At 31.1% G+C, this 144,179-nt stretch overlaps 2 protein-coding genes across 4 annotated transcripts; one reads left to right on the plus strand and one right to left on the minus strand.

Annotated features, from left to right (window-relative positions):
- Nucleotides 1-1,168: 1,168 nt before the first annotated feature.
- Nmdmc (NAD-dependent methylenetetrahydrofolate dehydrogenase) lies at nt 1,169-58,944 on the minus strand. Of its 2 annotated transcripts, none has more exons than XM_075379539.1 (8): nt 58,790-58,944; nt 39,469-39,653; nt 27,125-27,234; nt 24,139-24,304; nt 18,215-18,307; nt 9,055-9,162; nt 3,874-3,999; nt 1,169-1,526 (listed from the first exon to the last, which is right to left on the minus strand). In XM_075379539.1, exons 1-8 carry the CDS (start codon nt 58,876-58,878, stop codon nt 1,381-1,383), a joined length of 1,023 nt encoding a protein of 340 aa, XP_075235654.1. In that variant the 5' UTR covers nt 58,879-58,944; the 3' UTR covers nt 1,169-1,380. The 2 variants fall into 2 exon arrangements, with proteins under 2 accessions (XP_075235654.1, XP_075235645.1); XM_075379530.1 differs by lacking the exon at nt 58,790-58,944 and adding an exon at nt 58,084-58,434.
- A 43-nt stretch (nt 58,945-58,987) lies between these two features.
- Nucleotides 58,988-119,286, plus strand: escl (embryonic ectoderm development protein escl). Of its 2 annotated transcripts, XM_075379507.1 has the most exons (9): nt 58,988-59,358; nt 61,543-61,682; nt 69,844-70,015; nt 76,354-76,489; nt 91,192-91,355; nt 97,680-97,919; nt 104,155-104,307; nt 111,002-111,183; nt 116,033-119,286. In XM_075379507.1, the coding sequence occupies exons 1-9, from the start codon at nt 59,278-59,280 to the stop codon at nt 116,172-116,174; spliced, it is 1,410 nt and encodes a 469-aa protein (XP_075235622.1). In that variant the 5' UTR covers nt 58,988-59,277; the 3' UTR covers nt 116,175-119,286. The 2 variants fall into 2 exon arrangements, with proteins under 2 accessions (XP_075235622.1, XP_075235632.1); XM_075379517.1 differs by lacking the exon at nt 116,033-119,286 and having other exon boundaries at nt 111,002-112,427.
- Nucleotides 119,287-144,179: the final 24,893 nt, after the last annotated feature.

Below are 144,179 nucleotides of genomic sequence, written 5' to 3' on the forward strand. Positions count from 1 at the left end.
CACAGGAAAAGAACATATTTTTTAATCAGCTTATTCTACAATATTCTCAGCAGTGTTAAGTAATTTATTAAAGCTGATATTAAAGGAAGCAACACGAGCGTTCTTTACGAGACTTCGAAATAACACGGGGATATCAGACTTAGAATGGGGATTTCACCACGCGTTCGCTAATAAATTGATTTGAGGATTATAATTGGGCCGGGTGTTTGCTATGGAAGGATCCTTGCAACATAGAAAAAGTAAATTTTCGATGATTTCGCTGGAACTGCGTTCGGCTCTGAAAATCACAGAAGAACGATTTTTAATGTCAGACCGAACCGACCATTTCACTTAACCTCTAGTACAGGCAATTTGTCATCAAAATAGGCTGTATTTGAAAATCCTTACCTACCGATTGATCTTTTGTCCATGCCTGAGGGGTGATGAGGAAAGCTTAACTCCGTATTTTTGTACGACTTAGCATTCCAGAGTTATAGCGGTAGAATGGCAACGCAGCGGTCCTATTGTTACTGTAGCCGGGGAGATCGGCATTGTTCAGCGACTAGACCGGTTTCGAACACGTGCCCAATTCACAACATTTTCACACTTTCACTAGCTACAGCTCCAAAACGGTAAGTCGTACAAGAAAATTGTTTAAATAAAAGTTGTCTGTTTCTTTGAGATTAAAACTTTTCCAAATGCAATACAGACGAAAAACAATTTTTTCCGGTGAAAAAACCGAAAAAACACGTTTTTTACAACTTCAGCGTCACCTATTATTTCAATTTCAAATTATACGGCATAACTTCAAAAAACATTAATTGTAGAGGAGAATGTCCTCTACATTTTTTGTTTGAAAAACTTTTCTCTAAAATGCATAAATTCAGAGAAAAACGCATTTCAAAAACTTTTTGAGTTTTTCAAAAATCTATGGGAGGGGGATGTTAAAAATCTGGAGTTAAGCAATCTTAAGTTAACATAAGAAGTAAAAATGAAGAAGTTTTACAAATTTACAAACACTAACAAATAGCTTTACACCTACTTTTTAATGAATTTCTGAGATTATTATACTAAAATAATCTGTAAATTCCTATTTTTTCACCATTAACAAAAATTCTCCCTAATAGTCTCTTCTAACAATTTCTTCCTTTCTTTAGTATGTATTTGAAAAAAATAAAATAAAGACAGAGAAAATAAATAAATATTTTATTCAGATCAGTATACAATAATACATAATAGAGATCATGTCAGGAACGAGTTTCAAATATTTAAAAACACAGATTTTATTTAATTTCTATTATCACTGTACATGACGAAAAATACTTCTACAACATGATTATATCATGAAATAATACTGTAAAATACTGAAAAATAGTAATTTAATAAAACTGTACTCTATTATTATACTTTGGCTTTTGCATATAGGCAATCCTTACTACCTTGGATTTGCTTGGCAGCTTGAATTGTGTTTTTCATCAGCATTGCCACAGTCATTGGACCCACTCCACCAGGTACTGGTGTGATGTATCCAGCCACTTTACTTACACCTGAAAGTATATTTTTTTCTTTAACTTTTAAATAGAACTATTTAATCCAGTATTTTTTATTAAATAAATAATTTTAAACATAGTAAAATCAAAAGTAAATTGGTTGCCCAGTTATTGTAGTGGCTAGCATGTTGGTTTTTAGATAAGCTTGTGTCAAGTTTAAAATCCAGGGAGCTGGTGCATCTACCAATCTCATTCAATTCATATCCCTTGCCAAAATATATGTAGAAGTATATAAAAATTTGAAAAAATATAATAAATAAATAAGAATTATGGATGGATGCATTAAGCAATTAAAAAACTTTCTCACAAGAGATCATCTGAACCAGACCATTTTCTTAGTTGCATATACACGTAGCAACATAAAACCGCTGCAGAATCGGTAGGTTATGTTGAACTGAAATTTTATGAATGATACAGATAAATTAAATAAGAAAAAAAATAAAATGTAATTTAAATGTTGCATTTATTTACCTTATTCTTACAAAAGCTGTTCAAAATGACCATCCACTTCACCATCAGTCGATGCACTTTTGTGCTCGACTGATCATACTGAGTCGTCTGACGCAAAAACGTTGTCAATTGCGTTTATTTCTCATTGAATGTTCACCTTCAGTTTATCAATATTGTGGGGATTAAATGCATAAACTCTCTCCTTTAAGTAGCCTCAAAGGAAAAAATCGCAAGTGGAAAACTCTGGGGAACATGGAATCCACCATCCTCTGCTGACAGCTCGTTCATTTGTAAAAGTTGCATGAACCCGATTCACTGAAACATTTGATGTGTGACATGTTGCTCCGTCTTGTTGGAAGAAGCTGTATTATCTTTCATTATCAGTTAATTGTGCATAGAATTCTTCAAAAATTGTGAGGTAAACTTGTGTATTGACAATCCAGTCAAAAAATAATGGTTGTACTATATGATTGATGACCAGTACGGCACACTAAACACTAATTTTTTCATCGTGAAGTGGATGCTCGAATATCTCATGAGGATTCTTCACCATCCAATACCTGATGTTCTGCGAATTAACATGGCTAGATAAATGAAATCATGCCTCATCTGACATGAAATACAACATCGGGTCTATCTGTCCACCAACAATGTTTTTGAGAAGCCAGTTGCAATAATCAAGTATTTTGGTTTGTCTGTCTCTGTCAGTTGTAACATGGTATCATTTTAATTTTAATTCATCAAGAATTTTACGACAAAATGTGTATTTAACAAGGAATTTTTGGGATAACTTACATAGTAATTTTTTTGGACTGGCAGTAATTCTCCTTTCAATATTGGCAATAAATAGCCTGTGGAGTCCTAACAGATGGTCGTCTATTTCATTTTGTATTTGAAACCAAACCTGCTGTATGCCATTTGTTAATTAAATTGTGTATGCTACTCTTCGCTGAGATACAGGCATTAGAAAATTTTTCTACGAATATTTGAGCAATTCTTCAAATGATCCAGAACAAATATAGACCTCAACTATAGTTATCTTATTCTGGATTGAATAAGGCATATTACACAAACACAACTACACTCATAATACTGCACTGCAACAAAACATATATGGCACTGACACGTAACCACCTGACAAACAGCAGCAACAATCAGTAGTAACATATGCATCCACTAGTCACGCTAGTTGTGTTAAAGTCTTTCATAAATAGTGTTGGGTAGTGGTTTCATTATGGGTTCAGTTTTATGTTGCTCACTCTGTATAAGGCTAATGATTTATGTTAGAGAATAACACAGTTACTCAATTTTTCTTCATAAATTGAATAATTAATTGAGTGATTTTTTCTGATTTTCAAGTCTTAAAAATAACATTACTAAAAAAAAAAGAGTGCATTCTTATAAATGCCAGGTTACGTCCTTTCTACTCCAGTTGCTCATCAGCCATAAATAGATTCTTTAGCTAGGAATATTATCATACATGTCTCTCAGTTTACATTCAACAGAGAATTATTTTATTTATTACACAGAAAGTTTTTTTATTGTATTTTTATATATTACACACTAAATGTGATAAGATTCTTGTAAATCCCATAGCAATTAAACAGAACTGAAATTACAGTTTTAAAATTCTTGTGAGTTTTTAACTTCCATAAGTGACAACATTTATTTTCTCTAAGTAGACATTTTATATTTTTTTTTTTTTTTTTAGAACAGAAATTCTGACTAGGCTACAGAATAGTAACGTAATAAAACTATTTCTCTATCTGAGATTATGTGGAAGATAAATATAATGTTTATATAAAAATATGAAACTGATTAAAATAAAGAAAAATAATAAATTTAGAAGAAGAGTAAAGTTAAAATATATAGTTAAATATTCATATAAATATACCTTCAAAGTCAACATCGCCAACTAATGAGGATTTCCCTGTGTCTTTGTTAAAAATTTTTGTAATACCAACATCAATAATGCAAGCTCCTTCTTTCACCATATCAGCACAAATTAAATTAGGAACACCTAAAATTACAAAATAATGACAGCAAAACAATAATAATAATTTATTAATTCAAAAAGCATGAAAAAAGTATGACTTCTTTTTAAGGAGAAAAGAAATCTATTCATTTTTAATATACATTACAGAATCAGAATAAAAATTACTAAAACTTAAAAATTATTAATATTGAATGTTACAATTTATGGCAAATACTATGACAATTGGAAAGCCAAAAATTATGAAGTTAGGTTTTTTAAATAAGATATTAATGAGGCTAATGAAAATCAAATTTATTAATTTAGAAATTATCATGTTTTAAAGATAAGTTCGAGAAGAGAGTTTGAGAACATATCTTGAAAAAAGTAAATAACACTAGTGGGGAGATCACAGATACGGTAACCCGTGAATAACGAGCTCGCTTGAAACGAGTCAAATTCAGGGATTTGTTTGGTTTTCTATCTCATTAATGATAAATTAACTTGCTTTTAGCGAGGTATCGACGCATCATAAATTTGGTTTTTTTAAAATTTTTTTAAATACTGTAATTCAAAAGAAAAAAGTTAAATAACCAAATAATCTCATCGCAAGAGAAATTCTTCATTTATGATTTATACGTAAAGATGTGACATTTTATCTTAGGCTTGGTCAGGTCAGGTCTGCAGGGTGAACAAAAGGTTTTCCGTTATAGTAGGTTTTTCATTACAGGATGTTGTACAGTACAAGTTCCATAGCAGTATTACAAAGGCTGATAGTTATTTTAATTACTCGAGTTTTTCTGTTTGCAAATTACAGGAAAGACTGAAGCCAAACAATGATCCGTCATATTTCTTAAAATTCTATTTTAGAAAGGAATTTTTGATAACTAATGAATCATACTGCTATTAATTTAACTTTAACTTTTTTAAAAAATTTTGTCCGTCGACGTATTAAGGAATCCGTATAACAAAATAATTTGTAATAAAATAAAATACAAATAAATTCACCAATTTAAATAAGCCAATTCAATTTAATTTAAATTTAGGTCAGAATTTACAATGGTTACAATTCATTAGGTGGCAAGTTGTTTTTTTAATTAATTTTTAGTTTTGGAAGTTTAGATCACATTTTGCTATGATAATTTATAGAGATGATTCAATTACAGAATTACCTAACAGTTAGGGTTTATTTAATTAACCATGACAGAACATATTTATGTATTATTTTAAAATGTTAATTTAGATGTGTTTTGTTCATTTTCTGAAGAAATAATAGCGCACTGGAAAGCAGTTGTGGATCTGGAAGAACATGGTAATGAAAATGTGATAGAGAATTAAACTAAAAATCTTATTCTATAGCCAGGATGCAATTTAATAAAATAGTTATTGACTATCATAAAATTAAATTATTCTGTACTTAAAGACACATTCAGTTAAATACAATTTTAACTGGAGAAAAATGGCTCGTACTAACTATAATGATACGCTGATGAATAAATACTATTTTCTTCAAATCCTTATAATCTTTTGACAATACATGTATAAATGCCCCCATTAATTTTTTTTTATATTTTAGCTCCCAGAAAGAAGAAAGAGAGAAAAAAAAAAGAAAGAATCTAGAAGGAACAATGGGATCTTTCCTGAAAAGAACATGCAGAAAAACCTAGAAGGCGCAGACAATGGATATTATTATGCTTGAACAATTAAAAGGAGGGTTGGGTACTGATTCTGCAGGCCAGGAGGTAATAAATACTGCCAGGGACCAGCAGTGACAATTAGCAGTTTTTCAGTTTGGGTTTGGTGCAGTGTGCAATACAAGCAACAACAGTAAATTTTTGGTAACAATGAGTGAAGGTTTATCAAGAGTATTTAATTGTGGACAGTTGTTGAAAACAAGAACCTATTTGATGAGTTATTTGGGAACAGGAGTGACAGCAACAGTATTCTATTCATTCATAAAGTGTAGGATAGTTCTTTTGTAAACAGTAAAAGTAACTAACACTTGAAGAAAGTAAATTGTATATTTTTCTATTATCTTATTTTTAATTCAATATTAGTTTCTATTAGTAATTACAACGTTTTTAGTAAATAATAATCATTATGAAATCAATTTTGTTTGTTTTTAATTTGAATTAATGTTTTATACCTTATAAATATATATATAAATGAATGTTTGTTTGTTTGTCCCATATGTGTTCCTATACCATTCCATCAGATTTCTATGAAACTTTGGTAAGTAGTCGTGTACACACCCATGAATGTTTCTGAATAGTATGGACCCGCTAGGTGGCGCTAGTGGTTGAGATATTTGGAAAAATTACATTTATGTTTCAATTTGGCTCATATTCAGAATATATATTAGATATGTGAAAAGAAAATTTTTTGCAAACGCTATACTCGCTAGGTGGTGCCGGTGTTGAGATATTTATGAAACAAACAAACTTTCTTTTCTATATATATATATATATATATATATAAAAGGCAATGTTCATATGTATGTCTGCTACAGACTATAGACTAAAACACTACTGTACCGATTTAGGCACGGGGAAAAAAGAAAAAATAAAAAAGCGGGAAAAGGGAAAAGAAGTAATGGAAAAACAAGAGAAATGAAAAGAGAAAATAGGGAAAGGGAAAAAAAAGGAAAGGAGAAAAGGGGAAAAGTGAAAGGTTAAATTTTGTGAAGTTCCGTAATGTTCAGTTTTTTAAGTTTTATTAAACTTTCAATTGTGTTCATTTAATCTAGCAATAGTGAAGCATTACTGGGTCTGCTAGTATTATATATTTATTTTATATATTTGACAGTAATAAACTGTATTTATAAGAAATTTTTACGTGTGTAATCTATAAATATTCTTGTCAAACAGCAAACACATGACACTATCTATTTTAGAACAGCTCTACGGTAGCATTCTATTTCTGTATTTAAATTTATATGTTTAATAGCAATTACTATGAGGCAAACTTATACTTACTCATTATACTTATTTTTTAAAAATAACTCACATGTAATCAAAAAATTACAATGTGACAACTTACAGACAACAATGTAGTATGTACATGGCCATGAATGACACAGGTTCGCTAACCTTAAGGAGAGAAATTTCTTAGCGGTCTTTACTTTACAGATATCCCTCATATGTTTATAAGCAAGAGAGATTGGTGAAGTTCAGAAAACAGCTTTAGAGCAGTTGGTGAATCATCAGAAACATTCTTCTTGACAATTACAAATTACAAAAACTACCTTATTATCTTTAAAATTACACATTGATACTTAACTATATTTTTTCAACACTTAAATACATTTATATAGATCATTTAGAAAGTAATCTTCATTATTTGCAGAAGTTATTGAAACAGATATTTATGCTATGTCATAATAACCAAATGACTGTAAGCATGAGAATGTGTGACATCAGTCACTCCCTTCAAAAAAATGGCATAGCCATTCTCAGGAATAACAAGCACCATCTCCTGCTATACTTACTAGGAAAAGTGAAAAATAAAGTGAATTTGCAATTGGAAGAAATACTAAAACCTGACAAAGAAAATGCACTTAATAACTTATCTTGTATGTGACTCATTAAAATGAAGTATGACTAATGTACAAAAAAATGTGTTAATTGATCAGCTAATTATTATAGAAAAAACTAATACTAATCCCATAAGAATTTAATTTTTATATTAAAGGTTTATTATTCTCTTGGATAGTTGTTCTGTTAATTTTTATGCACTAATTTATTTCATAAGGTAACGTAAAAGCATGAACTACTTTCATGTTCTTAATTTTTTTTAAATATTAACAACAAATCAAAAGAGAATTTTAGTTTGTTACTTACAGTTGTGCAATTGTAAACTTTTTACAGAGTTTTGTAAACTTAAAAAGTTTTAAAGTTTAGTTTAAAAGTTTTCAAGTATGGTAGAACCGGATCAATAAAAAGAGTTTGAAAAATTTTTTTTTAATCTATAAATATCTTTGGTACTTAAACTGACAGTTTTTCTAAAATATATTATAGTATCAATTATTTCTTAGACTGAGGTTTTCAGTAAAAAGTGCGCACATTTTTAAATAACTTTCTACAAAAATTTGCATCTAGCATAACTACTAAGTATTCATATAGCATCACAGATAATTTTTACTTGGAGTATGATTTGTTTTGCATGACAAAATAAATTATATTTCATCAGGCAGTTAGTTCATTTGCTTTGTAATGTTAGTGTTTTTAATATCACTAGAATTAATAACTTTCAAATGAATGGTGCTTGTTCTTCCAAAGGCTTTTCAGAGCTAATTATCAGCATCTTCTTCAATAGAGTTTATGGTAACATTGTTACATTACAACAGTAACACATTTTTAAACATAACAGATCAAACATATTATTCCACTAAAGGGGTCTCTAATATTTTTAAATCAGATAACATTAATAACATTATTCTGTAAACTAAACTCTATGAAATAAGGTGCTGATAATTAGCTCAAAAAGGCCTTTAAAAGAAAATCCATTAATCTGAATGTGAATAATTTACTCTCTGAAATAATTTTAAACAGAAACATGATTCAAATATCAAGTTTTTAAATATTTTTGTAGCCTTCAATTATTTTGAAGTTAAAGAATCTAATGTCCTCACAAATCTCTCTATTCATATAACACATAATTTAAACTGTATGGTATTATGAAACAATAAAACGTGGAGAAATGATGAACTTGTATTTAAACTGCAAAACTAGGATATGAACTTTTTGAGAAAATTTTCAAGATCTAAACCTAATTATTAATATTAATAATTTGTTCATTTAAATAATAGATAGGTAAAAGAACAATCGGTAGAAAGTTTTAAGAAATATATCAGATTTTGACAAAAACTTTGTAAGATATTTCTGATTCAATTAGAACAGTTACACACATGAAGTACACATTTATAAATCTTTATATCATTTTACTCTGAAAAAAATATACAAAACTAGTCATTTATTTGCAATTGAATTTCTTTCAATTACATAATGTAATGTATTTGAGGCCAAGTAATCACTGTGAGTGTGTGTGTATGTATGTGTTTCATTAAATCTGTATTTGCTATTAAAATTTTTTTTATAATTTTACCAGTTGCAGAAACAATAATGTCAGCAGTTTTTGTAAAAGATCTCAGAACTTCTGGTGGTGTATAGCGGTGGCATATAGTAGTGGTAGCATCCATAGCTTTAGTTGCTCCTAAATTAAACAAAACAATGTTTTTAATTAATTAACATCAAACAAAGTTATAAACAGCACTGTCTAATAAATTACTGGGTATTTAGTGTATCAACTGCTCCTCATTTCAACCTACTATTATTCTCCACTGCTCTTAATGAACAATTTTTTTCTGTTTAACTTAGATCTCTTTAACTTCTACACTCTCCCCTCCCAAAAAAAAACTTGATGGAATTATTCTTCATTTGATATTATTATCCTTTTATATTCAATATCCTTAAATAAGGAATAAAAGCCAATTTCTCAAACATGGCTACCGCTGATATATTTAATAAATTATAAAAAAAAGTGAAAATCCACCTTACTATCTAATTAAATGTTTCTCTAGATCTTTCACTCCTTAGACCATTGTCAGGACAATAAAATAATATTATAACATAAAGCCAAAAAATTAAAATGATTAAACAGTCATGACTGTTTGCTAGTTATCAGTACACTTAATTGAAATGGAATGTAAAGTACAGGGTCATTCACGGGAACCGTATGATTTTTAAATAATCATAAAAAATTGAATATTTACTTTAAAAAAGTTTTATTGGCACTGAAACATTTGTTAAATCAAAGCATTTGTTACTTACTCATGAACGAAAAATTATGTCCGGCAAGTGATGTCCATTTTGGGCAATACATTGTTGTAGCCTTTCACGGTAACTGGCCTCAATTCTTTGCAGCATGTCTACATCAATCTGGGTGACGTGATGACGAATTGCGATCTTTAGGTCCTCCAACGTACGCGGTTTATTGCCATACACACGCGATTTCAGAAACCCCACAGAAAAAAATCACAACTACTCAAGTCGGGGGACCGGGGGCCAAGGAATGTTGCCGAATCTGGAAACGATCCGTCCCGGAAACAAGTTACGGAGAACAGCCATCATTGCCCTTGCTGTGTGCGCAGTAGCTCCATCCTGCTGGAATAACACATTTTGAAAATCGATTCCCCGGTTTCGTAACTCAGGGATGAAAAACGTATTCAACATCACAATGTAACGATCAGCTGTTACAGTTACGGCAGCATCATTTTCTTTAAAAAATTATGATCCAATAACACCGACATTTACTATTGCACACCAGACGGTCACCTTTGGGCTATGAATTGGTCTCTCGTGAAGCTGATGTGGGTTTCTTTCTGCCCAATACCGGCAATTCTGTTTGTTGACGAAGCCATTCAGATGAAAATGGGCTTCGTCACTCATTAACAATAACAAATTTTCATTTTCTTCAAAAATTGTAAGCATTTGTCGACAAAATTGTAATGGCTGTGACATCTTGCTCGTTTAACTGCTGCACGACGGCTATCTTGTAAGGATGGAAATGCAGGTCTGTATGCAGAATTTGTCTTACCGTACTTGTGCTCATTTGAAGCGCTGCTGAATGCCTCTGAATAGAGCGGCGTGGGCTTCTGACAATGGCTTTCCTTACTCATTCGATGTTCTCCGGAGTGCTAGCAGTTCGTTGGGGACCCGGTGGTTTTTTCTTCAATATTGAACCACTTGTTCGAAGGTTGTTTACCCATCGCAATATTGTGTTACGAGAAGGGACACTTGCATTACGATGGATATTAAACTGACGGTGGAAATCTCGCTGAACAGCAGTTACAGATTCGTTATTTCGCACAAAACTGTCATACGCATACAGGCATTGGTCCAGCTCCAGCGTCCACGGCTCCATCTCAACGACTAAAATGTAAATGCTATGAAATGTCAGACACCAGCCACGTGCCCCTCCCACCACGAACGCCTGAGTACAACCCACTTCAACAACATCCGGTTCCTGTGAATGACCTTGTATAATCTGATGGAATAAAATGAAGTTAACAGGAACCATGTTGTATGGATGATATATTTAAATTTTCTCTTTATATCTACATTCAGAGCATGTTTAAACAATTTTTTGTTTAACAGCAAAAAAATTTTTGCTCATTAATTAGCTTTTTATGATTACTGTGAATGGGGTATCATTTTAATTCAACAAATGATCAGTGCATCACTATTTTTGATTTTGATGATATTTGGCATATGGTAACTACCCACATTATAGTGGCCAAAAATATTTTTTTTTTATATTTAAAAAAAATGTTTTTCTTGAATAATAGAATTATTTTCTAACTCACCAACAGGTAAAAACAGCAATTTTCATCACTTTTCTCAAAACTGTAAAAGCTGTAGCATTCTTATTTTACACCGTACAGAGGGCCAAAAAGGGCTTTTGAAAAAGAGTAAAAATGGAACTTCTAGTGTACTCAAAATTCATTTTGTTACATATCTTGTAATGTATACTGAAGTTATGTTTACAAATTGTTTTTTCAAATTTTGGTCCCAAAATAAATAATGACTTATGGTAACAGGGATGTTTTTCACCTTTTAATTCTTAGGTACTAGCAGTACTTATAAAAAAAAAAATTGACTATTACCAAGGAACAGTAAAAAAATTTGAATTTTCCTTTACTAAAAAATGGCGAAAATGTCTCATTTTTGGGACCCAAAAACCACATGTGGCAAAAATCTAAAATGTTTACTGCAGTAAGTACTTTTAAGCCATATCAAATTTATTTTGTTACTCAAAGGGGTTGATGAGTAATGAAGCCATCAAAATCACTAAAAACAACCTTCCTTCTAATCGTAAACAATGTATTCAAAAATATTGATGTTATGCATTTTTTCAGATTATAAAAATTACAACTAAACTCATCAGAATGAAAAAATTGATAATTAATAAAGTCAATTACAAAATGATAAGCAACAAATTACAAAAATGTGATAATAATTTACAAAGTGATAAACAATTCAAATACATTAACAACATGCTCAATTCACTTTTACCTTATTTTACTCCTGCTAATGGAAGTTATGAACAAATGTTGCACTTTTTGATAACAAACTTAACATAACTTGTGCTCCTGCCACTTTTTTATTGAGTAAAACTGATAAGTCCTCATTCATCTTTGGTATAATGTTGCGTCCTCTTCCAGTAGTTGATAGAAAAAGCTCTGAAGGCATGAGAATCGTTACAATATTTTCCAGTTGAACCCATGTTTGATTATCCCTCAATGATTTCTTGAATGAAGTACCAGGACCCTGTGGATGGAAAAAGTATATTCGATATTCCTCTTCATTTTCATGTATATTGTCTTCAATGACTTCACCTAACCACCACTTGCCAGCAGCAACCACGCAGCAGATATAATTTTTATATTTTGGCTTTGATAAACCTATAAAGTAATCAGAAACACTAATGACCTTGAGTACTGATACTAACATAAATGTTTCTGATTCAGAGGTCGCTTGGACTTTCAGAATAAATTTCTGACTTGTTGGAACATAACTGTAAAGGTTCTGTTTCTGAAACTGTTGTGATTACCTGATAACGAGAACTGAAGTATTCTGCAGTCTCTTGAACATCTTTATTAGAGCAAAAGATAAATATTATATTTTTAATACTGTCTTTGCAGTAATTGCACATTTCAGAAGGTGTAACAATTTGATTGTTGACTGTACATTGAAGGCTAGCTTTAGTCACAGTCATTTTTACAGTTCCACCAATCCTTTTCCATGGTATGAGGCCAAAAATTTCATTCAGCTGCGATTTCAAAATCTTCTCTTGATGGTAGCACAAATTTATAATTTTTTTTTTGTTTTACTGCAATAACTTTACTAGTTCAGAAAACAAATAAATAATCTCTTGAATAAATCAGTTAGATAACAATAGATCTCTTTTATTTTACCCATCGGGTTGGTCTAGTGATTAACGCGTCTTCCCAAATCAGCTGATTTGGAAAGTCGAGAGTTACAGCGTTCAAGTCCTAGTAAAGCCAGTAATTTTTACACGGATTTGAATACTAGATCATGGATACCGGTGTTCTTTGGTGGTTGGGTTTCAATTAACCACACATCTCAGGAATGGTCGAACTCAGAATGTACAAGACTACACTTCATTTTCACTCATACATATCATCCTCATTCATCCTCTGAAGAATTATCTAAACGGTAATTACCGGAGGCTAAACAGGAAAAAAGAGAGAGAGCGATCTCTTTTATTTACGTTACTGTGAGGATGAAAATAAATAAAGCTAAGTAAACTACTACAAAATTTCATTTAATAACATGTAAACATTATTTCTTACTATTTAACTACCTCTTTTAATTGTTTCATAAGCAGTATTAGATATGTATAATATATATTTTATATTTTGTTTAAAAAGATAGTTGCTTTTTTGAACAGAAGTGTTGAGTTTTAAATAACAGATAAAGATTATGAATGCATTATAAAATTTTCAAAAACAAAATGTATTCAACCTCCAAGGTAAGGTGGCATCTCTGCGTTACATCCACAGGGTTTCGGATTTAAATCCCACTCAGGCGTGCAATTTTTCATGTTCTAGAGAACTTCATATTCTATTTCTATGAAAATGCTATGAATTTATACTGTGAATTACTCACCAAAAAAAAACTTTTTTTCTGACTAAGCCAGGAGGAGGTTAATATTTTAGATAGCTGTTGGTTACACTTTTGCCCAAACTGCAGAATAGCTGCATTGATTTAATGAAAGATTAACTAAATTATTCAACTCAATTGCACAAGTAGACAATGACTTGATAAAATTAAAATGGCAGATGGTCTGGACCAAATTTTCCTGAATTGAAAAAGCAAAATTATTTTTAACTTGTACAGATTGGTATCACATAAACACGTTTGAAAAAATTAAAAAAACATATTTATATATTACTGGAATATACAACTGTACTTTATATTTTCATGAAAATATCAAGTATGAGGAGATAGTTGTAAAAATTTTTAAATTATACATATTAGAAATAATCATAAAAATATTTTTTTAAATTCAAATAAATATGAATAATTTTTTTTTAAAAATCAGTCAATAAAATAATTGATTGAAGAGATATAAAATAACTTTCAATTGAATACTGTTCATTTGATAATATAACAAAATATGATATTAACAATTGGAAAATGATTAAATTCATCATCATATATCAAATCATATACAAATTATTCTTACAAAGGAAATCTTATTTTGAACTAATTATGCAGAACCTTCTTCAGAGGAGATATCAGTGGCAGTGCTTTTCATAAAACTTTTCTTAAAAGAAATCACGGAACTCTTTTTGTAATGCTTCTTAGATTTCAATATATACAAAACAGATAACAAACGCACTTTTAAAGTACACAAATAAAACCATTACAACTAACACTTGAAAGATTAACCCATCTTTCTCCATCATCAGTTACTTAAAATGTGAATTCAGTTAATTTTATTTGTAATGTTATCATATACAACATATTAATCACCTCTTACAGCACAAACATTCAGTTTTCTCAACATCATGTAATACACACATCATTGTCAGCTAACAACTGCACTAAAGAATCTACTATCATAACTAATAGATTGCTTTCTATTCACCTGTACATAAAAACAAAATTCTACATAAAAAACAGAACAAAATCATAAGTAGACAGTCACAGAAAATATATATAATATTAACATACATTAACCAATAATCTTACAAAACTGCCAACAATTTCAAGAAAGAAGTTCATGGTGTGACTATCAAAATTATAAAAAAAAATATATACACAAGATGATATATAACACCAAAAATCATGCACTGACACACACATCAGTTTATGGGTACAAAATTGTTTAATTTTTACTGTTAAATTTTAGTTTACTAAATATTACATCAGACAGACTGGATACACACACATTGACTTTCAACTAATGTGGACACAACAACCAACTATCACAAATTACTTTAAAGAAACAAAACACATCAAAAAACATTAACCACAAAATGAAAATTTTACACATAGCAAATAAAAATCATGATTTCAAGGCACTTGAACATTAACAACACACACTTAATTTCATATAAATGAATGAGCACAAAAAATCAAATATGGTTCAATATGTGTTGCAAGTAGACACTAAGGATGCCGGTCTCCATGGTGTGATTGGTAGCATTTCAGGCTTTTATCCGGAGGTCCCAGGTTCGAATCCCAGTCAGGCATGGCATTTTCTCACGCTACAAATCATTTATCTCATCCTCTAAAGTAATACTTAACGGTGGTCCCAGAGGTTAAAAGGAGTTTCCTAATACATTTAATATTCAGGGCAGTATTAATAATAATGCCACTGTAATTAACAAAAAAAAAACTCAAGTTATTTCTAAAAGGTTCTCTGAAAGAACCATTATAAATCAATAATAATAATTACTACATTCACTTTCTGCAAATAATGTTGCTAAATTTATTTCAAAATGAGCTAACAAAATACACAAGACCATACCTGACACCTGACGAATAATAACAAAAACCTGATGAATAAAACAATATTGTAAACCACAAATTATTCTTTATTACATTGAAACAAATATTTTTTAAGCAGATCATATGCACATGCAGCCACAAATTTAAACTACACTGCTCATTCGAATATTACACAAAAATTAATCATCCTTTTAGAAACAGAACATAGAGCTATAACCATATTCATACAAACACTAAGTACAGCTTGTACCTTTACACACAGCATAAAAAAGGCAAAATTTCATAAAAACTTTGTCGTAATAAATTCATACAATTTTACACTTTGAAATAAAGTTATCCATCTGTGTTGTCTTTTTTCCAAATGACAATTATATTAGAATGAAACTGGCTGTTATGGTGCAAAAAATTACTTAGTAATAGAATGTTTAGAAAGAGATATATAGATGGTGACATCAAACAAGATTTAAGAAGAAATACATGACTGGTACAATGGGTGGATGAAATGGTACTGGAAAACATGGGTGGAACAATGAACTCCAGCACCTAATCATATTCCCTGTTGTATACACATTTGTCATCTAAAAGCACATTATTGCTATACTACAAATAAAGTACATTAAACCAACATTTACTTATATTATTTAAAAAAAACCTTTTTAACCCCTGAAGTACTCCCCTATGAAGGCTCCACAGGACCATTCCTCCATGTACCCGACACTCAAGCCTGCGCCCCATTAGGTAGGATCAAATTATTCTTCGCAGATATGATGGCACTCCATGCAATTAAATGCATTTCTCATGTCTAGAGTAACGAGAGTAGAATTTCCTGCCGACCACCTCTTGCAGCTCTCCCAGCCATTTCACACACCGCTGCCACAGCGTCAAGGGCGGACCTTCCCCTGCGGAATCCATACTAACTAGCAGAAAGTCCATCCCCTCCAAGACTGCCCAAGATATTCTGTTCTGAAGCATGCACTCCTGTATCTTGGCCAGCACATCTATCATCGCCAGCAACCATAAAGAAGAGGGGGGTACTGGATCCCTCCCCAGTTTTACTACAAGTACCAACCACTGATACTTCCAAATCTCTAGGAATACTCCTTCTGTAAGGCAACTGTTGTACACCTTATGAAAAACCTCCAGCTTGGCTCAGACTGCCACCTTGACCACTCAATTTGGCAGTCAGTCCGGCCTGGCACCTTGGCCAGAGGTCAGCGCGATGCTGTCAGATCCTGAGTGACAGATGCTCTGGGCTTTATGGCTCTTCTTACCAATATGTTGCAAAGCCTGTCCTACGGATCTATTTCTACATCCACAATTAGTTTCTTCCAGGATCTCTTTTTAGCATCGTGAATGCATTTGACAACATCCTTCTTGCATTCGATATATCTGTCTGCCAATACGTCTCTAAGGGCAGGGAGATACGTCCTAGTCATGCGTGTCCTTGCCCTGTGGTAAGCCTCTCTCTTTTCCTCAATTTAAGTGACCAACAATACACAGGCAGGTGCTCCTTCCTGGAATACCTCCATGGCGTACTGGCACATGCTGTCTCAAGTGAGCCCACTAAATAAGGTGCCTTCTCTTCTGCAGTGGACCCTTTGCGTACTCCTCCAAAATCATGCCCCTTGACAAAAGCACCAGGGTTCAAGTTCCTGGTGCTGTAGCCAATAAATGTAGTAGGACCATCTCTGCCAAATCCTTCTTCCATAATTGTCGTTATCACCAGCTGGTGGTCGCTCCCAGAGAGGCCCTCCCATGCTCACCAGTCACCAGTATGCATGGTCAGCTCAGAAGTCGCAAGCCGCAAGCGTTATATCGAGAATGGATCTGGTTGCACCCCTCCTAAATGTGAGGGCACCTCCCTCCTGTTCAGACAAATGAGATCCAGTGCCACAGCTGTCTCTATTACCTTCCTCGACTGTCAGTCCTAGTGGAGTCCCAATCTGTAGACAATGCATTGAAATCACCTGCGAGGAGTGCAGGGCAATGCACAGGAGATCACTCGTGATGGCAGTCAATTTCTCCTCAATTGGAATATTTGGTGATATATATATATATATATATATATACAAAAAAAAAGCTCTTCGGTTAAATGAATGTTACAAATAAAATTTGTAAAATTATCTAAATACTAAATGCAAATAGTACAGTTCATTAAATTAAATTTAATTTAATTTGTAAAAGCAGTTATTGAACCTCATCATAACAGCTAGGTAAACATGTTTACCTAGCTAGAATGAATGTTTTAATTAAAGTAACCAAAAGATTTATGTGTTATGCAGTAGTATGACCTTACAGCACTCAAAAAAATTTGTTCAAGTTCATTACTTCCATGAAACTATAGAAAGAAGTACACAATTTTGTTACTGTATTTGGGCTAGTCTATAAAATAAAAAAAATTCAGCTAGTTTACTCATATTATTAGCTAATGTTTTATTGAAGCTAAACTTTGAAAAAAGATAATTCCTTTCATTTATCTTTTTTAGCTTTTACCATACATCATTGTATATACAAATTAAATTTAACTAATATTATTTCAATTTAGATCCTGTAAAAAAAAAATTACTACTAAATAATTATTTAGTGTTATTTTTATTATTTAAATTATTTTTATTTTGTTTATTAAAGTAAAACTTCTATATAACTATTTAAAAAAAAAAAAAATTAAAACTTCTATTATACTTATTTCTACGGAGAAAAAATTGTTTTAATAAACAACATACCTTTCCCATCCGCATGAAGAAGCATTGCTATAGGCATACCAACATTTTTTGACCGGCCACAAACAACTGCATTTTTACCTACAGTCTCAATGCCTGTAAAATAAACAGTATTTAAAAAAACAAAACTATATTTAAAGAAAAATATTAATAGTTATTCTTTTATTAGTTATTACTTTTGTTCAGGTGATTTTAGAATAATTAACTCAGCTTCAAATAATGGGCAGACAGGAGTAGGTTTCATAATGAACAAGAAGATAGGGAAGAGAGTAGAGTATTTCAAAACGCGTAGCGATAGAATCATTGCAATAAGGATAAAATCAAAACCTAAACCGACAACGATTGTTAACGTCTATATGCCTACAAGCGCCCATGATGATGATGAGGTAGAGTGTGTATACGAAGAGATTGATAAAGCAATTAAACACGTAAAAGGAGATGAAAATTTAATAATAGTTGGGCATTGGAAAAGGCAAGGAAGGAAATATAGTGGGTGAATACGGGCTGGGCAAAAGGAATGAAAGAGGGGACCGACTTATAGAGTTTTGCACGAAGTATAATTTAGTAATTGCCAACACCCAATTTAAAAATCATAATAGAAGAATATACACTTGGATAAAGCCAGGCGATACTGCAAGGAATCAGATAGATTATATCATGGTTAAGCAAAGATTTAGAAATGAACTCGTTCGACTGCAAAACTTACCCTGGAGCAGACATTGATAGCGATCATAATTTGGTGATAATGAAATGTAGATTGGGGTTTAAAAACCTGAAGAAAAGGTGTCAGATGAATCGGTGGAATTTAGAGAAGCTTGAGGAAGAGGAGGTAAAGAAGATTTTTGAGGAGGACATCGCAAGAGGTCTGAGTAAAAAAGATAAGGTAGAAAATGTAGAAGAAGAATGGGAGAATGTTAAAAAGGAAATTTTTAAATCAGCAGAAGCAAACTTAGGCAGAATAAAGAGAACTAGTAGAAAACCTTGGGTTTCAGCTGATACATTGCAGCTGATGGATGAACGTAGAAAATATAAGAATGCTAGTGATGAAGAAAGTAAAAGGAACTATCGGAAATTAAGAAATGCTATAAACAGGAAGTGCAAACTGGCGAAAGAAGAGTGGATTAAAAAAAAGTGTTCAGAAGTGGAAAGAGAAATGAACATTGGTAAAATAGACGGAGCATACAGGAAAGTTAAGGAAAATTTTGGGGTACATAAATTAAAATCTAATAATGTGTTAAACAAAAATGGTACACCAATATATAATACGAAAGGTAAAGTTGATAGATGGGTGGAATATATTGAAGTTATACGGAGGAAATGAATTAGAAAATGGTGTTATAGAGGAAGAAGAGGAAGTTGAGGAGGATGAAATGGGAGAAACAATACTGAGATCTGAATTTAAGAGAGCATTAAAAGATTTAAATGGCAGAAAGGTTCCTCGAATAGACGGAATACCTGTAGAATTACTGCGCAGTGCAGGTGAGGAAGCGATTGATAGATTATACAAACTGGTGTGTAATATTTATGAAAAAGGGGAATTTCCGTCTGACTTCAAAAAAAGTGTTATAGTCATGATACCAAAGAAAGCAGGGGCAGATAAATGTGAAGAATACAGAACAATTAGTTTAACTAGTCATGCATCAAAAATCTTAACTAGAATTCTATACAGAAGAATTGAGAGGAGAGTGGAAGAAGTGTTAGGAGAAGACCAATTTGGTTTCAGGAAAAGTATAGGGACAAGGGAAGCAATTTTAGGCCTCAGATTAATAGTAGAAGGAAGATTAAAGAAAAAAAAACCAACATACTTGGCGTTTATAGACCTAGAAAAGGCATTCGATAACATAGACTGGAATAAAATGTTCACATTTTAAAAAAATTAGGGTTCAAATACAGAGATAGAAGAACAATTGCTAACATGTACAGGAACCAAACAGCAACAGTAACAATTGAAGAACATAAGAAAGAAGCCGTAATAAGAAAGGGAGTCCGACAAGGATGTTCCCTATCTCCGTTACTTTTTAATCTTTACATGGAACTAGCAGTTAATGATGTTAAAGAACAATTTAGATTCGGAGTAACAGTACAAGGTGAAAAGATGAAAGATGCTACGATTTGCTGATGATATAGTAATTCTAGCCGAGAATAAAAAGGATTTAGAAGAAACAATGAACGGCATAGATGAAGTCCTATGCAACAACAAAACAAAAGTAATGAAATGTAGTAGAAATAACAAAGATGGACCACTGAATGTGAAAATAGGAGGAGAAAAGATTATGAAGGTAGAAGAATTTTGTTATTTGGGAAGTAGAATTAAAGATGGACAAATCAGAAGCGATATAAAATGCCGAATAGAACAAGTGAAACGAGCCTTCAGTCAGAAATATAATTTGTTTACATCACAAATTAATTTAAATATCAGGAAAAGATTTTTGAAAGTATATGTTTGGAGTGTCGCTTTATATGGAAGTGAAACTTGGACAATCGGAGTATCTGAGAAGAAAAGATTAGAAGCTTTTAAAATGTGGTGCTATAGGAGAATGTTAAAAATCAGATGGGTGGATAAAGTGACAAATGAAGAGGTATTGCGGCAAATAGATGAAGAAAGAAGCATTTGGAAAAATATAGTTAAAAGAAGAGACAGACTTATAGGCCACATACTAAGGCATCCTGGAATAGTCGCTTTAATATTGGAAGGACAGGTAGAAGGAAAACATTGTGTAGGCAGGCCACATTTGGAATATGTTAAACAAATTGTTAGGGATGTAGGATGTAGAGGGTATACTGAAATGAAACGACTAGCAGTAGATAGGGAATCTTGGAGAGCTGCATCAAACCAGTCAAATGACTGAAGACAAAAAAAAAAAATTCTTTTTAATTCAAATAATCACTGAAAATTTAGTAATTTAGGAATAGTGTAAAAACCTATAGAATGGTGTATTTTTATTGATCCTTCTAAAATACAACCTAAAATAAATCAGTTTTATTTAGCAATTTAATTAGTAAGTTTATGAGGATTTGAAGTTCATAGTAGCATTAATGGGGCTTGAAGATGAGTTCACAAAACATTGCTGTTTCTTAAGTTTATAGGATATCTGAGCAGCATTTTGTAAAAAAGTTACACTGGCTAAAGAGAACTAAGTGATCAAAATGTCTTGCATGCTTCTTTTATTGAATCTGAGAAGATTCTTCTTACTTCATTTCACATCGGTTTAAGATTGATGAAAAATTTTGTAAAGGGCTATGATAAAGAAGATGAAGGTTTCAGAGATTTAAGAGAACTTTTACCACAATTAAAACTCAATCAAAAGAAATTAGCAGAATGGATATTATTTATGAATTTGATAACTTTTTTTAAGCTACAAAAAAAGATAAAAATTATAAAACCCTAGTATAAGAGCTTCTTAAGTCCTGCCATGCCTTAAGATGTTAAATCTCGCTAAAAATACATTTTCCACATCAACATATATCAATTTCTTTTTGGGAAATCTTGGTACAGTTTCTAATAAACAAGGAGAGAGATTTTTCTGGAATATTAAGACTACTATGACTTAACACCAAGGCTGCTGGGACTCAGTAATGATGATGAGTGACTATTGCTGCTTTGTAAAAAAAGAAGATCTGACTCCACATAAAAGGAAAACATTGTATTTAAAGTATGTTAACATTACTTTGTTAACATACAATTTTCTTTTTACAAGATCTAACAAATACTTATTTAGTTGAATAAAATGTTATTTCATAATAAATAAAAATAAGTTCTTAATAAAACCAATGTGATTATTATTTTTTTTAATGATATGTACAATGTTGCTCATAACAAAAAAGCTATAAATGTTGCAACTTTTTTTGCAATTATTTTTTTTTTAAATTCTCTCCAGCAAAATCAATTAGAAATAGTTAATTTTTGTAGACCAGTGTAAACTATTTTTATAATGTAAACTTCTAAAATTTAATAATTATAAAATCTGCCAATAAACGTATATTTTTATTAATGTAAAGTCGGTCATCCAGTAGTAGTAATATTTATTCTCAAATCAAATAAGTCTTCAACACTGTATACATTTAAACTGGATGTAATTTTTCTTTTAAATACACGGCCATGATTACAGTTGAAAATATTTTATCAGAAATAGTAATGATAGTTCAGTAATTCATAACTTTTATGGATTACTTTTAAAACTAAATATTTATATTGTTCTAATTTATTATAATATAAACTCTTACAGTAGTTTTAATGGTGTTTTTATTCTGAAAAATCTGTTTAATAATTTTTAGCATGTGTCCAGCTTTATAGTTCTTTGTGTGTACATTTACTTATTTATAAATAATACAAATTATTTTTGAAACAAAATGTAAAACCACTTATAAAATACAGTCTAGATATTCTAGAAACTCTTTAATCCCCCCCCCCCCCCCGCCAGTCACTAAGTGCAGAATATGACATTAAAAAAGAATTACATCACATCTAAGCACATATCAGCATAATTAATGTAAATGAATTGAACTGGTAGATCTTCAGAATGCTACAACAATATTTAACTGTTTACTATATTAACTGCTTATTTTTCTTCTCTAAGAGGACATAATTTGCATTTAATGGTGAATTAGAGGCATTAAATCTAGCTCTAAAACAGGTTTCAGTGATGTGAGCACAATATTTTTATGCATACATCTGACTGAAGTCTGTTGTGTATGTAAAATTTACAGATTAACTTATTCATTTTTTATATTACAATAATAAAATTTGTTTATAATACTTTTCAGATGCTTTTATGAATTCAACTGTTAATTATTTTTTTTAATGTAATGATATTGCTTATAATTAAGAATTTATGGCTGTTATAATCAAGGATAAAAGAAATAAAACTGATGAAGAGTTTATACCTACATTTTTAGTAACAATACTTCATTAATACACAAGTCTCACATAATCATTGGAAAACATACCCAAAATAAAATTAAATAAACAGCTGAACAATATGACAAGAAAGTTTAAAAATTTGTAAACAGAAGAATTTTCAAAAAATATTCCAAATACAGAGCAGAATTGTTGATGAAATACCATAATTCCATTAACTAAATTAATTTTCAAAATAAAGCATGTTCTTAAAACTTTAATACTAAAGTATATCTATGTAAAATGTTAATATCTATTACCAAAATAAGAAAATTCATAAATAAAATTGTGTAACTGAAACGTATGATTCAAACACTAAATACTATTACAATTTTTTTTTAACTGAAAACAAATTTTATATCAACATCCCTGAAGCTTATTATCTACGAATCTAATATGAAAAAACTAGAGGTGGAATGACAGATTCTTTAGAGAACAAAAATATTTGGCAAGTGTAGTAAATAAAAATGATGAGTTTCAAGAAAATGAAGGAAGGGTGGGATCTGTTCTGCAACAAAAATTAAATGTGCTGTTTAACAAAAAAGACTCTTCAAAATAACTCTGTATACATTGCTTACAAAATTATGATAAACTGACAAAAACAAATATATTCCAAGTTAGTCAGTGGATGTTATTAATATCTGCAGGCACTACTAGGAGCAATAGTGGACATTAATTAATTTGGTTGGTTTTTCAGTGGATACCATTCTACACAGAAATACACTGAAATGAGGTGTCAGATAATTCTAGAAAAGAGGGGAAGATAAATTACTTTTTCAGCAAATCTAGAATATTCTACCATTCCATCACGCAGTATATTAAAAATTAATTTAAAAGGGGAAATTATGAACATCTGATGACACAAGATGAGGGGAAAGATGGATTTGTTATTAGAGGCCAAAAGCACACTTGCCCAACATCCAAGGAGAAATGTATAAAATTCAAAAAAATTACTGGGAAGGAACTGGGAAGGAAACTAATAACTATAAATCAAATTTTTTGCATTAAATAAATAATTATAAAAATTTACCAGATCTCTTTATAAGTTCCTGTACTCCAAGAGGTGTGCATGGAATCAGAGTATTCATGTCCAAACAAAATTTTCCAACATTAAGAACATGGAAGCCATCAACATCTTTATAAGGTGATACAGCATTACAGACAACACGTTCTGTGATATGACAAGGTAGTGGAAGCTGCAAAAGAGAAAAAAAAAACTAATTTTTAACACATTCTGTTTGTGGTTCATCATTTTACATTAATTAAGACTGTAAAATAATTTCTAGGTACCTGCAAAGTAAAAGAGATTTACAAAAAATATCTTCATTCCTACTTACTCAAAAACAGAACTACTGAAAAATACATTATGCCTATTTATAAAAAATAATAATCCATATCTTAGTAAAATAGATAATGAGTTTGGGTAAGATAGTAAACAGAAAATCTTATATGTGATAGTTTTGCAGCAACTGAAATGTCTCAGGGACATCCTACAAACTGAAGGATGTGTAGATAAAAAGGTCAAAAACTGAAGCTTTGTTTAATAAACCAGTTCTTGTAGGTCTAAAAATAATAAAATTAGGAAACTTACTTCCAGTTTCAGTACATTTTGTTGGTGTTTATTATGTTACAAATTATGTGGGTTTTTTCACACACAGATTTCATGAAACATTAAATAAAATTCTCTAATGTACAAACTTTTTACAAAAACTTTGTAGATGCAGAAATGTTTACATCATCTTTAAATATCATGAAATGATAGTGTAAGAATACTTAGTAAAATCAAGGAGACCATTCACAAAATATTTAAACAGCAAAGGCTCAAGAGGAAACTTGAGCTACTCTCTCATAAGGTGACTCGTAATTTTAGTGTCACATACCAAACTTAACGAATTAGGGTACTCCTGAAAACATTTATTAAATATTCTCAAAATTCAAACATTCAATCATTAATCTTTTTATCTTTAGTTTATTTAAATTAAAAAAATGGCTTAGCAAAAGCTAGCTAACAATGAGCTTGAGCATGCTGCAAAATCATATGACATATCCATTCAATAACATAACAGAAAATAAATCTTTTATATAGAGTAACCAAAGACCAAGACTTACCCGTAATATATGGTATTGAACAACAATACTCCCCTTCCTATTAGCAGGTAAGATTTTCAATAAATAATTCCAGATCTGATTATAATGATTTCATCACCATCATTTAGTATTAACAGACTTATTTGTCTAAACATATTTAAAGCTCCTTTTTCTCTGCAGCTGCCTAACTTTTGCAAGATTCTCTTTTTGCCTGTTAATGTTAACTTGATATAAATAAATCTAGCATCCATTTTCACAGCCATTACATCTAAATTCTTTTTAAGAATACTATTTTCATAAGTGAGGGCTTTATGATTTTTCGACAGGAAATAAAGTAACAGCAGATCTTTCTGCTTGTGTATTAACAATACTAAGTGTATTGTTAAGCTAGTTGTTACATATATAAAAGTTTGACTTTTTACATACATAGAAGTTCGTTTTTTAAGTGTGACTTTATGATTTGCCAAAAAAATTCAGGATATTTTTGAAATGTAATCAAGTGATAGTCCCACAACTCAAACTGGCATAGAATTGAAACTACTTCTTCCTTAAACTCTCATTTTCACCATACATTCTAAACATGACCCAATAACAGCAGAATCTCTGTATCACTTAAAAATTTTCCTTGGAAGTAAAAATTTACAATGCATATAATTCAATTTATCTTTATCAATGAAAAGAGACTACTTAATGTAATACAGACACTCATGACTAAGTGATATAAAATATTAAGTAACAGTAAAAAATTACAACAGCAACTACCACAATATTTAAGTGCTTGTGAAAATATACACTACTGAATATTTACATAAGGAAATAATAATACTTATACAGCACATTCAGTTATTTACAATGTAATTTTGTCATATTGGTGCATAAATAAGACTTTTTTTAGAGTTTAGCCCAGATATTTGAAAAACAGTGCCATATGATTTGAAAAGACTATTGTGAACAATATTGCAAGAAACACGTAAAATAATTATTGAGGTTCTACAGAAATGCTTTCATATTATAAGACATAGTATTCCATAAAATTCTGAACTCATTGAAACAGTTGTTGAATAAAAATCGTTTGATGAATTTTTTACTAGTATTTCATATTCATAAATAAATTACAATAAAACAAAATTTGTTCATACGTCTGTGACAATTGATTACTCTAGTAAAGTAAAAGACATTCTACTTTAGTTGGATTACTAATTCACTCTCATGCTACACCCTTAATAGTTTGGTTGTAGATACCAAAAGCTGCAAGGTCATTCACACCAGACTATTACCATGCTTCTTCTAGTTACTATTCAAATATTATTAGTAAATAGCAACTTGTGACCCATATTTACCAAGAAAAGTCTAAGTACCATATGCAAAGAGTTTAATTAAAGATCTAACACCTTTTTTGTCATGAGACAGTTGATGCAAAATTAAAATTACACTTTTTCCATTCTATCTTAATAATAATTTTCACACTATTAAACAGAGTGGAAAATATAAAGATAGAACATATGCTTCAAAACAATTAATTTTTAATTATACATGAACAAAATATCATAAAGGTATTGTCATTTATTAATCTTCATGTGACTTGAATTACAAAAAACAAAAATATTATTATCAGATTAACTAAACAAAAACTATTGTCATGAATGCATGCAGTTGAGTTTACTCAATTATTTAGATTAAAAAAACAGACAAAGACATACAACTCAGAAAACAAATTACACTATTTATCTATTTATCTATTTAAAAGGAAATTAAGATTTATCGTTATGACACAGTTATGCGAGTTCTAAGGACAAGATATTCAATATGTCAGGTAAAGTGAATATTTATATGCAAAATAAAATATGGAAAAAGCTCCAAAATAAAAGCTTAAATATTTATAAAGCTCATTTGTACATAGATATTTTTACAGTTTGTTTAATTCTTACCTGTATCAGAATACCATCAACTTCCTTATCATTGTTCAAGTTATGTACCTGGGAAAGCAAATCATATTCTGATATAGTCTTCAAACAGTGAACTGTTTTTGTTTTAATGCCTGTACATAGATAAAGTAGCATATGAATTTATGTGATATTCAAAGATATGAATTTATTTACATTTATACGTATATAAAGTTTTATTAAGTTATTAGTAAAAATAAACTATTATATTTAAAGGAAACGTCCATAAATAAAATAAACAAGACTTCACAACAATCTAAATATAAGTCCTGTTTTTTATATAAATTGTATAAGATGGAAAATTAAACAAATGAGGATTAAAATATACTCCCTTTAACTACACTTGATACTTTCTGATTTTGGTAGAAGAGTGGTAGCAACTTTGTCTTTCATCCAGACAGATTATGGGTTTAATTCTCAGTCACTAATTTTTGTATTTAATTTCCAATACTAGATTGGGATCAAGAAAAGCATCTGTGAATAAAACAAACTTTCCCAAATTTGTTTTGCCTAACCACATAACTAAAGTACATTGGCAATTATAAGGCAGAAACTAACTGTTGTGAATATTTTCCTAATGCATCCAATCCATAGCTAGATTGGGCAGATGGACAGCAGCAAATCTGAAGATGTTCAATAACATTATGTAAAACAAAAAATGAATACTTAAAGATTTAAAAAGAAGAGTGTTGACATTAATAAAATTCAATCGAAATAAATACTATCACACAGAAAACTTCTTACATGGAAGTCAAGCTTGATTGTTCATTGTAGTCAAATTATGACAACCCATCTAAAAAAAAACAGAAAATGGGATATTTATTAAGAAAAACAATAAAACTGAAATCATATCAACTCATATAGCTGAATTTTTTTAATTAATTGCAGGGATTTCATAAAAAAAATACAATTCTAGCTTACTTTTAGTAAACAGAACCACAATTAAACCACAACATTTTTGTTACTTTGAATGTTTATTGTAGATTGATAAAAACAAAACAGAAGTAATAAATTGTACAGAAAGCATGATTCAACAAGTAGGGAAATACTGTCAGAATTTGAGAAGAAATAAGAATAAATGATAAAACTAATGGATTAATCAAAGGGACTCTTACAGACACAATATCAAAAGTAAAGTTTAGAGATAATATTTCAGAACCATTTAGAGCAAAGACAGGAGTCAAACAAGGAAATGTGATTTCATCCGCATTATTTAATTTAGTATTGGAGAAAATATTAAGAGAAAGAAGAAAAGAATTACAAAGAAGAGGAATTAAAAAAAAGCAAGGAAGATCACAGATAAACATAGATTGTCTGGCTTATGTGGGTGATTTGTGACTATCAGAAGACAAACAGACAACAAAAATACAGATAGACATATTACAGGAAATATCTGGTAAAGTTGGATTACAAATCTCTTTTGAAAAGCTAGAAATGAAAAGTAGAAAGTATAACGTTAAGTAGATGGAAACTAAATATAGAAAAATTAAGAGATGATAAATTTACATACCTTGGAGAGTGGTTAACAAACAGGAAAATCTACTAAAGTAAAATCTCTAAAGTAAAGAGCAAGAAAGATAGAAATAGCATATCTAATCTGCCAAAGTACATTTAATAAGATCATTATCCATTATTAACAAGATAAGACGTGAAACTGTAGCTAAACCAGAAGGATTATATGCTAAAAAAAGAATGTTTACCACAAAGAAAGAAGTTGGTAATGGAAATGATTGAAAGAAAGGAATATTTTGATTAAGATTTCTCAAAAATTTACCAATTAGAGTTGAAAAATATAAATTAAGAAGCAATAAAGACCTATAAAAGAAAATTGAAAGAATATTAATAACTGAAGAAGAGAAGGTGTTTGTTTTATGATCATGTTAAAAGAATGAATAAAAATAGATTAGCGAAGAATCTAGTGGACTATTTTCAAAAACAGAAAACAATAACAAACTGGTATAAAAAGAGTTAAGGAAGACATGAAAAGGAAAATATCAAAAGAAAGAAAGAAAGCACATGCACTTAGAATGAAAAGATATACTGGGAAGAAAGTAATAAAAAACAACTTCAGAAAAAGAAATCACAATTGCAAGCTTAGGGCTGAGTTTCACGAGACTAGAACAAATTTAAAAAAAATTGTACAAATATAATTTTGTACAATCCCAAGATTATCTTATATGCAAAGTACACTGAAAAACGTACTAATTAAAAGGGTCACATAACTGTAGACCACATTTGTTCAGCAAATTTGAAATTATTGAGATTACTGTGAGTTTACTGAAATCTCACAATAATAATCATTAAAAAGATAACAAAATACATCAAAATCAAACAGAAATTAAATATTGCACAGATTTTTTCCAGAAAAGCTTTAATCATTTTTCTTTTGCTTGTTTATATCACCACATAAGCTTGAAGCTGAAGGTGGGATATGAAAATGGAATTTTGTAGTATGTGAAAAATGCCATGCTAACCAGAATTTGAACCTGCGACCTCCAAATAAAAGGCCAAAGACACTAACACTCTGTCATTGAAATTTGTATCATAAATAAGAGAATATAAAAGGGATCTCTAAATGTAAACTTTACCAAACATAACACCATACAACCATTATAACTTTAACTATAAAAATGAATATTAATGAAATTTTTATTTTTTATGTACATTCAAGCTTTCACATAACTAAATGGGCTGATTTTGATGATTTTTTTTTATTTTGTGTAGTTTACATAGACGACAATGTGAACATATTTTTCATAATTTGGGTCATCAATATATTGCTTAGTGTTGATTATTATAGTGTACTGATAAATAGTATTATGTCATTCTGAAGCTCAAAGTATTTTCATACAAAATTTAAAGAAAATTAATCTGAAAACTGAACAAAAAAGTAAATTTTTAGATTCCATAAAGCTTTAACTCACACTCAGTATAGTTTATACATTGTTTCTCTGCGTTCCTTTTCTTGTTTTTATTAAAACATAGGTTTCTTTTCTGCATTTCTTGCAAATGTTTATTTTAGGAGAGCACCATTATTTTTAGGCTTTTGTTTCTTTTTAAAACAAATTAAGCTTTAAATAAATAAACAAGTAAAAACCCACTTAATTTCACTTTAACAATTTTTCAAAATCTCAGTTTTCTAAAATCAGAACCAAAATTAAAGTGTTAGTAAGGTGTTAGGTGGTTGCTTTTAATCTGGCTACATCTAATCTTTCTTTTTCTGTTTAGTCTCTGAAACCACTGTAAGGTACTACTACTTCAAAGGATGAAAGAGGATGATATGTATGAATGTAAATGAAGTATAATACTTCAAGTCCATTCCTGGGATGTGTGGTTAATTGAAACCCAACCACCAAAGGACACCAGTATCCACAATCTAGTATCCAAATCCATATAAAAGTATCTGCCTTTACTAGGACTTGAACCTTTGTACTCTTGACTTCAAAATCAGCTGATTTGTGATGAAAAGTTGACCACTAAACCAACCTGGTGGGTTTTGGCAACATCTAATAGTAAACATTTTTTCTCTTTGTAATTTGTAATCTTTATCTTAATTATAAAACAGTACCAGGAGACACTAATACATAAGAAATCATATTTTAAATTGAAAAAAAAAAGATTAGGAAAAATATATCAAAAACATGTCTAAAAAATAATAATAATAGTATTAAACCACAATATATAACTAGTAAAATAAAATACAAAAGCATTATAAGCAATAAATAAAGTTAAAAATGCAAAAATCCAGGATTAAAAGGGAAAAAATAAAGTACTTTAGAATAAAAATAAGTAGTTAAGATTACAAATTTCTGTCAAAGACCTTAAATAGGCTAGGTTATATAGTTATATACAATATGTATAGTTATATATCACGTGTAATTAAAATCAGAATTTATTTTATAAATGAAAGATAATAAATAAGAAAACGTGTACAAAAAATTTAGTAATTTAATTTTATCATGAAGCAATACATCTTTATCTCATGCAACAAAGATAACACACAACCAAACTAAACAAACAAAATTATAAAAATGCCAGATGCAGAATTAAGCTACATTTTTAAATATGTGCTAGAATTGTAGACAAACTTACAAAAATTATATATAATATATATATATATATATATATATATATACATATATAATATAATAAAAAAAAAATAAAATAAAAATATTTTTAAGGTAATACCTTAAATACCTTTATAAATACTCTGTATTAATATTGTTTTTAGTTTATATAATATAATATATATATATATATATACACACACACACACACACACACACACACATACTCATAATTTTTATACATATACTAGCTCTACCCGCCACGCTTTGCTGTGGCACATTGTGGTTGCATGGATGAGAAATGAGAAACAAAACAAAGCATACGTTTCATAGAAGTTTAATTTTGCAATACTTGTGGATATACAATATTTTTTGTTTTTCCACTGTCTGCATAGATATAAAGACTATCTGGTTTGCCGACTCGGGAACACGCAACATACAGTTGCTAATGTGAGAAGCAATCCGCATCTAAATCTAAACCACACAATTCTAAAGATTGACCTTGAGCTTTATTGATTGTGATTGCAAATGCCAATCGAATTGAGAATTGCAATCTTTTAAATTAAAATGGTGTATCGGTCGGGATTATGGGTATTCGAGGAATGAGGACATCTTCACCTTTGAAACGCCCCGTTAAAATCGTTGCTTCCACTACGTTATTCATCAATTTCTTAACTGCAAGTCGCGTGCCGTTGCAGAGTTTTGGCTGATTAATATTCCGCAACAGGATAATTGTCATTTTTTGATCGAACCGTTGCTAGAATCAATCTAATGAGGAATGTTTTCCCAGTTCCTCCTGGCGCATCCAAGAAGAAGGAGCCCCCAACTCTGTCATTTATCATTTGCATTATGCGATCATAAATGTCTTTCTGTTCACGCATTAATTTGGGAATGTTTGATTGGACATATGACTGAAGATCACCAATGTTGTAACTCTGTTCACGGCGTAAATCCACATCAAATGAAGCAATCGCAGCTCGGGTGGGTGCTGGCATTCCCAATTGACTAAGAACTTTATTTGCAATAGCTAAGCACTTGTCTTCAATATTTATCAATGCTTCATTGTAAATGCCTTCTGTAAATTCCATGGTCATATTGGTATTTTCTAGGCGTACTCTATGCAAAATATCCTCAGCCATATGCGATCGATATCTTTCCCAAAACTGTGTGGGAGATGAAGGAAAGCAAGCGGTCAATATAATTGCGAATAATGCGCGAATTTGGTTTGGATGTGCAGTGTTGCACGCGTCATTAATACATACATCCCACTGTTGGTCGTTTTCTAATAAATTCAGAGCTTGGTGAAAGGTGCAGTTCAATCACAACACGATCACACAAAAGTACCTCGATTAAAGTGAATATTTAATTCAGATTGTATAATAATCTGAATCAGATGCAAGTGGATACGTTGTTTTTTTTTTTGTTAATAAACAATGTAATTAGGAACAGGTACTGTTTCACATATGACTGCGGTTGTCGTTAGCTAGTATGGCGAGTGTTCCCCTCGCTTCCGGCAGATGGCGCGGTCACTGGTACACAGCTGACCGTTAAAAAAAGTGTTTTCTCGTGGTCACGGGTATGTGACTGATGCGAAAAATTGATTAAAACAATCTTTGATGCGGGTTATATATCGTGCTAAAATTTGAGCTCAATCGGTGCAGAACATTTTGAGTTTTTGAAGCGTACACAAACGAATTTAACATTTTTATATATAAAGATTTGTGGGCTGCGAAAAAAGCCCTCAAGTCGTGCAAAAAACACAATTTTAAATGCTTACAAAAGCAGACAAATTACAGAATAATCAAATGGCGTTGATTTCAGTTATTAATAAACTGCTAACGTAAGTAGAAGTTGTGCTGCTTCAGTGTACAACGTAATTCTCGAGTATGAATCTACTAATGAATTACGTTCTCCAAAGAAAACAAAACCCCGCAGGTCAATTGAGAAAAAGGTGAGATTTTGATAAAAACGCAATTCGTAAAAAAATTACACCAATTTGAATTATTTAGAAATAGTTTAGCGGTGTATTATGTCCTTTGGAAGAGAATTCTGTTATTGTCTTCGACAACGCTTCTTATCATTAAACGAAAAGAATTCCAGCCGTGTTATAGAAAAACAATGATATCAAATGTGGCTTAGTTCAAAAGGAATAATTTTTGAAGAGGTTTAAGTTAATGTTCAATCACTGCAAAGGGTTTCGCGTATTAAAAGTAATTATAGTCCGTATAAAATTGGTTTGACACACAACGCCATATTGGTAAGTCGTGTTTTTATTAGGCTCCTAACGAATATGTCTGCCGGCCTCCGTGGCACGAGTGATAACGTCTCGGACTTTAATCCGGTGGTTCCGAGTTGGAATCCCGGTCAGGCATGGCATTTTCATACGCTATAAATCATTCATATCATCATCTGAAGCAATGCATAACGGTGGTTTCGGAGGTTAGAAAATACAAAAAAAAAACAAATACTTAGTTGTGTGGTTTCAGTATTACTATTTGTGAATTTTGTTCTTTGCTTTTACATAGCAAAGAACGCTAAATGACCAAAAACGATTGTTTGATCATATATATGTAAAAAAATAACCTAACAAAGGATTTTTTGGTCATTATGTAGGGATATTATTTTCTGTGTTATTTGGTTATTTCGACTTTTTTTGTTTGCATAGTCTTAAGTCTATCTGGGCTATAAGAAAGTTGGGTGTTTTAATTTATTTACTCTAAGTCATCCTTCTTGGTGGCTTTTCTTTTTGTTTTGGTGTTTTTTTTTTTTTAATAAAATACAGATGTTTTAGTTGTTAAATATATAATTCAAAGAAATTTGGTCGTTGTGTTTGACAGCGGCCATCTTGCATTGATCTGATTGGTTTTCCTTTGTTTACATTTCCAAATTAAAAATGTACAAATTAAAAATAGATAGATAGATTTATTAAAAATAGATGAAAACAATCTTTGATGCGGGTTACATATCGTGCTAAAATTTGAGCTCAAACGAACTTAACATATATATATATATATATATATATATATAGAGAGAGAGAGAGAGATGTACAATACAAATAAATTAATAAGTAAAAAGAATATTTCAGATTAAAAAAATAAAAATAATACTACACAAATAAACTTTGACAAAACCCAAAAACATGCTATTATTCATGAAATTAAGTAAAAAAAGGTAACGCTTCAAAAAACACACAAAAAGTAAAAAAAAAACAAAAAATGTAGCACACACTTCAAAAGATTGATTTTTCTACACATATTTATTTGCAAAATAAATGTTATTTTTAACTATTTTCCTTTATTTAATTTGGCTGTATTTATTTGCTGAAATTTAAAAAAGAATGCACTAATATTATTTTTTATGTTTTACTCTACGTTTTCATTTTGCACTGTCCTTTACTTGACTTTCCTTGCAATTTTTTTATTTGTATTTTAAATTATGGGTAGGCCAAAAAAAAGTAACACCTGTCCTGAAAAGCTATTCACAATAAATGCAAAAGACAAGAAGCACAATCTTGATAAAAGTAAGAAAAGAGCCCTGAGGTAGATAATCCCCACGTCCGGAACACAACATCTATGTTCCACGTCCAGGGCGGCAACAGCTGTACCTTTGTACATCACATATAGCTGGCTAACGGGGTTCCGAGTAAATTCCTCGGTTATGCTTTGTTAAGTTTGACCTGGTTCCAACTTCAGGTCACTAAACAGACTGGATTTTTGGCTACCTGCAGGAAATGGAATAACAAACGATTTTGGAAATGGATTCATACCACTCTTAGAGCTGGTGATGTGGAGGCCAGGGTCAATGTTATTGCAGGTGTAACAAGACTCTTCCGTTGTCCACATGCCCCCTGCGATGGCAAGCATGTAGCAATGGTGCCCATGTATGTCGGTGCATGGGAGCTCTGAAAGCTTCGGTGAGTAGGAGCCTGGAGTCAGTGCAGAGACTGCGCATCCGCTCTCTGCCAGGACATATGCCGGTTCCACCGGAGTACCGGATCGGACCTCCAAGGTTAGTAGTCCTGGAGTGGGGGTGTACCCCGGCGGCTAGCCTTGCTACAGAAGGGATCCACTGTTCATGAATATTGAACAATCAAACGTGGCAGAGGGTGGACGTAAACACCCTCGTTTAGAAACCGCCGATTCGCCACAAGCGAAGAGGAAAAAAAGTAAGGAGAGTGATAAGATTAGAAAAGATGGTGATAAAATCAGTAAAGATTTAAGAAAAGCTTTGTTTGGAAATAATGTTCCCAAACCAAGATTTTTGGTCATTACAAAAGAGAATGGTAACTTCCAAAAGGTAAGTAAAGGTAAGCCGATTCGCCACAAGCGAAGAGGAAAAAAAGTAAGGAGAGTGATAAGATTAGAAAAGATGCTGATAAAATCAGTAAAGATTTAAGAAAAGCTTTGTTTGGAAATAATGTTCCCAAACCAAGATTTTTGGTCATTACAAAAGAGAATGGTAACTTCCAAAAGGTAAGTCCATTCTTAATTGCTAGAGAGATTACAAATTGTGCTGGTGGTCCTGTCAAGGAAATCCGTAAGACGTTTAACGGATTACATGTCGAAACTATAAACGACATGCAAAGCCAGAAAGTCCAGGCGTTGAAGAAGATCGGTGAATTTGCGGTTACTGTCCAACCGCATAGTACACTTAATTCATCTAGAGGAGTTGTTGTTTGCCGTGATCTTCTTAACTGTACTGAAGAAGAAATAGTGCAGGAAATGTCTAGTCAGGGAGTGACACATTGTCGCAGACTTTCTATGAGATGAAATGGTGAGATTCTTCCTTCGGCCTCTCATGTTTTGACATTCAATAGACCAAATCTTCCTGAAAAGGTACGAGCTGGCATCCATCGGCTTGATGTACGGGCATTTATTCCGCAGCCGATGAGATGTTTTAGGTGTCAACGTTTCGGACACACTGCAGCTAAATGTGAAGCGCAGGAAATTTATATATGCGGAATGAAGATACATGAGGGTGATCCATGTAAAGACCCTCCAGTCTGCATTAATTGTAAAGGGCACCATAACTGTCGATCCAGGAACTGCCCAGTATACAAATCAGAAACAGCCATTCAGGAGGTTAAAACGCTTCAAAAAGTCAGCTACCCTGAAGCGAAGAAGATTGTAAACCTACATACACCTAGACCATCGACTACATACGCAGAAGCAGCTGCTGCTCCCCCCACACCTAAAATCAACGTGGAGCAGTTGCTTAATACGATGGCACCAAGTCTCATGACAATGATAGAAAGAATCATTGATTCCAAGATTGAGTCGACTCATCAGATACAACAAAGTAAACATGAGAAGGCTCATTCCCGGACTAACGTCGCCGACAGAAGACCTGTACCAGCGCAGTTTAAAAAACCGGCAAAATCTTCGATTATAACTCCAGCAATAGACGTAATGAAGAAAAATCTTGATTTATCCGACAAAGATCTAAAGATCACCCCGACGACGAGTCATATAGCTAACGATACTGTGACAAGAGTACAGGAAAAATCTGCGTCAACCAAAATGGAGGTGCAAGTAACTATCGAAAAAGCACCAGACACAGACGATATTAAAACTGTACCTACAGAGGCCCCAAAAGCTCAGAGAACAACTGTGGCGAGAGCATCTGTATCAGCCGGCCCAAGCACAGCCTTAGACATTGAATCTAGTTCATCAGCCGCCGAAAGTGCATCGGTTGCAAGTTTAGTCTCAATTGCAACGATGCTCACAGCACCATTGAAGCTTTCATCACCTGATGTAAGCCGGCAAACGTCATTGGCGTCAGAAAGAGAAGACGATGCCATGTCCGAAGCCTCAGACACTCTGTCGTCGGAAGTTGAGGCCGTTCGCAGAATGGAAAAGCGTAAGAAAGGATGGCCGAAAGGAAAGCCAAGGCGGTAATTTGTTGGATTTTAAATTAGAAGATTGAAATTTTGAACACTTATTTTCTTCATGGAAATATGAATTAAAGAACCTTTTTTTATTTTTTTTTTTGAAGTGGGATGGGGGTAATGACCAAAGTAGTCGATGCCCCTAAAAACCTCCAAAAAAAAAAAAAAAGTAAGAAAAGAAATGTAGAGAAGTAATGTTAAGAGTTTAATCATATATAAGATAAACTCACTTGAATAGAGAGTAGGTATTATTTTTTGGTCTAAATTTATAATAGAATCTCTTTAATTTCATCTGAAAACACTTTTTTTATATGAATAGTAATTAAGCTACAGTATATATCATTGCAATGTGATAATCTAATATGAAATAATATTGAGATAATAAAATATTAAGTAATACGATATTAAATAATGTACCTAATAATGAAAAAATCTTCTAATCCTTATGTAAACAATAAAAAATTTGGATTAAATTAAATCAAAACATTTTCTTTTACTGACAACATTACTCTATTAATGAGTTTTCAAATAACAATAAAAAGATAAACCTGATTTTTCTTCATACTCCTTAACATGTACTCAAAATATGAACTGAATATGTACTCAAAATATCAATTAATGCCTTTGAAATTGGTAATTTGTACTGTAATACTGATTTTATTTACATATTTTCACAAAGTTCTACAAAGTCTGATAATAAATCTGTTCCTTTTGATATTTCTTGGTAAACACCAGAGTAAGTTTTCTTTCGTTATCCAAGCAATAGCACAATTCTGAAGTAATCTTTAAAATGTATGATTATATTTTGATTTGAATAAAGTATTTACAGACAGATCTTAGAGAGATAAGACATTTCTTTGAATTAAATTTTTTAATTTAATTTCACATTCTGAATTATATGAGTTATTTTCACAATCTTTTGGGAGACTCTGTATTTATAAAACCATCATATAGAGTGATAACAGACTCTCTGTTAGCACTCTATGAATGTCAAGACAAGAACAGTAAAATGAACATAGAAAATTCACTTTTACTTTTCCAAGGTAAGCATAAAAAACTTAATATAAATATAAAGCTACTGATATGTACACCCATAAAATGTGCTTGTTTTTATATGGTGATCATAGAAGAATTCCAGCAAAATATGTTACCTACATTTAGTAAGTTTTCTTATCACCTAAAATGTTATCTTGGTTGTATTTATTTAAATGTATATAACACTTATAATTAATAACACTGCTGAAAATAATTCACATGCATATTTGTTCTAAAGTTTTTATTACGTAAAATTATAATTAAATAAATTATAATTAATTTATTCATTTAGTTTTATTTGTTTAGGTGACAAGCCATTTCTCACATTCCCTAATAAGCCTGGCATAGCATGCTTGTTAGCAGTGTCTTACATCAGGTTTTCTGATCAATTGTTTGGCTACAGCATCTCACATAAAACATAAAATTGACCGTAAAGCTTTATCTTTCTTTAATTGTCCACAAGCCTTAACTGACAATAAATTAGTCCACACACCTATAATTTAACACACTCTAAATAAATCACGTGGTGAACTGCAAATAATAATAATAAATATAATCTAATCCAAAAAGGTAACTTGAGAAAATAATTTTACAAAAGTGTATATGCCATACATAACAAGTACTTCAAGATTTTTTTCTCAAAATTATATGATCATCCATATATGCAAAAAAGCTTACAAAAGCTATGAAAAAAATTGCCTGCTGGCTGTAGTTTTGAACCAGTTTATAGTTAAGGGGGAGTATAGTAGAATACCATTAGACCCAATCCAAAATGATTAAGATCAGAACTGTATAAAAATCTCCCTGGTGATTCAAAATGACAATCATTTTCCAAAATGGAATTAAATTTAGGTGGGCAATTTAATGTATACAAGATATTTATTTTTGTGCAGAATTATTTTTAATTAAAATGACAATATTTATGTTTTTATACATAATGAATAGATATGGAGAATGTGAGATGTAACCCAAAGAACAGACCAAATGAATAAGATAAATTATCATAGTCAGCATCACCACCGTTAATACGTCAAGAAAAATTGGTTACGAGGCTAAAACTATCTCTTTTTGTAAAAGAGAAAATTAAAAAAAAAAATATTGATATAGATGTTATGCAAGTTCACCAAAAATTTGAAAAAAGATATTCCCTGTAATAATTTATTGTCTACCACTGATATCCTTGCAGCAATGTATACCAACTCAAGCAGTGTTCTGCAGTAACATGCAATACCTAATTTAACTAAACTATAACAAATTTTATCATTAATTAGAGCTTTTATTACTTAAGGATCCACATCCACTGTAAACCTGTACTAAATAAAAACAAAAAACATTCATACCAACTTCTTTAGCAGCCTTCATCTTATTCTTTACATAAGTTGTGCTTGCTGGATCTTCTCCAACTAGAACAGCAGTAAGCTGAGGTGGACGATTTCCTAATGCTACCCACTTCTCTGTTTCAAATTTCAATTCTAAAAGAATTTCATTAGCAATTATCTTACCATCTATGATCTTAGCTTTATATCTAAAACATACATATAAATTCACTATTAATTTAGATAAAATACAAAAATAAATCTTACAAGAAATACTTAAATAAATAATTGAATTAGAATGTTGAGAAAATTATTCCATCAAAACAGCAAAATGTAAGAATAAAATAATACTCGAATTTTATTACATGAGGTAGAATTAAATGAAAACCATAGAATGGTTTTTAAAATTTGCAACACTCCACTACTCTCTGTAAGTTGGCAGCAGTGATAATCATGGTGTAAAGAATAGCCTACAGATGACTTGTGACACAGTCGAACAGTATTCTTCTTTATCTTTTTTGAATAGTGAAGGAGTTGAAATGCACCACAATTCATTAACAAACGAGAGTGTATGGTGATGCATGTCTGTTACTACAAATCAATGAGTGGATTAGAAGTCTACTAGATAGAACTACTTCTATAACATACCTTCTCAACCAAAGTCAGGCATACTGAATAAGCCAACCAACTGGTTAAGCCAAAATGACAGAAATTTTCAGATAAAAGTAAATAAAAACCTATCTGTTTAGATAAGAATCAGCATACCATATTTTTATGTTAGGTAGTTCAACAAGTGTCTCCAAGGTGAGTGACAAACCCACTGACTGTAAAATAGTAAGAATGATGTGCTAATACCAGTAGGGAACTTTTGCACTGCTTTGAAGCAAGGGTGGTGGCTTCCTAGAAAGGGCTGCCACTAAAGATGAAACCTGGATCCACAGGATCAAAAACCAAGAAATGGCATTATGCTCCAGAATTTATTAAGAAATCCCTAAAATATGGTCAAACAGAATGTTTGATCTCAGTTATATTAATTTATTTAATACATTGTTTTTTGTTATGTTATCTATTAAGTTTACACATTTCACAACTACACCAATAATTGTTTATAGTATATTAAAATATTTAATAATAAAACATGCCTAGACATAATAGATAACAATAACAAAATGAACAAACAATTGCAAACATTATCAAAAATGATTAGTTGTAACTTTCAAGACTGATAAAATTCATAACAAATAAAATAAACCAAAAAGTACATAAATTAAAATTGTACATACTATAAGAAATATTACATTGGGCAGACTGAAAGCACATTACATCATAGATGTAAACAATATATGCAAATAACATATACACAATAACATAATCGATCTTTGAAAACAATCTTAAGACAGCATACATTAAAAATAGTCACATTTCAATTTTATACAAAACACAAATATTAACATATTTATATTAACATATCCACAATCTTAACATATCTTAAAGTTATGAAATTTGCAAGCAAACACAATTTGACAAAAACAATATGATAAAAAACAAACACAATGGAAATCTGTGATTAAATGATATTCTGAAGAGATTACCTAAATTTAAAAATGACTAACATCACCAAGAAAGGATTATACATAATAGAAATGCAGAAAAAATCTTCTGAAAGCATGTTTCCATATATTTAGAAAATTAAATTTTTAGGTTTTTTTTAACTTTAATGCTTATAAGAACTAGCTATTTCAGTAACAAAAAGTATTAACAAACCAACAGAATTAAAAGTTATATAAACTAATAGATATTATATTTAAAATATATCTATTCTTTTCATTACACTTATTACACTTAACATAATTCAATAGTAGAATGATTACTGATCACTTTATTTTTTTTTTGGTTTAGAAATTCATTAGAATACCTACCCTTAATTAAACAACTAAACTAAATAACAAAAAAAAACAGTTTTACAATCTAATAGTTCTACCAGTGACCTCTATGGTGGGAATGGTAGTTTTTCTAGTAGCTTTTTTGGGTTTCTGACTTTAATCAGGAAGAATCTGAATTTTATTAATGGTCAGACCTGGCATTTTTCAAACATTACGACTCATCTATTATGAGGTATAATTGGGCAACATGTTGTTTCTGGAGAAAATAAATAAATAATAAATAAAATTGCCTTTATTGTCCAACCAAACAATAATCATATGGTACAATAACAATTAACTTCTAAAGAGGTGATCTATGTAATAGTTTCACTGCAAATAAAGATGATACAGTTTATCTAAAAGTTTTGAGTATGACTATTTAAGTTTAATAATTGTAAACAAAGTAATCAAGTGAAGCAGAATGCCAGATGCCAAACAATAATCAAACTGCTAACAGCATGAATGTTTTCTTGCAATTTCAAATGAAATACCTATTTTACAAAATGTTATAATCTAGCCAGTTAAATTCTACACTAAAGAATCTGAACTAAGGTTCTAGCTAACAAAATGAATTACTAGCAGAATTTATTATTTTTAATTCACATCAACTTTTATAACTTTTGATAAATCAGCAAGATGCACTATAAAACTAGAAGACCTAATACCAAACTTTTGTGAGTGTTATACCAAACTTCTTTATAAGTTTCTTGCTATTCAATTTTGATCACCATGCTTTGACAGTAACCAATATACAACATAATTTTAAACAAAAATCACAAATTTCTAAACAAAGTAGTATTTCTAATATTATTTCATGAAGTACAGTATCAAAATCATGTGGACTATTGAAAAAATGGTAGAAACTTTCAAATTATTAAGGTGACTATATACATACTGATATAACTGTAGATTCTGGACTTAAAACTGAACCATCCCCATAGGAGGAAGACACCCACCTTGTGACGTTACCGGTCACACACCACCCCCACTGTTCCAAGCCCTGAAGGGCTTTACTGGAGGTTGTCTTTAGACCCTCTAGCTGATTATATCTCACAGTCATCAGCCAGGCCTTGGTCAGGATGCCACCGATGTAAATGCCTCGGCAGACATTTGCATCAGTAAATACATATCAAATTTTGCCTTCATGTAGGTCTCAAATGAACATCTTCACATCCAACCTAACATGATTCCCTCAAACTAACTAACCAAAACCATCGAAGCGTAAACCCCGTGCCTAGTATAGATTTGACAACACTGTTCGTGACTGTGAATGCCTCGGGAAACAAATGAAGTTAAAGTTAAATCAGTGCTACACTCATACCAATCAAAATTGTGTTTTACGCAACATAGAAATTCAGATCTACACCCAAATAAGTCACCTAACAAGGGGTACGCAACCTCATTCCAGTCCGCGCAGGAGCCCAGGACAAAACCCGCACCCCCACCTGGTCCCATAATGGTGTCTCGCGTGGCATTACCAAATCATGATCAGGACCGCCACCGGCAAAAGGAAGCCACATCCCCGGTTGCATGGGTTAACATACCCGAGGCACGATCACCCCAACCAAACAGCAGAAGTCCCAAAGCGAATCACAAACAATACCAATATAACCATGGCACGATGTCAATGCGTCTACCTCCAACCAATCCAAGCCTAAGCTGGAACCCTAGCCACGAGGGATCCTACCACGATCGAGTACCTCGATTAAACTCCCTCTGCAGACCTATACACCGCAAGGGGCGAAGGAAACCAGCCTCTATAGACCACTCCTCGCAGATCATCCAGTTAATACGGAGATCCAGAAAGGAATGAATACTCTCAAGTTCCCTAACAGCTCGTGAATGTTCGACCTCGTATTGGGGACAGACGTAGAGGACGTGATCCACTATATCATCTATCTCACAATCCAGGCATTGACTCGAATCGACCAAATGAAACCTAGCCAAACTCGCCCAAAAGGCACCATGCCAGGAGAGAAACTGTGTGATATACCGATTGGGAGAGACCCATCCAATTGCACCTAAATCATACACTATAGGAAAGATACCATGCGCGTAGCGACCTGTGAAGGATTCATCCCACCTGACCTGCCAAGACGCAAGACCCTGGTCTTCAATCTCCTGCTTTCGTTCTGATGTCAACAGTTTGTTTACCTTGGAAATGTAGCGTTCCCTACACTCAGTAGCCAAGATGTCTATTAGTTTGACTCCGGTTATAACAGAGACTGCCTCCTGCAAGACTGTTCTATAACCACCTTAAACAGCCAGCAAGAGGAGTCGCTGGGCCTGCAGCAAAATGCCCACGCAATACCTACAAGCCATGCGGTGAGCCCAGGGGTGCAGCATAAAGCATAATAGCTTCAGTGATACCTTTGTAAAGGATACATGGTACTGAAATTTAACCCCCAATTGGGATGTATGACTCTACGTATTCCATAAAAGGCATCAACGGCCTTTTTTGCTACATACTGTAGATGTTCCTTGAACTGAAAATTCTCATCAAGGATAACACCCAGGTATTTTTGAGTCGTAACGTAGTGAATGGGGAGACCAGCCATCTGGACCTGGATTCGTCAGGTAGCATCCAACCAGCCCTTGGGCAACATCATTGTGATTTTCTCTTGGCTGAAAATCATCTTATGTTGGAGACTCCACAGTCGGAGGGTCTTACAAGCACGAGCAGCTCGGAACTTTACCTCGTTATGCGAGGGGGTAGAAACTTTCAAACTGGAGCAAAATTATTAAGGTGACTATATACATACTGATATAACTGTAAATTCTGTATGAGCAATTTAAAACTGAACTGCTACAGACTATATGCAGTCGAGATTTGTAACATTTTGTGAATGAAATGAAATCATTAATTAGATTAAATTCTGTTTTTACATTAGCAAAGGTTTACATATTTTTATAAAAGAAACTTGAAGTATTGAAGTATGTGCCCTGCACAATGTACTTTTGTGCTTGAATGATCATATTTTGTGTCACCTGACGCTCACAACAAAACACTGATATCAATGCCATTGATCTCTTGTTTAATGTTTGCCTTCAGATCAACAATATGGTGGAGATCTAATTATAAACTCTATCTTTAAGTACATCCAAAGGAAAAAATTGTAAGTAGATAAATCTAGGAAACACAGAGGGCACCATCCTCTCCTGACAGTTCATTCTTCTATAAAATAAAAACACGTGCTACTGAATCATTTGATGTGTCATACATTCTCCATCTTGTTGGAAGTAGGTGTATTTTTTTTACAATTTGTTTAATAACTGTAGGTTTTCAAAACCTGCAAAGTACACTTTGGAATTGATAGTCTGGTCAAAAGATATTGGCCCCAACATACAATTTTCAGAAACAGCATGCAATATATAGATTTTATCCTCATGAAGTGGCACTCATCTGCTGAGAATTTTCAGTCATCCCAAACCTGGTATTGCGTAAATTAACATGCCCAGATAAATGAACCATGGTTTGCCTGACATGAAATACAGCATCAGTTCAATCTGTCCACAGACAATGTTTTTGAGAAGCCAGTCCAATATTTAAGACAGTTTGGCTTGTCTACAACTTGTGCAGTTGTCACTGCAAATTTCAATCATAAAAAATCTTACAAGATGTGTATTTTTTTTCTCTTTACATATAGACTTTTTGGACTGGCAAAAACTTTTTCTTTGAATTTTGATTATCGTCTCTGAAGTCCTAACATAAAATTACTTATTTTGTTTTGCATTTGCAACTGACCTCATTGAATGCCATCTTTTAATTAAATCATTTATGCTACTCTTTGTTGGGATATTGGAAATTATAAATTTTTCTACACTCTAAAAAGGATCCAATACGCACATAAGCTTCCACTATAGCAACCATCGAATAAGAATATAATTATAGATGAATATAACATTATAGAAAAACCAAACTGCAAAGGAAGGACTGAACTGAAACATGAACAATTTATTAATGATCACAGTTGGTGAGAATAGTTATATACACAATCAATAGTGGAGCTAGTACTACCAGTATTAAAAGTGACACTCAAATAAATCCATTTCAAGCTAACCCAGTTCAGTTTTACTTGCTTACCTTGTAAGCAAGTAAAAAAAACATCTGAAAAATGTAGTGTAACCACACAATACAGTATTGTTGGATCTGTAATTCAGTAGTAGTTAGCATGGTGCTTATAGATGATGCTTTAAGAGTAGTTGAATGTGCTACATGGAGCAAAAAGTGGCTGAGGAAAAGGCAACAGTTGTCACATGTCAATCTAACAAAAGATTGAAATTTCACCAAAAGATTTTCATAACTTCTTTAGACTCGATGACGAAATGTACTTAAATCTTCTGACTTTGTTGATAACTGCAAAGAACCGTAATGAAACCAACTATACAATCACATAAGATGTTAACAGTCTCTCTTAAATTTCTTGCAACTAGATGAACACATGACCTCAAATTTTACAATAATGTCACCTCAGGCTCTAAGTTATGTTATTCCAAAACATGTGATTCTACATTAAAAGTTTTATATAAGGAGTACTGTAAGGTAAAAAACAAATATTTTTTTTTGTTTGTTTAAGTATTATTTTATTTAAAAACAAAATCTAGAGTAAATAACTATAAAATACATTGTGACAATATCATTAAATTATGAATTAACTATACAGTAAATTTTGACAAATACAATTCTCCTGAGCTGTTTATGCTTTTGCAGTTATATTGTCAATTATAATATGGTGGCTGGGACGTATTGATGGTTGAAATAAACACTCCATTAGACATTTGATGGTTAGACGATAAACTGTCCATTTCAGCTGCATACAATCATTATTATTATTGTATACAGAGTGTTTAACATAAAAGAGGCCTGTACATAATTAGGCCTGTGTTTAACCTATTGCCTGCATATTTGAGTATTACTAGTCTGTGTTGATCATTGGCTTTTGAACAAGGTTGCAAAATCGTGCAGTTTGTTAAAATACAGATAACTGTTGAAGAACATGTATTCATGATAGAACTAATTTAGAGCCAAATTCTCATGTTGTGTGTCGGTGAAAGTTCAGGAAGAAATTTGAGAAGTAAGCACCAATAAAAAAATATTATTCAGAAGTTAAAAAAAATTTCATGAAACAGATTTGGTGTTAGACCAGAAACAGGACCTGATAGAGTCATTTTAACCCAGATTTTACAGTATATTAAAGCGACAGTTACAAGATTTCCTCATAAATCTTTGTGGAGACTAAGCTGTACTTTTTACATTGTAGTGAGGAGAATGCTGAAATGTTTTCTGCATCGAATGTAAGTTTTCCATGAGCTAACTAATGCTGATTATGCTAAAAGGGTTCACTACTGTCAATAGTTCATGAACTTCATTAAAGGTAACATTGGCATTTTAGACCTAGCATTTCACACAGATGAAGCATGATTTCACCTTGGTGGGTATGTTAATAGTCAGAACTACCAAACCTCGGGTAATGAAAATCTGCACATTTTCTTTAAATCTCTCCTACACCCACAAAAATGAGATGTATGATGTGCAATTTCAAAGCAATGAATAATAGTTTTTTTTAAAACTGTGGAAACTACCATCTTCCAAGAAATTATCCAACAGTTCATAGCCTTACTGCAGATTGCAACAGGACAGCTCTACTTGACATATAGCTCACTCTACCACATAAATGCTACACAATTTTTTCGGTGAACAAATCATTTCTAAAGGATTATGGCCATCATGATCCCTGATCTGACTAGTCCAGACTGTGAGGTTATTTAAAAGAAATTGTTTATAGAAGCAATCCATAGATCCTGCAGGACCTGAAGTCAAATATTACTGATACCATCCAGGAAATAGATAGAGTACAGCCAACAACAGTAATCAGGAACATAGTCCAACATGTAAACAAGATGGACATCATTTTCAACATCTGTAAATTAATATGTAAATGTTTGCCAATAAACTATTATTTATAGACTAAACTAAGTGATGGGGGCCTCTTAAGTTGAACACTCTATATTATTATTCAGTATCATTGTTTATTTTTTAATAAATGATCCTTTGTTGTTTTGAAAAATTGTGTAACTTCATTGCTTCGTTCATGCCAAAAATATCAAATATATCATCAGGCACTTACAGAAATTTTAAGGCGCTGATTTACAGATAAAACATCAAGAACTAAGGCTGCATCATCATGTAGGTTTTTTAACCAGATGTAAAAGTTGTCATCATAATTTTAAATCGTGACAAATGTTTGTCATTTAGAGACTGAATGTCATGGATTCACATGTATCCCTGCAATCATGTTGAGAAATTCTGATGGTTGCTCCTGAAACAACCAGACATACGGTAGAGTGATTAGCAAGTGAAAATGGACAAAGAATTTTGCAGATTTATAGCTTAGAATTTTGGGAAAACACTTTTTTAGGTTTGCATCAATACTACTTACTGCAAAAATGATTATCTAATTACAGTTTGAAAATAAATTTAAATACAAGTAGTTACAATTTTCATAAAAAAAAAATTCTTTATTAAAAACAATGTAAAAAATATTTTTCTTTTGAAAAACTGAATGACCATATCAAGTTGTAAATCACAGTAGTGATAGCAGTTGTTGGAATTAGACAACATATTACCATGCCAAACATTTAGAAAAAGCACATTTTGAAAAATTTAATTAAGATTTTTGTCTTTTACTTTTTTTTAAGAAAATCTATTTTTTTATTACAAGAGAAAAAAACAAACATTTACATTATCCAATGTCATTAAAATTTGAATGGTTTACAGAAAGAAAGCTGTGAAAAAGAATAAACAGAATCACCTTTTCAGAGTGAGATGTATAATAGATAACGTATTTGTTACCATTTCTTACAGGTTTAATAAACTTCACACACAATTTAACGTAATTAAATTTCTAATTTTCTACCAAATCAGCACACTGATTTGGTAGAATAAAATAAATATTAATGTTATGCATTAAATTAATTTTTGTGTGCTATGCAATTTTTTAATGGCACAATCAGTCAGTTCTTACTCACCTTCAGATAGTTTTAACTGTAATTATAGAAGCTGAAACAAACAATGTAATTGTTTGAATATGGAGTCACAACAAATCAAATAGTGCTAAGCAAAATATGGGAATGTTTCACTACTACTGTTAAATGAAGGAAACATTTCAACAAAAGATAAATTTTTGGATTAATTATGGAATTAGTTAATTATTTCTCCTACATTGTAAACTGATTTAATACTTCCTTGTTAGTTACATTTTTATGCTTTTGTATTAATTTGTCTTTAAGAATGAAATGAGAAACTAATTAAAGTTTTTATTTTTTTATTTATCTATTATTGAGTTTGCTAAAATAAACTGCTTCTAAACTAAGAAAATAAATGTTAATTGTGTACTTACATCCTCATCACTGCAGTCCAAACTGGAATAATGAACTCTTGGCATTTCTTTATCCATCGAAAAATTAAAGCGTTTCAAATACCACAACTTGGATATATAAACACCATCTGTACCAGCTCCTGATTGGATCGTTTAACTTATTTATACTATCATTTAACTTATTTTAACTTGTAAACCTCCTCTTGAAGATAGCTTTGAATGTTACTAAAATTTTTGTTCATCAATGGCTTTGTTTCTTTAACTTTTTTAACTATTTAAAAAACTATTTTTATTTTGTTTTATTCTCTTTAGATTTCACTTGCCACAAACACTTTTTATTTCAATAAATTTCTTCAAATATTCACAAATTGGATGTCATGTTTATACCAAAATACACAACTTCTTAACAAAACAAGTAAACAATAACAGAGCAGGTCGCCTGATTGCTTCTTCACACAGTCTGGAACGTTTGCACAGTTCATTCAGACACAGACACCAAATGATTAATCAATCTGCTTGGTCATCTGAACAGGCTGAAGAAAACTGAAAGTTCTATTATCTGCATGTTCAATTTTACAGTGTCACCACAGCATTTTAAAAACATTTCCTCCTAACAGTTTTTACAAAATGCAATTCATTTTACTTTTATACTCCTTCGAGAAATTGTTGTCACGAAGAGATGTTAAGTGTAACATTAACTTCATCCTACTTTTATTATTACTATTGCAATTCTTCTAAACTATTACCCTTTTTCCAGCAATTTTTATTTCTTGAAAAAAATATATTAGCAAGATTAATTGTTGATATGAAAATTAATTACAAAGTATTTTTTTTTTTTGCAATATTTAATATTCCCACTACAATTAACATAAGTGATTTGAGTATATTTTCTGCCCTTCTAGCATTGTCGCACTAACATCCATAGTTGACGGATTTCAGAGTAAGTTTCAAGAAATTATATAACCATTAAAGCAGGAGGGAAAAAGCAGAAGAGACCATTATAGTACGGATTGGACGTCGAAAGAGCTTAAATTGCTATTTATTTGAAGATTCCAACACATGAAGACTCATCACTCAACTTCCTTTTTGCAATCCAAGACCTCTGGGGAAAGACAGGGACAAGTATGGAAGAAAGAAGAGGCCTGCACTTTTCCCTGTGTAACCTTTTCAGGACCAGAGGATTTTTGAGGTTTACGGTTTGTAAATTATTTACAACCAGTTTATATAAATGCAGGCTAAGAAGAAGAAAGAAGAAGAAGCATCCACTGCTACAAATTGAACCGGCCCAGCCTGGGGACTTGGCTGAGGCAAGATAATGAAGATGGCAAGAGTGAAAAAGAGTTTCCTAACCCATGTTTCACCAACCATCCTTCTTTCCAACAATTTACAATTTAGGTCACTGAGGAGAGTGCATTCCATCCTCCAAAAACTAGGGCCACTGAGAGGCAAATTCCTGCTAGGCCGAAAGGCGCTAGCACCAATAGGGTGGGGAATAGTGCCGGGAGAATGAAACACGTACACAGCTAGTCTCTCAAGGTCAGCCCAAGTAACAATTTCAGTTTGGCATTAAAGGATCAGAAAGCAATCCACAACTCTATCCATAAATAAACAAACTAGAAAGGGCAGAAAATAACACTCAAATCAATAATTATCCAGTACTTAAAAATAACACCCTGCAAATCTAGACAAAATCTACTATTTTTTATGAAATAATAAACCACCACACAGACACGTAATGACTCTTAATCTGTGAGCATTTTCTGTCTAGTGTAAAAATTACTCATATATACTAAATAAATTGCTTTTCATTAAATGATCTGAGTTACAGAAGACATATATCAATAGCAAGTGTTGTATAAAAAATAGGTAACAATTATTTGAAACTAACTTTTATATGTAGGAATGATAACACCATGTTCTACATAAAAAGAAATTCATCAGCAACTGTGGAACAATCTATTTAATCTATCGATATATTAATCAATTCAGCTTTTATTTATAATTTTTTCAATTAAACTTAGTTCCTGGCTGAGTGGTAACATTACACCCTTATATCTGAAAAGTCCTATGTTTGAATCCTGATCAGAAATGGCTCTTTTCATATATTAAAAAATTTCTATCTCATTTTTTTACACAAAATCTGTGAGCTCATGTAATGAATTATTTATTAATGGATTAATTTCATGTTATGAAAAACCTGTTTCACAATTTAAAGAATACCTTAGTTCGTCATTTTGTAATGTCTATCCCAATCTCTAACATTACTCAAAGAAGAATAAGAAATTAATGGTTCCTTTTTTTTGTAACTGGAAGTTTTGATCTCCAGACAGTTCTGTAAATTTCATGTTCTGACATACTGCCCGTGTATTAAGCACAAACAATAAATGTGTACAACCTCCTTGTAATTTACAGACCTGCGTGAGGAAAAGGTTTTTTGTACAACTAGAATGAAATCATTGATAATGAAATTGGCTAATGATTTTTTTTACATGGTTGCAAGGACACTAACAGACAGAAATAATCTTCTTAATTAAGCACCTGTAAGTATTACAATTACAGTCAGAAAGCCATTTTATTGCTATTGCAATCAAGTACTACAAATACAGAAAAATTGCTTGAATTACGTCAATCATGTGGAATGAGATTCCATGCACTCAGATATAGTCAAAAAATCACTAGATAAGAAAAAAATTGACCCATTTCTTGTCTATACAAGAAATGGGTCAATTTTTTTCTTATCTTATAGTTTGAGCTCCTATGAGCTCAAACTCAACAATTCTTTAAGTCTAGCTTCTCAATCAATGACAAAAAGAAAAGCATGAATAAATATGATTAAAAGGTAAATTGATTAGAAATTAAGGCAATTACATTTTTTAAGAATCCTCCAAATACATGTTGTTATAAGTATAAAATCACTAAGCTATGTTTTAACTACAAATGACAGGTGCTAAGGACATCACAGTATGTTGGTACATTACAACAGGTGCATCAATTAGCACTTCAACAAGCAATCTAAAAGTATCTGTCACTTATGTTAATTGGAGATCATTGTTCCATGAATTTACGAACCACCAAACTAACATAGAATTTACAAACAGCGTTTGATGGTACATCAAAATTCCACAGATGGTATTTTGATTTACCAACTTGCAAAGAGGATGCTAACAGAAGAACGTGAATTATAGTACACAAATAAGTTATTAGTTAAAATTATATTCGCAAATTATATCTTTTAAGAAAATTATTTCATTTTATTGTACTTTTATTTCACTGTATTAGATGACACATTTTATTTTTACCTTATATTATAAATTTCTCAAGTTTTCATTTTCTTTTCTTTTTCCTGTATAGCCTCCGGGAATTACCATTCATGCATTATTTCAGAGGATGATATGTATGAGTGTAAATGAAGTGTAGTCTTGTACAGTATCAGGTCGACCATTTCTGAGATGTGTGGTTAATTGAAACCCAACCACCAAAGAACACTGGTATCCAAGATCTAGTATTCAAATCCATATAAAAGTAACTCCCTTTACTAGGACTTGAATGCTGGAACTCTCAATTTTCAAATCAGCTGATTTGGGAAGACACGTTCACCACTAAACCAACCCGGTGGGTTCAAGTTTTGAACTGGAAGTTTTTAGTTGGACAGTATAAGAATGTAATATTGGATTGAATGAATTTTCCAAAAATATTGACATTGTTTTTAAATATTTTCATTTTTTTAACATCTCTAACAAAATAGTACAAATGCCTATTTTAATTTTCATTCAATTAATTAAAAACCCAGTAAAAAACTGTTAATATTGTAAAAAGGTGCAAAACTTTCCTTGCAGATAAAATTATTAACTGCAAAATATTATTTAAATGTATTATTACTATGTACATGGCAATGTGTAAAGTTATACTAGTTTTATAAACAAAACAAAAAATCACTGTAACATTGCCCTTGAAAAATAGGTTTTTTTAAAATTTATGTAATGTTCGATTTCATTTATCTTACTTTTTACTTTCCCATCTACACAGCAGCTATAGCGAAGCTGACGCTATATAGAAGGGAAAGTATGGTGATCAGTCAAGATTGGGCATATCTGGGTTTCAGTGAATCTTGATTAACCGACCCCTAAGAACCTCAGAAAACCGAAAAATAGTATCAAAATTTCCGTGACAAAATGTACGTATGTATGTTGGCATCTAAATCGCCTTATATCTCCAGAACTACTCAACTGATTTTGGTCAGATTACTTCTATATATGGGGGGCATTGATGCTACTAAATTTTCAATTCAAAAGGTCAGGGGGTGGGGATACAGAGGTGGAGAAACAAAATCATCTCCAGATTTTGCAAAATTTCACCCCCACACCTAAAAATGGTTTTAATTTTAAAGAGTTATAGAAAGCAGTACATGGGGTGATTTTCATTGTACTTTTTTTATTAAATATTTTCAAAAACAATTATTAAAAAAAACATTCATGTAAACCTTTTTTCTAAATTGCACCCCCACTCCAAAAAATAGTAATAATTTTTAAATGTTGTAGAAGGCAGTACAGTGGGTCTTTTTCTGTTAGCATCTCATTGGATTCACAAATTTGTTCCCCATCAAAGTGGAGTCTTAACCAAGCCAACCCACCCCTTACACACCTCACATCCCACTTAGCAACCAGACTACTGTTGTATTCATCTGCTATGCTGTGACATCATAAGTGAGCGGTATAATTAAATAAATGAATAATATTTCAAGTGGCCGCTAGTGCCATCACACTCACGCAAATGCAATACAATGCTTTAAATGCACACTTACTTTAGTTAGAATCACTGAATTAAATAAACAAAAAATATTGTATTTAAATAAAATGATAAATATTTTAATATTTTAAATTAAGTTGTTTGTGTATGTATGTGTAAAAAAAAAGTGCACTTGATGGGAAAGTCCTACAATTGTGTTGTCAGTTTTTTTTTTAATAAATGTAGCCCATTAATAACAACATATATATTTTGCGTGTGTTTTTTTATCAGTAATCAAGACATCAGCAATATAGATGAATTACCTAGCTACAGTCCATAAATCTCTTCTTATACCCAACTTCAATTTGTTGGGTAAGATTCAAAGTATGGATAATGTATGTTTTTGTAGATTTAAAACCAGCTTTACACAATGATAAGATTTACACAATAATTATTCTCACCAACATCTTGGATTTGAAGGTTTAAAATATATAAATTAGATACCATTCAGAAATTCTTTAGCTCATGATCTTTATATTTGTTGCTAGTTTCAAAAGTGTATCTACCTGTGCTTTCCTCTAAAATTATGGGATCTTTTAAATCTCTACTCATTTGTTCATTAATCTTACTAACTTTAGAATTATTCCTAATCCAAAGTGCTTAATTAGTTCCATTCTAACCAGAACTGAAGTCTGTCAATAGTATTTAATACTGTTGAACTGAATTCTTTGGTAAAAGGAATATGCAAAAGATTATTTTAATTTTTCCCATCCTATTCAAGTTTTACCTTTCTCATTTATTAGCAGTAGTGAGCTATCGGATTCAAGCTGAGGTGTGTGACATCAAAGGATTCAAGTCATAACTTAATTAGATTCCAAGATTGACATCTCTTGCAATGTGAATTATTTGGAAATTTTAATAATCCAATATTATATTACCCTGGCTTTTAGGGTAGGGATAATCACATATTTCATTATACATTGTACATACAGAGATAAATACAACTTTCATTCAGATCAATCCATAGTTATAAATCATACAGCCTAGATCTTGTATGGAATGGGTAGGGTGCTACTCCTCAGTAAAAAATAATTTGCCTGAAAGGATCAAGGTAAACTGTTGGAAAAACACAAGCAGCATCACAAAACTAATAAATGAAAGTTATGTTCAGATCAGTGGGGTTTTAGCAGGATGTTTGGAGAAAACATTTGAAGACAAGCAAACTACATTTCTGGAAAATTAACTGCAGTTTTTGTTACAAATGCCAAGAGACTCGTTGATACAGATTAAGCTCTCTTTTACTATTTTAGCAACTTTCCACGTTACTACTAGATCATAGGTAAAAAATTAAATTGGAATCAACCGCTCATGAAACCTCTAATTTTGGAAACACTTGAATAAATACTGCAATAAAAACAACTGGCTACATATTTATGCAGCTGGTTCCTTGATTGAATTCAGAGATGGGACCAAAGCCGGAGGTAGGTTGCAGTCTTTTTTTATTCTACTGTCACATTGGAAAAAACAACCCATTTTGATTGAGTTACTCACAGTGAAAACTGCATCAGAAAACTTTTAAAATGGCAATATCCTATTTCATAAAGTTGCTGTTCTTTGTTGAATCAAAGGCTGCAACAGTCAGTCACTGAGGGAACAAATATGTGTAGGTTATACATCAACAGGTGCTGATTTAATTCTGGCAAGGAAACAGTCAATCTGATTTGCCAGGACCAAATGTCCGCACAATTTAATCCAGATTAATAAGTTTATGCTGTATTTAAGGGAGGTTTGAAAATTCTGTGCAAAGTCTGAAAGTTGGCACCACTGATGCATATTGAGGGGATTTTCAGTTAGCATCTTTTGGAAGAACACATATCAAGTTTCAATCAGATCAGTCAATTTCTCAATGTTTGGTGTCCATTTGAATAGGACAAGTGATTTCTAAAAAGTGGATGAAAAAATTTCATCCACTTGTTGATTAAAAATTACTTTATAAAGGGCAAATCACTTCAGGAGACTAAAGAAAAACTTTATAAATATTAAGGTTAATCTGCACCTTCGATTACAGCAGTTTATAAGTGGTTTCAAAATTTTTGAGGTGGTCATATGAGCATAAGTAACACTCAACTTTCTGGACGCTCTATTGAGGTCACTACTCCAGAAAATGATTGATAAAATTCATGATATGGTGTTGGATGATAGAAGAGTGAAGGTGCTTCAAACTGCTACTGCTGTGGGCATCTTGACTCAACAGATGCATAATATTTTCCATCAACAATGAAAATACTATCCACAAGATGGATGCCACGATTTTTCATAGTTGATGAAAAATGAAATCGTGTGAAGTATGCTATGAGTGGCTTGCAGGTGTTTCAACAAAACCCACACAATTTTAAGCATCATTTCATTTCTGTGGATGAAACACAGATTCACCACTACACACCTAAGACAAAGCAACAATGCAAAACATTGGGTTGCCAGCAAGGAGTTTCATCAAAGAAGGTGAAGGCCATCCTTCAGCTGGGAAGATGAACCTGATGAACTGGGATTCACAAGGAATAATCCTTATTGAGTATCCAGAAAAAGGTTTATTAATAATAATTACAGGAAAATACTATACATTGTTATTGGACCACTTGAAAAGCGAGCTGTAAGAAAAATGTCCATGGCTGGCCCATAAAAAAGTCGTAATTATGCACCTGCTCACTCATATGCATTTGTGGCTGAATAATTGAAGAGATTTAGGGTTTAAACTTCTTCTGCATGCCCCGTATTCTCCAGATATGTCTCCTTCAGACTATAATTGTTCCCAAACATGAAAAAATGGCAGGTAGGAAGGAGATTTTATTTGAACAAGGAGATGATTACAGGAAGAAATGCCAATTTTGCAGAATTGGAACACTCCTGTTATTTTGAAGGGATCAACAAACTGGAGCAATGTTGAATGAAAAGTATAAACTGTAGGTGATTATGGAGAAATAAAAAAGGTTTATCTTAAAAAATTAAGTGGTTTTTATTTTTTCAGATACTTTTCATGCCATCTTCATATACATACACATTTATACTGTACTGGTGACTTTGTGTGTGTGTTCAATTGTTTATATATTGCTTATAGATAGTGGTAATAATATTTTAATATAGTGAATTACATGCAAACAAATCATGTTTTTTTTTCATTACAAACAATGTTAACAATTAATAAAACAAGTCTTACCTATTAACATAATTTGTTTAAAAATTTTCATTTTAATTATAAAACATCAAGGAAGTAAATAAATTACATATTACACCACATATAAAGTCATTAATGTCTAAAATTATTAAATAATTATTAATCAAACTAAAGGAACTTTTCATCAAAAGGTCTTTCACAGCTAAAATCACCACCTTTAATAAAGCACCCAATAGCAGTCATATGAAGGTACAAAAAATTAGCTCCAAAAGACCTTTGCGAAAAAAGTTCCATTAACTTTAAGCAGACATTCAATAATCTTGAAATACTCGTATTACCATATTTCATAATACTCTTCAGTGGCATTATCATTATTTATCTTTACTAAAACGCTACTGAACTATATATGTAGTTTGGTTTAAATTAAACAAAACACTTAACTTGATGAATTATATTACTCGAAAAAATTCTTGTGTACATCTATTAAATTAATGCAAATAAATTTTGTAGCTTGTTACACTAAAAACAAAAGATTTATAGCATTCCTTGTAACAATATCAACCAGAATCAGTCTTATAACTGATGTGTAAAAACAAGCAGCAAAGTTAATATCAGTTTTGATAAATTAAAAATTATAGAACATGGGCTTCAAGCATTACATAAGTTTATTATAAAACAGAATGGCCTATCAAAATAAACACCAAGATACCAATAATTTAACTCGATAATCACAATAAACTGTAATCACTATTCTGAGATTCCTAATTTTAATAAAAATAATTTTTTTAAATACTGCTTAACAAAATAGTATTATAAAAATAATTAAATTATTTACTTATTCTGAATAAACTGGTGTTTGAATAAGGAACTTGAGTGAATCAGAAAAAAACACAACCACTCATCCTGAAATTTTCTTTTAAGTTCTTAAAAAATGGTATATCATTGATGCAATAGTTATGCCTATTTAAGTTAATGGGTTCCTGAAATCAGAAGCTAAAGCTCTGAAATTCAAAATTAGAATACTCTCTTAAGGACTTGTTCAATTTTTCTAAATCAGATATATTTCCATTAATATATTTTTGACAACTGGGTTTCACAAGGTATACCTATTAAAATTCTATAAACATAACCTGTAATAACTTCACAGCATTATAGCAAAGAAAATTTTTCTTATAGAGATTTTCAGAGTAATGTTTTCGAATTGAAAAAAAAAAAATTAAAGAACTGTAAGTTTCTTTAACATGCAATTCCTGTTTCGCAATTAACCGGCCTTCATATTTCTAAAAGTAATTATCATATTCAAAAGTGTACCGATATCAGGACCCCCCCCGTGAGGGGACCGACCCTCCCGCCCTCGACGACTTATTTTCGGTAGTATACTGGGCATAAAAAAGTGTTATTGCAGCATACATAACCTTTACAACTATTCGTTATAACTTACCTAGCAAGTGTTGTATGTAGTTCACGCTTCGAAAATAAATGTGAATTAAACTGTCGTTTCGACAGTTCACAAAACTGTCTTACATATATCCCCATCAAAATTTTCATATTGATGAGTTCGTTAATATGCTCAAAGCCGAAAGTAATACTAACTCCTATGACTACACACGTGCCGCAGCAACTGTAAGTCATAAGTCAGCATTTTGCTTAAACTACTTATCTACTTTTACCTCATCGTTCAAAAGAGACCACGTGTTAATTTATTTGATGACGCAGTTGAATTTTAATTTAAACACAAATGTAGAAGGATGTTCATATAAATTCTTAATTTTTTACCAGCAAGAATCTCTCAGTAGCTTGCAATTAAATATTAACTTCATTAAAATAATTGAGATGATCGTTTTAGCCTACTTTCATTTTTGCAATAACATATTTCATTCAAAATAAAAAGATACTGTATGTAATACTTTTTGAATGAAAAATAATAATAACAATTTTGGAAAGATCTGACATTTTATTTTAAAACGTCGATGTACCACAACTGCTCTCTAGCTTTGGCTTTCAGTATTTTATCTGATTTTTTTTGTACCCACATACAAGCGAAAGCTAGTTAGGAATTATGAAAAAGCGATAATGAATTTTTTACACTTAAAATTGTAATGTTCATTTTATAGCTTACAAAAAAAAGAAAAGTAAAAATTACCAACTCTGCATAATAAAACATAAAGGCTGAGACGTAACATGTTCGAAATTCTTTCATAAGTTTACGGATTCGAATGTCGGTCAGAAATGGCATTTTCACACCCTACAACAATTTTAATTCCCTTTAAAAGTTTGGCATTAGGAAATGGGCATCCAACTGCAAGAACTCTTACTTGAAAAATGAAGGAAAACTGACACATAAGAAAAAAAAGTGCGCAATTATTTGCTAAAAGCTTGGAGGTTCGAAAAATTATTGTTTAAAGTGATCGATATTTAAAGTATCGATATTTCCGTATCTAGTGTTACATATTTTGATCTAACCAAGTTACTGTTTATACGAAGCTGCTGGTTGGTTGGTTGTGTTTAGCGGTTCGTAATGGATGCAGGTAGCGAGGTGTTTTGAGGGTGGTTGCTGTCTGTATACCGTATTAATCTTGCGTAGTTAGTTTTCAATTGTAATACATTTTTGTTTTTAAAGTGCAATTTTAATTTAATGAAATCAAAAGGAATGAAGCAGACACAAGGGAATTCGGAATTCTCTGTCATTAATGCTGAAGAATCCGGCGATGATGTGGTAAGACAACTTTTTCAGTTATTTGTTGTACGTAAAAGAAAGTATAACATTGGCTTTGTGTAACGCCCTTTAATAAAATATAGAGTTGGGAAGGTTGTGTGCATTAAAATATTATAAGATTTACAAATTTGCATCCTTAACTAATATAAGATGATTGCAATATACCTAATATTCTGATGTGTTTATGTTGTACTTGTATTTCAATTTGTTTTTAAGAATGAATTTCAGTTGTATGTTTGTTATGTCATATATTTCTAGCATTGAGTTTAAGGTTAGTGATTTTGTTTTATGTTATTGTTAATGTTTGGCTTAGTATCTATATATTTTCTGAAAATCCTGGCTGTGTATCGGACAAGTTTGTAGAAAGTGATGATTTGATAGGACTTATATAATGCATATTTTTGCAAAGTATCAACTCGTCTGTTGGGAGCCTCAGGATGGATTTGTTTTAGAAAATGAAATTTGGATTTATTATCTATGTCTTTTAGTGTTGGGATCTAGAATTTAAGCTGGATTCTGTTAGGCTGTATAATGTTTTTGCTAGTATAATACAGAACTAGAGTATTTAATATATGAGTATATTGATATAATATATACAATTATACAGAATGTCTCAATGAATCTGAGAGAATATCAGGAGAAGTTTTATCAGAGAAAATAAAGAAAAAAGTTCATATTTAAGCATGGTTTCACAAATGCTTTGCTTCCAAGTCTTAACTTGTAAAAAATTTCTTCCTGATTTTTACCCAAGGGCAAAATGAAGTCGTATTGAAATTGTTGGAACTTAGATGGTGTAATTGTAAATCAGATGGTGTCATATTTGATTTTAACCTAAAAAATAGAGTAAAATAGATCCCAAAATTATATCTAGTAATTTTTTGGAAAAGTTATCAAACACAAAAACATAATTACAAAATGCAGTTTTTTATGTACAATAACTATTAAATTACCAGTAAATTAATCAAGTTTTGTAAAAAAAAATTGTAGAAAATTGATTCTATGGAAATCTATGCAAATAATATCAACTGAACATGAAGCGTGTGAAATTTAAGATTTACTGAAAACATAAGAGACTGAAACATGTTAGAAAAATACTGTATTATAATTTTTAAATTCTTACCTGGGACATCCAGGTAAAGCCGAATGCTTTCACTGCACTAAGAAATCAATAGAGTGGTAATGACTAGTTCTGAAATTAAGAATGGAAAATTGATGTCTTTAAGAATCATTTAAAGGTTTTTCTTAATTTTGATTAAACATAGATTTATGTTTAACAATTCTGTTTATGTTTGCCTGACTTTCTCTTTTCCTTTTCCATTACTTTTCATCATTATTCAATTGCTCATTTCTTTAACATCCTCAATTTTTTTTCCATTTTTAATTGAGTCCCGTAATAGTTTTTTTATCTGTAGTCCTTATTTGAAGATTCTTTGCTTTATTTTATATCAATTTTTCTCATATTCTAGCCATTTTAGTTGTTTATTTTCTCATTTCATTAATACTTGTTTCACATAAATTTTCTCTTCAGTAATGTTAGCTGTTCTAAACCTCATTGTTATTCACATTGGACTTCACTGGTTACTTTCATTTTCTTTGACTAAGTATTTTCATTACTGTCCATTTGATTGTAAATGCCAATCATAAAATGCATATCACTGTCAAATGCATATCATTTGACAGTGATATTACTGCTTGTGGTAGTATGACAGTGCTTTCTTTTATTTCTAATGTAGTAAATCTTAAAACTGCCATCTTTTCAATCCCCTTTTGCATTTTCATATGAAAGATATCTCAGTTCTTTATTTCCCAAGCTCATTCATTATTCCCCATCTTGTGGCAACTGATGTCTACCTGATTTTTGGAATGAGAAGTAATTAGATCAGTTTTAATGACTGACCTAGCATTGGAAAGATTGTGGTGCAAGAATTGCGGGTAGGAAAATATGAAATTTTGAATTTTCTGTACATCTAAAATAATTGCATATACATGGTTTGTTGAACTGTAACACCAGATTAAATAAAGCCATTGCCCATTGACTATAATAAAAATCTTTTAAAAAATAAGATGCAAAATTTTCATAAATAAATTAAAATTAAATTTCATTTCATTTCATTAAGTTAAATAAAAATTTTCATAATTTAATTAAAAAAATACTTTGTATTTTATAGTTTTATTTATTTGCAGGATGAAACTTCTAGTGTTGGAAGTACGACAACTGATAATACCTCTTCGCGCAGTGAGACTCCTACTCAAAGGGGAGGGCGTAAGGGCAGAAGGGGTCGACATAAACCACCAAAGTTGTCAAAACTTCAGTACAAGTTTACGTAAGTTTCCATTTCTGTTTACCTATGCAGATAAGTTAACACATGCAGAACAAATGAAATTCTGGGATTGTGTTACAGTTAATGCAGGCAGTATAAATATTACATTGTTAAAGCTATTGTTTTTACTCTGCAGTGGATTTAATTTCCTCCATATTATCTTCATACATTTTTATACCATCATTAATTCTACTATTTTTAATGGGTATTACTGGTTATTCTTTTTTTGTTTTTCATAGATTTTGAAATATAACTATTTATTGTAAATTTTATATAATAGATTGAGTGTTTTATCTGTTGCTGAATGACTTTGATGGCACATGACACTTTAAAACCATGTGGTAGTCCTGAAAAGGGCTGTTTGAGGTTTTTGCAGTGATTGTGTGAAAGGGCCATTTGTGCGTTTTGTGAGATAGTTCTATAGAAAGGTGATGTTAGCTTTTTTTTTAACTTTTGGGATCGCTGTTAGGTATTGCTTCAGAGGATGAGATGATTGATTTGTAGTGTGTGTGAAACTGAGCTTTCCCTCAGCAGTTGGGTCCTTTCTACTGCCTGGCAGTAGTGGCTCCCGGAGCCCTGCAGTGTCAGGTTGATGTTGGTTGCCTTCCACTGGCACAGCCAAGGAGGTTCTTCCTGAGCAATCCCATGCTGCACCAGCTCCTGCTGTTGGACCTGCCAGCCAGGACGCTTGAAGCCCGGCGAGCTGGGGTGGGAAGATAGCTTCTGTGCCCAGCAGCTCACGTGGCAGGTCAGCCAGGCCTGTTGTTATGGCGGGGATGTTGGCATCTGCCAGGAGGTCTCACATTGAGCTTGCCAGGGAACTTCTTCTTCTTCTTTTCCAGGCAGTGGTCAGTGACGAATTGAAAATTCACTCTTTTATAGGCGCCTGTAAGTGGTAGGGCCACAGCACTGCTTTGTTGGGAGAGATATGCAGTCAGCTAGGTTGTTGGGGAGTGGCACTTGTGCCACTACGTATGGTATACTTTACTCCTGCTGACATCTGAGCTGCTAGCGTTACATTCTCCAATATGAAGCTCAGCATGTATGTGGCAACAGTTTATATACATATATATATATATATATATATATAATTGAATACTACCACATCCATGTGTGCATAGACAAACACATCACCACCAGTTTTTAGTATCATATAAGGAGGTATGCAGTGAATTGCCAAACAAGGAATAGACTCCTTTTAATACATGATAAATGAGGAGTCTCAGTAACTGAAGTAATGCCAAAGTCATGTATGTAGTAAGGTAAAAAATGTCCAATGAAGAGCTATTTGCAAGCCCCAACCTTTAAATTTTTTGATTGCTGTCTATTAGTCATGTTTATGTGCATTGGTGCAATTTTTCTTTTATAAACAGAATGCAATCCTTTTTACTTAAATTTATTATTATTAAAAATATGAATAAAGAATTGTAGCCTGCATCATTTCATAAAAATAAGAGTAAAAAGAATTGTCTATTCTTACAAGAAATAAGCTTGGTAAAGTAAATTTACTACTTGGAAATGTTCTTGAAATGACAGTTAATTGTATTTTACTACTATAATGGTTCCCAAATGAATTTTTTCTGTTGAATACTAATTGATACGTTACTATAACAGCACAGAAAACTGCATTAAATTATTTTAAATCTCCAAAACAAAACTGTAAATAGTTGAAAGATGATGGTAAAGTATAATTTATATAAGAAATGACTAAATAGACCCATTCTGTTGAATTTTATCATTATTTACTTTCTACTATGTGCCCAGTTCATACATGAACTTATATCTTTATACATATTTTTTTAATGTTTAGTTAATAATATAGTTGTTAAACAGTTAAAATTTTAAGCAACTTAAAATAACTTGTCTTTATAAGAATCATGCAAATGGTATTTAATTTGTGAGTATTTAAAATAACTCTTCTATGTAGTTGCTTAAAACTAAAGTTTATATTTGGGATGCATTTCATATTTTAATCAACTTTTTAAGATACTTTATTTTTAGTTTTAATTTTAACAATATGCCTCAAATGTCATATTTCCAATATCTAATACTGTTAATATATTGTGATATTTATTATGGCCTCACTGAACTGCTAGAAATGACATCACTAAATACTGTTTGGAAATTTATGAAAATAGCAATTGCTGCTGGGCCGATGAAAATAGCTTCCATGAAAGTTAGGAAAACCCTTTTTATTAATCATAGACAGATGACAAATTAAAGAATTATTTAATAGGTCTTTGTATTTGATGTGAATATTAATAACAAGTGTTAGGTAATATACATACAAATTTAAAAACATTAAAAAACTGAAGTTACAATATGTCGTTCTGTAAGACTTTTAATGATTACTGTCCTTTTCATTTATGTAAGTTTAAAGATAGGTTATACCTTTTAAAAATTTCCAACAAATTATAATATTTAATCCACTTATCGAATGTAGTTTCCACCATAATTTCTTAAGAAGAATTTTAGGGTTACAGTCTGAAATGTTTTAAATAAATGTAATACTTTTTGTGTTGCTTCATAATTCAGAAATCTGTGTATATGCTTTTCTTAAAAGTGCTAAATATTGCCGAAGTGTATTCCTTTCTTACATCATCAACATTATTTTAACAAAATTGGTTTTAATGATAGCTTTTCTAATTTTACTGATAAACCTTGTGATGAAAAACATGCAGACTATAGATTTTTTTTACAAAAATTACGTAATCTTGGCCATCTAATTTTTTTCATAAATGACATGACAATTAATTGAGATTTATTTTAAATTAAGTAATTTATGTGTTACTTTGCTTTATTCATTCTTGTTAGTGATATTATCCCTATCACCATCATTATCAAATCCATGAAAAAATTTACTTAATTTGTTAGCAAAGTTTTTATTATTCAAATATTATTATATTTCAAATAAATAAAAAAATATATTTCAAATATTTTTTTATTTTTAAAATATGGTTCAAATGGGGAAAACAAGAGGAATTACAGGAATTGAATATTTTATATGACTAATATTTTTTAGAAGTCTAAATACTGAAACATGCCCTCTTGTAAGAATTAATTCAAATAAAAATCATTTGTCGTTACTATAAATTCATATACTCTAAGTTAAGGAGAGAATACAAAAATTGTTCATTGATTTCTTAATGTATGAAAGAAATTTTGTATAATGCATGGTAATATGAGACAAATCTCACTTAATATTAACTTGAATGTATCATATGTTAAATCATTGAATTTCTTGATTAAGATAAAAAAAATAATTTTGAAAGCAGTGAAGTTATATTAAATTTTACTGGTACTAAAACATGTAGCATCATGTGAATAGTAAAATTAACAAGAATATTAATAATGAAATAAATGTGAAATAATGAAATGACTACCTGTATTTTTATAATGAAAAGATTGTTAACTCAGAGGAGGTGATAAATAGATATATGTGCTGTTTAATAATCTAGCAGCTAATATTATAAATATAATCCTAACTTTCATAACTTGATTTAAATTAGTGATAAAGCTATCATATTGCTTGAGTGATCACTTGTTTTGAAATTTAACAAATAATTTTTAAAATGTGTGATTAGATTTGAGGTGTTAATGATATAATATAGATGTCAAAATCTTCAAATTTATTGTATTTACTTATGTAAACCTAGTAAACATTTGGTTGGTTTGTTTTGAAGGAAAAAACCTCTGAAAATTGCTTAGTCAAATAAATTTATAAATCTTTGGCAATTACTTGCTGGTGAACTGTAAACCTTTTGTTTGTTTCAAACATTGGAAAAGTATTTGAAAAGTGTTATTTATAAAAGATTTTCCAGCTTTTTTAACTGCAGATAATATATTCTCAAGTAAACAGTTCGGCTTTATTCAGGGAAGAGTATTGCCAGATGCTCTTGCTTTTATATCTTATAATATTTATTTATAAAAATTTGACAGTAATAGTGCTAATAGCTGCTTTCTTAGACCTAATTTACCTTTGAGAGAGGTCTGTTGTTAGTTGAAAGTTAGATATGTATGGTAATTTGTGGTACAGCATTGAGTTTTAATTAGATATTATTATTTAAATGATAGAACTGAAATTGTGAAGTTTAAAATCATACCAGCAAGCCTTGCATTGTGAAAGTTGGAATATTTCGAGGTACTGTCTTTGAACCATTATTTTTTATCTTGTTCATCAATGGCTTTTTAATTTATTTCTGGGAAACTATCTCATACCATATGTTGATACTGTGGTTCTTTTCTCAGGATCATGTCAGCATTTTGTACAACAGTATGTGTGATTATTTGGGTGAGACAGCTGTGTGGTTGGGCTTATCAGTTTTCCTTGATTGTAGAAAAGAATATTTATAACTTTTTTACGCTAGTGACAATGTTGTTTTAAAATTTGCCCAAGAAGTCCCCCTTCCTGTCTTTGCAATTAACATGTTGATACTGTTTTGAAAATCATGCAGTATTCAGTTTTTAAGAAATAATTTTTTTACTGCAGTTGGTGTCCTTGCTGTTACGATCACATTGGGACCCTCACTCTCTTGTTTTAATTGTAAAACCAAGGCTGATGTAAGCAGATGCAGTTTCATTGTTGAGGAGTGGTGGTGATATTTGAATGCACAAATGACAACTCATGGTGCAAACAATGAAACAAGTAATGAATGCATTTTGTGAACACTTTAACAAGGACTCATCTTGTAAAGCAACAAAACTTGATTGGAAGAAATGTGCATTTGCTTCCAGCAATGTTAAAGGTAGGGCTGTTGTTTTTAAAAAAAAATATGCAAGTGCAAGCACATGTCACCAGTCATTTTGACTGTTTCCAATTAAATTTATTTGGAAACAAGCAGCCGAACTTAATATACTGTGGTCAAAAGTGCATGATCATATTAAATTAGGCTTCACTATGAAACAATTTTGGCTATTTGTGAATAAATTGTCAAATAGAGATTCTACAATTCATTGTCAAATCCCTACATTCGAACAAAAGGTGTTGCTGCTGCCCTGCTTTATTTTTAAATGAAGCATTTGGTTTCCAAATGCAGTGTTCCCTCCCCCTAAGAGTGTTATTTTCTGATAAATGTGCAATTTAACACAGTTACACGTAGCATGAGTATGGTTTCCTGGACAAAGAAGAATCTTCATTCCATGCATAAATTGAAAAGGAATCCACCACTTGTCATGATGTGAGCTCGTATGACATAATACTTGCTCTGACCATATTTTTTTTAAAGAATATGTGAATGAGATTCTTATTTGCAAATTCTGGAAAGGTGGTTAATATTCAGCATTGAAAGAAGAGTATCATGGAATGTATCTGGATACAGCAAGATGAGGCTTCAACTCATTTTGATCTATGTGCTTGATTTTTCTAAATGAACAATTTCCAGGCTGCTAGATCAGCCGTAGTTCAAAGTATCACAGTTCCATTGCAGTGGCCCTCACAAAGCTTTGACTTTATCATACTTGACAACTCATTGCGGGAAATAATGAAATGCCTATGCATTTCAACATAGATATGCAACAAATGAAGAATTGCATAACATTATGGAGAAAGCCTTGCAAACCATAAGTATAGAGGTATTTTGCAATATGTCAAGGAGGACATGGAGATCTATAGATCTGTGCGTTCAACATGTTGTAACAGATACACTGGATAAATAATTCATTAGTAAAATGAATCTTAATGTTCAAATTGTGTATTAAGTCTGCATTGTAAATATGTAAGGACTTCTTGAACATATTGTATTACGAGTATTAATTTTTTTGGGTAGTGAAATTAAGCATGTGAAGTCTTGCAAGTACCAGAGTGGTAATATTTTTTTTTTTTATGAGATGGGATGTTCATGTGAAAGAGATATTAAAGAGGGAAAGATATTTCCAGTTTTATTTTATTACTTAACTAAAACTTTAAAAGAAAATTTATTTCCGAGTATAATTAATCACAGCAAAATTGCGTGGGAAGGAGGTAGGATAAAATAATGTGATCAATTTTCCAATAACAATTGAAATAAACTATTTAAAACCATTTTTAAAGTATGATTTACCACCTCCTCTAATTGGAAATGATTAACTCCCAATTAGATATAATTAACTCTTTTAGTTATTTTTGCAAAGAGTAAATTGTTTTTTGTTGTGAAATAGAAGTAAAGACTTAATTTTTCTCAAATTTTACCCTACATTTTATAAGAGTAGTAATTAAGATGCAATGAAATATTGTAATTTACTTCCAAATAAACAAAAGGCTCTACCATGTAATAGGAAAGCCTTAACAGAAACTTGTAAAATGCCTTGTGCAAAATTTAATTTATGTCATTTTATGCTTTATTCATTTAAAAAAATTAACTATTATCATTTTTTTTTTTTTTATTATAAACATTACCTTTGGGCTTCCAGACCTATATACAAGCAAGTTATCTCAGTAGGACTTACATGTACTTCATTATTGATTTTTAAACTACCATTTTTGTAGTTTTTTCTATGTAATTTATTTCTATCTTCATTATATCTGGTTTAAATAAATAAATTTCAGTATCCCATGAGTTGTAATAGTACTAACTGATATTTGGCCCATCTGTTTATAATTTCCTGCCATAGAAAATTATGTCTATCTTAAAAAAATTTGTTAATAAAATTTTGCTAAATAACTTAATTCTCTGAAATACTTCCGAAGTATGTTTTACACAGGAAGCATGGTTACTGAAGTAAAGAAAAACAATGGTAATAGTAGTAAGAATACAGAATGGAAACTGGACATATGACATATTCAGTACCAGTACTCAATAAAAAAAAACGATAAACTAAAAGTATGCAAATTGTCGATAGGACTTTTAATTATGTCTCATTATTTTCACAGAAAAAAAGAATTAAGAGAATCCAGTACTTTATGTAATCAATTGCAAATCATTTTAAATCTACAGAGGGATCCAAAAATATGTACTCACTGTTTGCTAGTCCATATCTCGTGACAAATTTGACTTGATGTGACAGTTTTTGGCTCTGAGAGAGGGTTATGGTATGAGTTTAGTATTTAGTTTTTGGCCATTTTGTTCGAATCTTTCACTTGATTTACTAAACTGATATTTAAATATCAGTACGTTTGAACCAGCTTGATAGCTTACCCTTTTATTGCATAATGATTATTACAAAATTTTAATTTTGGCGACCATTTCAAGGTGAACCCGATGATGGCTGATCGTGGCCATTCGTGTATTTTTGTAATCCTCTTAACGATACTTTATCTGAATCTGAAATCAAAAATCTGAGACAAAAAGTGTTCATACACATACATATACTGTATATTGAATTCAATAATGAACTGTTCGTTCATTGAAAAATTAACAAATCACAATTCAAAGAGTGTTACTGAAAATTATTTGAGCATGAACTTGTGTACATATAGAATGGGATGCAGAACATTTCAGTGGTTTTTATTGTTTAATTAATATTATTTGAAAACTAATCAACAGAGTAATATTATTTCTATAAAAGGAGATCATTTAATTGTATTTTAAATGGTTTGGTAGTTTATTTAAAAAAGGCACAAGAAAATAAAATAAGGCCTTCTCTTGTAACCTTGAGATATTGTTTTGAGTTGTACAAAGAAGTTATATTGTTTGGTTCGGTAATAGTGAATATTATTATTTTTTTTAATAATAAGTGAATTTTTAGCAAATTATCGCACATTCATAAACATTAATTCAAAGATAAGAAGTTAACATATTTAATTTTTAGAATGTCAGTCCGCACTATTCACATTTAATGGATGCCAAACTTGAAAACTCATTCTAACTTTAATGGTAATTACAGGAGAAGCAAAACATTTAACATATTTCAGGATTTTTATCAATGGTTCTCTTGGGAATAATAAAAAAATACTCAAGATAATTGGGGACTGTTATTTTAGTAATGGCATATAATTCATTTATTTTTTGTTATTGTATTATTTTGTATGTAATATGATACGTTTTAATTTTTTTTTTTTTTTTTTTTTTATGAAATTAATTTAATTTTTGTAATGTAAACTAAACACCTCGTGAAATTTTTTTTAGTCTATAAAAAAAATGACTTAAGTATGTATCTATATTATCAGGATTTACTGTTAACTTTTAGTTCTTTAGCAGATGATGTAGGTACTTAATACTAAGTAATGACTCATGCATCTTATTCACAGTTGTTATGTAAAGGAAGATCATGGTCAGCCTTTGTTTGGTGCTCAGTTTAATCACTTGCTAAAAGAAGGTCAGCCACTTGTATTTGCAGCTGTTGGTAGTAATAGAGTATCTATTTATGAATGCCCAGAAAGTGATGGAATTAAATTGCTGCAAGTTTATGCTGATCCAGATGTATCCTTTTATGATTTTATAATTATAATGATAACTCTTAAGTTTTTGCATGGTTTTTATATTGCATTAATGTAAAATTTATCTTTGTTTCTCTTAGTTTAAAACTAATCAAAAGACAGAAATTCTTCTAAATTTTTTATTACAAAATTTAATGCATTTTTGAAAGCGTTGCCTTATTGAAGAAACACAGTATGATAAACAAAATTCAGCATTGTTAATTGTTATAATTTTAGGATATTGCTCATTCATATTCCTGTTTGAATATAGTTAAATCAGAGTTGACAAATGTTCACACTGATGTAGTAAGTTATGTAATTACTCAGAAATTTAATTTTGAAGTTTTAATTGGGAAATCCATGTTAGGAATCTATGAGTAATTTGTACAATGATGTCTGTCTTAATATATCGAACTACTGCCTGAATTTTTTGATGAAATTTGGTGAATTTGCAATATCTCCAGCAGTTTTTTTTCTTCATGTTTTGGGTGAACGTTGTTCAACATGTGAATCTTGCATTTGAGAGGCTAATTCATTGCACCATAGAGGTTCACTATCGTCAAATAAATGTAGAAATATTCATATGATTAGATAATGTTTTATTTAATGTTTAGTTCATTATTTTAATATTATTATTTAATTTTAAACATATTACACAAATAATTTAACTTGAACATTGATTAAGTTTTTTGTTGATTTAAAATAAAGGTTCAAGTCCTTGTAAAGGCAGTTGCTTTTATATGGATATGAATACTAGACTGTGGATACCAGTGTTCTTTAATGGTTGGGTTTCAATTAACCACACATCTAACGGTCAACCTGAGTCTGTTCAGGACTACATGTTTACTGGTACATTTACATTTGCAGCTACAAGTCTGGCAAGATAGTAGCAGTAATTGCATTTGCCTACACACACACACACACCCAGATCTGGCAGCAAGCTGAAAAAACTGGTTGAAATAATAAAAGAATACAATTTCGAACTAACAAGACAATATTTTCTTAATGTAATAGTAACTGTTAAGAAGAAGCATTTTATAACAAACCAATTAGATAAAAAAAAGTAGCATATGCTTCCATTATCGAGCATGCTGCCTGCTAAAAATTCATATAATTTTTTTAATTATTAATAAACACAATAAATAAAAATAATAATTGAAAACAAGCACAGGTTAAGCATAAGTACACAATTCTTGAGTAACAGTTTCCATAATAGTAAGGTTTTTCAATAAGTAAATCCTAAATTGGGTAAATGCTTAGAACAAATAATTCATACAAGAGATCAATACTGAATCAGTTGCGTGTATAATTTCAAGTGTTGAATAGGTAGCATAACCATCTGAGAAATAAGTAAGTTGTAAGAAGCATAATTGTTGATTAAATAAGTGCATGGAATAGACAGGCCTCGAATAAATGTAATAGTTGATTGAATAAGTGCAAAACAGAATAAATGTTGAACAAACATAAATTTGAACTTGAATTAAGTACATAGGTAAGTAACCTTGCACATAAGCATAACTCTGAATTTAATTGTTGAGTACCATAAAATTGCCTTGAGGCGAATGACGTAAACAGCCTTGTATGCATATCTTGATAAAAATGATTACACATGTATAATAATATTTACTATATAAGTAAATCACTATTAAAAGTAATAGACCACAAATACATTGTTTGGGTGAATTTCTTATTTTGATAAGACGCAGTAAAACTGGCTAACTTCCTAATAAGCAAATCGCTTGTGGGAGGTCTGGACAGGTTTCTTATTTAGAAAGACGTGGTAATGCTGTCTAATTCCTAATAAGCAATTCAATTATGAGAGATCAGAAAATTGAAAGCATAATAGATAGTTATGTAATGCCTCCCTTGTGGAGGGGTATCCACAATGGGTAATTGAACCCATAAGAATTACATGTTAGATATCACAAAGTAAAAAAAATTTTAACCATTTATTCAATTCTTCAAAATCAGTAAAAAGCATAGTTTGTTTATTGGCCTATGAATTATTCCATTTGTGGTTTTTACCTTTAAGACATGTACTAGGTTGTCTGATGTCATAATTGTTTTTTTTTTTATCAAGCCGTATTTACATTGTAAGGGAGCAGTGTTTTCATTTAGTATTAAAAGCTAAATTTTTAATAGTTTGCCACTGATGTAAGTAATCCTTGGACCAAATATTCCATATAGATTGCGTAAATTTTTTAATTAATTGCCAAGGCCTAAGCGATTAACAGGAGTTTCAGTGATATCAGGATTAGGAATTCTAGTCATAGTAGAACCAATAAGGAAGTGCCCAGGGGTCAGCATTTGTGGATCCCTCAAATCAGAAGATATAGAATATAGAGGGTTTAAATTTAAAATAGCTTCAATTTGTGTGAGTACACTAAATAGTTCCTTGAAATTAAGAACAGTTTGTCCTATGACATGTAACAAAAGTGATATTTAATAATGCTCTTTATCCTGGTTTCTCATAATGTGCTGACTTATGGGGATGAAGAAGGGATAAATGATCAATCTATTCCTTGGGAAGTGATGAAGGTCTGTTGTGTTGGAATTTATTTGAATTAAATTAAAAAAATAATCCATGTAAAATATTATTTGCCGCCTTAAAGTTTGTTCTGTTATCAGAATCATTTGTTTTGTAATGCCGCTAAGTGAAATAAATCATCTCAGTGTGGCAATGAAAGCCTTCGCAGTTAAATCCAAAACTAATTCTGAATATTTAGCCTTAGTTGGGAGGCATATAAATAGGCATGCATAAGACTTTGAAGTGGTTTTCGATCTCTGCCTGCCATGATGAATTACCAATGGGCCACTTGTACGAAGTATGCCATTTGAGTCTGTAAATGGCAAGAGAATAATTTACCTTGTTTATTAACATTATTATCATTTTGTACATCATTGATTTCTAACTTAAAATATTTCAGTTATGAAATTCTTAAGAAAACCTAAAATGTTACATTTTATTCTTTAGTAGTTAACTACCAATTATTTTTTTCAGAGGAACTCGTTTTAACATGAATAAAATCTAAGGCAATAAGTAAAGGTCTGAATTAATTTACAAAGTGACAAAAAGTTTTCGGCAATGTCTTAAGATAATGTAGTAGTAGATGAGAGTTGAATATGTTTACGTTTTTCAGAATCTCAATCAGGTGGTAGAATAAATTCATTAGACAAGCAATTATTGTTAGTACAAAGTATTCTGTCTTGACATAACCAAAGAGGTCCTAGCCACCATAGCTTAAGTTATTGCAGCCTTTCAGGAGAACAACCTCAGCACAAAATATCAGCGGGATTGTCAGATAATTAATGTAATGTTATTCAGCATTAAAATTAAGCTGTTGTATTTCTGAAATACAATTGGCAATTAATACTTTCCATCTTGATTATTCACCATAAATCCAATTAACTGCTATCATAGAATCTGTGTATAAATGAATTTCATTTATTTGATTATTTAAGGATGTAATTACTTGATTAGCTAAACAGGTTAATAGCACACAAGCGCATAATTCAAATCTTGGTAGTGAAATCTCTTTGAGTGGTGATGCTCTAGATTTTGAACAGAGAAGATTGGATTAAATTTTTTCATTAGAATAAATAATTCAACTAGCCCTTTAGTAATGCTCAGCAAAGCCCTGCATTTGAAAAGTAGTAATATTTTTCTTATTTGCTCTGTAAATAGTAATTATGTTATCTGAGTTCAAGTGAGTATATAGAGCTCTCAGTTATGACAATAAACTATCAGATAAAATATCCCAATGACATTTAATTTGTCACAGTAGTTCCATGAAGTGTTTTTAAAAGAATATTATTAGTCTAACCATACCCAAAGGGTCATAAATACCAACAGCAATAGAACGTTTCTCTTAATTAGTACATTGTTTTTCTGTTCAGTAAACTGGAATGTCCATTTGTCTGAGCTATTATTCCATAATATACCTAATGTGTGTATGTTCTCATATTTATTTAATAAAATGTTACAGTTATCATTTGATAGGATTATTTTTAGAACATTACTATGCCATTTGTGTAATGGAAATCCATATTGATTTAACAAACGTTTTTCTTTATTACGTTTAAATAGTCACATCCTGTTATAAGGTCATTGATATAGAAATCATTTAATATAGTTTTACAGGCAACTTGAAATTGATCTTTGTTATCCTCTGCAATTTGAACCAGCATCTAGTAACTAGGAAAGATGCACTACTATTTGTATTGTAAATCACAATTCTCAACATATAATGTTTTAATTCTTTGTCAGCAGAATTTGTCATAAGATCCTCTGTAGATTACTGTCTCTGAAGTAACTAAAATTTGTCTACACATTTTCTCTGTCAGCTGTAATTACATAACTATGTAACGTGAATCTAAGTATTATCAAAAAGAGATTTTGCTGGACAATAGAGCCAATGTATAAAGTCTCATTGAGTGAAAAATTGTTTGAAGATTTATCAAAGCCATCAAAAATAATTTCAACTTAGTAATTAAGCTTGATTTCTAAAGTACTGGATGGTGTGGTAAATAAAATACATTATTTGGTTTTGTAATTATCCAATCATGTAATTTAAATTCAGATAAGTGATCTAGTTTTAAATATTCATGCATAAGTCAGTGTACTTCCTTTTGAGAGAAGAGTCTCAATTTAGCTTGTTTAAAATCTTTATTTCGCAACAATTATTTAGAGAATCATCAAGATTTGTCTCAAATTTATGTGGGAGTGTAAAAATGAATCTTCCTTATTCATTTCAAGAAGTATTTTTTTAATAAATGGGATTCACAAATTTGATTTTCATATGATAACTTATTAGGCATATTACTCTTCAACTTCCCAAAACCTTTTACTGGTGAGCAGAATCATGCCTTCAAGCAAAGAAAGTGAAAGTGGAAAGTGGAAGCTGGCAGTTAATGGTAGGTTTCAACCAGTTTGTAACCTAATCTCTGTTTCTTGTATTATTGGATGTTAATAACTGCATATGGATTTACTCAGTTTTATGAAATCAAGGTAGAACTACCACCAGTTAAACATCATATTTCAGACAGAATATTGCAACTTGGATCAGCCAGATTGTAACTTGGACTAAGTCAGATGGTAGTTTATCAGTTAGGTTTTATAATATAGTGGATTGTATATTAAAATTGTAATTTTCAAAATAGATTGTAATGTAAGACACTAATATAACACTATGCAAATTGACAAAACAAATTCTTAATGCTTAATATTGGAAGATTATTGTCTAAGAGTTTAAGTTGTGTTATATTTCTGAGACAATCATGTTTATAATAGAAATAAATGATAATAGTTCAGTAATTACCTTTAAGTCTGGCAAAATAAACGAGCAAAAGGAGATAAGATGTGAAGCACAGATGTGAATATCACCACTTAAAGCAGTCAGAAATTATGCCAATTTATGATCGATTATGTTGAATATTTCATCAGTTAATTATCCAGCCCAGAGGACCACTGTTAAATATATGAATCTTACCTCTTGGTTTATTGTGAGGCTAATTCATCTCACTGTAGAAGTTCCTGATCATCAAATAAATGTAGAAATATTCATATGATTAGATAATATTTTAATATTATTTAATCTTAAACACATGACATAAGTAATTTAGCTTGAATGTTGATTAAATTTTATGGTGTTGATTTAAAGAGTACACTTTTGAACTAACAAGACAATATGTTCTTAATGTAAAAGTAGCATTTAAGAAGAAGCAGTTTATTATAAACCAATAAGATAAGAAAAAATAACATTTGCTTCTCTGATCAAACATTATGAGTTACCCCCCCAGAATCACTCCAAAAGAAGGAAAAATCCAGTTTTCTCAAAAATGTATCTAATAATCTTCTTAAAATTTTGCTCATATAACATTATTTTAAGATTACATAATTTTGTATCATCACTATGTCTAAGAAAGTTGTGGAGTTTGCTGCCCCATTGGTCGTAAGAACTTATTTTTTGGCTCAGGGGTGGATTTTATGGTGAAATGTCTAATAATAAAAATTAATATTTTTTATGAATAAAAAATTAACTATAAGTTTGATTCTTATATATTTTCTCTCTTATAGTACTATTTAGGAGAGAATTCAAATTAAAAATTTACAAACATGTTTTATGTAGTCACTACAATCTAATATAATATCATATATGGTTGTGGGAAACTATATGTTATGTCTAAAATTATTGGATATTTTCTTTTTGTATACTGTATTTTTTTTTTTAATACCTTTTCAAATTACAGTAAAATTGTGGATTGCTTCTGTATTTGTTGAAAAATGATTCTCATATAATCATGTTCAATATTTATTATTTTCCTTTACTTGTATACGTTCAGGTTGAAGAAAATTTTTACACATGTGCATGGTCATTTGAAGAGGAAAGTGGTAGACCACTATTGGCTGTTGCTGGTTCTCGTGGCATTATTCGAATCTTCAGTCCTGCTACCATGTCATGTATACGTCACTATATTGGTCTGTAAAAGTGTACTTTTGAGAAAGTATTAATTTTGATTAAAGGGTTATAAAATGAGCAGTTTTAAAAAAATTGGACTGATAAAAACATATGCTCACGTTGGTATATGTATATTTTATATAAATATTACAATGTCTATACTTTTGATTGAATTGTACAATGACAAGTGATTAGAGATTGAAATTTATTTTCTTAAGGGGATGGAATGATTAGTTTTAATTTAATATTATAATTTTATTAATAAACTAAGTAATGTTACACATACCTTTTTATGGTTGTGTTGGCTTCAGCCTACAAACCTAATGTTCTTACAAGTGTGTGTGTAATTGGCAGTTTGTTACTCCAGAAGATCTATTAATTTTTTTTTTCAAATAAGCAGTCATATTAAAATTGTGACTCTTATGTATTTTGTTATTTAAATATAAGAGAATGTATGTGCCTTCTTGAATTTAGTTTGTTACCACAGTTCACTGTGATTCAAAAATATGAAGTCAAAAAAGCCCAGAAATAAATAGTTTATAAGTATCAATATATTCAGTATATATATATATATATATATATATATATATTTATAGCAAAAAGAAAATTTGCTCCACTACAGTACAGAATCAAATAAAAATTCTTACCTTATTGTTGGGTAAAGTTAACAAAAAACACAGCTTGTATTTGCCAAAAGAAATTGGACTTTAATGAGAAAGAACAAATGAACTTATGTTAAAAATCATAACCTTAAAACTAAAAAGAAAATTATGAAAATAACATAATTTGATGATACATAAGAATATCAACTGAAATCAGCATCTGAACAATGATGTTAAATGAAAAAATACATGAATATACACTTTTAAATACACATTTTGACAATATATATTTTTAACAAAGCCTGAAAACAAGAGAACATGAAACACCTTAATTTTAATTGTAAATTTAGAAAAACATAATATCAATAGAAAAATGTAACTGGAAAACAGTTGTACTACTGACATATACTATAATATGACAAATAGCAATGAACGGATGTCATTAACTTAGATAATTAAATTACAATAGTTTCAGTATAAAAAGAGTTAATTACAATATAATCGCATTGAAATTAATTGAGCATGTAAAATAGGTTGCAGCTGAAACGATGACACAACTTTATGTAAGTCACCTGTTGTGACTGTACAGTGAGTAAATGGGTGTTAAACTAAACATGAAATTGAAACTTGAAAGGCATAGGTATGATGAACTGAATGTTCCACAAATTTTAATGATAACATAACTGTTTAACGTAATAAGTAATGAAAAACTGAACTTGCCTGTAGCACACAAATATTTGTAAGAAACGAACTCGTGAATGAAGGTAAAACGAATGCATACAGCAAATTCCTGGGCGTAGTCCGCCGTGGTGTATCAGGAATACAGGGGTGAGAATGTGGCTTCGAGGTTGAGCAAGACTGCACGTCTGAAATGTGTAGCAACGAGTTTGAAGAAATTCTGCTTTGCTGAAATTGTAATAAGAAGCTGGAGAAAATTCGGCGTTGATAGAATTGACAGCTTGTAATGATTGAAACACTTTCCACAGAGAAGTAATGTAGAATTTGAAGAATAACTTAACGAAAAAACGAGGCTGGACGAACATAGAAAACTGTGAAATCACGAAAAACTGACGAGTAGAACTAGAAAATATTTTTGACATAGGAATACCACACCGTGTATCCGAGTATGAAGGTGATGAAGATATTAGACAAATCTTGAGAGCGAAACGTAAAAGGCGTCTTTACACTGTGAAGGTATGGTCAACTCGGATGAAAAAATGGCGTGAGTGAAAAGAGGGAGAAACCACAGCTAGGCAGTGGACAGGAGAGAGTGTGTGTTGGTAACAAGAGTAGTGTCTTAGTTTTGGTATGGAAACGAAGCAAAAGGGAGTGTATGAGGCCAGCAATAAATTTGCGAGAAATGAAAACACGCGGTCACTAAAGATGACAGAAATCGCCCGTCTGGCTGACGCTAGATCTCGAATAAACCGAAGAAATATAAACAAACAGATAACACATAAGACAAGCCAAAACGAAACATAGTAATAAATTTACCATGTCTGTAATAACAACATGACCCAACCCTAGCTTTGAATTCATTGGAATAACGGAACTTTACGCATGGCATAAACACTTATCGTATTATCTTTTTATTTTCACTTATACACCAATAGCACTTTTGAAGAATTTCTCATCAGTTGGTTAAAATTAACATTTTTATACTTTTAAAACCCTTTTCAAAACTTCAAAATCACACATTAAAATATTGTTACGTGTATATGTATATAAATATAGTCAAACAATTAAAAAACTATAATTCTTAAAAATTAAAAATTTTTTAACTTATTATACACGTGTGGCCAACCACTAAATACAACATTGCATTAAAATAATATAAATTTTACCTGACATAGACAAAAGTGCTGCTATCTATTACAGCGTTGATAAGAGAATCATTGTCAAACTGTATCTGTAGATTGATCAAGCTGAATCTCCGTTTCTATTTGTATATATGATTTTTTCTAAAATGTCCAATTTTTTATTATTATTATTATAATTTTCTCTTGTGATTTCAGTTATTTTCAAATTAGTTTTTAAGTCAGTAATGGAATGTTTATTCATTATTAGATGGTCGGCAATCTTAGAGAATCCTACTTTATTGTTTTTATAATATGTAAAATGTTCTGCAAATCTTGCTGTAAATGATCTATTAGTTTTTCCAATATAAATTTTATCACAGTCATTGCATATTATTTTACAGACACTACATTAACTATTAATATCATAATTATCATTATGGTTTTTTTAAATATTTTATACGATTGTTTGGCTTATATGCTGGTTTATGTTTTTCATCATTATAAACATTAATTAAATTTTCAATAATATTATTAATATAAAAGTATTTTATCTAGATATTGTCAATGCTGTGTGTATTATTTATATGTTTCAGTGTTTCAACATTACTAGATTTTAATTTTTGTTTTCTATAAATATTATCAATTAATGAGGTGTTATATCCATTTTTTACTGCAATACTTTTTATATTTATTTCTGTGCCTAATTTTTCCCTGTTTTCCCATGTGTGTAATGCATCGCTCTATTTAACATGTTTGTGAATATATTAACTTTGGGTGATCAAGGATGATTGGATCCTCTGTCAATAGTTATTTTACTTGCTGTAGATTTTCAATATACTGATGTTATAATTTTATTCTTTTTATTGATTTGAATATTGACATCTAAATAACTTATTGTTCTGCATTTGTCTATTTCAAACATAAATTTTAAATTATCATAATAAGGATTGAATTTTTTCAAGATTATAATATGTGCATCATTTATAATAGGGTCAAAGATTACCAAAATATCATCAACATATCAAACCCATAATAGAATTTTGTCTATATGAGTAACACCATAAACTATTTTATTTTCGAACTTGATAATAAATTTGTTTCGTCATTTTTCAAATCTAATTCTGTACTGCGTGGATTAAGCATTTATATGCAGGTAAATGTTAGTATTTGTGTCATAAATAATATTAATGGTGATATATACTTATCCCTAAATTTTTATGAATTTTTGAAAACTAATTATTTTTTAAAGTTTAAATTTTGGCTTCAAGTTACTCTAATGGAACTGGTGATAAAAATCTCAAATTAAAGTGTTTTTGTAGATGTTTATAGTAAATAAAAAAATTTCTTGTGTATTTTACTAATAAAAAAGTTATAACCTCTCAAAAATCATGAAAAACCTGTTAAAAGCGATACCATGTGGACTCGCTAAGTAAGTGCTCCAAGGGGGTTTCTTGTCTTCTTTGCACTTTACATTTTTTATATTTAGCTCCTATGTTCTTGAAGTTCACATTTTTAAAATAGTTTTTTTAAATTATTAATGATAGGTCGTAATTTAATGATAACTTAGCCAGTACCAGTAACCTAGTATAAGTTTGATTCAAAAATGCTTGCAAAACGTATCCAAACTGAGATTTCAAAAATTTCATTTTTATTTTTATGAACACTGTTGGAAGAAAAAATAAATTGTAGCAAAATTTTAATTATTCTTCAATGAAATAGCATGTTTTGTAGCAATGAAAGTTCATTATTGAGTGCGTTTAACCAACAGCTGTGATATCTCTTCTGATAATTCTCTTGAAATTGTTTGAGAACGACCTGTCACTGTAATTAGTTCAGGTGATGTCAACTTTCTGAGGACTTTGCAGATCAGTACCCACACTTTGTCTTGTTGAGACTTTTGAAATGATGTACGTGGTCCAACAGGGTGGAATTAATGAGCCTGCACATCGTCATTTTCGAGGCCAATATCTACCTGTGATCATCATACACACAAACATAGAGTCTTTTTCATTAAGTGAAAGTGGTACAGTACTTGACACAGGATGGTCTTCATAGTCCTTTGAGTCTGAAGTGAAGTAACTCTTTACAATGCCTTCTTCAAGTAGCTTCTAGTATCAGCAACTCTTTCACAGCAGTCAAAACAGTTTTTTTGTTTCTTAATTTTTCAGATATCTTATTTATTTTAAATTTTAATGCTGATAATGGCCTTGATCTGTGCATAATTTTTCCAATTGTGATGGAGGTGATGCACCCAAAATGCTTCAAGGAGCATCCAGTTGTCCAATATTGTGATGTGGGTCAATGTATTGGTCTTGGTGAATGCAATTTTTTGTTCTGCTGTGAAAAAATACTTTTGAAAATGCTAACACAAAGTGACTTTCCAGTAAACTAAATTTAAATTTTAAAAAATGTGTTCTTTAAGAGCTTGCTCTAATGTTATTTGTCTTAAATCTTTCTTTACTTTTTTTATGAGTTCTCAAAGGGTCACAACAGAACTGTCCATACAGGTGACTGAATTTTGATAAAAACCTTTTTTTCATGATATTTACAAACATTAATGACATCTAAATAAGTATAAAAATATTAGTGCCAAGAAGACAAGAAACTCCCTTGAAGCACTTACTTATCAAATCCAAATGGTATCGCTTTTAACAGGTTTTTCATATTTTTTGAGATTAAAACTTTTTTATTAGTACAATACACAAGAAACTTTTTTATTTACCATAAACATCTACAAAACACTTTCTAAGTTGTGCAAATTTGAGATTTTTATCACCAGTCCCATTAGAGTTACTTGAAGTCAAAATTTGAACTTTAAAAAAAATTAGTTTTCAAAAATTCATAAAAATTTAGGGATAAGTATATCACCATTAATATTATTTATGGTAAAATGCTAACATTTACTTGCATATTAAAAAACAATTGAAACTGTGTGTGCCATCCATGCCTCTTGAAAAAAATTACCAAAAGTGAAATTTCACCATTTTTCATGTTCAACTTTATTGGTAATTTTCTCATAGAAAGAAGAAATATAGGTAAATAAGCCGCTGGACCAATCTTTTACCTTAAGGAAATGTGAATAAATTGCTTTTTGTTTTATCCTTCCAGGACCAATAGTTTTTTAGTTATGATTTTTTCTGTAAACCTGTACAATTACAAAAATAGGTGTGCATACCGTAACAAAAATGGCCACCACAGGTAAACTGCTTAAATAAAAAATTAAAAAAAATAGTTTTAAGGTCCTGAAACATGTAGGAAACAAATGGGTAAGTTTCAATTTTTTTTTGAACTGGACATGCAACCACCCTTGGGTTGCTTGAAATGGATTGACCTTATGTATCCATTAGGTAAAAATATGCTGCATTTTCACCTTGAACATTAGCAGGTGATGCAGCAATTGCCTGCAAAAGTCACTTCGATGATTCTGATCACGTAGCTGGAGTTGTTGCACTACTTGCATTTTATGTGGATAGAACATTAAATCCTCATGTAAGATGTGGGGGTATTCAAAAGGTTTTATTGCATCACTATTTTTGATTTTGATGATACTTGCTATAATTACCTACAATGCAGTGGTCAAAAAATATTTTTTTTGTATTTTTAAAAAACTTTTCTTGAGTAATAGACTATTTTCTCTCTTGCCGACAGGTAAAAACAGCCATTCTCATCAATTTTTCCATAAGCTGTAGCATTCTTATTTTACATCGTACAGAGCTCAAAAAGATTTTTTTTGAAAGAACAAAGATGGAACTTCATCTTAGTGTATTCAAAATTCATTTTGTTTCATAACCAAATCTTGTAATGTTTACTGAAGTTACATTTATTAATTGTTGTTTTTTAAATTTTGGGCCCAAAATAAATAATGAAGGGCTTATTGTAGCAGGCCTGTTTTTTATCTTTTAGCTCTTAGGTACTAATAGCACTTACAAAAAGAAAAAAATTGACTGACGCTGAGTGTCCTTCATTAAAAAAAATGGCTGCCAAATCGTAAGATTTTGAAAATGTCTCATTTTTGGGGCCCAAAAACCACATGTGGGACAGGTGGCAAAAATTTGAAATTTTTACAGCTGTAAGTATATTTTATGTACTTTAAAACCATATAAAATTTATTTTATTACTCAAAGGGGTTGACAAGTAATGAAACCATCAAAACCGTAAAAAACACCATTCCTTCTAACCATAAACAATGTATCCAAAAAATTCACAGAATGTATTTTTTCAGATAATAATGTTGGCCTACAATTCAACATTTTTTAATATGCTTATATTCTAGATAGTTTGTTACCTATGAGTATATCCCTTTCAGACCCGAGTGTAAAATTACAAAAGGAAAACAATGTTTTTTGTATTTCCTGCCCACTATAGGCCCCCAAAACATATAATAATGTTTTTTTGGAATTTTTCCCCCCACCACTTCTATTGTTGTTAGTACCCTCACTTTTGTGAGGGTTGGGACTCCACGCCACTGGAATACACATTATTTATTTTTGAAGATTTTTTTTGTCAATCAGTTACTGTTATGTTTACTATTTTTATTTTTTTACGTGCTTTGGCATTTGCATAGAAAACAACTTGTATTTGTAAAATATTAAGTTGATGCTTATAAAATTTAAAAACCAACTATTTTCAAATTCAGTTTTCAAATCAACGTAATATTTAGTTTTCAATTTTTTCTACATACTTTCTAGTTACTTACATTCATATTTTACTTACTTCTGTATTATTACAACCAATTCTTTTTACTACTACTATTTAATACATTATACTACTTGCTATGAAAGTCTGATAAACAATTATTACAGTCAATTCTTATTACTACTACAATCTAATACATTATACTACTTGCTATGAAATGCTAAGAAACAATTATTTTTTGAAGATAGGCAGAGATAAACATTACACTTTATACAGCGAACTTTAGTTCGGCTCTGACAACCTTTCATATGACACATCCTTGGAGCAGTGAGATTGTCCACATTTGGCCGGTGTGAAAAACTATCGAATCTTTTTTCAATGCATGGAAGTGGGGTACTCTTTTTTTTAAATGGGGGTTCTATTTCATTATCCTATTCCTCAAATGGAATTGTGTCAGTAGCAGCTACTAGGTTTTCACCTAAAGCAAACGGAAATTTAACAAATCAAGTATATCCTTTTTTGCAGTACTGTCTGTATTCCATCCAGCTATTTGCTACTGCTAGATCAATGAAATGTATTGCAGTTTTTAGTGTCCATTTCCTTGTTTTAAAAAATGTGCGATATGCTTCCATCTGTTGGTCGCAAATATCGACACCTCCCATTTTCTTGTTATATTTTTTTACAACATTGGGACAAGATAAATTGTACTGTAATAGAGTACTTAGATAAACTTACTAAAAATTTAAAAAGGCGTCATTTTTTTGCAAAGAAACAAGCTAATTTCCTTAACATTGAAAAGGAAAACTTGTTGGAGAGTGAATGTATTGTAATGGGACACTTCTCGCAAAATTTTCCTTTTGTGATACAGGATGAAGTTCAATCATATCATTGGTCAAAAACTTATGCCACAGTACATCCATTTCTTCGATATTTTAAAAAAGAAGGAAAATTACAAAGCCAAAGCTACTGTGTGATTAGTGAAAACTTGAAGCGCAATACTACCTACATTCACTTCCAAAAGCACATTATAAATAAAATAAGTTAACTTACCACAAGTTAAACAATTTTTTTACTTTTCTGATGGCTCCTCAGCCCAGTTTAAAAACAACAAAAAATTCATAAATTTGTGCTACCATCAAGAAGATTTTGAAATCACAGCTGAATGGCATTTTTTTTGCCTCATACCATGGAAAAGGACCATGTGATGGTATTGATGGAACTGTAAAAAGGACTGTGACTAAAACAAGCCTTCAAAGGACAGTCAACAATCAAATTGTTACACCTTGTGAAATGTACAATTATTTCAAAGACAATATTAAAAATAGAACATTTGTTTTCTGCTCTAATAAAGATGTTCAAGAGACTGAAGAATACTTCATCCTCGTTATCAGGTAATCACAACAGTCCCAGAAACAAGAACCTTTCACAGTTATGTTTCAACAAGTCAGAAATGGATTCTGAAAGTTTGGGTGACCTCTGAATCAGAATCATTTACATTAGGATTGATGCATAAGGTCATTAGTGTTTCTGATTGCTTTACAGGTTTACCAAAGCCAAAAAGTAAAAGTTATGTCTGCTGCATATACGATGGCAAGTGGTGGTTAGGTGAAGTCAAAGTACATGAAAATGAAGTGGACTATCGAACACATTTTTTCCATCTGCAGGGTCCTGGTATTTCATTCAAGAAATCATTGAGAGATAATCAAACATAGGTTCAACTGGAAAATATTTTAAAGATTATCACACCTTCACAGCATTTTCTATCAACTACTGGAAGAGGGACACAACATTATAGCAAAGATGAATGAGGACGTATCAGTTCTACTCGATAAAAAAGTGGCAGGAGCACTAAGTTATGTTAAGTTTGTTATCAAAAAGTGCAAGATTTGTTCATAACTTCCATTAGCAGGAGTAAAATACGGTAAAAGTGAAATGAACAACTTGTTAATGTATTTGAATTGTTTATCATTTTGTAATTATTATCATCTTTCTGTAATTGACTTTATTAATTATCAATTTATTCATTCTAATGAGTTTAGTTGTAATTTTTATAATCTGAAAAAAATACATAACATCAGTATTTTTGTTTACGATTAGAAGGAAGGTTGTGTTTAGCAGTTTTGATGGCTTCATTACTCATCAACCTCTTTGAGTAACAAAATAAATTTTATATGGTTTTAAAGTGCATAAAAAGTACTTACTGCTGTAAACATTTGTGATTTTTGGACCCCAAAAATGAAACATTTTCAATATCTTATGATTTGGCGGCCATTTTTTTAAATGAACGATGCTTGGTAACAGTCAAATTTTTTTTTATAAGTACTATTAGTACCTAAGAGTAGAAAACAGGTCTGTTACCATAATTTATAATTTATTTTGGGACCAAAATTTGAAAAAAAAAATAATTTGTAAACCTAACTTCAGTAAGCATTTCAAGATTTTGTTATGTAACAAAATGAATTTTGAGTACACTATGATTAAGTTCCGTCTTTATTCTTTCATGAAAAAGGATATAAGAATACAGCTCATGGAAAAAGTGATGAAAATGGCTGTTTTTACCTGCTGGTGAGGTAGAAAATAGTCTATTACTCAAGAAAAAATTTTTTTAAATATAAAAAATTATTTTTTGGCCACTACTAGGTTGGTATCATGTACTAAATATCAAAAATAGTGATGCAGTGATCATTTGTTGAATTAAAATGGAATACCTTAACTTCCAACAGGTCTATGGGTTAAGTGTAAGGTGATTGGTCGGAATGGTGATGAGTGGATTGCTGAAATGCTTCTGCTACTCCATACATTTTCTGGGGTTTGTACAGTTTGAGAGCGACCCGGCGGCGTCTTCTTGACAATGGATGCATTATACCTGAATTGCCTGACCCAGTTTCATTTCATTTGTTTGACGTGTGGGAATCTTTCCATTTCTTCAAATGTCAAATTATCATTAAAAAACTAATTTGATTTTGCTCCACCCAGTACATTTTCATTTGAAAGAGATTTTCTAGTCTGTAAAGGTAGACTTTACAACTCTAATTTATGTAGAGGATCAGGTAGGAAGTAGTGATATTGTTTGACATTTGATTGTTAGTACCACTAATGAGACAGCGTTGCTGATAAGTGCAGTAATGATGCAATTGAAGTGATGGAGTTCTGATATGTTTGATTTATGCTTCAATCTTTCAACAACAGTTAAAAACTAAATCAAATCTGTTTGAATCCTATTTTATCAATTCATCCTAACTGTAATCATTTGTTGGATTATGTTTGCTCTGTGACATCTTGTTTACAAGTAACTTTGTTTTATGTATTCCATAAACTTAGTAATGTTGAAATACTTAATATTATAAAATATCTATATTTTAAAATATTGCTGAATATTATGTCCAGTTTACTTGAAATTGTTAAATGCTGCAAGTTGAAAACCAATTTTCCATTTATAACTGCTTTAAAAAATATTATACTTTAAAATGTAAATGAGATAAAAAAATATGAAAATGTTGTATGACTGAAAATAAAAGTTGGTAAGAGTACAGATTGAAGGAAAACTTTAAAATATACTTAATGAAAATGTTAACAAAATTCATCAGTTGTGTTAACAGTTTCATTAGATTGATCTTTTACAGAAATACTGAAAACAAAATGTGAAGGTTGAGGGTTCATGTCGTAAATGATTATAAAACTGTACAAAAATCATTATTAATAAAGTTTTTGGATGTAATTGTGATCATGACGTCTTTTAAATTATGTTTGCAATAAAATAATCTAGAATATCTATGCTCTTTCAAATCCTAGTAAAGGCAACTGCCTTTACTAAGCAGTACTCTATAGGGTATAAAAGTAATTACTTTTATACGTATTTGAATACTAGATCGTGGATGCCGGTGTTCTTTGGTGGTTGGGTTTCAGTTAACCACACATCTGAGGAATGGTCAGTCTGAGACTGTACAAGCATTTACATTCATACATATCATCCTCTGAAGTAATACCTTACAGTGGTTCCAGAGGCTAAACAGAAAAAGAAAGAATATCTACACTCTAAGAAAAATTGTAGCCTTAATAATAATAAATAAATAAGAGTAGTATGTTGTGCACTGATAATTTTGGATGCACAATATTCAGTTTCTTCATTTAATAGAATTTAGAAAAAATTTCCAGTTACTACAGAAAATGATTAAAAAACTTTTAGAACAGAAAGTATGAAACTTGTATACAATGTCTTAAAACTCTCCAATGAATGAAAATTTTTGATTAGTAATTGTGTATCATACCAAAAGAAATTCAGACCGTAACATTTGTTATACAAAAAATGGAATAAACACCTTTATGAGTCCCAAGATCAACTTTATGGGTCCCAAAGTATATTTTGTAAGCTGTTTTACATAGAGCCAAAGTTTATGTGGAAACTGTCTTATGACAATGGAATCTCTGATAACATAACTTTTTTTAAATAGAAAGGTTACTGTTTTTTTATTGAAGAAAATTTTTATTTTATTATAGATTGTGTACTTGTTATAATTTGTACAGAATTTCTAAGGATTATGAAAAAATGAGATCATTTTTTTTTCACAAGATGGTACTCATCTTGTTTATACTATTTCTCTTCTTTTTTTTCAATTATCCTCTATCTTCAAATTATTTTTTTGTTGTATTAGTTGTTTATATATATTTTGTGTCTTGTAAATGTACACGTAGAGTAATAAATCTCTAGAAAAAAAAACACTATAAAATAAAAACTGTACATAAAATCTTTGCGTGTACTAATTAAACATACAGTTTTTCTTCCTTTGTGTTTTTCTTTAAAACTTAATCAAAAATGGGGATTCAAGACCTTGCAAGTACTTACACAGAACTGTAGTAGTGTTTATTTAAAAGATGTGTTGTAAGTCCTTTTTAAAATTTTTGTATATTTTTATTGTTTTAAGGTGGTCTGGTAGATTATTATAAAGCCTTTTATCAGAGGAGTAATAGAGTTCATGCTCTAGAAAGTGCAAGGTGATGTTTAGAAAATTGCATATCTCTATTCCAATTTTATAGAATGACCTGTATTTTGAATTAAGATATCATATTTAAAAAAATTAAAACTAGAATTTTATGACTGAGTAGCAATAACAGATTCATGATTTTGAATAGGGGGGCTCTATGAATATGAAATATGTCCAACAATGGTATGTATAACCATTCCCTGAAGTAGAGAACCTCTTCATATTACAGAAGAAGAAAGAGGAAAAGGAACATAATTATCCTTTGTAATAAATATGAAATACAATTATATTTCTGTGCTCTTACTGATAACTGAATTAAAAGTTTAATAACAGAAAGGAGTAGGAATCTTTATTCAAGTAAAAAATATGTTTGCTCTGTACTTATCATGATACAAACTCAGAAACTTTATAGTTCTGATTACTTCCAAACCAGACGTTGAGCAAACTCAGGGGTCTTACAATGATAACTGTGATGAATCACTGTTTTACTCTTATTAAGATGCAAGCTTTTCTTTATTTTTTATCACTTTTGGACAGTTCCAGAACCACTTTGAATTTCAAGTTAAGTTGCTGTTTATATTTTTCCTGAATCAAACTATTTTCTTCATTGTATACTAGAGAAAGTTATTAATTACTAGCTCATCACTGATTGCCCCTCTTCCTAGATAGCTATAAGACTGAAATTTGGCATAGGTATTACTAAGTAGAGAAATTATTTTTATGGTAATGCATAAGAAGTAAAACGGGATTCTGAGAATAGAAGAGATAAAAGTTTGTATATTTGCAGGTATGTTTAGCTTATGTATTAAGCTATCATTATGAAGGGTTTTTCCCACTCATCTAAAATGGAGCAAAAGGAGGTACAAACTGATGTATGTATGGCTAAGGGACTATCATTGGATCACTCATAAATCATTATTTTTTTCTTGATTAGACACTGGTGATATTTGATATATTTATTCCAAAGGGATCCTCAGAAAGAACATTGAAAAAGATTCTCAGAAATGTTGTTTTGATTATTAACATTTAGGGGGGTTAAATTAAAAGTGATAATTTCAGAGACTTAGCACCTTAAATTAAATAAAATATACCTGGGTTATTCCTTTAATAGTAAGCATCAATTAAATATTTTCTTCTTGCAGTTTTGGTAAAAAGCAGTGCTTACCGTGAGAAATATAATAATTCTTGAAATTTAACTACTGATAACTCCAAAATTCTGCTTATCATATCTCATATTAGATTGAAGAAGTTCATCTCTTAATGGATAAAGCTAGATTAAGGGTTGATTATAGTGTTCTGTATATTTTGTGATCCATTTGTTATAACACCAGAATACAGCTCTGAAAATAATTCTCCTTTAAAATTAATTTTCATCTTCCATTTTAATCATTCCTTAAAGAGTTGCTTGTGGATCCTTGTTTAAATATAATTGTTTATTATATTCTGTCATAATTTATCAATTTTGTTTTAGTAAATTGAACCAGAATATAGCTCAGTTACAGTTGGGTGTTTTATCACGTTTTTCAACTTCTGTACATTATTAACTAGGCAAGTTGCAAATGTTAAATTACAATTGGGCAGTACAGCACTTGGAAATGCACTAGTTGTTTATTCATATACGACTTAAAAAATAAGAATTAAATATAAATAATTCAACAAACTTTCTGAGATGAGTAATTAATATATTATTTTCAATTATTTCATTAATGTATAATGGAGTTTCCTAATTCTTTTCTTATCACATAACATGATATTTTAAACTGAATCATTTGATTTTTAATATAGCAGTCATTAGATCATTTTTTGCCATTAGTACGACATTTTAAAAAATTGTATAGTTTAAATAACATTGAATAAAGGAATGTTTTTTAAAATTTTATTTATGCATATACATATATCTTTTGTTTGTGATATATTAATTTTTTTATGATTCTTAATTCTGATATAGAATTTAAACGCTAATACAGTGTTAAAAAACATTTTTAGGATTTCATTAAATTATGTATAGCAGATCTGTTCTAACAAGGCACTTTTTCCTGTACTTCCAGTCTTACATCTACTCCCCTTTGCAAGCACATTGCTATTAACTGTTTGACTATTTGACTACTGTCTGTGCTTCTATTTTATTATTTTCAAACTGCTGAACCTTGAAATTATTACTATTGAACCATTAATTACTGAACCTTGAAATTTTAAATGCAATTACGCCTATTTTTACAATATTTTCAAATTTGATTTTTTAAAGAAGATAAGATAATCTGGAAAAAGGTTTTTCCGAAGACTATAAGTAGCGTTGCTTATATGTTATATATTTACTACATATTACAGAATTATGCCAACTTCTGTAGCAGTGTTAATATCTTAGTCTTTTACCTGGATTTGAATCAGAGGTTGGGCATTTTGTTCGCACTAGAAATTAATTTCTTGTCATAAATTTAAAAAAAAAACTTAAAAGTGAACATTTTCCAGAGTCAGTACCAGAAATATTTAAATAACATGTATATCCCTTCTTCTTCATAAGTCCTAAAATTCTTTAAAATATTTTACTGTTATGATTCTTTTTTTATCAGTCACAATAATACAGGAAGCATTTACTATCACAAAATTTATTAATAATAATTTTTGTTAATTGTTATCACTAATAGAGAAATCATTCATTTTATGATTTTTTCTACTTAACAGATTTGTTGTATTATATTTTCAGGTCATGGCCATGCTATTAATGAATTAAAATTTCATCCAAGAGATCCAAACATATTATTGTCTGTATCTAAAGATCATACACTTAGGTTGTGGAATATAAAAACAGATGTCTGTATAGGAATATTTGGTGGTGTTGAAGGTCATAGAGATGAAGTCCTAAGTGCTGTAAGTAATTAAATTTTCTATTATTGAAACTTTTTTGTTCTACCAAGTCATAATCAGTTCAGTATTTAAAATTAATTTATGAAAAAATCCACATCTGTGCATGTGTCCTTTTCATACTGGTGGAGGAGTAATTACCAATGCCAAGAGTATCAGTGAAACATTTGGTGAGTACTTTCACTTTTAATCAGTTTATCAACCTATAAGTGTAGGTGATAGCGATGAAGAAGTTGATATCTTTTGAAATAATTTGGACATTTCTCTTGTTGCTGAGTTTGATGTTTCCAGAGCTGTTAGCTGGCTTATACCTAGTGCAGATGCAGGAATTGACAATACCTTGCCCTTTATAATGAAAAGGATGATCTGCTTTAATAACTACAGTCCTTGCATGGATCTACAACTTAGGCCCAAGAGATGTATTTTTGAAATTTTGATACTAGTTTTGGTTTTGCCTGTTCCAAAGAAGGGCAGCTTTCATATGGTTGGCAATTACAGGTCAATATCTGTATTGTGTTGTCGCTAAGATTTTTGAGAAAATTATCCATAACTACTTGTATAGAGCAATAAGCAATTTAATTGGTCCAAGAGAGCTTGGTTTTATTGTGATAGATAAATGTTGACTAATCTTAACCCGTTGCCAATCTTTGACGGAATATTCCAACGTAGCTGATGTGCATGACTAGGCCTTTTGTTGGAATATTCCGACGTCAACTTTTTGTCCGGTTTTATCTCGTTTTCTGTCATAATATTCCATCGTTTTACGTAGTTTTTTTTTTAGTAGTATTCTGCAATGATAGATAACACTAGTTGTTAGTTTTAATACAGTGTAATGTGAGGGATTTACATGTGTATTTGATCGTAATCAGCTGACCCGCTGTAATGCTGAGTTGTTTATTTATGATGTTCTGTGAAGTCGGACTGTGAGCACTACATTTCTTATTACATTGTGAAATTCTATAAATATATCAGTATATAAATGTATAATTATGTAAATATTTTGTTTGTAGGTAAAATAATAAAACTAATTGCCTAAATATTTTGTACATAATGTGATGGAAATTCTGCAGTTATTACATATATTTGTTTGTGTTTAATAAAATACATTTTGCATAAAAAAAATTGTTTTTTTGATTACATATTTGGTCATTATTAGTACATACATTAAACAAACAAAAAAAAATAGAACAAGATAACATTCATCTCTCTAAAAAAAAAAAAAGAATTCAGTAAGGGGTTAGCCATATGTTGTCTTCAGTTGCATCCTTAGTCAAAAAGAGAGGTCAGGTGGATAGTGTGTATTTTGATTTCCGTAAAGCTTTTGATGTGGTTTCACATAATATCCAATTCTGTAAACTTTCTTGATATGGTATAACAGAAAAAATGTTGAAATGGCTGGGTTCATATCTTGAAAGTAGATCCTTTCACGTGAAAGTAGCTAAAGAGTTTTCTGTAGAATGTGCAACTTCTGGGGTTCCATAAGAATCCAACTGGGCCATTGTTATTTATTCTTTTTGTTATTGATATCACCAACAAAAAAAAACCAAAACAAATATTATATGTGGATGGCATCAACATCTACTGAGCTATTAACAATTTTAGTGATTTCCTCTGGTGTGCAAATTTATGTCAACCTAATTTTCAAATGGTCTATAAAAAACAAGTTGCCAATAAATCTTGTTAAAACCATTCTCATAACATTTTCAAGGAAGACAATGTCTACATGTTTCGAATATAAAGTAGCTGATTAGAAAATCCTGTACATAACTAATATCTGTGACCTGGTATCTACTTTGATATCAAACTACTGTTTATGGCCATGTTGATCAGATGGTTTTCAAGACCAGAAAGAATCTGGGCTTGCTTCTTTGGGTCGCTAGAAGATTTCATAGTCAGCATAATCAAACACCTTTATAAGGCTATTGTAAAACCAATATTTCAGTACTACTCTACAATCTGGAATTATGATAGAGAGATAACCTAGTAAGCTGGTTGAGGAACAGGGTCTGAACAGAGCTGTCCAGATTAAGCTATTATCAGCAATCCACCATTGATCTCTGTGTGAGAGTGGTTCTTTTAGGAAGAGGATTGCAAGGTTTTGAACATTCCTGCTCTCGGCACAAGAAGAACCGTATACGATTCGCTCTTTGTGTAAAAGGTTCGGAATGGATATTTTGATGTCGATATTTCTGGCTTTGGACTAAAAGTATCTAACATTAAAAGCAGAAGTCAAATTATATCTGTCTATACATATAATGGAAATTTGGCTCCTGTGAAAAGATCTCCATACAATAAATTCTTTTTGTGCAGCAAAGAGTAGGATGTCATTGCACAAAATTGAGTGCCTTAAAAGAAAAATAATTAGCATCCTTTCTTAATATTTATGGAATACATAAATTCTATACTCACAAATTTTGTGATATCTTTGTGTATTGTACCAAATGAACTGCTGTATGTACTTTTTGTTACCTGATACAAATGTTATTTGTTGATTGATGTTATATATGTTCATTTATATTACTTATATGTATTTATTTATGTTATATGTACATAAATTTTTTGTTTTATCTATGTTGATTGTACCATATACCAAGGCTTAAATAGCTATTCTCTTGTGCAAAATAAAAATAATTATCATTGTTATACAAGACTGGTTGAGGCCTAATATTACAGTATTTTAACAAATTTATCTAAAGATAATTGTTTGCAGATTACAGTCTTTCAGATCATAACTGCTAAATTGCAATGACATCATTTACTAATGAAAGCACACATCAGTGATTACATTTTTTTTTTAAAAGGGCGATCAATAAAGATTCACTCAGAAATTTGAGAACCTTATTGTCAAAAACAAATTGGGAAAATAATAGCAAAATTAGCTTTGATAAAAAATTGAAAAACTTTCTTAATGTTTTTTGCAAGGCCTTTTTTGTGGCTTGCCTTTTAGTAAAAAAGAAACAAAACTAAAATGCACTAATTACTAAAGAAATTGTAAATTATAGCTCTATGCTAAAATATTTTTATGAAATGTCTTAATATTATATATCTAAAATTTACAAAATTATTTGAAAAATTTATATAAATTTATGATAAGGTGATTCATAAAGCTCTAAGATATATTGTCATAATTTAAACAGTAAATCTAAAACTATGTTTACTGTTATCAAAGAGAAGTGAATTTGAAAATAAAACTTGTCAATTAACAGCACACAAAATACAAAAGAACTCGGTTTCCATTATCTCATCCCCTATTCATATAGCATTAGGAATGTAAATAAATTCTTTTCCAGTATTTCAAATAAAAATAATATTGATATAATTTAAACAAAGCTATTCACCTTGGAAGGCTTTTGTTGATAAATCAGTATTTTTATTTCTTGTTGATACCTAGAAAGTTAAAAACTTTGTAAATATAAGGAGTAAATATTGAGTCGGTATTGATATTCCTGGCAGTATTTAAAAAAAAATCATATGTACTACAAGGCAAATTCGTAAAGTAAGGGCCATCGGCTTTACATTTAAATATTAGTGGGTCTGAACACAGTTTCACACATGCAGGGCCATCTATCGGCTATTTATAAAACCACTGCAGTTGTTTTGATTCAGTAGTAGTTTGCCTGCCGGCTAATGCAGATCGCAATGTCAGTGACAATCACTTCTCCCACCAATTGTGAAGTGGGCGCTGTAATTCAATTTTTGTGTCCAAAAGGATCTTCAGCTGCTAAATTCCATCGGGAGTTGTGCCTAGTGTATGGACCAACAGTAATGAGTGAAGGAAAGGTTAGACAATGGTGTAGAGACTTTAAAAATGGCCATACAAATGTGCATGACGAAGAGCATTGTGGCAGACCCAGACCAACAAATATTGTTGAACAAGTGTACCGAAAATTGCAATGTGATTGGTGATAGACAATTAGTGCTCTGGCTGGTGAATTTCCGCATGTTAGATGCACCTCTATCTACACGATTGTTACAAAAAAGCCTGGATGTCACAAATTGTGTGGGTACTGAAAATGCTCACCGACCAACACACAGAGCAAAGAATGTGCAGTGGACGAGCATTTATGGACTGCTAATGACAAAATGGAAATGATTTGTTTTCCCACATTGTTACAAGTGACAAGACGTGGATATCCTACACAAATGCAGAATCGAAACAATAGTCAATCCAATGGCACCATTTAAGTTCCCCAAAACTGAAAAAATTTAAGCAATCTCCATACTAGAGTTAAAAAATGTTGGTTTATCATTTTTTAGGATGAAAAGGGCGTTATTTTGATGGATTTCATTGAACGTGGATCAACAATTACAGCTGATGTGTACTGCAAAACTCTCACCAAACTGAGAAGTGTGATCCAAAATCAATGACGCGGGAAACTCAGCATAATCGTACTTCATGACAACACGCTTCCTCAACCACACTGCCATAACCAAGAAGAAGATTCAAGATTTTCGTTGGAAACTTTTGGACTACCCTCTGTATAGTCCCGACCTTGCACCTAGCGATTACTTCCTCTTGCATTTGAAAAAGTGGCTTGGTGGACAACGGTTTGAAAATAAAAAGGAACTCAAAACTGCCATTTTCAATTGGTTCAATTTCCAGGCAGTGAACTTCTGTATAGAGGGGTTAAAGAAACTGGTGCAGCATTACAAAAATTGCTTACAACTGAATGGCAATTATATGGAAAAGTGAAGTAGAATTGATGTAGTGTTCTCCATATGTAGTAAACTAAAACTGTAAGTAAAAACCTTTTCTCGTGAGTTAATTTTTTCAATGACCAAATGGCCCGTACTTTATGAATATGCCTCACATTATTGCCTCTCTTACATATTTAATTAGTGAATCTTTCAACAATGAAGATTTCCCAGCTTTCTTAAGTCTACCATTATTATTCCTCCTACTCCTACTCCTACTCCTCCTCCTCCTAAAGAAAGGTTTGGCACTTAATTTACAAAATTTTAGCCAATTTAATTATTGACCATATTTTATAATTATCTTAAAAAATATTTTAACATTTCCTGATACGTATTCAACGTAGCTTTAGGAAAACATTATCTTTTCAAGCTGTTTTCCCCATAAATATTTTTTAGAAGATATTTCAAGTAGTGAAGATAAAAATTAGATTCCAGTTTCAATTTTTTGAGATCTCAGTAAAGCATTTTATTTAGTTCCATACATTTTACTGACGAGAAAACATAGGAATTAGAGGAGCTGGTTACTATTTGTTAATTATATCTTACCCTACTATTTGTTACTCATATCTTACCCACTCCAAGCAAACAATTGAAATTTCATCTTTTGATAAGAAAACGCATATAAAAATGTAGGTCTTCACTTCCAAGGCATGAGCATTGAGTCCTAGTGAGCACTCAGTGTTTTACATTTTTAATTAATGCCAAAAAAACACTTGTTTGTTTTATTAATGGCATTGAATTTGAATGTAAGAACATAATTTTAATTTCATTGACTGTATACATCAGTTGTTAAATGAGGTGTGTCTAAGCCCACTCATCACCTACAATGGACAGTAAAGCCAGTGAAACACTTTTGTGAGGATAAATTTTTATTCTTAGCATTTTTCATTTTTGAAAAAATTCACATCAAATTAATTTTCAAATAAAAATTAAATCCATACAAGCGAATTTTTGAGTGTAATACCATAAAGTTGATAACTGATTTACATTTTAAAAAAAGTTTGTACTTAACAGAATCTCCTTTAGTAAAAGCTTTAATTTATACAAATTTGAAATATATAAAATAGTAGTTGTTATTGCCATTTCACACCCATTAAGACCTGATGTGCTTAATTTTGCTTTTCATGCTAACAATTTTGTTTGTATTTCAAGCCCAGTCATGTAAATCAAATCTGATCAACTAACTTAGAACAAAATATTCGCATTATTAATACTTTTATTAATCTATTTAAAAATGTATTATTAGCCAGTCCGTTTTTTAATCAAAACATTAGAAATACATTTTTAACTTAAGGTCTCTAATGATGATCATAAAAAATAGAACAAGTTGGTAATTATAGTGATACTTAAGCTGTAGTTACTTGAGTAAAGAAAATAAATTGTACTTTTATTGAAAATGAAACCCAAGGTTATAAAACAATAAATAGATAAAGACAATGTAGTGTTTTATATATTTTATGGTCTGGATATGATAAAGGTTAAAAAAGAAACTATATAATAAGGCTTGATTGTATTTTATGTAAATTCAACATTGACTCATGTATTTATTCTATTTTTCTCCATTATTTGATTGTTTTATGTCTTAAAAGAAAACTAGTTGATATTTTGTTTCCTTAATTATTATTTATTTTATAGGATTTTGATCTAAAAGGGGAGAGGATAATGTCCTGTGGAATGGACCATTCTTTAAAACTGTGGCGTTTAGATAAGGAGCACATACAAGAAGCATTGCTTGCTTCATATGATTTTAATTCAGCTCGCAGTCCTCGGCCATTTGATTCTCTGAAGGAACACTTTCCTGATTTTTCCACTAGAGATATACATAGAAATTATGTAGACTGTGTTCGATGGTTAGGAGATTTTGTTTTATCAAAGGTTGGTATCATTTATTTTTAGTAATATTTTTTCCAACTGCTTCAAAAATATTTATTACTTGCTTTTTTTTATTATATGAATCCATTTCATTTTTTCTATTCCTCTTCTTATTTGTACTTCAAGGATCATAAATCTGTTGAGCCTCATTGGATGTTCATGATTTTCATTACTACTGCTTTGTAATAATAAACAAGTCCATGTCTAGTATGCCACTTTGTTAGGATTTATTCTTTGTGTCATTCACATTGGATTTATTGTCAGTATTTTATGTCCTGTAGCAGATTGTTACTTATATTATCAGAAAACAAAAATAGACTTCCATTAGGTCATGTGGGTGATGACAGTGTGGATTGTTTAAAGGAAACGTTCATGTAAGTGTCTATACTGTTTAACTGTTTTACATGCTTTGAATCTACAACTACACTGTGTGTGCTGATTTCACAATCAAAATATTGCAGCATGGAAATGACTTTCTTAATTGTATTGTGTATATTTGTGTCAACATTTCTTTTGGTGTAAAATAACACTCATAATTCCGTATATGAGGGTCAGAAAATCTCCATGAACTCTTACAGTAGGAAAGGGACTCCCCAGAATTAAATGTTTTCTGTGCAATATCCTAATGGCAGGTTTATGGGCTGTTTTTTTTTTCTTTTTGCCGAAGCAAGCTTAACAGATGTTGCTTATTTGGATATGCTGCATGTACAGCCCTTTTATCAATTGCAAAATGGACCAGAGAATTTTATTTTGCTGTAAGATGATGGCCTTCTCACTGGCATAGTTCTGTGTAAGATTGGTTGAATGATGTTTCCTTAACTGCTGGATTGGTTGGCATGGATCCAATATTTGCAGTGGTGGCCTCTGTCACCTTGATATGACTCCATGTGATTTTTCCTTTGGGCTTTTATGTAGGATCTGCAGTGTATGAGTCTGCTACCTACTGATCTACCTGATTTGAGGCATGGAATTGAAGCAGTTACTGCTTCCATTGTTATAGACTTACTGGTTAAAGCTTGGAACAAACTCTCCTATTGGTTGGATGTGTGCCACGTAATAAAAAGTGCTCACATTGAACAATTGTACTGAAAAATGGTAAGAGTTACTCTCATTTTGTTTGTGTTTCATTATTATAAGAAAAAATTTAGAGATATCAAGCAGCTTTCAAACCTCTATTTACAGATAGTCTGGTACCCTGCTCATCAAAGCCATCATGTTTATATTACTTGTCTTAGACTTGTTTCTTGAACTAAATTTTTATGTTTTTAGAACTCCTGCATACAGATTTGTTATGAATTGTAAATTGTTCTTCATAATATGTATAATTAATTTATTTTATCATTAGTAATTTTTTTTTTATATAATAAAACTTCTCATAATTGGAATAATATGGGCAAGATGCATAAGAAAATTTTTATTAAAAAATATTTCACATACTTTTTAAATAATTTAAATTAAATCATAATTTATAATATTTAATTTGCTCCATGATACTATTGTTTTGAGAAACTTGAAAATTAACTAATAAAATAAAATAATTTTTTAATTAATAAAATAATTAAATTAATTTTATTAATAAAATAATTTTTTAATTTGAATCTGGATCTATGTGTGATGTTGGATCTGAATCTGGATATATATGGATGCAATCAATCATGTTTTATATTTAACATTGCTGATAAAAGTTTTGTTTTTTTAAATATTTCTGTATGCAATATTTTTTGTTTATAATTGTCACTTTTATTATCTCTTATGACTTTTATTGTGATTTTTATAATTGTGTCTTTGCCTTTTTATTTCACTTCATGGTTGATTTAATGTGTGGCAATTGTAGGCAGAAATTAGTTAATGCATATAATATGTGAAACTAAAAAACAACTTACAGTAATCACACTGTGATAAACTGAATAAATCTTCACCATTCAATACGGTCCAATTTGTTATAAATAACAGTGTTCCTCTTGTTTTCAAATTTTATGTTTTTACATACTGACATTAACATTCCAATAGCTTTTATTACTATGTTTTGGTTTGCCATGTACATTGTTATGAAGTTACCTATATTATCACAGTTCATTAAATTATATAATCTGTATAATGTAATATTTTGGCAGTTTCTTTCAACTCAGCTTGTCTTTTGAATTATGTTTTTGTCTATATAATAAAGTGAAATTAGTGTTTTATGCAAATTTTCATTCATACTAGAACACAAAAGAAAACTAATCCATAAAATATTTATCCTTTATTATTTTTTTGTCCAATACTTGGCTTTTCTGATTGTGAGAGAATCTGGATCTATGTGTGATGTTGGATCTGAATCTGGATGTATATGGATGCAGAGGATACGTTTAACTGTTTTTATTTCTTGTATAGGAGAAAAGTAAATTATTGTTTATAATTTTCGTACTGTATGGAAGTATTACTCTGTAAAAATATGTTTGAATATAATATGATAAATGGGGAAAAAGGTAAAAAGTTATTATATAAAAATACTTTTCTAAACTGAAAATATAACTTTTATCTAAGCGACTCATTTTCTCTAATCTGTTAATTATTGTTATCTTTTATGATTGCGTAGGAGATCACTTTAGTCACTCCATTATCCAAGTCTCTTCAATGGGACTGTTTGGGCCTTCCAATCCTCCCAGTACTTTTTCATACGTTCTGATCTTTGTGCCCTTTCTGGTGTTGAAAATGTTTGTGTTGTGAGTTTTTTCTTGTTAGGGTAAAGCGAGTGATTTTTTCTTGAATTTCTTGTTTAATTTTTTCTTATCTGTGGTGCCTTCTGGTATGAGGCCAATTTCCTTCAAATCCTCTCTTATTTCTCTTATCCATCTACACCCTGTCTTGGTGTTTTTTGAGTTGAGATTGTACTGTACTATCTGTTTCAGAAGTCTTGAATCTTGCATTCTCATGATATGCACAAAGAATCCTAGTTTCCTCTTATGCATGGTATCAGTGATGGGTTCTAACTCTTTGTGCACGACTTTGTTAGGCACAATCCACCATTGCTCATCTTTCTGGTACTTTTTACTGATGCAGGTTCTACCAATTCTTTCGATTTTCTGAAGTCTGTCTTAGATTGTTCATTCAGGTGGAAGAGTGTTTCTGATGCATAAGTGGCTTCTGGTTTTATAACTGTGTTGTAGTGTCTTATTTTTGTGTTTATTGATAGGCATTTTTTATTGTAGGTATACGAGGTTAATTTTTGAGCTTTAGCCAGTTTGTTTCTTCTTGTTTGGATCAAGGTTATGTTGTTATTATTTCTCCAAGGTATTTAAATTGGATTACTGTTTTGATTTTATTACTTCTAATATCTAGCTAGCTTTGTTGATGTTGTTTGCTAGCAGTGCCAAATTGTCGGTGAAACCAAGATAGTTTGTTTTGATTTTGCGGCCTATTTTTACTTTTGGGACATTTTTTAAGCCATTCCCTCATTACCATTTCTAGAGCGCAGTTGAATAATAGCAGTAAGAGCCCATCACCATGGCACAGGCCTGTTTTGATCTCAAATGGTTCCAAGAGCTCATCTGAATTTTTCTTTCAACTTAGTGTTTGTGGGGGTTAGTTTTATCATGTTTATTAATTTGGTATGAAATCCTAGATGTCTTTTTAGTAAGGATTCTCTGAGGATGCAGTCATAAGCTTTCTTGAAATCTACAAATGTTATAACCTTGTCTCTGTTTCTTTTCTGTTCCTTTTTTAGGGAGTTTTTAACTGATTCTGTTGAGAATGGTTCTTGAAAGAATTTTGTATGTTGTGTCTAGGAATGAGATTCTGCTGTAATTGTTAGGGGCTATTTTGTCCCCTTTTTTGTGTAGCGGATAGATGAGGGCTCTTGTCCAGTGTTCTGGTAGTTATTTTTTGATCCAGCTGTTGATGAAGGGCAATTTTTGCTGATCTTCCTGCATGTTTCCAGATATCTACAAAAGTCTTATCTTCTCCAATTGCTGTATAATTCTTCATCTCACTCAGTGCTTGGTAGACTTCTTTTATTGTGGGAGGGTTGATGTTTTCTGGTGGTGGTGTTTGTGTTGAAGTTTAGGATTTCTGTTTGTTTTCACAATTTAGGAGTTAATTGATATATTATATATATTGAAATATATTAGCATATATATATTAGAAATATATTAGAATATATTGAAATATTTAGCTAGGATTTCCGCATTGTCTCTTTATTATTATGGGCCAGTTTACCATTTTCATTTTTTTTGTTAGTAGGGTTGATTTTTAGAGCTGATTTTTTAAAGTTTGTAGTAGTTTCTCGACTGTGTTCTATTGAATTCCTCTTCTGTTGACTTCAGAGTGTCTTTATGGTGATGTCTCTTTGTTCTCCTTTGGGTTTGGGTGGTTTCTTTTCTTTGTTTTATTAGATTTTGGAAGGATGTTTCTGATTTTTGGGATTGGTGAAATAGCCATGCTTGATGTCTTTTCTTCACTGTTTCGTCGTATTTATTGTTTACCATTAATTTTTTTATAGGATTTTATTGTGCTAATTCTTCTGCGATTTGTTTAAAGTTGTTGACAAGTTCTTCGAGTTTATCTGTGATTGTTATTTTTTTTGGTTCTTGGTAATTTTCATTCTTGATTAGTTGGGTAGGGTCCATTTTTCTTTTAGTTTTTGGAGCTTGGTTATGTTTCTTTCTTTGGGAAGTAAATTTAATTTTAATTTTGACTACATAGTAATCTGACCCTGTGTCTACTCTCAGAGGACTTTTAAGTTGTAGATCTCCTTGTGGTGGTGTAAACAATGTCATTCTCCTTTAGTGTAGGTGGGATTTTTCCGGGTATTGAGGTTTCCTCTTTAAATATGTGGATTTTGAGATTAGGTTGTGGTTTCTGCAGAGATTGACGAGTCTCTGCCCATTTTTGTATATTTTCTTTTGGGCGAGCCATTTTCCGATGATGTCGTGGTATCTTCTCCCTAGTTGAGCATTGAAGTCTCTGATTAATTTTGGGGACATTATTTATAGTCAGGTTGAGTAGATCCCAAAATTTTTCTGTTCGGAAAAATCGGAAATGGTTTTTTGGAAAGTTATTTTTATTATTAGTGGGTGCAATATATTTTATAGGCCTTTTATTATAATAGTGAAGATTTTATTAGATGCTTTTAGGGTGAGTGTTGAGATTGTGAGTGTTGGGGATTGTGACTTGAATTCATGTATGGAGTTTATTATTTTGAGGCTGACTAAAAAGCCTGTTCCAAACTGTGGAATATTTTTTGTCACTCTTTTCCGACATATACCATTGTAGAGCCTATATCCTAGAGATTCTGTAGCATCCTAGTCGTGTTTCTTATTTCCTGCAGACCCATGAAGAGAATTTGTGTTGGTCCATTAGCCAGTTATTATTTTTGGTTTACCAATAGGCATGAGGGAGTTTACATTGTATGTGGAAATGTAGATGATTTGCTTTGGTTTGATTTTGGACTTTGTATGGTTCATGTTTGTGTATATAGTACTAGGGCATTTCAATGTTTCTGACCACATGTTGTTATCTTCTAAGTGGCAGCCCACCATATCTGAATGCTGTCTTCTTTGAACTCTGGTGTTGCTTGGTTCAGTCAGTGAAGTATTCCTTAAAAGTCTTTTCACAGTTGACTGTCAAGGGGTCACCTGTGGTGGGATAAAAGTCCCGAGTTACAACTCTAGATGTGATCTAGCGAGGTATGATTTAAAGTTAAATGAAGCTGTCAAGTTTGTTTAGATTCAGTTAACCAGACAAATTTTTCCTGTTTGTTCCAATTATATTAGGCACACCTTGTGGAGGCTCATTCCAACTTTTCTAAAGTTATTATGTTGGAGGAAAGTTATAAGGTCTGGTGCTAAACACCCAATCTGTTAATTATGTTATAGAATGAACAAATTTCGTGTGAACTTTTGTACACAGTAAAACTTCATTTTTCTTCAAAGAATAATTGAATTTTCTAATAAAATAAGTAATGCTGTTTTATGAAGGGGTATGTAATGATTAGTGATCCAAATCAAAAACTTGGCTTGAAAAATGGTTCGTGATACTGCAGGGAGAATAAGTTAATTTGCAAGTTTAAGAAAAAATACAAAATACAATACGACTAGTCTGAAATTTCTTATTGAAGAAATAAGGTCTCTCTGGTTTCTCTTTATTTACGAGTTAAATTTATTTGATTTTTTTTAAAATTATGATTAGCAAGTCTGTTACCAAATTTTGTTGTAGTATTTGTGTTTTTATTGGAGTTCTTTGCATTGTGTGATTTCAGTCTTGCGAGAATTGTATTGTTTGTTGGAAACCTGGAAGGCTTGAAGATACTGAACTAAGGAACAATGAAACAAATGTTACTATTATTCATAGATTTGAATATAAGGAGTGTGAAATATGGTTTGTAAGATTTGCCATGGATTTTTGGCAGAAGGTATGTATGTATAACTGTATTGCGTCTCATTTGTATATATTTTTTTTGTAATTAGCTTTTCTGGTGAAATTAATATGATTACTGTATCCAAGAAAATGTAATATTTAATAATCATTAGTGTAGTATTTATTATCTTCCTTCTCTTCAATTGAATTATTATCCATGCATAGTTTAACAAAAGACAAGATTGCTGAAGTCAGAAGTGTAAGTAGCAGTCACAATAAAAATTAGTTCTACATTCAAAATATATGTTATTACACATTAAGGTATTAGCTGCCTATCAAAAAACTCCTTAGGATCTTGTATTGGCTGTTAAAAGAAATTGGTGTTCTCTATTTAAAGATCCTTGTGTACAGCCAAATTTACTCATCTACAGATAAGTTTTGTTTTTTCTTAACTATTTTCCATATTTACTGGGTAATAAATGCTAATTTTAGAACACTGTTAAAAAATATCATATAGGAATTGAAAAATTTCAATCTGATATAGACATTATAATTAGATCAATCCGTACCAAATCATGTAATACAAAATTAAAATGTTGCTGATAAAATTTATTTTTTATCGTTTGGCACAGAGCTTAATATATTTTGAGAGTTGAAAGTGAAGGTTATTTTATTTTTAGGATATTCTATATGTTTTTGAGTTGTCAATGTGAGCAGACACATCAGCCAATTTTACACTTTTCTACGAGGATAAGTCAATTATTATCCACAATGTAGTTATAAATTTTATTGCAATACAAATAGGAAACTTACATGTACATAATTTTTCAACATATTCCCCTTGCATTTCAACGCACTTGGTTCATCGTTGCAAAGCTTCCTGATGCCCTCATAAAAGAAGGTTTTCGGTTGAGCTGCAAGCCAGGAACGCACCGATTCTCTCACTGTTTCGTCTGAGGTAAATCGATGGCTCCTTAATGCTTCTTTGAGTAGACCAAACAAGTGGTAGTCAGAAGGGGCAAGATCAGGACTATACTTAAGATGAGCCAGTACTTCAAAGTTGAGTTTCTGTAGCGGTTTAGCAGTGTTGGCAGCAGTATGTGGACGGGCATTGTCATGCAACAACACAACACCTTTTGTCAGCAGTCCTTGGTGTTTGTTTCAAATTGCAGGCTTCAACTTGGCAGTAAGCATCTCACTGTAACGAACACTGTTTATTGTTGTACCCCTTTCCTTATAATGTTTTAGTACTGGGCCTTGTGAGTCCCAAAAAACCATAAGCATCAGTTTTCCTGCGAATGGTTAGGTCTTGAACTTTTTTTTTGTAGGGCGAATTTGGATGTTTCCATTCCATACTCTACCTTTTACTCTCCAGCTCGTAATGATAGAACCATGTTTCGTCACCAGTGATGATTCTATCTAAGAAGATATCCCATTCGTTACCGGAGCGATCCAAATGTTTTTGGCAGATGTCCAAGTGCGAACAAGTGTGTGTTTTGGGACCCATCTTGCACAGACTATGAAACTGAAGTCTGTTGTGGATGATTTCGTAGACAGAACCGTGACTAATTTTCAGACGATGTGCCACTTCATCAACAGTTACTCGTTTGTCTAACAAAACCATGTCACATGCACGCTCAATGTTTTCCTCATTTGTGGTGGTAAACGGTCGTCCTGCTCTGTCATGCATAATACTTGTTTGACCATTTTTTGTTTTATGTAGTTGATTTTTTAAGTTTAATAGTTTTAACTTTGATAAGTTGATTTTCTAATTCGGGAGATTATTTTCTTAATTTTTTTTTTAATTAGGATTTCATTTATTACAATATTTAACTGAATATTCTCCATAATTCTTTTTACTCTATTTGATAACTTATACAACTTGGCTTTTCTTTCAGTACTGTATTAAGTTCAAGTTGTTAAAAGCTTTTAAAATTAGACTTTGAATTAGTTAAAGCAGGGTACTGTGTTAGCAATATTACACAGTGTGTCTGAAAAGTTCCCAAACTAAATTAAATAAAAATAAAAATTTAAAGGTGAATGAATTTACTCACATCAGCCCTCTACATAGAACCCTTCTCTAATTATAAACTCACTGCAGTGCCAGTAGAACCCATCAAATGCTCTGGAGAAATCACTTTTTGGTATTGCCTTCAACTGCTTGATGGTTTTGCCCTTTGGATGGCTGGAATGTCATCAAAAAAGCAGCCTTTCATCTTCAAATTGAGTTTCGAGAACAGAAAATAGTCTGCTGGAGCCAAGTCGGGTGAATAGGGTAGGTGGGGTAAGATGGTGATTTGATTTGATTTTGTTGTTTAAACAACATAATAACATTGTTAAAACTGTTGCCATGTGTGCCGGACATTGTCATGCAAGAGAGTCAAACTGCCCACATCTCAGTACTCGAGCTGGATTCGACGAATGTGACACATCAGACATTTCATTACTTCCAAATAGAATTTAGAATTCACGATTTAACCAGTTGGGACAAATTCATGATGAATCAGGCCCTTTGAGTTGAAGAATGCAATCAACATGGTTTTCACTCTTGATTTTTGCTTCCTGACTTTCACTGGTCTTAGTGCTGCAGGACTCAACCGAGCAGCAGATTGACACTTCGTTTGCATATCATACATGAAACACCAGCTTTCATCCCCAGTTATAATTGTTTACAAAAAATTTGGGTCACTATTGGCAGTCTTGAGCGCAAGAAAGACACACCTGTTTTGGTTTTTCGGTCAAGAAGTGTGGAATGAAGCATACCTTTCGGCAATTCATTTTTTCTGTTAGAATTGTATGTACCATGTCTTTACTGATGTTTAGCTCTTCTGCTATTGCCCGAAAGGTAAGATGAGGTTGTTCAAACAGGAGCACGCGCACTTTCATAATGTTTTTGCCTTGAACAGCTGTTGACAGTCTCCTGCTTTGTTCATCATCATCCAACAACTACTGTCTTTAAACTGCTTCCATCAAGTGTATGTTGTAGTACGAGATGCGGCTTCATCACCAAATACTTGCTGTATCATAGAATAAGTTCCAACAAAAGATTTCTGAAGTCAAACACAAAATTTTATCTCGCTTCTCTGTCGCATGTCGCATCCCTCGGGGCATCTGCATCGGTGGCATCTCATGTGGCTGGGCTGAACACTGTGGAATGTGATCAGTTTGAGGGCAAGAAAATGTCCTCCGTTAAAGCCATTGCTGGCAAGGAACGGAGGGGGTGGTGTAGCAACCTGACATGCTACAAGGCGGGATCTTCTTCCCTCAGAGGGGAATTGAGATATCGCATGTCATAAGGTCACATGAACACAGTGTACATGGCTGAATATAACTTGAGACTGGAGTGATGATGTTTTGTACACACACTTGTCAGACATCGTACTACGTAGTTCCTTGGTTGTCCGAGAGATGGTGGTACTTGTATCGACTACAGAAATTTATTTTGGGTACTTTTCAGACATACTGTGTATACCAGGGATGGCCAACAAGTCGACCGCGGTCGACCGCAAAGGCTTTAAAAGTAGCCCGCGAAGCCAGAGTTGAACAATTTGTTCTAACTTAAATAAATGATTGAAATTCTTAATTCTATAATTTAATCTTACAATAATAAATTATTTGTGAAACATACACATACTGCTTATATTAATCCTGATAAGATAAACAATGTAGTAATACTGAACGCGCTCTGTCGGCGCTAGTTGGTAGCTGTGTGGCCGTGTGTCTCAACTTGCTTTTTCTCTGTAGCGAACATAGACAGGGCGCATATTAGTATCAGTGTGTGTTAGAGAGTTAGATAGTAAAGTGACAGTCAGTGATAGCGAACAGAAGTAAGTATGTTAGTTATTGTTTTAAATATTCCGTAATAATATCTTTAGTAGGTAAATTCTAAAATAATATTTAACCCTATTATTTTAGAATGAATAATCCAAGTACAAGCAGGAAAAAAACGTATCATTATCACAGTGAATGGGAAGAAGATTATTTCTTTACTATGATGAAAGATAAATGTATCTGTTTTATTTGCAATGCAACAGTAGCTTTGTCTAAGAAAGAAAATGTTAAAAGACATTATCTAACAAATTATAAAAATTACGAAGAAGATTATCCACGTGGCACTGCGTTAAGAAAAACAAAAGTGCAACAACTGAAGGCACAAATAACTGCACAACAAAATAGTTTTTTAAAATACAATACAAATTCGAAGACAGCTACGATTGCTTCATTCAAAGTTGCTGAAACTTTGATTAAACACAACAAACCATTTCAAGATGGGGAAATATGGAAAGAGGCATTCATTAAAGCTGGAGAAGAATTGTTTCAGAATTTTAAAAATAAATCTGAAATAATGACATTAATCAAAAGTATGTCGTTATCGCGAAATACAGGTATGCATAGAACAGAAGGAATGAGCCGAAATCTTGAAGACATTTTACATGAAAACATTAATAAATGCGTTGTATTATCACTGCAGTTTGACGAATCTACGGACTATATCGGTACTGCACAATTATGTGTTTTTATTCGAATGGTTTTCGACGATATGTTGGTTACAGAAGAATTATTAACTATTATTCCAATGCATGATCGCACAAGAGGTCAAGATATCTTTGATTTATTTAAAAATTATATTGCACGAACAAATTTTCCAATCTGCAAGTTGGTATCAATAACCACTGACGGGGCTCCAGCAATGATTGGCAACAAAAGTGGCTTCATTGCTTTGTGTAAAGGTGATGATGACATTCCAAATTTTATTGACTATCATTGTATCATACATACTCAAATATTATGTTCAAAAGTGTTAAAATTCAATCATGTTATGGATGTTGCGTTTAAAATTGTAAATTCCATAAGATCTAAAAGTTTGTCACGTCGTCAGTTTCGCGCTTTGCTGAATGAATGCGGTGAAGAACACAATGAACTGTTACTTCATACTGATGTGAGATGGTTAAGTCATGCTACATTTTTAGCAAGATTTAGAGAACTTCTGCCACAAATAACCTCATATTTACAATCTAAAGGTGATTCATATCCGCAATTAAATGATCAAGAATGGCTTCTTGATCTTGCTTTTTTCTGTGATGTTACTGAAAAATTAAACCAATTAAATCAGCAACTACAGGGTAAAGGTAAAACAATAATACATATGATTAGCATTTTGAAGTCATTTAAGGAAAAATTAAATATGCTTGCAATGCAACTAAAGCATCGTGATTTAAAACACTATCAAAATCTGGCAGATGAATCTAAAAATAACAAGACTGTTGCTTACGACAAATATGCTGATGTTATTGGAATGCTTCTAAATGAATTTGATAGAAGATTTCTCAAACTAAGTGAACTTGAAGATATTGCCTGATTTTATCTTACCCATTTAATGACATCGACGTTGAAAGTCTTGCACAGAAACTTCACAATTTTCTTAATACTACAAATATAGCAGAATTAGAAGAAGAAATACTAAATATTAAATGCGATATAAATCTAAAATCAATGGTTTCAGATTGCAATTTTTGGAAACTAATAAGCAAAGATAAATATCCAAATATTTGGACAATTGTTGCTCGTTTCAATGCCTTCTTTGGCTCCACATATTTATGTGAATCCGCATTTTCTTATATGAATGCGATCAAAACAAAACAGCGATCGCAAATAACGGATCTACATTTAGAGTCATGCTTAAGAATTGCTTTAAGTTCATATGAGCCAAATTTTGAGAAACTTGCTGCTCTTATGCAATGCCAAGTTTCATCCAAATAAAAATTGTATGCTTAAAATTTGTTTTGTTCGTATTTATTTCTTGACATTGTTTTTTTTTAAATTTTAATTAATATTGTTTGAATTCATAAAATAAAAAATATATCGTAGGCTTAGATTGAAAACCTGCTAACTCATATTCAGCATATTTTGCACAACTTTCTTAAAACGCATAAATTTTTTGCTTGTCACGTGATTTCAATTAAATAGGTGTATAATAGCGGTGTTTCATAGGCAATGTAAGGTGTTTTTCTCTTTCTAATAGTGTGAAAATGTAATTTTTGACCAAAAGTGGAAGTTTGCAATTTAAATCGGCGATATAATGACTTCTTTAATTATCTTCTAAAATTTTAAAATTATTTGCCCATATCCATAGTCGACCGCAGACTATATTTTATGGAAAAAGTAGCCCCTAAAAGCTAAATGTTTGGCCACACCTGGTGTATACCATATATTAGGTTGGTACCAAAGGCAAAAAACTTGCACCTATATAATTACTAAAAGGTGTGCATAGACACAGTGTTGAATAACTGTTAAAACTTGAGCTAAGGCTACAAGACCCTATAATTTATTTTTTACCAGAAGTTCAGCTAATCTTATTGAAGTATTGCAATAAAATTTTTAAGTCTATTATTATTAAATGTAAAAATTCAAACTAAATTATGGTAATGATATTTTGATAATAATTTTCTGCAGTTACAACACTGGTGTTATTTATTTGGAATAGACTTATCATGGAACTGCAAAGGAATTTCCTCTATTAATTTTTTTAAATAAAAAAGATGAATCATTAAAATTAATGAGTTTGGACATTAGTAAAATTGAACATAATAAAAAAACCTCACTTTTTATAGTCCGCAAAGACTTTTTTTATTTAATTGTATGCATAATAAGTAAATACAATATAATAAGAGACTACTTTCTTATTATGTTTTTTCTGTGCATTTTGTATTAGTAAATATATTCTTTATAATTTTTTTTTCTTTCAATAGATTATAGCCCTTGGAAATCAAGTTGGACGAACATTTGTCTGGGAATTAGGTGTATCTGAGCCAACTGAAGTACGCTGTACTACATTAACTCACCCAAGATGTGTTGCTGCTGTACGCCAAACTTCACTTAGCCGAGATGGTTCAGTTTTACTGTCAGTTTGTGATGATGGCACAATATGGCGGTGGGATAGAGTTAATTAAACAATTTTCAGATGATGTTCAAATTAGTGAATTCACTTTAAAATATTTGTACACATTTTATTGTAAATATGTGTTTTTAGTTTATGTTGGTTTGTTTTCAGTAGATTTTAGCTTTGCAGGAAGATAATGAGGATGATAATATTCATCTTTTATGCCTTTTGAAAAGTTGTTTATACTAACTTTCAGTTCTCTAAGGAATGACTTATCCAACTGCACTATATCATTGGTAGTTATATTTTACATCAGGCATGCTACTATGTGAAATATTTCATATAGAGTTAGCAACTGTCAGGTTATTGGAGAATAATAGTTTAATGTCTTGGATTACTTTGATTCTGTCTTGTAGGAGCTATCCCTTATTGATCTTGGTTATTTTATACAAGTTTCCATTTAAATTTTTAGTATATGCCATCTATATATTTTATTTTTCAGGATATTCATCATCTAGTTTACAATTTTACTTTAGTACTTCTTAATTGTTTGATTTGTAAAGGTCTCTTACTTTCTTTAAGTTTTTTAAAGTTTATTTTAGACATTAGTATCAACTCCACTGAGGAACACTAATTTAGTGATCTAGTTACATAATACATGTTTCATATCATTATTAATTTGTGCGTGGATGAATGCTGATTTTATAGAAGGCATATAGTGATATTTTGATAAAAATTAGATGGAGCAGTTTATTATAGTTTTACACATGATTTTCTTACTTTTAACTAATTTATTGAGAACATAAGGTCACAAAAATCCTGAACTGTCATCTTAAATATTCCAAAATTTAATCAAGCATGAAGATAATTAAAATAAAATGCTTACAGCAGCATAATAGATTTTTTCCACATAATTAAACCAAAAGATTATGAAATCTTTTTAAATAAGGAATAAATAAAAATTTTAAATTAAAAAAAGTTATTGGCTTTTTCTAGTATGGCCTTAGATTTCGTTAACGTTATATATTAAAAATCTATAGAGAAATGAGTTAGTATTGCTCTAATATATGGTAGTTAAACTGTACATTAAGTAGGTCAATATTTTTCATTGGCTATCTCTTGTTCTGCCAAGGAAAACATTAAGATCTCTCATGTAACATTCTACTTAAAAAGTGATAGACCTTATTGTAGTTCAGTCCAATTTGTTAACAACATGGACTGCTAAACCTACATATCCCTCAACTATGTATTATTGTAATGTGATATATATATATATATATATATATATATATATATCTTTTGAAAATTCAAATAATTCATCAACATATTCACTATTGCACTAATTAAATTCAGTTCAACAACTTAACCACCAAAACACAGTAACAGATAAAACCTAAAATTGTAATACCAATAGTTGACTCTTGCAGGATTCCACATCATTAGTTGGTACACAGTTTCTCTAATTACATAAAAATATTAAACAACTTAAACTTTAGAATACATAAAACATTATTAATGACCACAAAATCTGTATGAATAATACAACTCCACTGCCATTACTGGAATGATGTAAATTCAAAACATCATACTTTCCTTTATTCCTTTGTTTTGTGTGTGAGTGTGTGTTGCTTTAATCAGTTACTTTAAGATTTGAAAAAATCCTCTCTGTATCCAACAGAAGTATAGCAGTTCAAGGTTATGTCATGTATTTTTAAGTCTTACACTATTCTGCTGTTTTGATTGTTAGTTAAACCTAGGTATTTTTTTTTTTTTTTTTTTTTTTTTTTTTTTTTTTTTTTGTTTTAGTGCTGGGTAATTTTTATTTAATTTATCCCTACAGTGTTAGCATACTTTTTGCTAATTTGCTACATTTTAAAAAAAAATCATAACCAAAATTCATTTTTTTTATTTTATTTTGTTGGTGGTAGTCTATTCTTTAATATAAAGCTTTTAAAAATATGAGCCTATAAATAATTAGATATAAAAACAGTAAAATTTAGCCATACTTACAAATGTTTTGTTGATTTTTACCAGTTTGATACATTTTGTAAGGTGTTAAAAAAATACTAAGCTAAAAGTGAGTTACACCATGTAAAAGACTGTATTTTTCTACACATACTAATTTTAAAGATTGTATCTCAGTAATGAAAGAATTCAGATCCATTTTTCAAAGTAAGGCATTAAGAGTTTTTTTGGCATAATGTTTATGTCGTGAAGTATCATAACATGATACTTAAAGAGTAGGCTTATCGTCACTTAATAAAATAAATAAACTGGAAAACAAAGTTTAACTTAATTACTGTAAAAATGATAACTTTTAATTTAGTAGTGATGAAGCAGATAACATTTAGTGTGCAAACCTTTTTTGTACTTTTTACTCATGTATGTCAACTTTTTCCTCCTCCCACCTGCTTTTGTGTTTGCTGCACTGCAAACACAGCAGTTTCTTTCTTTGCCTCTTGGCATTCTTTCAAAAAAATTATCTCTATTTGTATCACCATCTGCCTCAGGCTGTTGCACACAAGGAGCATGGGGAGATTTGTTCAAATCTTGTCTGTCTTGTTTTGTTTGTAACCATTCTGTAGATAAATCGTCTACTATTGATGATGTAAAGACTAATGTGGTTAAAGGTTTATTTGTATTTTATTTTATAAAGAATATAAGAATTAAGAATGATTCTGCCAAAAATATTAAATTAATTTTTTCCAATATTTTATCATTTTCTTGTTGTCCAAATAAACATAGAGAATCTGGTCTGATACATCAACACACACACACACACACACACACACCTGTTATTGATTATAATGTCTTATCATTTATGGTTACTATTATTACTATAGCGCCTCTTTTTTTTTTTCATTTTATCACCAGCCTTTTCATTTGTTGATATTAACAATACTTGAGATTTCTATGATTTTTTTTCTCTGTAATAAAGTGTCGGCAACATTTTTCCCTACTTCAGTTTTTGAAATCATCTCTGGTGGAATGTCTTTTCTGTTTTTACATAATGCATTGGTAAAAAATGTACAATGAGAGTATAAGTATTTAGACAACTTAATGGATATAAAGAAATTATCTATGAATATATAGTATCCTTTGTTTAGATATACTCCCACTCCCACTGGTAATAATTTAACCACTACCATATAAACTAATCCTTTTTCCTGCATTTCTTTTTTATCATTTCCTGTCACACCTTGGTTCACAAAAGTTTTAAGCAGTAATGCGTCACAGCATCACAGATGATCCACAGCTTCACTTCCCATCTGTGATGCTTTGTTGGCATGTACTGTAAGAATCGTGTGTGTGCTTTTGTGTTAATCATGCTTTCATCAACTGATAAATATCGGCTAGGAGTATAGTAAAATTTTGACAACTGGTTCAAATGTTCAATTAAGGGTTGGAAATGGAAGCAAGGATGTTAACCCTTATGATGGGAATTAGGTAATTGGTTGTATCCACCATATGCAGGAATTGAAGTATAGTTTGAAATCTCTCTAGTGAACATCTTCCAAGCCATGGAATGTACTGGCTGGAATATGTCCACCAATAGCTGTAGATGGTGGGCTTTTTAATATTCATCAAAACAGCAATATGTTGGTTGGTTATATTTCAAGAAGTGAAACAGGTTTCCATTTTTTAAACCTACTGTGATCTTTAACATTTTGGGCATACTCAGCTATAAATTTTTCACCATAATTGTTGGATTATTTTACAGACCTTTGTAATTAGCCAGTTGTAAAAAATAACTTTAAATATTCAACTCGTTTTGAATTACTGGGTGGACAGTAATCAGTTTAATCCCTGGCAATTCCTGAAAATTAAAATTATGCTGATAACCCAAATCATTATCTTCATCAATGTTTGTCCACTCTGCTCCATCCTCCAAGTCACTGAATGTTGTCATCAGTCTGTTTACAAGATCAGCCTTTAGGCCTAGGTGTAGTTGGTGGAGGGCTAGTAAAATTATTTTCTTCTAAATCGGAATCTGAGTAATGTAAAAAACTATTTCATTCTTTAAATCTGATATAAATGGTTGGTTTATATTGTCTGCATCATTATCAGTATAGTCGACAATATCAGAATCAGAACTCAACGAGTCACTATTCCATATAAAATTACTTTTATCTGAGTCATCTGATGCTAACGACACTTAAGATTGTTTCATTTTTACTATTTGTATGAAAAATATTGCAAATCTTTTTTAAAAAAATTGCACAGAACAATAATACACAAACACTATTAAAACTATTTATACAAAAAGTACCCCAAAATGTATGCAAACAACTAACCTTGAAATAATAACAACAATCACACATGTGCATGAATATAAAATCAATTTTTCTTACTATATCTGTATTTTCGATACATTCATGTATATTGCTGGAAACATTGTTTTCTACTTAAAGATTAAATACAAAACATATGTAAAACACATGATTTCTCTCTTTTAGAATCGATTTATATAAATGTCCTAAAAACCGAACGCTAGCACTCCGGTTTAGTCTGCCGATGTCCAATTTTCAGGATACCAGTACTTTAAGTAAAGAAAAATAACATCCAATTTTCAGGTCATTAGCTTCACAAGGGTTAATTGTAATCTTTAGTCTCTTATTAACAGCATCATTACTATTGAAAAAATATAATAATTGCATATATCCGTGTGGTAAATTTATTGTTTGCATTTTTGTTTTACACATTCACGTTGTCCTAAGATTTTTCCACATTATTAAAATTTTGTTTCGTAACTAATTTTAACTCATTGCTTTTCACTTAATGTGTTTATTTTTCAAATAAGTGTTAGATTTTGGTAAGTTACATTCTTATTTGATTGACTTTGTATGGTCTTCATGTTTTTTATGCATCTCTTATGTATATAATTTTCTTCCTGTTTTAGCCCTTCATATTTATTTCTACCACCTTCATTTATCGTATGGATGACAAAATTGAAAAAATGTGTATGGTTTTTATTTTCAGCAAGTTACTTTTTAAAAAAGCCTAAATTTATATTTCTACTTAATGCTATATGTGAACTGTAAATGTTTACTAATACATCTTCATAACATTACATTTAATTCAGGACAATAAGTATTATTTAAAAAGCTTATGATAGATTATTTTTAAACTTGTGTACTAAATAAATGTGCATGCATTCATATACATGACTGAATATTTAAAATTTGTGTTTTATTTACATTAATTCCTAAAAATTATTTTAATTGTTAAAAGGAAGAAAAATGCATGAAAGCTAAAAACTATTTATACAATATTTGAAGTAGTATCAAGTTAATACAAAATCTCAACATTGAAACTTACAAAGAAGAGTATAAAAACATGATGTAATGTGACATAAAAAACTGTAAAAGAAGATAAGTACAACCATCAATAGATGGTGCTTTGTTATTAAAAAATCTAATTTAAAGTGATAAAAAACTTTGAAAATTAGCTATAAATAGATAATAGCTATGATTCCAAAATGATTTTGCTGTTGAAATCGACATAACAGAATTTGTGTGGGGCATATTTCAAAATGGCTCATTTTAAATTTCTTTGCTATGAGAACTCAGAAATATTCCTACTTTCTTATGAATTTCATCTAAATCTTCAAAAACCCTTGTCTAAATTCTCTCCTTCATAAAAGCTACCCCAAAATGGGTGAGGGTGGGTTTCATTCCACAAATTTGGCTGTTTTTTTGTAAGTTTCGTAACTTATTTAGTGTGCTCATTTTCTGACCTCCACACTTATATCTTACAATCTTTCTACCATATCTTAAGTACCATCCTCCAAATTCCTTCTCTCTATTGCCTCCATCATTGCAGACATCAGCTGGGATGGAGATTATCCATGTCTTTTCTTTTGTGCAATCCATTCAATTCTACCCGTCTGCATATTTTTATTCTCTTAGTCTACACATATAACTGTAAAAAATCAAATCCTGCCCAAATCATCAGTCACTGTGCTTGTTGCTGCTGTCTCCTTCTTATTTACTACAACCTAGAAACTAGGGTGTACATTTCTCCATTCCTCTTCCTTGGCTTCCAAGTATCCAATTCATACAGTGGAATATCTTTGATAAAACATTATTGTATAGCCTGTAATTTTTTCTTTCCATATACTCAGACCTACAAAAGAGTACCAATTTTAGGTAGCAACTCTTTCTTGCAGTATTTAGTGATTGGTGTTGTTTATACAATTGTTTTCATCCAATAAGATAGGATTACAAATTCATTAAATGGTTTAATATTTCCCTAAAACTAGTTACCTATCTAAAACTAGTTACTAAGTACTCCATCTTATTAAATTACGCTTCAGACTCCTCTTTAAAATGTTTCTGTCAATTTCTTTTACACTGTATTAGTATGATTCAATTGTTTCTTTATTCTTCCACATTTTAGTGCTGATTTCATAGATATTTTATTACTGAAGATATGATTTGTTCTGCAGTCAATATGTCTGAATATCTGTTGTATGCAACTGAATTTTCTCTCTGAATAAAATAATCAGTTTTAGATATCAAGTTCTAAGTTGGATGTATCCAAGTATAAATGAGTAATTCTTTTTATGCTGTAACTACCACTCATCCACTGTCAGAAAGTATTATACATATTTTTACCCATCACCTTCATTCACAGTTGTTCTGGCAAACCTTTCAACAACTTCATTGGACTTCTTCCATCCTGTTCTGATAAATAAGCTACAAAATATTAATGCTTATTCCATTAAGTAATTCCACCAAGAACAGCAGTAAAATTATTTTTGAAAAATTGTCCATTGTATTAGCCTCATCACACATGGGAATATAAACTACAGTAATTGTTACAGAATTATCCTATATACTTTAAGAGAGATTGTAACAACAATGATTATTAGCTCTTTGATTTTTAGAAATGTCATTTTAAAAACACAACTATTACCACTTCCTAATTTCCTTTACCTTACTTTTTTACTTATGTAAATGTTTCAACATCAATTTTTATTTTATTTGACTGTCTACTACTTACTCATCATTACTAACTATAACAACACATCATAGCTAGTTTTTATCCATGTATATTCATGGATGTTTTACAGTACATAATGAAATTCCAAAATTTGCCCAACATAAGATTTCTAACGTAAGATTTCTCAAATTTTCGTATAATGTAACATAAAATATTACAAATTAATTATTGTCTTCCTAAATAAGTATTTTGCTTATCTTATTAGTCAATGCAAACTCTTTTTCCTTGAAAATTTATGGCCCACTATAATTCAGTTTTGTCTATAATGCAATATGAAATTCATGTAAACATATGTTTCTTGCATTATATTATTTTCTGATCTCCAAGTTGCTGAAATTGCTGTAATTTTTTTTTTCTTTTTACATTGCATCATGTAACATTGTATACATTGATATGCATGATTTGACAGTACTGTTTTTCTTGTTTAATTTTACTATGAGTAGTACCAGTTTCATTATTGACAATCTTTGCCGTAATAGGTAATTTAGGCAGCCATAATTTTAATGATTTCATTGTTGAACCATCTGTTGAAGAAACATTCCACGCATGTTTGATGTGTGTGTTCTAACTGTGCCCTAGCAACAGAATATAATTATTTATAAAATTAATTTTCTGTATCACAGAGTTTGGTTTTGTCTTTTTTTTTCAATTTTTAGTACATTCGCTCTGATTTTTGTTTCATCAGAATCTTTTCTATGATTTAATTAGAAACATAGTTTAAAACGTTTATATTATACAGAGGTATGTTTAACATATTAGACAACAATATAATATTTTTTATCAGTGGACTATTAGTTCATGATTTATAAAATGTTATTTGCTTATTATAAAGTTTTTTTTTGTTATCATTTATTGAGATTGTAAATTCCTTACTATAATATTTTTATTTTAAACATTGTTTTTAATTAAGTCTTACGTAAAAATATTTTCATGAAGCAGAGTTATGTTTGAAAGTAGTAAACACAAAGCAAAAAAGAGAAACAATAAGTAAAAAAAATGTTAATGTTCTTAGTAAATATACTTTAGTTGTAAGTCAAATCAAGTTTACAATAAAAATTAAAATTATTGTTGTATTAGATTTATAAAATAACAAACTGTAAAAAAGTTAATTTTGTATATCAGCTCAATTTATCATTAAATTTGTATTCATTCTTGTAAATTATTTAAGTTGTTTTATTATGCAGGTTTAGTTCATTTTTTATTTACTTCTAGATTTGTCCTGTCATCTTAAAGAATGTGGGTAATCATCTTTCCTTCTCTGTTAGGCTACATATTGTTTCTGCATTACATAAAGGAATACGAAACACCTGGCGTTTACTTTAAGAACTTGAATTTAACCAAGTACACAAGTGGAACATGTAGTATACAATTATTGATGTTTTTTTTATCTTCAGTCATTTGACTGGTTTGATGCAGCTCTCCAAGATTCCCCATCTAGTGCTAGTCGTTTCATTTCAGTATACCCTCTACATCCTACATCCCTAACAATTTGTTTTACATATTCCAAACGTGGCCTGCCTACACAATTTTTTTCCTTCTACCTGTCCTTCCAATATTAAAGCGACTATTCCAGGATGCCTTAGTATGTGGCCTATAAGTCTGTCTCTTCTTTTAACTATATTTTTCCAAATGCTTGTTTCTTCATCTATTTGCCACAATACCTCTTCATTTGTCACTGTATCCACCCATCTGATTTTTAACATTCTCCTATAGCACCACATTTCAAAAGCTTCTAATCTTTTCTTCTTAGATACTCCGATCGTCCAAGTTTCACTTCCATATAAAGCGACACTCCAAACATATACATTCAAATATTGATGTTACATATAATAAAATAATCAACAGAAACCAATAATAAAAACTGCATTAGATAATAGATGAAAAATTAATTTCTGAATCAAAAGTAAAAAAAAGCCTCATATCTAATCAAACTTTAGCATAAAATATTTTTTTGTGATTTTTTTTAACTATTTATGGTTTGCTGGCACTTCTACTACTACATCTTGGGTTTTCTCTTGCTACTAATTAAAAAATTACTTTGTGATCTGAAATAAAGCAAAAATTTAAGAATGGTCACATTGCCAGATTTGCCCTAGTCAATTTACAGTATCACTTTTGTATAAAATTATCATTCTTTTAAACTTAAGCTTTGCAACAATATTTTCTTCAGAACCCAAAAGGGGTTCTTCAATCTCTAGGTTTGCAGAAGCTGCTTCCTCACTTATATCAGGAATTTTGGTAAAATTGTTAGTATAGTTTTTAGCTTTTTTATACAATTTAATCTGCTGTAATAATAATTTTTTATGTAATATGAAGAGCAATTATCTCGTTATTAAGGCAGCATGTATTATAAAAAAGTTTTTCTAAACATTAAGCTACCTGATATTTTCTTTTTATAATTAAATATCTTTTCAGCAGTTTAATGACAACTTTTTATATCAATAAAAAAGACGTAACTTTTAAATTATGATTAGTTCTATTTACATAATGAGATTGATTTATTACTTATGTCAGGTAAGTGAGACATTTCCTTAAGGAACTCCTATACAGTACAGGATTAATGAGAGGCTGACTTTCCACTAATGTTTCTAGTATGGCATAATCTTCACTTCTGATCCCTCTCCACAGAATAGTGAAGTAATATCATGTAAATCAACTGGTCATTATTTCTCTGAAATAAGATAAAACAAGAATTATTAGGTATTAACCAAATTCACCACAGTCAAATGGATTCTGTAGCTAATATAGCCATTACATAAACATTTTCTTGATTTGGCCCATAAGTTGCTCCATCTCTTCTTCATATAGTAAGTTTTTACCTATACATCATGCAGAGAGTTCATTACATATATGGATCTCCAGGCCAAGATGTGTTATTGATTATAATTTAAAAGATTGGTGGTAAAGGACAGAAATTCTTAAGCAATTTCCCAACCCATTCGCTCAGTTTCCTGATTCATTCTTCCAGTAGCATAGCGAGTTCCATTCCTCATTACAGTTAAAACCAGAGCTTACCAAATTCTGACCTTGATCATGATAAATAGATTTTATTGATCTTGAACTAACATTGTCTCAATATCATTATTTTTATCATTTAAAACCAAAGGAAATACATAAAGCATATAGCCAGAAAATACATAGGAACAGCTGTATAAAATTATTTGCTTTTAAAAATGTTATTTTAAGTTTATTTAGCAAAAATTATGCATGCACCCTTTTCTATCAGAAATAATCCCATGTTTTTTATGTTTAAAACTCATGTACCCATATGTTAAAATTATGTATATGTGTATACTGGCAATTAGAAAAAAGTAGACAATTTTGATGGTATATCAAAAATGTATTTGTTAAAATATTAAACTTTAGTAATTTAGTTAGTAAACTAAATATTATTACTTGCTTGGTTTTAAGGGAATTCTTAAAGTTTGTATCTATAAGTGTTCCATGTGTGCACCATGAGTCTTAATCACAGATATCAATATTTAGTCCACTTCTTCCCAAATACATGAAAGTTTATCCTGCTCAATACTAGCAATATTGTTTGTGACTCTCTTTTTAAGTTATCTACATCAGCAGGAAGAGAAAAAAACTATCTTTTATAAAACCTCACAAAAAGTAGTTATAAGACTTTTGGTTTGGACTTATTGACAAGCAATATATAAACACTATGTTTTCATAAGTTGCAGTCGCTTGGAAGATATTCATCTAGATAATTTTGAATGTGTGTGCTAGTAAGGCCAAGTTACATCTTGTATGAGAATGAAATTCTCAGTGACTTCTTCAAGTTGAGGCATTAGCCATTCATTTAACATGTCATGTCAATATAAATTCCTCCATTTATTATGTGTTAGTGAAAAAAAGAGGCCATATACCTTTTTAGAGAAAGTAGCTTGAAATATATTCACCTTAGCTAAATCACATATATATATTCTACAGTTTCTCTAGGGTTTTCCATTACATTGTGTTTAACAAAAATTATATTTCATTCTTGTCATTAAAAATTAGGCACTGAAAGAAACCATCTTCTTTGTTAACATGTTCCTGCATGTCCAAGCAGAAACATAGTTTTACATAAGACTGTCATTATCAATAAAACTTTAAATTTGATCATTAGTTGGTGGGCAGTCAGAACTACTTAGTTCACTGTATCAGTTATCTATGACTTGTGCATCCTTCCTTCTACGTATTCTAAAATAACATTAGAAAGAGTGTTGTGAACTCTGTTTTTAAATACTATTAAGAAATTACTTTTTATTCCTTTTTTCTGCCATCTTTACTGAATTGAAAGACAATTTTGCACAAAACAAAAGCCTAATATTCATGTTTTTTTTAAATTTAGTATAACTGGAAATCTAATTAACTCAATTGAACAATGCTTACAGTTTATTTAACATTATTCAGATAGTTGACAGACTTGACAGCTAATATGCATACCATACATATATTATGCTAACATTATATATGAAATTTATTTAATTTTAATTATATTTGAGAAATTACTAATTTTTAGAAATTTTCCTTAAATGACCATTTTTTAATAAAATTTCCAGGTATCAGATGATTATTTTGTGTTATTTTTGCTGTTTGTTTGATTTTTTTTTTTTACTGTGTTTTGTTTTTATCTTGAGTTATTGGTGTCACATCAGATGTTATCCAGTTTGTACTTTTTGGGTCCCTATTTTTGTGGGGATCCAGTGATTTATGTTATATCTGAATTTATTGTTTGCTGTTTTTTTTATTAATTGTAAGCCCTAAAATTATTTATTTTGAACTCTCGCCTACGGTTGCTAAGACGCATTTAATAACAGTTTCAGCCATTCATTTTTTGTTTAAGTTTTTAACTTTATATTTTTGATATATTTATAATGTTTGGTCTTTTCAGAGCATTTGACATAATATTTTGTTAATATGTCTGATCCGAATAACAATACAGTAACCAAGAAATCTGGTGCCCTGACTCAAAAACAGAAAACAAGGAGTGCTCTTGCAAGAAAGGTTAAGGATAATGGTTTAGACAGAAATCCTGCAGCCACTGATGAGGTTATGCTTGAGGCTGCAGGGTTGGCCTCTCAGGAATGTCAGAAACGTCCACTTGGGATTCAGGCATGGCTGAACCTACAAACCCTTCCTGTGTTGGTTCTGAGGAGAAGATGGAGCTGTTGGCTGCTATTTGTAAACGAGCTATAGACGAATCTCGCGCTATTGATCGGGAGTCATGCTGTGATGCAGCAGGAGGGGCAGCCCATCATACCGGTTAAAATGAATAGTCCTTCGATTAAAAAACAGAAAGGCACAACTGGCAGGATGCAGCTTGAGAAAGATGGTCTGGATTTGCTAGAAGCGATTGGTGATCTTTTGTCATTCACAGATGATCAGTTTACAGGCAAGAATTTATGTAGACTCATCAGGAATGTGCAGCATTTGACTCAGGACTTTGTTGACCTCAGTTTAGAACTGACTACTGACATTAGCGATGTGTGATAAGGAGATTCAAGACATCCAAGATTACCCATGACACTATTGAACGAGTTCTTGAGTTTGATGATATTGAAGATCCTGCTGAGGTGGGCAGCTCTCACTGGAATAAGGACTTGTACTCCAAGGTGGTCAGGAAAGGCCTACCTGAAAAGGATCTGGAGGGATGTCATATCTTCCTCCTCAATGGGTCACTGGCCAAGAGAGGACTTAGATAACTCAAAGGTATAGGTCCATATGGTTCAGAATGAGGACGTGGACTTAATTACACATGTAATGCGGCCCTCTCAAAGATCTGGCGATCGGAGGGCGGTAAGCTGGTGTTTTTTGCACCTAAAAACATGGCTGGAGATCATTTTCTGAAAGTCTTGGAATACTGGTCCAGGAGAGAGGCAGCGCCACCGATTGCTCTATTGTTACACATGATTGAGGTTTCTACGCCCAGAAGCCCTAAATCAGCTGTTGTTTCTGTCGAGATGGCACCAGCTATGCATATCTCCTGAAACAGGTCTAAGCAGGCGTTAACATGGCTAAGGACATCCTATCCATCTGCAGTGGTCCTGCCGAGTTCTTGAAATGTGAGATGTTGACTCAAAACACGAGGATGTGAAGAAGAAATTGGGGAAAACTCTTCAAGGAGCCCAGGTTACTGACTGAAGTGGGAATTTCAAATTGCAGTTTATCTGCATCAAGGACCTTGACACAACTCAGGAGGAGGTGGAACAGAATGTTCGGAGGGAGGTGGGTGATGGAGTCTCCCCTCTAAGACTAGCTTACAGCAACATGTTGAGAGCCACTGTCCGACTCCTGCACAGAAGCGATGCGGCTTGCTGAAAAATCTTATATGAAGATTGGCTGGTACTCTAGTAGAATGGAACTAATTAGTGAGCAGAACAAATGCTACTGTTGTTGGGGTGTTGGACACAGGAGAGAGACTTGTCGTGGCCAAGACAGATCTACGGTTTGTTTCAACTGTGTGAGTGATGGCCATAAGGCCGTGTTCTGCACAGAATCTTGGAGATGCCTTGACTGTGATGATTTGGGCCATTTCACTGGGGACAGAGGCTGTATACATCAGAGGATCATGCTAAGAGTACTGCTTTCTAATGTAAATAGATGATCACTCTCCCATGATCTTGTGGGGGAGCTAGCTAAGGAGCTTAATGTTGATTTTCTTGTAATGGCTGAACCGAATAGGTCGGTTGTAGCCAGATGTAACTGGAGTACAGACAACAGGGTTGACATAGCATTGCAGGATGTCAGTGGACGACGTTTGGGTTGGCAGCTTCTGGAAAAGTGCAATGGCTTCCTCTGTATCGAACATGTGAAGGCAGTGATTGTAGGGGCCTATGTTTCTCCCAGTTGCAACTTGGTGGACTACGAGGCTTTCACGACTGACCGCGGCAGTTGTTGGGATTAGGAAGAAGCTCTTGCTAGTAGGTGACTTCAGCTGCAAGTCTGTGGTCACTGCTAGCAGTGCTTACACCAATAGGAGAGGTGAAATTCTGACTGACATGATGAGTACTCTAGATCTCTACTGTCTAACTGATTGTATCCTGACTATCTCTGCCTGTGGTCATTCCTCAGTGGTAGATCTCACTATCCTCGATGGGAGGTGGAATTGTGACTGTTGCTCCTGGAGTGTGCTGGCAGATGACACCGCCAGCAACCGGGTCTGGCCACCCTGGCTGAACTTGGGGATGCCTTCTTCTGTCCATGGAATCAAGACCCTCCTATTTGCTTGACATCTTGGGAAGTGCGTAACATTGTTGAGGAGGTCCTGCACACCATACATCGTGGTCTTTGCCTTACACCTGAGATACTAGAGGATACTGTTAAGCAGGCGATTACTCAGTTGAGTGTTAGGCATCACCATCATTGGCCGGCTTACTGGTGGACCCCTGAGATCAGTTTGAGGATAGATCTCCAGCAGCACAAGAGGACCATGCAATGACTCGGGCCACATGGTGGAGACGGCTATGACCTCGCATCCCAGTGCTATGTGCAGTGTAGGAGAGTCCTTTGGAATGCCATCAAGAACTCAAAGAGGAGGAAATGGCAGGAACTCTGTGCTGAACTAGATGATCCTTGGGGCTGGGCATACTAACTGGTTATGAAACTCTTTGGCAGATGGTTACCGATCTTGACAGAGGAACATGCTAGGGCAGAGCTGAAACAGCTGTTCCCATGTGCCAACAGATGGTTGGGCCCCACTGACTTTGAGCAGCAGCGGTATACATTACATGAGATGGCTATGACCATGAGTTGACTCCACAGCAACCACAGTCCTGGCCCTGACAGATTACCGGCTGCAATCCTTAAGGGTCTTTTGCTACAGACTTCGTGGGACATGGTTGACATTGCCACTCAAGGGCTGCAGACAAGAGTTTTCCTGGCATGCCGAGAGGAGGCCCAGCTGGTCTTCCTTCCAAAACCAAGTGTTGGTGGCCAGATCATTACCTACTGGCCACTATGCCTTCTTAACAACATGGGTAAGGCCGTTGAACATATGTTGACCATGTGGCTTGTTGCTGAAGTTAACGCTGGCCCCAGTCTACAGAAGAATCAGTTCAGCTTTTGGAAGGGGCGGTTGACCATACAAGCCCTCTTGAAAGTTATAACTCAGGTAATGGCATGAGGAGGAGCACTTAGTGGACAAGACGATTGCCAATGCCATCGTATTGGTCATCTACAATGCCTTCGGCTCAGTTCCATGGTACGTCATCCTCAACGCTTTACAACAGAAGGGAGTCAATTCATATTTTTTACAGCAAATTTAGGACTATTTTTGGGAGAGAAGGGTCTCCATTGATATGCAACAAGATTACGTTTTCGGATGTTGGAGGGGGGGAGTCCTGCAGGTTCCATGTTTGGCCTCCTTCTCTGGAACGTTGTGTTTGACGGGGTGCTTAAGGTTGAGCAGATGGAGGCAATTGCATTTGCTGACAATTTGGCTATCCTTATTGGTGGTAAGACTGAGCAAGACCTTTGCGTTACTCAGGCCCTTACTCAAATAAATGGATAGTTGACGGATCACGGCCTGTGTTTATCGCTTCAGAAGAGTGAATATATTGTCCTCTCCAGTTGGAAAAGGGTGGGTCAAATAGACCTGCGCATTTGAGGACAGCTGTTTATGTCGAAAGGTTTTGTGTGATATTTAGGGGTGATTATTGACAAATTGTGTAAATTCAGCAATCACATGATTGTGGTCTGTGAATGGGCAGAGAACACTCTTGCTGCCCTGAGACGACTTCTCTCAACACAGATGGCACCTCAAGCATCGAAACAGAAAGTCATTATGTCTATTGTCGCATTTATTATTTTGTATAATAATAAAAGGAACCATATCAGGCTTCGGATTGTGCACAGATGTTCATTGCTAAGGATCATTGCAGCGTATTGGACCACCTCATATGATGCTGCCTGCATGCTAACAGGTGTTCTCCCGATTGATCTGTGGTAAAAGAACGGATAGACAGGCACGCCAGGATATCAGCTGCATTGTTACAGGACTCTACTTTCAATATCTGCAAGATCGGTGACTGGCCAGAGAAACAGCAGCCTGGATGAGAGTCTTAATACTGGACCTGTGATTGTGATGTTTGAGAAAACATGGTGACCTTGACTATTACACCATGCCAAATGTTCACAGACCACGGCAATTTTGGCAGTTATCTTCATCATATTGGGAGGTGCAATAGCCCTAATTGTATATACTGCATGGAATGTGACACCGTCAAACACACACTGTTTCAGTGCCCTGAATGGGAGGAACAAAGGGCTCATGCGGAGATTACTGGCTTGTTACCTGAGTCCCTCCTACCTTATATCATCGCTTCTGCAGCTTGCTGGGATGTGTTCAGCCTCTTTTCTCGGATGGTGCTTCGAGCCAGTTGATGAGGAACAGAGGAGGGGTTTCTAGCGGGAGATATTGGACAGCCCCAACTGTGAGGCCCAGTATGTGCTGGCTCCGATGATCAGCTGAGGACTCCATATACAAAGTGTGACACTTTCTGTTGTGACAACGATCATCTGGACCTGACGTCCAGACCAAAGTCCCGATGGGGGACTCCCCATTTGAGGAGGCATAAGGCACTCAAAAGATCAAGACCTGGCCCCTGGGGTGGGGATGAAGGTTACAGCATTGCTGGATCTGGAGTCTCCTCACTGGGGGGTTAGAGGCAGGCATAAAGTAAAAGATCCAACCGGCGGGCTGACCTGCCTTGCTGGGTGCTCAGCTGGTGGTGGGAAGGCCCGTTAGAGTTACAGGACAGTCCCGTGGACTGCATTATACTTAACTGTAGGTCCGTTTCAAGGGGAGGCGGTATAAAAAGATAAACAAAAAAAGGGGGGGTTAATGTAACTATAACATTAACATTATATTGCTGTGTACTATAATGTTTACGTAAAAATAAACTTTCATTAACAGTAAATGCAACAAAAGTTTTTCTGAATCATATTAAAATTATTGTGAAAATATAGAATAACGTATTTTTTTACTTTTTACCCCATGTACATAATTTTTCCTATACTTCTTACATTTGAATGTATGTAAGTTTATATCAAGGTACCCAAAGCAGTTCCTGCTAAAATTATATGTATATGTTTGTGATTAAACTTAAAAAAGTTCATATAAACAAGGGTCAAATAATTGCAATAATTTTCTTTATTGTTTTTATTGAAAATACACCTTATTTACTATTGTGGGGGATGTTAACTGTTAATTCTTTTTGTAGAAAAATTTGTACCTTATAAGATTTGTTGCAATTTTTTTTTAATTACTTATTAGTAGAAAAAACGTACAGTATAGATCTCAACAGATTGACCAAATAAAAGTAAAATTCTCATAAAGAATAAAATAAATTAAATAATTCATTGTTACTCTCTTCTCTACATAATAGAATTTTAAGAAGAAATAGCTTGTTATGGATTAAAAATGTCATTTTTTTTAGAAAAAGAACATATTACAGATATAAAGTTTTGGATAAATAAAATAATTTTTCTTACATTTTTATTATTTCATCAATCAATTACACACTTAATTCGGTGTTAATAGATTTATGTTTGTGTGTTAAAAAACAGTGGAGTGTGTGTCAAAAAGCTTTTAATTCTAACATTTTAAATCAATATGCTGACATAACTAAAATTCATTGTAATATACTAGATTATTTTTATTTGTACCAATTTCAGCTTGTATACATTCATTGAATAATGGATTCAGCTCATCATTATTATAAATAATGTATATTTAAAGGATCTTTGCTGACAGCTATAGAGTAGTGTTGTGGTCAGTAATAAGTGGAGCAGAAAGAGTTTGTAATTATTCCCTTCAAAAACATTTTAAATGTTATGTTTATCAAATCAAAACATTGAGTATTAATTTTCCTCAGTGAGTCAACAAAAAAAAATCTATAATATTATATCATAGTTTTGCCAACATAATACTGAATTCTATTAGAGTATTTAAATAATATAATATTACAGTGTTCTATTTTTATTGTATTCCGAAGTTCAGGTATAATAAAAAATACATGTATAATTTTGTTAGGTTTTGAGTATGGAAATTAATATAAAATTATGTGATAAAAATGTTTTTCCTAAAATGATTATAGTTTTAAATAATTTTTCTCATAGAAAAAATCTAGTTAACTGTTGCAAACAGTTCTGTTACAAAAAATAAAATTCTCTTTGTATGTTAACCATTGTAAATATATTGTTTTCAATGAATGTGAGAACCATAAACCACTACTAAACACAACAGCCATTCTTAGAAATAACAAGGTTTACTAGGAATAAATTAGTTTGTTGTGGTCTTTTTGACTGAACCTAATATATTGTTGCACACCAGGATGCACCTATGTGATAGTTGAGTTTCATTCTGTCTACCACAGGGATTAACTATTTAGTTAACATAATTATTCTTAAAGAAACCACCTGTGATTGGCCTTCCTATATCTCAGGTGCTTTGTGTAGATCATTACCATAACAAGGACTGGAACAAGTAATGTAAAGTAGCAAATAAATATATTTCTTTCTGTCAAAGATATATGTATTTTATATAATCAGCTGGAGATGCAATTTTCATAATATAGATCTTTAAACAGTAAATGCTTTTACAAGGCAAACTAAGAATGTTTATAAAAAACTTACCATATGTGCATATTTTGTTGGTACAAATAAATGTTATTATGGTTGAAACTAGAAGATATTACCTTCTTATCCTGACTTAAAATAGCTTATTTATTTGATTTCCTACTATGCAGTCTAAAACCTCTACTTCTTATGCTGTAAAAGTTTTCCATTTATCAGATCCACTGTTTTTAACAACTTCATATGTGTTCTTGCTAATTGCCAAACAATTTCTGTAGCTTTTTTCTGTCTTTCTTTGAAAATACACATACACTATGATACCAGCTGTATACAGTATATTATAAAAATATCTCTGAGCCCAGAGATATAATTTTCCAGTTGTCTTACGGAAGTGTTATAATAGCATTACTAATTCATTTTGCCAATATATAAGTTTTTTTGTCAATCGACTGGTAACTATAATGATCCAACTTTTTGATAAGTTTTTATTAATTATAGAAAGGGAAAAAAAACTTCCTTTTTTGCACCCATTAAATCAACTTAATATTAGAATTTTAGATGTCTTCTGCCAGAACTGCAGTGAAATAATTAATCATAAATGCATTACCTACAGAGTCATGAATAATAAATAATATTAACTATTTTGTAAACAGATTTGTAAAAAAATTTGTCTGGTATTAATTTTCTTATCAAAGCTTAGAAAGTAATTCTTCCATTATGAGAATGTAGCCACGATTCAACATTTCTTCTGAATATGCTAGGATAAATTTTTAAAATCTTTAAATTATTATTAAGTCACAGTTTTAGTTCCTAACTCATAAATAATTTCATTTGAAATTATTTGTAGAGAAAGTAACATACATATGTGTGTATGTTGTATTGCCTATTATTTACGTATAGACAATACTTGCAGAACAGTTTTAAACAAAGCTTTTCCAGATTGATAGAATTACTATTTTTGTCAATTATTATGTTCTATTATAATATTGATATGGGCACCTGCTCATGATTAGTGGGAAATGTAATTTCTCAAAAACCATATTTCATTACTATTTAGGTGATTAAATTTTGCACTACCAGTGTATGGCTATTCAATTGAAACATATTTTATTTTCATAAGATAATAATAAGTGTGAGGCATTGTTTTTTTTTTTTTTTTTTTTTTTTTTTTTTTTATTTTTTTTTTTAATATAAATCTAATTTTGGATTTCAAGATTTGTAAAATAAAATGTATTACATATTAAGTAAGGGTACATTAAACAATTTCTTTGTCAGTTTTGATATTTTTATATTTCCCAAAATGCTGAAATTATTCCAGAATTTTGATAGTCTTGTTAGACAGCCAACTAAGAAAATTATTTCTGTAATTCAAAACCACCTTACACATATACTAGCAGAGAGCTAGTTTATAAATTGTTATAGCCTAGTTTAAAGTTATAGAAAGCATTCATTTTTCTATTTAGCCATAGCCTCTGATAATTGCGCATTACTTTATGAATTTCTGTCAAAGTTATATTCTATGAATATTCACCAATCAAACTGAACTATACCGAGGAAGATTATGCTTAATTTTTCTGTAAACATCTCCATTTAATGTGCTTTCATTAAATAGTCCTTTTGATTTATTTACATATTAAAGCTTTGAAACAGTGGACGCTACTCCAATCTAAAGTGATATATATTTTGGTCTTCAGGTCTTTGCTTTTAAGTTTATGTGTTAAATGATGCATAATCTAAATTGAAAATGTATTTCTGTAGTTAACTCTTTTCTGTTATGTTATTAGTATATTACTCAGTTACTTTTGTGTAAATTATTACAAAAGCGAGGAAAATATAAAATCAACACTTGCATAAAAAAATTAACCCAAGAAATATCTATTTTTACAATCAGATGTTTATTCAAAATGAAAAAGACTACTTATTTTGACATAATTATTATTCTACATACTTGTGAATGTAGTGAACATTTTTATGAATAAGAAATAAAAAAGTGTACAGAATTAAATCAGATTAAATACCTTTTAAGATATATCAGTATATCACTCAAGATAACTTAATTTAGGTTAAACACTGAACTCAGCACATTAAGATAAAAGTAGTAAATTACCCTAATCTGCCAAGGGATTCAAAATGTATGCCAGAATAGGAAAGCACCTACTTTCTCATGAAGCTTGGTGATACAGCAGTTTTCTGGATTGTCCAGGCATTTCATTTCCAAAACAAAAGGCCCTTCTAGAGACGGGTAGAGGTGGCTGTCAGGTAAATGTAGAATGCGTAACAGATTTACGTAGCGTATTATTGTATAACAGTTTATCATTCTTACTTCTAACAAAACTGAATTCTTATAGTATATCAAAATGTATGGCAAAATATTGAACATGTAGATACATTTTTTTAAATATTCTATGATATAAATAACATGTAAACAGATTCAGTTTGCTAATGAAATACTTTCTAATGGATTTAATTCCCCTATAAGATCTTTGTAGGAGATTATAAGTGGTTGTAAATTTCAAAATAAAAAATTATACTACAGAGTTCCTTGTACAAATGTCACTTACATACATGCTTTATTGGTTTGTTGCCTGCAAATTCACAAAGAAAATTGGGTAAACTAGATATCCATTTACTTAAAACGAAGAACAAATCTCAGAAACTAGACACAAATATAGTTATCAGCCAGAACACATGCAGTTATTTATATATCTGTTTTTACAGATAGCATGTTTAATTTACAAGCTTGATACATTTGAACAGGATAAAAATTTCTCTTCAAAAGTTAAAAAAACATTAAATATTCTGTTTGAATACTAATTAAGTTTCCTAATCAATTTAAGATGAGCACACCCTAACTACTGTGGTAGGAACTCAGTAGCTTACCCTTATTCATATATACATGGATAGATTGTATCCTGCTTACCAGCAGGTACCCTTACATCAAATTAAAGTCCAGTGTATTTGCCCAAGGAGCAAATGGTTGAACTCTGCATTCTGACAATTTTCACTTGGAGAAACAAATTTGGACTTCATCAGGGGCCAGCAATATGTTGTAGACAGCTGACCCTATTTATTGAGGTCAGCTGACTCACCACAATACAAAACCACTTCATGGTAAGCAATCAAAATCACAGGGAACTGCTAAATGGTATTGGAGCTCAGGTTTGACCTATGGCAGAAGCACCATCTGGAAGGGAAGATAAGACAAATCAGGCATAGCAGAGCTTGCTCTGGATTTGCAGTACATCATCCTGCCTGCCCTAACTTGTAGGATCACCATTATCATGTCTTCAAATCTCAGTTGATTGCCCCATTATTTTGACATATGTGTGAATCATTAGGGACTGAAAGCCAGCCATGCTAGCTAGTTTTCACATACAGGTCAGCAAACTGTCATACAACCCAGTTGTATGCTCATTGAATACAATTCTTTGCACTGGATCGAGCTAAGTACATTGACGGCTTGTAGCTAAAATTAGTGGGGATATGCTGCTGCAGAAAATCTTTTTCTGGGCCTTTTCAAGACCATAGTTAAAGTTTTCTGTAAAATAAAAGAACAGAAAAAAATTAATCGATTAGAATAGCTGGAACAGGGATAAAGTTCATTCAAGAATATTGTACATGGTTTTTAAGCACAACATACGTGGAGTAAAAAAAATAACTATCTTACCCCAGCAGGAGTGACAGTGCTCTCTCTCCCTTGCATCCAGCTGCACACAACAGCCAAACACCACCCCCACTGGAACTGGTGAAGTACACAGTTCTGACAAAGTTTTTGTATCTTTTTCAAAAACTGGGTGATGGCTACTGACATTAAGCTTAAGAATTATATATTGTACCAGTAGAAAGACTACTTTAAAATAAGAATGATAATATTTCAATATCATTAAGTGTAAAACTTTTATTAATTTTTTTCAAATGTATAGATAAAAGTGAAATTCTGTAATGCTATTACATGAGATTTGGAATCTGTCCAGTGATTGCTTATGCAACTGAACCAGCTTAGAATTTTAGTGTTCTTAGAAGCATTTTTACAAAATTCTGTTGTGTTTAGTTTGCGTAGAGAATAGTTTACAAGTAAAGCATTTTATATATGATTTTCTTTTTTTCATGAAAAGCAAAATATGCACATTACTGTAATATTAGTGTTAACACCAAGAATGCAATACTTTCAACACTAATAGGAAGCTGAAAATGTCTCTTGACAGCTGTAAAGTGTTGTATTAAGTAATTACATATTAACAATGGGAACTACCTACCACTTATAAAAATGCTGACATGTTTCTGACAAAATTAGATAACTAATCAGGGTTTTTCTTATGAACAATTAAACAACTATGTAGAGACAAATGTAAATTGAATGAGCCATCCGAGTGAATCACTTGATAATTTATGCAATTAGAATTATTAACTAAAGAAGCTTATGTAATGTAATAGGAGAGGAGAAAAACTTTAGGAATTTATGAAATTAATCTGAAGGATGCAGTTGTGGGGTAATGGATGCTTAATTGGAAACAATCAGCAAATTCATAACTTTATACATTAGGCACAGTAACAAACAGGATCTAGTCCTTAAAATTGCATAATCATTCCTAAGAAAAACAAATATCTGATGCTAGTCTTATAAAGGACGGGGGTTGTTTTCAATAGAGAGACTTCCCCTGTAAAGCCATCATAGCAACTATTTATTTTTATTTTGTAAAATATTCTTCATCAGCCTTCTGGAATTTAGCTCTGCAATGAACATCATTTTGTTTACCAGTTGGATTAGGTACATACCTTATTTATTAATCTTCCAAAAAGCAGCTTTGCCTCGTGCTGCTTTTACTCTAGATAATTTTGATTTATATGCAACAACATGAAAATAATACAAGAAAGACTGGAACTGAAAATTTTTTAACAGTAAACGCATCTTACTCTCTCCCATCGATGTAAATATTTCTGGAAAGCAAAACCAACATTTGCAAAAAAAATGCCTGGTTCTTAAAATTCAAGTGCACAAGAAACTATGGAATGGCTGAATTCTGATAAAAAATAGTTTGCAAGAATTACAATCAGACTGTAAAAAGATAATGGTGTGGAAGCTGAAGATCAGCAACAAAAGTGATTCAGAATCACATTTGTTGACATTTTATTTCTTAAATTATGGAGTCATCTTGGTACAAGAAAACAGAAATCTTTTCATAAAAGTTTCCATCCTATCAACCACTGTGGAAAGTAAATGGATAGACATATTACCTCAAGTAACATTGCTATGATATCCTTCAGTGCCCTACAACCTCTTTTACTTAAAAGTTAATTTGTGGAGCAAAGTAATTCAAGTTTCCATATCTTAATGTTGTTTTATCAAATTCAAAGAAATTCTAACTTGTAAAAGGAACTGATCATACTTTTCTGCAATGTACAAGTTATGGATACATCATGTATAGTATACTATTTTTTGCTGATATGCAAATAAATAAGGGGTTTTAAATGTACAGAGTGTCCATAAAGTCTTTCCATTATTACAAAAAAACTTTTACAGCTGTGCAGTTTGTGGCAAAAGAAAGAAAAAATTATCAAATTTTTTTTTACTATGTCAATGAACTTTAACATGTGCCCCTTTTGTTGCTCATAGAATGTCCAACCGATAATCAATTTCATGCCATGTATTGGTCAACATTTCTTTCATAACAGTAGCAATACCTTCAGTTATTCTCCGTCTCAATGTGTCCAGATCAGGTATGGGTGCTGCATCGTCTCTGTCCTTAACATAACCCCAGAGGAAAATGTGTAAGGAAGTTATATCTGGTGATTGTGGTGGCCAGCGAGTGGGACTGTTATGCCCAATCATCTGCTATGAAATGATTCATTCAGAAAATCTCAAACTAATAATTTCCAGTGTGGTGGTGCAAATGATTTAACTGAGGTATAGCGAAGTTTTGTAGCATATCCAGGTAAATGTTAGCTGTTATTGATTGCTCAATGAAAAAAATAGACCAATGATTCTGTTTTGCATAAAACCACACCACACATTCACTTTAGAGGAATCTCTAATTTTTCCCTGGTAAAGTACAAATTTTCTGATCTCCATATTCTTATATTCCCTGAGATGTGGAAAGTAGCCTCATCTAAAAAAAAAAAAAAAACACTGCAGGTACTCATTGTTATTATCAATCCGTTGCAAAGGTAGCATGACAAGGGTCAACATCTGGCTGTAGATATTGCAATATCTGAACTATATATATGTACAACCTTAGTTTCTTGTGTAAAGTTTTGTGCACTGTTGACTGGGGAATCTAGTTTACGAGATGTGGAACGACTATGTAGAAATGCTGTACAACTTCAATCTTCTCTTCACTAACAGACAGCCACCCTGTTCATGGAAGGTCGACTACATTTCCACTCTCCTTAAACTTTGCATATCGCACAATGATACTCTTGCTATCAGGTGCTGATTGTCCTTATTCCCTTCTAAAATTTTGCTGCACAGTAATCGGTGATTTCAACTTGTGACACCACAGCACACATTGCGTTTTCTCCTGGATTGATGCCATTTTATAAAAAATTGATCATTGTGCCCTCTGCCTGCAACAAACCAATATAAAAAAAAATTGATAATTTTTTTCATTTGCCATAAACCGCACAGCTGTAACTGTAATATTTTTTTTATAACAAATTTTTGTAATTGTGGAAAGACTTTATGGACACCCTGTACCTCTGCATAAAACAGTCATGTATACCCTGTATATTAGTTGTTATTTAGAGCAGCAAAAGAACACATATATTTTTAATATTTATAATTCCAAAAACTTGATTGTTTCTATAATTCAAGGTGGCTTCTACACATTTACCTAAGATTATTGAGACTCCTGTAACAAATAATCAATTAAAGTTGCATTGTTTCATTATAACCATAGTATGATTTATATCGGATTGGATGAGTATTGTTACAAACAATAATGACAGTAAGAATTCATAGAAATGTAAACATACACTTCAATACTTGGAAATGGAAATAACTTCATTGAAAATCAATCACTGGATACTGAACTATAAAGCTGGTAAGTTCTAATATTAAAACTAATAAATTTATTACACTGATTTCATTAATGTCTGTTTTGTTTCAGATGGAATCAACCAATAGCAATGATAGTTTGAGTGATAATGTTTTAATAAAAGGAACTACATTAATAATGTGGATATTTTTTGTTGTGTCCTTTCTCACAATATTAAGCAGAATTATTGAAATCAATAATATATTTTGTCAATTAATCACTATTAGTTATAATTTAAAACAGAACTTAAATGTTCAAAATATTCTTTTAACACTTGTTTCTGGTTTATCATTTTATATAATTATTTTTATATGCAATTATTCAAAATCATTGCTGATGATTGTTTATCATATTTTAATCATTCTTATTCTGATACAGTTATCTTTTATATTCTTTTCCATTGAAAAGCTGGTGGTCAGTGTAAGGCAGCAAATTGTTGAACAATATTTTGTTATTAAAGTAAGTATAAAGAAATATGAAGAATTATTTTAGCATGTAATAATATCAGTTATTATTGTTGTCAGTCATATTCTGTTTGTGAAAGAAATATTAAGCTATGGAAGGGAGTTTTGAGGATTTATAAAGCAATTATAATATTTATATATATGTTTACTTGAACTAGAATGGTTTAAATACATTTAAATAAAACATATTAACACTAATAAAAATTAACAGTACCATAAAACTTACTTCAATGAATAAATTACAATACTAGGGAGTGAATATTTGGATACATACACTTAGAGGTAAGCAGAGTCCAATTTCCATGTAAATGAATTGTTAAATGTAAAAAAAAAAAAACCATTTTAGAATTGTAGCAATCCTAAAATTTTACAGATTTCATTGTCTAGTACAGTTAGCTGTAACATCTATACCATGTTGAGATTGATACATGTACACTCTCATCCACTGTAAACGTGGTACAAGTTCCCAGAGCATATTAAATCAATCTTCTTTGATGTACTCATATTACACTAGCCTCAATCATAATTTAAAATAGTAATGCTTAACTTTGCCTACCATGCAGGATGTAGGATTTTCATAAAACATTTTAGATATGTTAAAGCACTAAAATAATGTGATTAATAAGTTTGGAATGTCTCATTAACAAGCATCCTATGACATCGCTGCATAGGAAATATTCTAGTAAAGTAATTAACTAATGAATTTTTATACAAGTTACTCTAATCAATTTAGTAGTAGATATTTTGGAATTTATTTTTCAGTCATGTTCATGTGGTACCATATTTAAAACAGTAGAATAAAACTTGTTTTGGCAGTTCTAAAATTTGATTTATTCAACTGAATAGAAATATTTAAAAAAATTTCCTGATTTTTGTAATCAGTTTATATTTTGGTTAAGTAAAGAGAACCAGTAATTTGTTATTTTATCATATTTATTGAAGTAATTGAAAACATTTAAAAAGCCATTATTTTTGTGTCACTTGGAAAACATATGAACAACAGATATATATTCAGCTCAGTAAAGAAAGAAACTTCTTCACTCCTCACTTTTTGTAGTAAACCCTAGCATGGGATATCATTATTCTTGATAATGACTGTGCCAATTTTGAAAACGATATGTTAAGTCACCAAAAATTGTTATAATTTTGGTCCTAAAAAATATGTGGTTAAGTATCAATCATTTTTTTAATCAATCAAATATTATTAAATGTTGAGATGGATTGAATCATACTCTTCTGTAACATCTAATCATCCCACACATCATAAACAAGCAGCTTTCATAAACAAATTACATTATATGACATACACATGTTCTTCAGTCACATTGAAGAACTCAACAAAATAAAAACCTAAGAAAGGTTAATAGGTGTTATAGACAAAATGCCACAAAATATAAAAATACATATATATCACTAACAAGAATGTAAACAATGTCAACATAGAAAAACAAATATTCAGGCCAAATTTTAAATGTTTGTTTCCTTTGAGAAGTTGACTCCCAATCTTTTACAGAACATTTTTATGTTTTTAAAGTTAATTTTATCTAAAGTAATTACAAAATAAAATAGCCATTTTAAAATTTGAAAAAATATATAAGTATATTTTTTGACTTGTACTGTTTCTCCATCATAAATCATTGTTTATAAACAGCATCAAAATATTTATTCTTTGAAGAAATATATGTTACAATAATTTAAATTATAATGTACAACATTTTTTATGTACAAAAGAAAGTTATTGAAGTCACCTCTCCACACTATTCCCACCCTATCATTATCATTATGGTTAACCATGTTTATTATTATTAATATTCTTTTTAAATTAATCTTCTTTTTACATAAATACTCATGCTATTTTCTTTCTCTGTTTCTTATACTTATAATGCTTCTTTTTATTAAATTTTAGTTAACTTCAGTTAATATATTTTTGCTGTTGAAATTTTTCCGTTCTTCAAATTTTTGCAGTTCTTGAGTTTTTAATCCTTTATTTGTCTGTGGATATTTTCCTTATACTTCCTTTTTACTTATTGATGTTCTCTTTAATCTGGTTATTAAATCAATCTGGTGACTATCGGTTAGACAGCAGAGATTTTACAAGTGTACATCTAGTATTCTTCCAATGGAAGTCACTTCCGGTGGAAGTGAATAAAAAATTAAATATAGTTGCTTAGTTATTGACAAAAACTGCTAAAAAAAATCTGTAATGTAAATTTGAAATGAAAATTTTATTCTAAAACGTTTATAATAAATATTCTTAAAATCTAAAAGTAAATGTCCATTCAATTGTTCACAACAATCAATACTCATCATCAGATCATTTATAGACCATGAAGAAAAGTTTTATATATATATATAAGCAAATAAATTAAAAAAATAAATAAATAAATAATAAATATTATTTGATAAAACAAATATTTTTAACAGTGTTTTAAGAATTAGAGTTAAAAAATGCAATAGCTATTTTAAGTAATTACAATAGGAAGCATAAATTTAGCTTAAAAATACACAAACCACTGAAATTTCAAACTGAGATTATCCACTATGACTTAATTCACACCTCTTAAATTAGTTGGATAATATAGAATTTATCTAAAGAAAGATAAAGATAACATGAAACAGCTGAAGAGATATTCTTAGCCACAGACAAAATTTAAATGAAGGAATAACATTTTATTTTATGATTGAAAACTTTCAGAAAATGATTTTTTTTAAATTTAAATTCCAAAAAGGTTAACTCATTGTTTTATTGTTTTTCAACAATGCAAGTTTAAAATTAGTTTGTTAGAATTATTGGGTCTGTAAACCAATTTTGTGACAATTTGAATCTAACATTAGGCTACAGCCAATTTCTCTGGTTTGTACATTTGTAATTAGTCAAATGCTTCTTTATTCCAGTTTCAATTGATCTTTTTATTTGCTGTACGTATTCCAAAATATGCAACTATTATCTTTATAAATGCCAGCTCTTTTGAAGAATTTACTTCTATGCAGATTTTATAGATGCATCCACTGAAACAATGTTATATGTGTAAATAGTAATAAGCCTTTTATTTCTTTATTAATATCTTGTTCACTTTTAACAAGGAAAATGTGATTACTAAAATGAAGTTGAAAAATGTTGCTTTTTAACTGAAAATAAGACTAACTGATCCAGAAAAGCTAGATATGTAATCATTAAACCGACCTTAATTAATAATTAAGGTTCTATTTAATAAAAATCATCCGGATACCTTAAAAATAAGATCATATTTAAGCGCAACCATTTTCTGACCACTGTATTATCTTTAGGTAAATGCGAAGTTTATATAAATTATTGATATCATTTTAAGGACTGTTTTCATTTTCGGCCGAAAATGCTACTAATTGCTACCCAAATAAAATATTTTAACATTACTTATTTTTAAATAGCGTTGTGGCACTACTTTATTTGAAAGAACTAAGTCAATATTGCCAGTATTTACAATACTACTATATTCATATATCATAAAGACTAAGCGAAAAAAAGGCTCATACGGAACCTGTGAATATGTGTGATGTTTGTCTTAATAGGATAAATTACATTATCGATGAATTACATAGGCCTTCCCTTCTGTCTTTAACTGATACAGAACTTATCACGAAATTGGAACTGTTCTTTCCTTTATGGGAGACGGAGTTTCCTCTACACTATAACGACATTGCGATCATAAAAGCTCAATGAATTTCGCATTGTAGAATACCCCATTATGAATTAAAAGTAATACAACAATAATTTTTCAATGGCATTGAATTAATATATCCTTTCAAAGGTGGTGGCCTCAATTTAAAAAAATAAGTCATATTTTCATCGAAATAACTCCAAAATGAAGGGATAAAGTTATGCATTTTTTAAAAATAAGTTCTTTATTTTATCTCAACAATGAAAACTTAGGGATGTGCTTAGCAAGTAAGTTAATATACGCCTCTAATTATTAGCGCATTCTTTTACAAATTGCAAGAAGCTATTACAACATAAACAACCAGCAAGATAAGAGTTACTGCTGAAAAGTAACTGTAAAAAATCACAAAACTCAAAATATACGTATGGCTCTAAAAAACAAAATATTTTCTATAATGAAATTTTGATATGGCCAGCCAAAACGAAGAGTGAAATGAAGACATTTACATTTCTATAAAGTACAAAAAGAGAAATTTTTAAATCTTTTATCCACTTTAGTCTATTATGTTTGCTTTTCTTTTTTTCGATATCCACAGGTGAACCAACCTTACCGCTATAGACAACCTGACGTTACAAGGAAATTGCCCCTATATTCAATAACATGCTATTCGTTAGAGACCTACATTCCATTGCACGCTTACTACGGTGAGTGAGAAGTGCCCGACCGTGAAAATTTTCATTTATTTGTGGCTTATTCACTGAGCCGTGTTGCACATCCGAAGCCCACCAAAATTCAAGTAACAGTCAGCTCCGTGACACTTCATTCTGCTTCACCAAAGGGACTGGCTGTATAATTAATAGTACTGTATTAAACAAAGCCACTAGTGTTTCATGTTTCTCAGACGTAAGATTGACTTAGATGTGTAAAGCATTAAAATAATGTTGGTCTTTCTGTTGAAGGAATGCATTGCCGCATAACGCTTATACTCATTACGGGTTCAGTTTTAATAGTTTTTGTAGCTTAATTTTGTTTGTTTTTTTAATTTCATTTCCATTGTCCTTAGTCACATTTGAAGTTGGTCATTTTTATTATAAACCACAAAATTTGTCGAGAACGACCTAAAACTTAATGAAACTCAAAATAGTTTTTATATTTTTACATATGTAAACCGCACATTCTATAAAAGTTTTTTATTGAAGTTCTAGATGCACAAATAGTGTACACAAGAAAAAGATCGCGAAAATCGTGTTTCCCTGGAAGATGTAAACTTCGCGTTATTATTTGAATAAGTTCCTTAAAAACTAACGTAGAAAGGAGCAAAATTTGATATAGTATATTTTGTTTTTTATTGTGAACTTATTGCAGTCTAAGTTCTAATGCATTCTTTGATTTTCCAAACTTTAAAGGGTTTTTAAATATTTGCAAAATTAGTTGTACTTCTGTACAATAAACTCCAATTAATATTTTTTTGCTAAAAAAAGTTGCTTACGGAATAATATTTTTTTTGCGATGTTAAATTGAAATTTCAAATCACGCAAAAATGATTTTAACTATTACTTTCCGCATAACACAACAAACTTTGTTATCGAAAATACATAGATTAAAATGGGAATGTCCACAAAAATGCTAACATGTTGTGTTTCTTTGACATCAATGAAATTAAGTTTATTAATTACTTGTTTTCTAAGTTAACTTGATATAATTTATTTTGTTTTGTTGAAGACTGAATTAGGGGTTTACTGTTATACTCTTCTGTGTGTACTAGGTATTTTTTCTCTGTCGAGTTGAAGCCAAGTATGTAATGGATTGTTTCGCGTCAGAAAGTGTTATCTAAGTCTATTGCTTTACATTTTCTTTCAGAGTCTTTCTTATGAGTATAATAAGGTATGTAAAGCACCAAAAGTACAAAGATGCACAAGTCAGTTGTTGTTTCTTTAAGATCAAGACAGATTGAAAATGTCACCTGTAGTGCTTAGAATCACCTTAATTTTGTCAGTATGACAACCTGGTTGTGTAACCCAAGGTTCGGTAAAGAAGCTTCTGGAAACCATTTCAATCCCTTAATAATCCTGGCATACGATGATGGTTATTCTAGAAAAATGGCTACGTCATGTCATATAGCTGTACCAAGTCACAATTGAATATGTTTAGTCCTTTTAAAAGCAAGTAGCTTCCATGAGATGGATGGTTTGAGATATTGTGAATGAAAGTATCCTTCATCGTTGCGTTTTCTATAACATATACAAGTATTCTGAAAAAATATTTTTGTTGGTTTATTGTGATGGTAGGTTGAAAAAATCTATTGTTTGGTGTGTTTGTAATCTACTGTAAAATTTTAATTACCAGAAACTTAGTAGGAGAGATTAAGTTAAGGGATATGAATGTAAGAGAAGAAAGCCAACCATCTATGAATTAATAATACACGAAGATCAACATCGTCTATTATTAATAGACATATTGCACTTAAAGAAAAACTCCTTCAGGCAGTGAGTACCTATAATAACCACAACACCTCAGAAGGTTTGACCATTTTAACTAGAATGGAAGCAGGACATTATTGATGAAAAACATTTTACTGGCCAACTTACATGCTTCAAAAAAATTGAGTCCTTCTAAAACTAAAGAGTCACAGATTCAGGAAAGAATACTCACCTACCTTTGAACTAAACTATTAACAGTTTGCCCAGATCACTCTGGAAATCTTACCTGATCCAACTACATGTACTGATAATTAAATCTAATATCTTCTGTACATCAATCATTATCTGTATATTAAGCTATGTAGTAATTCTGCCCATACTGATTAGAGGCAATATACATTGTTTATCAGTAAAACATTAACACATTAATTTATCTATCCCATACGATTAACACATAACATTATATATCTTAGATTTTCTTATGGCTAGATTCTTATTTAGTCTTTACACATACATTAAATCTTGTCTGAGGTATAAATTTAATAGTCAGACTCGCTTTCTCTAAGATTAATGGCATTCATTATGCACTCGATCTGTGTTATGAACAGAGAAAAGGTGTCTCTTTTAAAGCTTGACATTTTGGTGGCATGTTGATGTGCAACAGTATGTTTAACCCATTGAAGAAAGCAGTGGAAAACTAATTCACCCCTTATTTTTCTTAGAATGATATGGGATGCTGTTATCTTCAAAATGTCTATGCCAATTTTAGGGCAATTTATTCATATCACATCATGTACAACAAAAGTGTATGAATGGCAACATTCATACACCTCAAAAGTTGGCTAAATTCATTGTTTAACTAATAAATATTGGAGCATTTTGTAAATCTGTTATCAATAATGTTATTGATTACACAATACT

Source organism: Lycorma delicatula, chromosome 1, assembly GCF_047948215.1.
Source record: "Lycorma delicatula isolate Av1 chromosome 1, ASM4794821v1, whole genome shotgun sequence".
Lineage (NCBI taxonomy): Eukaryota > Metazoa > Arthropoda > Insecta > Hemiptera > Fulgoridae > Lycorma > Lycorma delicatula.

Coding starts and splice junctions, on each gene's coding strand:
- escl (XM_075379507.1), top strand. CDS start 59,278: ATGAAATCAAAAGGAATGAAGCAGACACAAGGGAATTCGGAATTCTCT. Junction 76,490..91,191: donor ATGTATACGTCACTATATTG/GTCTGTAAAAGT, acceptor TTATATTTTCAG/GTCATGGCCATGCTATTAAT. Junction 111,184..116,032: donor GATGATGGCACAATATGGCG/GTGGGATAGAGT, acceptor TTCCTGTTTTAG/CCCTTCATATTTATTTCTAC.
- Nmdmc (XM_075379530.1), bottom strand. CDS start 58,274: ATGACTTACAGTTGCTGCGGCACGTGTGTAGTCATAGGAGTTAGTATT. Junction 27,235..39,468: donor GAAGGCTGCTAAAGAAGTTG/GTATGAATGTTT, acceptor ATCTATGTACAG/GCATTAAAACAAAAACAGTT. Junction 24,305..27,124: donor TTGATGGTATTCTGATACAG/GTAAGAATTAAA, acceptor TCTCTTTTGCAG/CTTCCACTACCTTGTCATAT.